Source organism: Zootoca vivipara, chromosome 3 (genome assembly GCF_963506605.1).
Source record: "Zootoca vivipara chromosome 3, rZooViv1.1, whole genome shotgun sequence".
NCBI lineage: Eukaryota > Metazoa > Chordata > Lepidosauria > Squamata > Lacertidae > Zootoca > Zootoca vivipara.
Genome location: NC_083278.1, coordinates 59,183,753 through 59,327,931, shown reverse-complemented (window position 1 = coordinate 59,327,931; position 144,179 = coordinate 59,183,753). Strand labels below are relative to the sequence as shown.

The window sequence follows — 144,179 nt, the reverse complement described above, 5'->3', positions numbered from 1 at the left end:
ACACAGATCTGAATGGAAATTGAAGCTTACTTACACACCTAACAGCAGCCAAAATGAAATAATCAATAATCTCTTTCACCTTATTTATTTACCAAAGCTCAGGGCTGTCCGCATTTCCCTTACATTCATTTTGTCCTCACAACAATCCAGGGAGGTAGGCTAGTGGCTTGGTGACTTGCCTAAGGACAGCATAGGGATTTCCTAACTAAGCACTCATTTGAACCCATATCTCTTTCACCCTCTTTTGGTCAAGGACACTATCCATTACACCATAGCTGCTCTTTTTAAAGTGCTGGGATGACTGTAACTGTGAATCATTCATTCATTCATTCATTCATTCGTTCGTTCATTAGTTCAAACAACTTCAGTTTAAAATTCCAGGTATTCTTGAAATCTATTCAATCACTTTCTGTTTTGTTCTTGTCTCAGGGGATTGCAGGGCCTCCCATTGAAGACCTTTCAGTGAGAATTTATGAATGGGGATGTGAGGAAAGGAAAGTCTTTTGGTTTTTTTCTTCTCTCAGGATGAGTTTTGACCTATTGCAGCAGCTCCTTTGTAGTGGATCTGAGAAAACCCTGCTAGTCTGCATAAGAGAGTCAGTCGGTAGCAGCTGACTTGAGTGTCTGCAGGAAGTGTGCAGCCATGACAAGGCTGGAAAGTACAGAATGAACAGAATAAGTGGCAACTTTTTTAAAAAAAAAAAGGCAGGAAAAAAGTCTGTATAACTGGCATCGTGTGTATCTGTGTGTCACAAGATCAGAAAATCCAGTGACATTCAGTATTTCTTGCACAACCATCTGAGCACTAGACTTTGTAATATCACTTAAGGGATTATAAGGAAAAGAGCACTGATTCATTCAGTAGAATCATATCCCTTATGCTAAGAGATGAGACTCGTTTGACAAGAAACATTGCAGTTTCACTGGAAGTACAGATGGCCCTGATTTCAAAAACTTCATCCTCAGGATTTCCTTGTTTTTGAAAATTTAATCTGGAACAGATGAGTTTGGGGTGATTTAAAGACTCAGATTGTATCTCTTTTCTTTTTCAGTTTGAATGAATGATATGGCATTGTGCCTGAACCTAGAAAAAAGAGAAACTAACATATTTTATCCTGCTACTCAAAATACTATTCCCCCCCTTAAAAAAAGGCTCACAATTCAATAAAAATTCCTAATGAAGCAACAATTAAAATACTTCCGGTCAAACAAGAAAACCTGCATAAAAGCCCCAAATATCAGCATAATAAGCCATCATATAAAGCCTTTTGGAACAAAAACACCCTCCTCCCCCGGCTCCTCCACCCAAGTTTCTCTAAAAGCAGGAATACTGTAGAGGAGACTTTGCAAATGCCCCTGGGAAGAGAGCTCCACAATTGCACCCAGGCCCATTGGCTAGGGGGACTGTGTCAAACAGGTGTGATGCAGGATGTGGTTTGAACATTTCCCCCCATCTTAATTATTTCCTGTGGGTTTTCAATAGCGCAAGGTTCTAGCAATCTAAAGAAAATCACCAAGCTAAAAGGTAGAGGATACATAAAAGCACGCCTCAGAGGAAAACCCCTTGGGTGAATTACACATTTCCCCTTTGAACAGAATTATCTCTGCTTTGGGAGGACTGAATCTAGCTGCTGCTGTCCTACGAGAGCCACAGGTTTTTGTGAATCCAGCATAAGCCATTTGGTTCTGTAGAAGTGCTTTCTGGTTAGGGCATCAGGCATCAAGTGGTGCAGAATAGATGCACAACATGAGGCCCAAGTTTTACAAAGCACAAAGTGTCTTCTAAGTATCTTCCTCCTATCTCTGTTGTGAGCTAGAGGATGATGAACTGCTTCCTCTTAAAAAGAGAGGAACTGAGTGATTTCCATCTTGAGGTTTGGATGGTTGGTGTTCATCTATCTAAACTTTTCCTGTCTTAGACATCATGATTTTCATGGTAATGTCAATGCTGTATTTTGTAAGATAAATTCCAAGCGAAGCAAAATCTGTGATACATGATTTTTAGGTGAGTTATCAACCCAATGTTTTACTGCCTAGTTAACTTCTTGCTAATAAGAATAATCCTACACTTAACATTTTGCTGGGGGAGGGAAGAGGTGTGCCACTATCATACTGGCAGAATGGCTGCCATGTCCTACGCATTATCAGCCCTGGAGGTGTCCAGGAATTCCTGAAATGGAGGGGAAATAATGCACCCCCCATTATCTCTGGACACACCAATATCTGCCATCCCCATCAAGGGCAGGGACTACACCATATGCCATGTGGGAGGGAGCCAAACTGCCAGTAGCAGTGAGCACGGTGGAGTGGACCTGCAAAGTCACCCATCCATCATCAGCATCTCTGCAGCTTACCGAGGCAGACCTAAGGTGGAGCAAGGTGGAAGCAAGGGTGAGAAACACCCGTGAGTGCCAAATTGGCTTCAGTGCTGCATCCTCTCATAGCTGCCAAGTACCCCGTTTTCCCCAGGAAACCCCCGTTTTTACTTACCTTTTCCCGTGGTCCCCCGTATCACTTCATCTCCTGTTTTTCTCCGTTATTTTCTCCTGTCGGGGGCCATTTTTTTCCTTTCTGATTTGAGGGCAGATGGATGGTGAGGGCAGATGGATGTGGTAGTCTAAAATATAGGAAGCCCATCAGGTTGGAGGCGGCTTGCTCTAACAGAGGGGGGCTGACTTCTTCAAATATAAGTGGCGCTATGTTACTTCTGAAGAAGTATAATGGAAATTCACCTCTTCTGACAAAGAGCATGTGAGCCTCTTCTCCCAAGGCTACTTGAAATCAATGAGAGGCATCTGAACATTTCAAATTTTGCCTATAGTTGGTGGATTCCTGACTCTCACTTGCACGCACACTGGTTTCTTCACTGGTTTTGAGCCTTGGATAATCCGTTGTTTGAAATGTCAGCATCCATCTAGGACATCTTGGTGGTGATCGAACAACCCTGGAAATCCCTTCCTCAACCTACCCAACTTCCCTAGCCCTTGTTCTTCAATTGTCCTGCCTTGAAACAGAACTGCTCCCCACAAATGTTGGGTTCTGTATGTCTGACTGCAGAATTGTCTGACCCTCAGACTACGTGTGCAGAGATGCTAAAGTTTCAGAATTCTTGAAGCTATTGGAGGTGGGGGATTTTGTTTTTGTTGGGTGGTGAAGGAAATTTATTACTTTTAAAATCAAACCAAAGCTTGGTTTACTGCTTTAAAAATATAAAATCTATAATTTATGGTTTCATAGAATTATTGTAGAGTTGGAAGAGACCCTGAGGGTCATCTAGTCCAACCCCTTGCAATGCACTTTCCCAACCTGTTGCCTTCTAGATGTTGCATATCCGCATATCTAGACAGAGTCTTGTGCAAAAAGAAATGGGTGTTTTCTAAATCTTATTTTCTGGGACCAACTGCACTACCATACATTCAAGGGGGAAATGAATTCCATGGGGGGGGGGGAATGCCTGCTCTGAGGCTGTAATTCAAAACATCGTTACAAGGGAGTAAACACCACTGAGAATAATGGGACTTGCTTCTGGGTAAACATGCAGAAGATTGCACTCTTTGAGCCTTTGTTTTTCTTTGCTCCCTAATTTAGGGTGAAAACAAAAGGCACGGTTCCTAATTTTGCGCTGCTTTCATTTTACGTATTCTTTATTTTTCTTTCTCTTTCAATCCTTACTGAGAATATGCTTCAACATGCACAGGGGCCTTCTCCTTTCAGATCTATTTTAGAACGGATATGTGTTTTTCAAAAAAGAAATTCTATATAAGGGAGAGCTTTGTGTCCTCTCCCATTAGGTACATTCCAGGCCAGCTAGTAAGAAATTCCATATTTGTTATTCCAGCAAACGAAGCTCAAACAGCATTTGTCACAAGGGGAACGAAGATACATGAAAAGCTGGAGATTCTGTGCTTACAGCCTTAGCCATTATTTTTATTTTACTGGAAGATGATCAAAGATGGGCAGAATAGAATTACAGTAATATGAAGCTTGCCACAAAAATGATTTTAAAAGCTGTTTTCCTTTATTAATTCAGATCTTCCATGCTTGCTAAATGCTGGTACACTTGTGCCAATTCTGCCCCCCTCTCCCCACCACATGTTCATGTTTCCCTGATTGCAATGCCTGAAAAGCTTCAGGGAAGGTCACTCAAAATGATTGAGGGGGTGGAGCAAAACCCCTGTGAGAAAAAGACTGCAACTTGTGGGACTTTTTCCAGTTTAGAGCAGTGGTTCCCAACCTTTTTTGGGCCACCCCCCCCTGGTTCCATAAACTTATGCCCAATGCCCCCTACCCTATAAAAACAGCATTCAGAAAAGTGGTTTGCATGACCCACTGTGGAAGATAGTAACACTGTAAAATTGAAAACAGTAACAATTAGTTGCACATTTCTTCAAAATCCAATCAAGACTATTTAGGTGAATTCATTCAATAAATCTGTTGAACATGACCCAGTGATACCAGCTTTTCAAAGTCTGATAGTCATTTAGCAAGAGTCCCAGACACCACATTTAGTAACTGCTTCACTGTTCAGTAATTTTTTAACATGATGGATGGACTTGATGAAGTTATACCAGTTTCCCAATGCCTAGTTTAAAATCACTTAGCAGGAGTCTTAAAATGCCACATTAATCTGGAGTCGATTTCTTTGCTTGGGGAGAAATTGCATGACAATACTTAAACCACATTTCACCCAATATGATGTTGGAAATGCTGCATGCACTAAGGAGCTTCAATACTGTCCCTAGTGCAGGATAGCAATCAGAAAATTCCTTCCGTAACTAGAACCCTCGGTAAAATACCTTAAACGTTGGCTTAGACTCAAGGTCTTTTTGTAGCTCGATGAGTTCTTCCTCCACTAACCCTAGCTTCCACAGTGTTTGAAAATGGATTTATCACCCAATCTGGAATTTTCAGCAAAATAAGACATATCTTTATGCAGCATATCCAAAAAACCTTGCAGGCCACCATATTGTATCCCACCTTTCTCTTCCAGTCCACTTCCAGTGTTCCCAGCACCCTCGTGCCTCTTTGTGTCCTCCTAGCTGATCCCTTCAGGTGGAAATACTGTCCACTTTGGGAACTGCGGTTTGGAGAAAAGGTGAGTAAGAGGAGAAAAGTGTGGCTAGAAAATAGCTTCCCCCCCCTCTATAACAACACAAAAACTGAGGAAGGGGGGAAGCGCTCCAGCTCTTCCTCCTCTCCGAGCTCAGTGGCGTTGGTGCTGGGAAACAGGGACACCTGGAATAAAACCAAAAGCCAGGGTGGCGTTTGTAATTTCAGGACAGTCCCTGGGAAACCGGGAGACTTAGGGTATGGGAGAGCGCTCTTGTGCGCTGCTCTGCTTGTTGGTTTCCCACAGGTCTCTGTGTGGTCACAGGCTGCCAGACTAGATAGGCCATTCAGCAGATCCAGCAGGGCACTTACTATGCTCGGATGGAAAGGGCTATGGTGTTGAAATACAAAGCGGGGATTTCCCACCTCACACTCAGGCTCAATAGGAATGTACCTGCCGACAAGAGTGGGTGCAGGTTTTTCTGCTGTGGGAAGAGCTGTACTTCCCACTGCTGCCTCCAGTCCTTAAAAGGACACGGGTGCCGTCAGAAGACTGGAGCCGGTGGCCTCCTCTGCTTTGCCTCAAGCAGGCCGTCCATTTTTGTTTCGTTTAGTCTCTCCAGACATTTATCTTATCAGATATTTCTTTGGCATTTCACTTGGAGAAAAAACGGTTTGCTGCAGGCGCTGCCTTACTTTAGAAAATATGTTCCAGGAAGGAAGAGGAGGTGGCGTCATGACAGAGTCGTGACTTAGCTCATCTGCCCTATCCAGAGCCCTGCTCTGAGAAGAGAGGAGGCAGTTTTACCTTGGGACTGATGCAAGAAGACAAATTAATCTTTTGCCTCCCAGGCAAGATTAGGTGGTGTGCCATTACACACTCAGGAAAAGGCTCTAGAACCCAGATGAGAACTGAGGGTGCTGTTTTTCAAGACTGTAGAGTCTTTCCTGACTGCTGGGAGCTCTTCAGCCTCTCTGTCAGAGGCCTTTCCCATCACCTTGGAGATACCAGGGCAGGGGTAGCCAAGTTGGTTCCCTCAAGGTCATGCTGGGCTCCAGCTCCTATCACCCTTGGGCTATGCTGCCTGAGGCTGGTGCGAGTTATAGTCCAACAACATATATTTTTTCCCCAATTAGCTGTCGGGCTAGGTTTTAAGTGGTGGTTTTGGTGTGTAAAGCCTTGGGGCCAGGATACCTGAAAGATTGTTTCACCCCTTATATAACCAAACACTGCACTCTGCAGGCGAGGGCTTCCTGCAGATATCGTGTTATCAGGAGGTCTGTTCCGCACAAAGTAGGAATTGCTTTAGTGCCCTTTGGAATTCCCTCTCCTCGAATGTACATAAGACAGGCACTGTCTCTGTGGTCATTTCGGCACCCGCTGGAGACTTTCCTCTTCCAAAAGCACCCCTTTTGAATAAAGATCCATCTTAGACTGTGTTTGTATCAGAATTGTTTTTTAAAGATTTTTAAAAGAAGGTTTAGTTGTTTGATCACTTGTGTGTTTGGTGCCCTGGGCTCTTTTGGGATGAAAGGCAGGATAGAAAATAAAGCCTTATTTGAGCCTGAATACATGTGACTGAAATAATGGGCTATTCTTTCTCTGTCCCCTGCCTCTGTTGTTTCCCCTGGGTCTCCTTGGGAACCTATCACCACCACCACCAGGTACTGGATCCCCCTGGATTACTAGTGAGCGCCAGAACTCAGGGTAGAACGATGAGAGCTGCAGTTTTGAAGTCTTCATTTGGGGTTTGACTTGTGGTTTCCACCTCCCTCTTCAGAGCAACATCTAGATTCATCTGCGCAGGCGGTAATCATGGGAATTTTTGAACCACATAATGGTTTACTTTATTCTTTTTTTTAATGCTTTGGAAAATTTAAGCGGTCTAACCTTGTAATTGTCTGTCATGATTTTTTAATGTGTGTGTATGTGTGCGCTCAACATTTAGCTATATGAATATCATTTAAGTGTATCCGGGCAAGTGTAGACAGAGCAAAATGCTGACCATTCCTGAACAGTCCCTTGAAACTGAAGTAAATTGGATCATGTGCTGCCACCTAGTGGAACCAGAAACAAAGACCACAGCTGCTTTTTAAACCTGGATTATTGCACTGAAAGAAAAATATTGCATAGGAACCTGGAATGTAAGAACCATGAGTGGAGGTAAGCTGGATGTGGTCAAAAATGAGATGACAAGAATAAATATAGACATCCTGGGCATCAGTGAACTAAAATGGAAGGGAATGGGCGAATTCAGTTCGGGTGACTATCGTATCTACTACTGTGGGCAAGAATCCTGTAGTAGAAATGGAGTGGCCCTCATAGTCAACAAAAGAGTGGCAAAAGCTGTAATGGGATGCAATCTCAAAAATGACAGAATGATCTCGATACGAATCCAAGGCAGACCTTTTAACATCACAGTAATCCAAGTTTATGCACCAACTACCGGAGCTGAAGAAAGTGAAATTGACCAATTCTATGAAGACCTACAACACCTTCTAGAAATGACACCAAAGAAGGATGTTCTTCTCATTACAGGGGATTGGAATGCTAAAGTAGGGAATCAAGAGATAAAAGGAACAACTGGCAAGTTTGGCCTTGGAGTTCAAAATGAAGCAGGGCAAAGGCTAATAGAGTTCTGTCAAGAGAACAAGCTGGTCATCACAAACACTCTCTTCCAACAACACAAGAGACGACTCTACACATGGATATCACCAAATGGGCAGCATCGAAATCAGATTGATTATATTCTCTGCAGCCAAAGATGGAGAAGCTCTATACAATCAGCAAAAACAAGACCTGGAGCTGACTGTAACTCAGATCATCAGCTTCTTATAGCAAAATTCCAGCTTAAACTGAAGAAAGTAGGAAAAACCACTGGGCCAGTAAGATACAATCTGAATCAAATCCCTTATGAATACACAGTGGAAGTGAGGAACAGGTTTAAGGATTTAGATTTGGTGGACAGAGTGCCTGAAGAACTATGGATGGAGGCTCGTAACATTATACAGGAGGCAGCAACGAAAACCATCCCAAGGAAAAGGAAATGCAAGAAAGCAAAATGGCTGTCCAACGAGGCCTTACAAATAGCGGAGGAGAGGAGGCAAGCAAAATGCAACGGAGATAGGGAAAGGTACAGGAAACTGAATGCAGATTTCCAAAAAACAGCAAGGAGAGACAAGAGGGTCTTCTTAAATGAGCAATGCAAAGAAATAGAGGAAAACAATAGAATGGGGAAAACCAGAGATCTGTTCAAGAAAATTGGAGATATGAAAGGAACATTTCGTACAAAGATTACCATAATCAAGGACAAAAGTGGTAAGGACCTAACAGAAGCAGAAGACATCAAGAAGAGGTGGCAAGAATACACAGAGGAATTATACCAGAAAGACATGGAGGTTTCGTACACCTCAGGTAGTGTGGTTGCTGACCTTGAGCCAGACATCTTGGAGAGTGAAGTCAAATGGGCCTTAGAAAGCACTGCTAATAACAAGGCCAGTGGAAGTGATGATATTCCAGCTGAACTATTTAAAATTTTAAAAGATGATGCTGTTAAGGTGCTACACCCAATATGCCAGCAAGTTTGGAAAACTCAGCAATGGCCAGAGGATTGGAGAAGATCAGTCTACATCCCAATTCCAAAGAAGGGCAGTGCCAAAGAATGCTCCAACTACCGCACAATTGCGCTCATTTCACACGCTAGTAAGGTTATGCTTAAAATTCTACAAGGCAGGCTTAGGCAGTATGTGGACGGAGAACTCCCAGAAGTGCAAGCTGGATTTCAAAAGGGCAGAGGAACCAGAGACCAAATAGCAAACATGCGCTGGATTATGGAGAAAGCTAGAGAGTTCCAGAAAAACGTCTACTTCTGCTTCATTGACTATGCAAAAGCCTTTGACTGTGTCGACCACAGCAAACTATGGCAAGTTCTTAAAGAAATGGGAGTGCCTGATCACCTCATCTGTCTCCTGAGAAATCTCTATGTGGGACAAGAAGCTACAGTTAGAACTGGATATGGAACAACTGAGTGGTTCAAAATTGGGAAAGGAGTACGACAAGGTTGTATATTGTCTCCCTGCTTATTTAACTTATATGCAGAATTCATCATGCGAAAGGCTGGACTAGATGAATCCCAAGCCGGAATTAAGATTGCCGGAAGAAATATCAACAACCTCAGATATGCAGATGACACAACCTTGATGGCAGAAAGCGAGGAGGAATTAAAGAACCTTTTAATGAGGGTGAAAGAGGAGAGCGCAAATTATGGTCTGAAGCTCAACATCAAAAAAACCAAGATCATGGCCACTGGTCCCATCACCTCCTGGCAAATAGAAGGGGAAGAAATGGAGGCAGTGAGAGATTTTACCTTCTTGGGCTCCTTGATCACTGCAGATGGTGACAGCAGTCACGAAATTAAAAGACGCCTGCTTCTTGGGAGAAAAGCAATGACAAACCTAGACAGCATCATAAAAAGCAGAGACATCACCTTGCCGACAAAGGTCCGTATAGTTAAAGCTATGGTTTTCCCAGTAGTGATGTATGGAAGTGAGAGCTGGACCATAAAGAAGGCTGATCGCCGAAGAATTGATGCTTTTGAATTATGGTGCTGGAGGAGACTCTTGAGAGTCCCATGGACTGCTAGAAGATCAAACCTATCCATTCTTAAGGAAATCAGCCCTGAATGCTCCCTGGAAGGACAGATCGTGAAGCTGAGGCTCCAATACTTTGGCCACCTCATGAGAAGAGAAGAATCCTTGGAAAAGACCCTGATGTTGGGAAAGATTGAGGGCACTAGGAGAAGGGGACGTCAGAGGACAAGATGGTTGGACAGTGTTCTCGAAGCTACCAACATGAGTTTGACCAAACTGCGGGAGGCAGTGGAAGACAGGAGTGCCTGGCGTGCTATGGTCCATGGGGTCACGAAGAGTCGGACACGACTAAACGACTAAACAACAACAATTGCACTGAAAGGTCTATTTCAGGCATGGCCAAACTTGGCCCTCCAACTGTTTTGGGACTACAATTCCCATCATCCCTGACCACTGGTCCTGTTAGCTAGGGATGGTCTATTTCCTCCCCACTCCAGATGTTCCAAACTAGAACTTTCACTTTTCCTGACTGTTGGGTCATGACAGCTTGGCTTGATGGGAGCAGTTGCTCCGGGGGGGGGGGGGGATTATTACATATGCTAAGCAAAAAATAAAGGCTGATCCATAAGAACTTTCCTTGTCTGCATCACTTCACAGTGCACAGTGCACTTCACAATTTTAGATGCTTATTTTACTGCTCAAACACCTCCCTGTATAGAGGAAACTAGTATGTCTGATGTACTACTTTTCTGTATGAGGGAGAGGATCATACTCCGGAACCTTGTCCCTACTTGAAACACTATTTTTTAAAAAATCAAGGCAGGAAGGGCTGCTAGAATCTTGTTCAGATACAGGTCTGTCCTTTTGCATCTGGAAAAAAGTCTAGAAGCAAACTTTCACGGGTGCAAAAGATTGCTGCAGCCTATACCTATATCCTCAAGACTGTCAGATGCATGTGTGTTTAGGGAACCTGGTAAGAAAAACAGTCCTCGCTTCCTTGGGAAGAAGGGCTGGAGACTGCTGTTAGTGCAGAATATCCAGGCCAGGGTGCTTATCAGGGCCAGTGGTGAGAGAACATTTTCTACTGATCCTTAAATGATGTAATTACTTGCACTGACTGCCAAAGTATTGGTACTAGTGTACGAGGTCCTATATAACCTAGGGCCTAAGTACTTAAAGCAATGCCTCTTCCTTTAGCTGCAATTCCTGCATTGCAGAGGGCTGGGCTGGAATACGCTTTTAGCTCTACAATTCTATGATTCTCCTGAGCCGTTTGCTGTGGGATTTGCTGTGGAGGCTTGGCTGTGGGTGCGGTCCATGGGTGGTGGCCCTGAGCAGTGTAACACAAGAGATTGCTTTATGTGCTGCTGCTGCTATATTAAAAGTTGGGGTTGTTTTACTGCCATTTCAATTTCTGGTTTTCAGTTTTGTCTATACATATATTTTGTTGCTAGCCAGCTGGGACTCCATTTGGAGTTGGGTATAAAATAAAACCACATTGGCACACCTGTGAAGCAATTTGTTCTCATCTGGGAGGACAATATGATAGTATCTGAATACATTTGTTTTATTTTCCCTTGGAGTTCTTTAAGATGGAAGAGGGTTATAGAAAATGATGGTTTTGCTGTGTACTGAACTACTAAAATAAGGAATGAAAAAAGTGTTTTATTGATTTTTGAAAGCTTACAGAAGATACAAAGAATAAAAAAATAAACAACTTAAAGAAGCCTCATAGTCTTCCCCCAACACTTCTCACGGAATGTTGCTGAAGAGGAGAATATTGGAAAAGGTAAAAGAGAAATATTTAGTCCAGAATACTGCTCCAAAGCCATGCATGTGTTGAAGGCAGGCAATATCAATGATCTTTTGTCCTTATATAAAAAATATAGACTTACTTGTTCAGTTTGTGGTATAAGGATTTTTGAGCTGCGCAGAATTCTTCTTCCTGGTATTCAGGGAAATGAAGTATTTGTTCCCAATGTTCAGTCAGTTCTCCTTGCTGTGGAGTTTTCAGTTATGAAACAGGGCTGCCTTATGCCTGTTTGCTTGGAAGTAAGTGCCACTGGCTTGAATTGGACCGTCCCTAATGTGTGTTGGGGAGAAGTGCATCTTAATTTGGGTATGTCAGTGCCATGCCCTAGGGCAGGGCTGCAGCTCAAAATGGTTCCAGGGTCTGCCTATATCAGTGGTGGGTGGACAAAGATGAGAAAAGTGGGCAGAGCGATAGATCATACCTTCACACAGTAGGTTACATTCCAACCATGCAAAAAAAGTCAGAGGTTTCTGCATACCAACAGACCTCTCTCTATCCTCCTTCCAGGCAAGGGAAGGAACATTATCTCAGTTCAAAGACACATTCCAGCCACACAAAAGCCCTCAAGAAAATCCCAGGGGCCAAAGAGAAAGGTCCAAAGGGCTGCATATGCCCCACCCCACACTTGATGTTCCCCATCCCCATGCTAGCAGACCCTCCGAGTGTCCCTATATTCCCGGTGACAGTCCCAGATTTACAGAAGCCATCTCGGTTTCTGATTTGATCCCGGAATGTCCCGCTTTGCCTTAGGACGTCCCTATTTTCATTGGAGAAATGTTGGAGGGTATGTGCTAGGGTTTCAGGTTACACAAAGCCACCTGGTGGGACAAAGCCGTAATGAAGATTTGGGGTGGTGGAAAGCATATGTTGACTGTCTTGAGCCAAGAGAGTATGCGAACCTGTATCATTTGACTTTATTGCCGTTTGGTGGTGCAATTGTAATGTACCTGGTGATGAAGAATGAAGATAGGCCTCTTGGTGTATCAGTTGCACTGGGAAAAATCATTTGCACAAGAACCTCCTCAAGCTATAAAGCCAAGAATCTTAAACATTTGAGCTTCATGGTTCACAAACTCTACCCTCCCAGTTGCTATATTAGTTCTTAGCCAATCCATTGCATTTTGCATTGCAGCCAATGGAAGGACTATTTGGCAGGAGGGTGGAACCACAGGCCTGGTAATGAGCTCTATGCTTTGGGGAAGAAACTAGATGTACCTGGAGGAACTTATTTTTATATTTGCATCTATACACATAAATTAACATATAGCAAATATTATGCAAATTGGCATTTGCTTTTGTCCTCTTCTTTAGGCACCCAAGTGAAAAGTAACGTGAGCACAGACAATCCAGGGCAGATCAGTAGGCTAGAGATGTGCTTGGGAAAATATTTAAACATGTAAACCTAGTCATATTTTGATTCCTGCCTTCCCGTAATTCATGATGGTTTTGTTGTACGCATACACCTGCTCCACCAAACTTCAGATCATGACATCTGGGTTGGAAGGGTGAGATAAAATAGTCCATTCTTAGATTAAATGTTTGTATTGTGGTACACTTCTGACAACTAGAAGCATGCAGATTGTAAGATCTCTCTCTAAATGTAGGACTGTTGTGGGGTGGGGTGGCTTGGTTTGGACACTAGCCGAAGATAAGAGCAGCACACCTTTCGAATCCTTTAGCTGGATTGCACGTCAGTATGTGGTGGTGTTTTGATTTTATGTAAACCACTCTAGGAGCCTTTTTGGCTGAAGCGGGGTACAAACGCTATAAATAAATAGATAAATCAGGGATAAAGAATTTGTTGAACCACAACTCCCACGAACTCTGCCTGCTAGTTATGTTGTCGGGGCTGATTAGAATTGGAGTCCAACAACATCTAGAGGGCTTCAGGTTTCCCAGTCCAGCCGTGTTTATGTTATATGAATCTGAGGGTGCATACAGAACACACATTTAAAACCCATCACTTTAGAATATTGGGAGCTGTAGTTTATCTCTCGCAGAGCTACAGTTCCCAGCACCGCTAACAAACTACAGTTCCCATGATTCTTTTTTTTTTTGGCGTGCTTTAAGCATATGGTGTGTACACAGCCTTATTTTGCTTTTGTCACCATAGGAAATATTTATGTGTCAACACAAAAGCCAGGATTTGCTGTATTTACATTTCATCTGAATTGCTGGGAAACTCCCTCACTGTACTTGGAACACAACAGTTCCTGGATTATAAACATTATAAACGAGCAGCAAATTTTATTGAATACCCTCAGAGGACCTGCAAATAGGTAGCAGCTGCTATATAAACCAATTCTCAGCAGTGTGGGATCCTATAAATCTGAGCCACAGAGCATTATACCTCATCTTGGCTCAGGGCCTCAGAGTATTTAACTTCCTACTCCTAGCCCTTCCTTGCTGGCACATTAAATGTGCTGAGAGAATTCAGGCTGTGTACACACACTATACCTTTAAAGCACATTAGAGGCACATTCTTTCTCTCAAAAACAAATTCTAGGCACTGTAGTTCGTTAAGGGTTGCTGGGAATTACAACTCTGTGACATAGATGTCAACTTCCGGATTGGAAAATAAGGGATCAGCAGCGGTGCGGCAGCCTTGTAAATCAGCCCGTGGGGTTCAGAGAGATGGAATTTTCAGCCATCTTCTATGGCGATCCAAGCGGAAGCCCGAAGAAGAAAAGTATTTCTCTTCCCTGCATTACCGCTTATACATCCTCTGCAGCCCGCCACCTACAATATTTATTTTTAAAGCCCCCTAAGATAGAGGTCTAGGACATCAGTGCAAAAGGTGCTTTCTTAAGCATAAGCTGAGGCTGGAGTGGAGCGTGACATTGTCTGGAAGGATTTGAAGTTGCCCATTTTCAAAACAAATGCTCTGGCAGCTCGAGCTTCCTCTGACAAATGTATACTCACCCCCTCATAATAATTGCAGAGGTGCTGGCCCAGTGTTTCTGGCATATCTCGTTTTAGCTGTGCTTGCCAGATGACAGTCGCCTCTAGTATTTATTATTCTAATGACCATGCCCTGTATACCAGTATTTACTTTTTTGCTGTCTTCAGCTCAAATCCTTCCAAGGATGCAATATCAAAAGGGAAAAGAAAATACATCTGGCTAGCTCATGTTCAGTTGTATTGCGAGAGTAATAAATCCCAGCTCTATTGCACCCTTCATTTACACAGTGGGCTTCATAGCTGATGGGCCAGTCATAACCCAGGAAAATAAGTTTTATCTCTGTTTGTTTTAGCTTTTTGCTTGACTACGCCACATACAGGAGCATGTCTAAACGGGGTAAATTCCAACTTGGTTTTGAAACTAGTTTAGCTAGTCTTGTGAAAGTAAAGAAACCTTACAGCGAGACAGGGCTTAGTCAACCTCTTCCAAAGGGAAGTCGGGAAGGTTTAAGATGGCCAAATGGGTTTGTGGCCAGGTGCACTTGCTGCACTCCTGTGCAGCTCACACATTGTAGTCACTGCTACCGGCAACCTCCACATAAGAGCAACACACACAGTAACTTGGTAGTGTAAAAGCAGGTGCGTCATAGATATGTCGAATCAGCACCAGACTTCGTCTACAACCCTCGATGTGTTTACTAGGGAGTATATTCTGTTGAGGGACACAGGTGGCTCTGTGGTCTAAACCACAGAACCTAGGGTTTGCCGATCAGAAGGTCAGTGGTTCAAATCCCCCCAACGGGGTGAGCTCCCATTGCTTGGTCCCTGCTCTTGCCAACCTAGCAGTTTGAAAGCACGTCAAAGTGCAAGTAGATAAGTAGGTACTGCTCTGGCGGGAAGGTAAATGGCGTTTCTATGCACTGCTCTGGTTTGCCAGAAGCGGCTTAGTCATGCTGGCCACATGACCCGGAAGCTGTCTGTGGACAAACGCTGGCCCCCTCAGCCAGTAAAGCGAGATGAGTGCACAACCCCAGAGTCGTCTGCAACTGGACTTAACGGTCGGGGGTCCCTTTACCTTTACCTTTATGTTCTGTTGAACTCAGTGGGACTAAAGGCATCTTCAGACAAGGCCACTTGTGTGTTCATTGAAGGAATGAGCTGAAAAGCAAGGTCACCGTGGCTGGCCGTGTCCCCAACATTGGAATGCTATAACATTATTATAGTTATAGTCAGTGCTCTCTTTTTTTCCAGCTGGTGCTCAGTTCCAGCATCTCTCGTGAATGTTTTTAATGTTTGATGTCTTACTCTGTTTTAATTTGTTGGAAGCCGCCCAGAGTTGGAAGCCACCCTGGAACAACCCAGTTGGGCGGCATATAAATAATAAACTATTATTATTGTTATTAATTAGCTGAGGAGGGCGCTATTGCCATTCTAAGAGAACGGGGGAGGTGTTCACAGTGAGTTTGGGCACCTCTTTTTCTAGAAAAACAGCACTGGTTATTTATGAATTCATATTTTCTATCTACAAAGAAAAGTGTTAGGTGCTCTCTTGAAGGAAGTTCGCCAGAAGTCTGTCCCTAGGACAGACATGTTTCCTTTGAACCTTGTGTCTTCCAGAAGTTGTTGGCTCCAACTCTCACCAGCCCTTGTCAGCACAGCCAATTGTAAGGGATGATGGGAATTGTACTCCAGCAACGCTAGGTTGGGAAAGGCTACTCTAGGAGGAAGGCCTGGGATAAGGACCACTGCATTCATGGTTTAAAAAACCAGAAGAATTTTCAGGAAACATTGCTCAAGAGATTTTCACATCCAAGTGGGGGCATGGGAAAGTTCAGAGCACCTTGGGCACACCTGGCCACTCCCACTCCAGCTGGCTTTAACCAACCAGGAAGGGAAGGGATCCAGAGGTCATGTGGGTGGATGCATCACTGTAAGTACACAGTCCACAGCATCAGGTTGTATCAACCGGAAATCACACAACATAGCATTGCATACCTCAAGCAGGTCTGCTGTGATAGTGGTATCTAAATTTCTCACAAAATTTCTCAGAATAGTGCATTCTTCAGCCAGTGCTAGATTCTGTACTAGAGCACATGGGTGCAGCCAGGATTTCTGTTAGCGGAGGCAAGCTTTTGTTGTGGGGGGACAGAATCTCATATTTGTATTGATTTGTATTGATTTATGGGGGAAGCTGCCCCCCTGCCCCCCGGCTATGCCCATGCTAGAGCAGAATGGCAAAATATACAAATTTGTGGCATAAGATAAAAACTTCCGGCCGAGGTTCAAAGGACTGATTAATGTATTACAAAAGGACCTTTCCTGCGGAATGTGGAGCTGAGCAGTGAAACATGGTATTTACCACATACTAGATCAGTGTATCTCCAGGATGTGATAAATATTAAATCACTCCAGAAGAAAAGGTCACCAAGCACACAAAAATACCCTATGGAGAAAGACCTAATAAAATCTCATTACTATTTTTTAAAAGAACCCTGTGGAGAAGAAACAACTTTCAGCAAATCTTATCTAGACATCTAGACAAAGCTCATCTAGACAAAGCTCATCTAGACAATATTGTCTGTGCAGCAGCTATCCAGGGTTTCCAGCAAAGGTTTTCCCCTTTACCTGCTAGCAGTTCTCACTATATCTGGAAATGTTGGAGATTGGACCTGGAATATTCTCTTTGTAAAGAAAATTCTCTATCACTAAGATATGCCCTTTAGTTAACATCAAAAGCTAACACGAGAAGTCAAGCAGAGTAAACAACAAACCACTCCTATTTGCTGTATACGCCTATAGAATGATCTCAAGCCATGCAAATGTTTTCTCTGTGTACCATGGTAATCTATCTTATAAATGTACACACAAATAACCTCTGTTTGTTGTTGTCGAACTAGCATTATTCCTCTGCAGGAATAGAAACTGATACTGGGACAATTAAGGGAGGCTGTTCAAGGGGCAATTGAGGGGTGATCTATAACTAATTCTCCAGCTATACTGTAGTCAGCAACATGCCACAAAATAGGCATGACCTGGAAAGAAGTTACTTTTAGATAACATTCAGGGCTGGCCCTCTCCCTAGGCAGGATGATGCAGTTGCTTCAGGCAGCTGGTTGTGGGTGTCCTAAAATGAAACTACTTGCTAGTTGAATATTCAACTACAGTATTATTTAATTTTCTTTGCCAGGGAGCGGGAGAGGTGCTTTAGGGATGTTATGTTTTTGTGTCAAAATACCAAAATCAGCCTCAGGTTCTCTGCAGCTTGACTGGGATAGGGATGGGGCTGCCACTTCCTGCTTTACTTAAGGCAGCAAAAATACCCTTTGCTTGATCAAGATTTTCTCAGGAGGAAACACTTTAGAAGGACCTTGGCCTTTGGGGAATGGCATTGCTAGGTGTTATAATGCTATTTTAAGTGCTGTGTGGAGCAACACTGAAATTCCACTTGCAACTAATTACAGGAAAAAAGCATTGGCCACATCCTTACCATACTTTTAAAGCACACGCCTTTCCCCCAAAGAATCCTGGGAACTGAAATTTGTTGAGAGCACTGGGAGTTGTAGTCTTGTGAGATAAACTGCAGCTCCTGGGATTCTTTGGGGGAAGCTGTGTGTTTTAGATGCCTGGTGTGGGCACGGAAATTTTCTCAGCAATACTGAAGTGCTCTAGTGTGCGGGAGGAAACAGAGACACCAAATTTCCAGAGAAAGACTCCCAGTAGTTACATGATGCTCTTAAAAACGTGGGAGAAAAGGCAGACATATCCCTCCAGTCCAAAGGCCACAGGGAGGAGCTACAGCTTCCCTAGTGCAATGAGAATTTAGGGAAATGTCTCATACTGAGTCAGATTACTGGCCGGTCTAGCCCAACAATGACTGGCATTAGCTTTCCAGGGTTTCAGAACCCGGTCTCTCCCAGCCCTACCTGAATACACCTGGATTGAACCTGAGACCTTGTGTATGCAAATCATGAGCTCCAGCCATTCCCCAATCGAGAAGTATTAAACATGGATTTAGCCTCGCAAAGCAGTGACTCTGTTCAATGTGGCAGGAGAGGGGAGGAAATAGCAGTGATAGGGTTGCCAGACTCAATAGAGGACAGGACTTCTGTGCCTTTAATTGCCCTGCTCTCTTTTGAGTCTGGGAACCTTAAAGAGAAACCAGCAGACCCTTTGTTTAATTTCCAAGCAAAGGGCCTGCTTGTGGCAATGGTTAAATCCAAAACAAGACATAAGACGAGGCTGAGTTTCCAAAAGAACAACCCTGGGCAGAGCCCGGAGGTTCGTATTTATTTGCAGCAACTTTGACAGGTAAACATTAACCAGCTATGTAACTTTCAACCAATCCCAGAACAGGCTTCATGCATAAACATGCACAGGTGGATGTCACTTCCTGCCAACACCCTAACTTCTCCGCCATAGAGGAAGTGGCTAGTGGCACATCTCTCACATCCCATACCTGTCACATGTCCCTCTCATCAAACATCCCCCTCCCGTCGATCTTGTGATCCTCAGTAACTTTCCAAACTCCCCATAAGGATTCAGTGTGCTCTTCTCACCCCAGCATGACCCATCCCGGTCTTCCCCTGTCAGGCTAGATTTAACCAGTTTGAACCGAACCTCTCCAGGTGCATCCAGCTTCTCCCAACACAATTGACCCATACCCCACCTTCCTATTCCTCACACTGTACTGGTTTGCCAGTATTACTCTAGCTAAGCCTAAGGGATTAGCGGGTATGCCACGCTACTATCATGAATCAACCCCACACCTGCTGGTTTCTCTTTAAGGTTTCCAGACTCAAAAGAGAGCAGGGCAATTAAAGGCACAGAAGTCCTGTCCTCTATTGAGTCTGGCAACCCTAGGCAGTGAGCGAGCAAAACTACAAAGGTGGGACATTAATGAGTCTATTATTGAAGTGGGGGAAAGGTTGTAAATTCACATGGGAAGGACAATGGCTTAAGCACAGTCTTGGTCTGATTTAAAAGTTTCAGGCACCCAGATGAGCTCATTAAGGAAGTGAGCCTTCTCCTTATCACTCCTATGGCCAGTTCCTGTTTCCCTCCGGCTCCTTACCCATAGCTGGCCACGACCAAAGTGAGACTGGCCATCAACCAAATGTCCCAGTAAGAAGAAAGGGCTTCCCTCAGGGCAGAAGGTCAGGGAGTTCAGATAGGAGGGGGAAAGTGGCTTGCTTCAACCCTTCCTGGTCCCTGAGGATGTCTTGTTCTCTGCCTGCAGCTCTGCCTGCTCTTCTCTTGACTCTCTGGTGGTAGTTCATGGTCAGTGGCAGACCTACATTTTGGGGCCCTGAAGCTTGAACTGTCTTAGGGGGCCCTTCGCAACCAGCAATGAGGTCTGGGTAACCACTGTTATCTCTGACAATAGGGCTGTTTCCATGACAGATCACCACAATTCTCTTAAAAATTTAACTACTACATCTCAAATTTTGATTACAATTGCTGTTCTGGACTATCTCCCATGTCAGTCATTGATGTGAATAAATTTTTTCTATCTGTTACTCTTACAGCATGTGTGCTACTGAATCTCAAACTTTGGGGTTGTTAAAGGATATACAACAAAAGAATAATCGATTTGAGTTGTGCAGCTCAAATTGGGTCGTCTAGACCCATTTTTTAAAAGCAATGTGGACTAAAGTCCCTTCTGGGGCCCCTCCGGGATTAGGTGCCTTGAAGCTGAAGCTTGATTAGTTTTGTCATAGATCTGCCCTTGTTCCTGGGGTTTCTGTGTGGAAATGCTAGTTTAGTGTGGGCAACTCACATCTGTGATATCTAACACTGACACCAGTGAAAATAGCACAGGCACTTGGGCTTGGGCAACTAAAGGAAGCTGGTCTGAAGTAAGGTTGGCCAGTAACATGATGGCACCACATTATTTACGGTGGTACGCAGGGCCGTCTCTAGCAGGTCGGGCGCCCTGGCGCTGAGGTGCGGAGATCACTCCGGCACCCCCGCCCTCACAGCGCGCAGCACAGCTTCCACACGGCTTCGTCGTGCAGCGCACCCCCTACCAGCCCGGCGCCCCGTGCCACCGGGACTGCACCTAGAGCCGGGCCTGGTGGTATGAAGAAGACAAGATTCCAAGAAGCACTGAAAGAATTTCTCCAGAATGGGCATTAGAATGGCAAACACAGTTCAATGTAACTGATGCACGTTTGGGCAAAACATCCTGACAAGGATTTGTGCTGACAGTGACTGGCCCGAAAAGGAATTTTCATGTTCCCATGGACTGCAAGAAAATCAAACCTATCAATTCTAAGGAAATCAGCCCTGAGTGCTCACTGGAAAGATAGATCCTGAAGCTGAGGCTCCAATACTTGGGCCATCTCATGAGAAGAGAAGACTCCCTGGAAAGGACCCTGATGTTGGGAAAGATGGAGGGCACAAGGAGAAGGGGATGACAGAGGATGAGATGGTTGGACAGTGTTCTCGAAGCTACGAACATGAGTTTGACCAAACTGCGGGAGGCAGTGGAAGACAGGAGTGCCTGGCATGCTATGGTCCATGGGGTCACGAAGAGTCGGACACGACTAAACGACTAAACAACAAAAAGCTCAGTATAAAGGCTGATTCAGCATGCAGTGGCTGTTGAAAAGGCAAAAATCTTTGCTAGGGATCATTAGGAAAGGGATCAAGATTTTGAAAATGAAATTGCCACTATCATAGCGCCTATTTACAAATCTGTGGTGCAACTGCATTTGAAATACTGTGCGCAGTTCAGGTCTCTGCATCTCCAAAAGGCTATTTACTGTACAGCTGGAAAACTTGCAGAAAAGACCAACTAAAATGACCAGGGGACTGGAGCAACTCCCCAATATGAAAGGCTACAATGTTTGGGGGTAGCTTTATAGTTGGGGAGGGGAAGATGAGTAAGGGGGACACGAGAGAGGTAAATAAAATGATGCACAACAGAGGTGAAGGCATATAGAGGTTGTTCTCATAATACTAGGTCCTGGAGTTACCCAATGATCCAGACCAGAAGTGTCTCTTTTCTGAAGGATTGAGGGGGGTCCTGGTGCCTTGTGTGTGATGTCCTGATGTCATGTGGGGGCCCCTCTGAACACGGAAGGGGGCCCCTTCAAAAAAACAGGATTGGGGGGAGGCACAGTGCCTCGGCCCCCAGAAGCCGGCACCCTTGATGCAGACATAAGGAAGTGTTTCTTTGTAGAGCACACAGTGAAACTTTGACATTTGCTGCCACAATATGTGGCGACAGGGCCGTCTGGCGCCCTGGCACGACGTATCCCTCCGCCGCCCCCCCGCCCCGTTTCCCGGCGGGCGGGCGGGCGCAGCTACTGCCTGGAGGGCCGGCGCCCTGCGCCATCCAGCCTGGCCGCCCCCTGTTGCGATGCCCCTGTGCGCGGCAGAGGCGGCCCCAGGCCCGTGCGCCTCCGGAGAGCAGCCCGAACAGCTGAGAGGCACGCCTAGGCCTGCATCCGCCATGCCTCTCAGCGGGCGCAGCAGCGCCCCTGGTGGCCTGGCGCCCTGGTGCCCCACGCCACTGGACCTGGGCCTAGAGACGGCCCTGTGTGGCGACAGCTTGAATGGCTTTAAAAGGAGATTAGGCAAATCCATGACGCATAAGGCTACCAATGGCAACAAGAAGTCATAATGGCTACACACCACCTCCAGGACAGAGGCAGCTTGCCTCTGAAGACCAGTTGTTGGGGATCATGAGCAGGAGAATGTTGTCCTTGTGTGCTGCTTCTGATGTTCCCATAGGCATTTGGCTGACCACTGTAGAACAGGATTCTGATCCAGATTCAGCAGGGCTCCAGGACTAGGAACATAGGGAGCTGCTTTATACTCGGCCAGGCTATTTATTTTGAAAGTGCTTTACTTCAAATTGGAAAAGTGTAACTATCTAATAAGCAAAGTAAATCGTAATTAAAAGAAATAAATAGTAGAATACACAATCTGGCTTTGGTCACTGGCAGATTTCTAATTAAACATTGCTTTGGCCTTCACTCGTTGCATTTAGAAGGGCCGCCATCACGTGGCTGATCGGGGGAATTGCAGCTTTAAAAAGCAACATTATTGAAAGAAGAAATGCATTTAAGGTCATATGCTGGAAATGGTTTGGCAAGCCACAGGTTGGTTAATGTTTCAAAAGCTGAAATGAGTGGACTTGCAACAGCAAATCCGCCACATGCTGAATATTAAGGGCAAGATCCCACAAGACAGGGCACATTATGTGCCATGGATTATATCGCCAAAACAGGGGTCAATAGGTACCCATGAGGCATTCAGTCACATTCCACACAAAAATCAGACATGCAATGAATTAATTTATTGGGGGGTGGGGCGGAGAGAATCACAATTGCCCCCAGGAAGAAACTATTTCAGTTTGTATGCTTGGAAAATGCAAAATCCCTGCACAGAGTGTATTTTGACTTGACATAGCAGGAAAAAAATGAGGGATAAATAAAGGAATCTGTGGTGCAGAAAGGGCCTCAAAGTGCCAGAGAACCCTCCTTCTGGAAGCCATTTCCTGTCTGTAAAATGGGTACACTTGGACAGATATACCTGTCAGTTTTTCCCCTACCCCACATGAATAGGATTAGCCCTTTGCATGCCAAAAGTTTTATATAAAATACCAATAGAATTTGATGGGGATGAACAGATGTCTAGAGCTCTGAATTCTCATCACCTTCTTTGCAGCAGTTTTGACATCACATGTGGTTAGTTAAGAGAAGCCTGTTTCTGTAAACAAAAAATTGGGAATGGTTGTATGACCCTTTTAAAATAATGTAACCAAAATGTAGAAGTTTGCATGGGTGAATGCACTGATTGAGAAAGTCGGCTCTTACTGTACTGATTCCCTAAATTACTATGCTGTTAAAATAGGCAATGACCAGAAGAGGGCACTGTAGGATAGCTAAACCTGCTACATTTATTTTTGTGATTACTGCACCAGAGGACGCTGCGGTGCCATCGATTCATCCCTGTGAGATGACATTGTCTACAATGGGCTCTTATGGGATGTTAAAATGTGGAGTTGTTTATGGCTTTTTAACTCAAAAATCTTAAAAATAGCATGTGGCTTTCATATGGAATGGGAGCAAACTGTTTCCCACCAGGATTTCATTTGAGAATTTCATAGTGTCAAAGTTCTCTCTACAACACGAACAGCAATGATAACAATGCATCTGCAGAGTGGCATTTCTTCATCACTAAATAATGGTTTGCATATGTCTGCAACTGAATTGGGGCTTCTGGGAGAGAGGCTTTGATTGTAGCATCCATTGGACCATAGCCCCTATTCCAAAAGCCAATTCCAACATGCAGTGTGGGACAGTCCTCTCCTGGGACGTATCTCCTTGAGATGCATCTCAGGGATTGTTCACATGCCAGGCATGTGGAAAATGTATAAGCTTTACACAAAATATCCCAAGCATATTTTGAAGTCTGGAGAAAAGAATCTTTGCAAGCAAACAGCCCACACGTGTACATTATGTGCTAAAGTTTTGTGAGAAGACTGTACTTAGGGCGTGTTGAATTTTTCATCTTTAAAAATCCTGATTTGAGGGGTGTTAAAAATTTGTGGTATGATTAGGTAATTTGAAATATATTTTGGTTACTTGTAAATATTTAGATCTTGCTTGGTAAAATATCTATGTGAAAAGTTCCTACTTTTAAACATTTTTTAAATTTTTCTGTCATTTAAATGTATAGGTTATTCCCAAATTTTCATGAAAACAGATGTTGATAAGTGCCTAAAATCGATTACAAGATATTGTAGTTCTCTTATATATGTATTGTAGTTATCTTTACTATTAATATTAATATTATACAGTGGTATGTGATATCTTTTTTGCTTTCTACAACCAGTGATAACTGCTTCACTATCACTACAAAGAAGAGAACAAGACAGGGAAACTTCACACATATGAGCAACTTTATTGGAAGTGGAAGAGACATGTTGCCTTCTGAATTACCAACTTTGCAAGACGTGTTAAGATATGGACTGTTGCTGAGAGAACAAAGTAGTGAGGATATGAGAAACTATCCAGCTGCCAGTGTTGCAAAAGACATATATCCTAAAGTATTTGAAAAATGAGAACGAGCAAACTGTTCTTTTGTTTTCCCTGTTGTGAATTCAAGAGTTACAGTATTAGCAAAGATTCAAGAAAGTTGGGAGCAAGCAAAAAACATATCTCTTGGAAGGGGCAAGTTAGATATTAAAGAAGCCTTTGCTTCAAAACTTGACAAGCTCTTTGACATTCTCAATTGCGAATGTGAAGTCATTATGTGCTCTGAATTTGGCTGTGCTACAAATTGCACAAAAGAAGCTCATGCTCTAAAGACAAGAAAATCCCAGAGAAAGACCTTGCTTTCATTAAAGACCAGAGGAACAAGATTGGTTCTATTGGACCACACCAAATTGGTTTGCCAGATTTTCCAGAACATAACAGACTGATAAAGAAGCAAAAGTGAGGAGAAGTTGAGAGAACAAGACTTGCCGAAGCTGAATATAAAAAGGAATGCTTGCGGACTTCTTCACTTCCATCACATGAAGAAAGTTCCTCCGGGGTTGGAAAGGAGGAAAAAGAATCTGATACAGGAGATGGAAGTGAATTAAATTATGATTTAGCAGCTCCTTCAACTTCTAATGGAGATAAACAGTACAATACATTAGGTATACCTAATGTCGCTATGCAGAGCATCAGATACGGTGTTGGTCTTCATGCCACAGCTGCAATTACCACCGCTGCATTTATTGATATCGGCTTGATCACTGAAGAAAATACGAAACTTGTTGTTGACCACAATAAAGTAAAGAGAGCGCAGGAGAAACTGATGTCATCATTAGACAATGAACTTGAAGAAATTTGTAAGAAGGGTCAAATTGATTGCGTATTTCTTGATGGTCGTGAAGATTCAACTAAAGTTATGCTTAAGGCTGAAAATTCAGAGCAGCAGTTTCCCAGTGTACTATGAAAGAACAACATTATTCAATTTGTAGTGAGCCAGGTGGGAGATACCTTTATCCCTTTACACCAGAGAAAAGCTCAAAGAATGAAAAACCAGCTGAAATAATTGCTGACAATTTACTGAATTTCATGAAAGAGAAAGGTATTGATAAAACAATACAAGCAACTGGAGGTGATTCAACAAACATTAATACCGGCTGGGAAGGTGGCACCATGCACTGGGTAGAAGTCAAACTAGGCTGCAAACATGGTACATCACATTTGAATAGGCTCTCAGACTTGCCTCCCACAAGGCCAGGGAACACACCAGGTTCCCCCCCCCCAACATTCCATGGCATTCCACTTCTATCACAGAAGCATCATTTTACATTGTGGGTGTTTACAAACTGAGCATTAACACCTTTAAACTAAAAACAGTCCTGGGTGCAAAAGGGATATGCTACAGTTATCGCCATCATTATTCTATACTTTCAGCATTGCCACTGAAGTGACCGAACGACAACATAAATTGCATGCGTTCTATCAATAAAAGTTAAAATTGTATACAGGTATTTGGAATTATTTTAAAATGCTATGAAAAGTGTAATACCAGACTAAAATCACATATACCGCTCGATGCCAAAATAGGCTTCTAAGCAGCTGACAAGTGTATAAATGTAAATGCCCATAAACAAAAGTATGCCATAAAGCCATCCCATTAAAGCAACACAGTGGCGATTAAAGTGGGAGATTCAGGCTGAGAGATCAAGGGACTGGCAGTTGTTCCAGGGTAGGGGTGGGACCCAGGACCAAATGCAGCCCTCCAAGTGTGAGACTGGCACACTTGGAGGGTAGTGTTTCTTCTGATGTGGCTGTTGGTTTGTTTCCAGTGGTGGGGGCAGCACCAAGTTATTGGCAACAGGACAGAGGTCCATCCCTCTGGCTCCTCCTCCTCCAGCTGGGGCATCCCTCTGCTTCATGGATGGAGCATGATGGGGAGCCAGCAGGATGGCCTGCTCTTCCCTGGCTTCTGAAGGCAACAGAATGAGAGGCTGTCATCCCTCTGGGGCCCCTCCCCACTGGCATGCCTCCTCTGTACTCTGCTTCTCCTCTTCCTTGCCTGGCAGCAACTGCACTCAGTCAATGCATCACAACATCACATGCTGTTGGTTTCCTGTGCACTTGGCCATAGATATGCCACTTCTCCTGGTCTCCAACTCTTCAGGACACTGAAAGGACCCCTGAGCTTTTGGGCACGCTGTCTCATTTGGGAGTGCTCAAAGATAGGAACCAGGGCTTTGCATACCCATAAGGTTCCATTTTCAGTCCTTCGCTAAAGGCCCCTTAGATAGCCTCACTCTGACAAGGCAGAAATTTATATCTGCCTGCCATGTGAACTTGACTCTCTTCATTTTGCCTGTTTAAGCCCTTCTGCACCATTCCTATGGTGGGGGACTTCAGGTCTGGGGGCCAAAGGCAGTCCTCCAGCCCTTGGGAATTTTCCCAGGTCACCCCCCTCTCCCCAGGCCACACCCTTTACTGGTCCTACTTTGTTTGGTCTGTGAAATATACTCGGAGTCCTGTAGTGATTTCATGCTCTTTATTGCAGCTTGCAAAACAGTGAATGAAACTTTCCCCAAAACGTCTGCTATATATACATTATTTATACAATGGGCCCCGCGTGATTGGTTAATTCCGGGTTGCTCCTGTAGGCCAATCAGGTTGTGGATTCACTTCCTCCAGAAGCCTGATTGGCTGCTCCTGCAGACCAATCAGACTGCTGCATTCTGGATCCTATTGTTCTAGGATTCAGCTCAGTACATAACAGCCTGGATTATGTCCTTTCAATGCTTTGTCTGGGGGATAGGGAGAACTGTGTGAGTGAGGGTAGAAACTTGCTTCAGTACAAAGGTATCTTTTACATTCATTGCTCTGCTCACTTTTGCCTCTGCCCCCACCCACCACTGGTATGTGACCATCGGAGGGTACGCAGAAAGAAATGTAGCCTTTGGACTGAAAAAGGGTCCCTATCTCTGGTTTAAGGGGTCTCCAGATTGCCATCTCCCCACTGTGGCTGGCAGAGCACACCTCCACTTATCTAAATGGGTTGTTGATTCTGGAGGATAATCACCAGCTGCTAAGTAAGCACAAGGCAGTTGGTGGGAACCTCCAACTGCTTGAACCCTTTTTGTAGGCATGCAATAAGAAATGGGACAGTGGTAATTTGAAACTTGGTTTTCGGCCTCCACACTGTGAGAAAAAGTGGGCATTCCTGAGTCAATGTACATTTCTTTAGCAAGCACACAGTTGTGTTTAAAGCACGGTTGTGTGCATTTAAAGCCCATTGAAAGCACCACCCAAGAATCCCCTCACAGAGCTACAATTCCCAGTACCCTACACATCCCAGGATTCTTTTTTAAATGTTTAAAATGTGCTTTAAATAAATTGTGTGTATGCAGCCCAAATGTCTGGATGTGAGAATCTCATCCTTCAGTCTGCCTCAGCTCCGAAACTGATATTAACAGAATGTTCATATGGCTAATGGCAAATATTAAACTTTCTTTTAATTCAGGAGATATGCACCATTTCAACAAGACAAACAGTGGGAATGTTTCCAAGTCTCTATTCCTACATCCATCCAAAGAGGCATAAAGCAATTAAGACAGCAAACCACATCTTTCAGGTTCCCGAATTGTCATTCATGTGAAGTAAGAAGGTAATTTTCCCCCTCACAGAACTTGCGAGCAAGACAGCAATGAACCAAGATATTCAACGTTCTAATAAAATAGTAATGCTGCAAGCTCAGCGTCTCATAAAACATTTACAATCTGCAGCTAGTAAAGTGTAAACAAGAGATTTAAGTCCTGCTGCTGCTTGGACAGATAGGAAGCAAGTTTGGAGATTAGCAGGAAGATTATTCCACACAGGTTAGATGGTGGTTCATTAAATGCCTATCAGTCTTCCCATGCAACCAACGTGGAGGAAGGCAGAATTGGACCCTTGGAAAGGAGCCTGTCTCTTAACAAATGTCACTGCCACCATTTTTTGTGGCTTTGCTGGCAGGCAGCTTGGGGCTCTTTGGGCAAATGCAGGTGGAAGGGGACATTAAGGAGATGAGAGGGGCCCTGGTGGATCAGGCCAACGGCCCATTTGGCCAGCAACCCATTGCCCACAGTGGGTGACCAGATGCCATTGGGAAGACCACAAATGGGTCACGAAGGAGAAAAGCTCTCCTCTGCCATTTGCCCTCCACAATGGGGATGAAGAATACAGGCAGCAGCAGATGGCAAGGTGGGGTGGTGGCACTCACCTGGCCTCCCAGCAGCGGAGTCCCTGCTGCTTACTGGGAAGGAGAGGAGAAGGGGAGAGACTGGCATGGTGCAAACACAATGGCGGGACACTGGATTGGCTCCATCAGTGTGTTTATACACACAAACCTCCCTGGCTCTTCTGCATCATTTCTGGCAAGCAGCAGCGACCCGGCTGTAGGAGGTCATGTGAGCACTGCCTTATCTTAAATCAGCTACAAGTCTAGCTCAGTATTGTCAATGAATTGATTTTCTTTTTATGACTTGTTGAAATAGAACTGTTGAAATAGTCTTTGTCATTATTACCTCCAGTAGCATCATATTTAAAATCAGGTTTGTGGATCACATGCTTGGTTTAAAAATGGCATTTTAGAGTATCTCTTAGAAAATATACTCTGGCTCAAAACACATCAGGATAAATCATTTTCGATATCATGTTAAAGTTTGTTTGTTTGTTTTTTATTCTTCACCAGATGATTGCAATGATTATGTTGGACTGGGTATTAACTCCTTTGTTTTTGGAATAACTGTCTAGCTAGCATCACTCAGGCACGTAGGTCAGCCAGAAAGTCATTACACTCTGCAGGCAAGTCACTAGTTTCCTATCTGCAGAACGGTAGTAATCACATTTACTATGCATTACCAGATATTATTTGAAAGGAGATTGTTATATTAGAGCAGAGTCTCACTATTCTGGGCTAAAGCTAGCTTGTTTTAGTGTAAATGCAGTAAAGCAGAATTAGAAATCTGTTTACAGGCAGTAAAATGACTAATAATGTTAGTGCTTTTACTGTACGTTGCTCCTGTTTTGCCCTTTTATCACTTTCTCTACTTAGACAAGACTAAGAGGTCATTGAATGCGGTTGTCACTCTTTCCCACCAGTTTAGAATAATAGAATCATAGAATTTTAGATTTAGAAGGGATCACACTTGTCATCTAGTCCAACCCCTTGCAATGCAGTAATCTTTTGGCCAACATGGGACTCGAACCTACAACACTGGGATTAAAAGTCTCATGCTCTACCAACTGAACTATAAGGCAACAACTTCCCTACTGCTTTGCCTTGTGATAGCAAATTTGTGAATCAATCATTTCTACATGGAATCCATAGCAGTTTCATCTGTGACATAAACAGAAAATTTAAGTACCCCAAGGCTTAGATACTATTGTAAGAACCAAGAAGGCCAGTGGTGGTGGAGAAAATCGATCTTTTCTGTGCTTAAATTGAATCAAACTTAGGGCCACGTAGAAATCCAGGTTGAATATTCACAACAACGAAAGCAACAGAATCTTGTTGACAGATTGGCAAGTGTAACAATAATTATAATAGACTTATAATTGGGAGCTTTCTCTCAGACTCTTTTTCTCCTGTTTGTAAATCAATTTTATGTACTTGTTTGGGAATAAGCTACACCAAACACAGTTCAGAGAACTTTCTTCCAAGTATGCCAACAGAATTCGTGTTTGGGTTCATGTGCTAAATATGAGGTGGTGGTTTCAGAAATGCTGTGCATAGCTTTAATAATCTGCACTAGCTATGGGGAGAGGAGTTCAGATTGACTAGCTGGAAAGAGATGCAAAGTATGTTTCTATCTTCTTTCCATACGAATTACCCAAGAGAAGTCACAGTGTCATAAAGCAATGGAGACTGTTGAAGTTATACAACCAAGAAAGGATTCTGCTGCAGGACAAGAGGGATCAGGGCAATTTAAAAAGGACAGGAGTTCTTCTAAGTCCTAGAAGTTAGAAGGAAAATAGTTTCTTTTGTGAGGGTAACACTTGCAAGTGAAAGCATATTGTTGCAGGCAGGTCATCAGACTCAAAAGAGCTCAACAACCTGCTAGTTAAAGAGCAATAAAGAAAGAATAAAATTCCTACCATGCTGCAGGGACAGAAAAATGGATCAGGCAGAGTCAATGGGAATAAAATTCAGTATGGAAAAGAGCCCTCGTCTCATTTCTGGAATAACCAGTACATTCTCCACTTGCCCCAGTAGTGAACACCATGGTGAGGCTGCATTGCTCACCTGACCTCCTGACAGTTGCGTTGCTGCTGCTTACTGGGAAGGCAAGTGGAAAGGGCAAGGTGGTGGGGAAGGTTGGTGCAGTGCAAATGTACTGGCAGAAGCACCAGATTGGCTGTGTTCTACCACAACAACCTCTCCCACTCCTTCCTGGTAAGCAGCAGCAACTCAGCTGCTGGGAGGTGAGCATCCCTATGTTACCACACTGCCTGGGGGCTGGCATGCCCAAACTGGCTGCCACTGATGGTTGTATTTTGCTAATATCAAGCGTGGGTCTTAGGAAGTTTGTCCTGAGCAGCATCCAGTAGAAGAGGGAGAAGAGTGGGGAGTATGAATATGCAGAGAATGTGACTGAAGGTTTTCTTTGAGAACCATCACAGTGCATACCTTATGGGTAAAGGGGTAGTTATAAAACTAACCTCAAGTGAGGCTGGAGGTCTGCCAGTTATATTTAAAACTTTGCAAAACACATTCCCAGTGAGCTAACCATCTTAATTTGCCCAGAGGCAAATTTGTTTCATGGCAGTCGCAAACTTTGGGCTCTCAAATTTCAGCAGCACCCTGTACGATACAAAAATTTGGCTCCCCGCTTCTCTCACGCCATTCTAAAGCATTGTTTTGACGCTCCCTGAAGTATGGTGCCCAGTCCGACAGCACCACTCATGCCATCCTAAAACCGCCCCAGTGCCATAGCTGTCAAGTTCTCCCTTTTAAAAAAGGGAAATTCCCTTATGCTGAATAGGCTTCCTCGCGAGAAAGGGGAAAAAACTTGACAGCTATGCCCAGTGCACGGTATTGTGCTCTGAGTTTTTCTAAGTACCTATCAATGCCCTCTGAGTGCCATGGGGCAGAATGAACCTGCCTGCTTCAGTTAGCACTGGGGCCATCAGGGAGGGGAGACAGATGAAGGCAGAAAATGATGCCTGGTTGGTGCAGCAAGACTGTTTAAAGTGCTGCCCCATGCAACGTGAAGCCTCACTTGGGCCATAGCTGCCAAGTTTTCCCTTTTCTCGCGAGGAAGCCTATTCAGCATAATGGAAAATCCCTTTAAAAAAGGGATACCTTGGCAGCTATGACTTGGGCCCCATTTAACACAGCAAAAGATCTTGGATCAGTGCTGCAGTTAAGGGTTTAAGGCTGGGAGAAAGCTATCCTCTCCCTTCTCTGCGAAGTGGGATGTTTTCTGTGCACCCTCAACAGCTCCCTCTCATCTACTCTCCCCTTCCCCTGCTTCCTATCTCCATCCTAATAACTTACAGGGATGTGAGCATAGCTGCCAAGTTATCCCTTTTTTACAGGGATTTTCCCTTATGCTGAATAGGCTTCCTCGCGAGAAAAGCGAAAACTTGGCAGCTATGGATGTGAGTGTGGCACTTGGTCCAAGCAAAGCCTTCATACCTTCTGAAATCCCACAGCCTCATGCTTACCCAACTAGCCACCTTGGCTCCCTTTTTGAAAAGGACTGGGATACACCCTTTTTACAAGAAACAAATAATGATGCAGGAAGCTGACCCTCCCTCACCCACAATCATTCCTGAGCATTGACCATGATGGAATGGTGGAAACCAACAACATCCAGAGGCCTCCAGAATGAGGAAGGACTGAATCCACCTTGTGTGGGGGAGGTCCCAAGTCCCAATCCTGGCATCTAACTCCAGGTAGAGTGGCAATGGCTCCTGTGTTAAGCCTTAGAGAGCTGCTGCGCTCTAAGTAGACAATACAGACCTAGATGGACCATGCTCTCAGTCTAAGGCAGCTTCCTGCATTGATCCTATCCTTCTGCCCTTTCTGAGTTCTTTCCAGCTTTGCTGATCCCAGTGCAAGTTGTTGTTGTTTTTTAAAAAAGGGAAATTATTTATATCTGTTTCAGCAAGTGTTGGATCATCCCTGTGAATCTGCTCCTAAAGATTTCCCTCTCGCTTTGTTTAATGTTGACGGCCGGGGCATCGTTTGCAGGCCCTGTGAGCTGATGGGTTCCTACCTGTAATTATTTCTTTTAGTGAGGATGCATAAAACTTTCCAATTGCATTTAATTCAACACAAAACAATTTCTATATTTCATGTCTTGGGCTCGAATGAAAATGGAGATAGTTCATCAACGCTGATATGTGGTATAAAAAGAGCTTAGAAGCTCAGGGGTATGAGAGTGCATAAAAATGTTTTGTGTCCTGACCAGTACATCGCTTTAAAATTTTTTACAATCAGCCCCAATTGTTCATTCTTCCCATGCAGAAGATACTCACATATTCATTTTTAAAAGGGCAAATCAACCATAATTCAGTTTATAAACTGTGGAGCTGGTTGTGAATGTCTGGATGAATATTCATTAGAATCTCTTAATCTGCCATCGACGGTGATTCATTAGGCATATGTAAATATCATTCACTTTAATTGCCCCTAAACTGACTTAACATAATATTGTCATTAGCAAATTATTAGTTATTTGTGTAACTAATGGTACATTATGGTGCACACGTTAAATGGTCAAATATATGATTACAATTATGAAGATGTTTTATGCTGGGTGCCTTCTAAACTGTTTGATGAAATATAAAGGAGTCAAACTGAATGCAGTATGTTAATAGGGCAGTTGCAGAACTTTACTATTCCTGTTATTTTGCACCTTTGTGTACGCTGGAATAGACAAGCCATTTATTGTGGCAAAGGCTTTGATGGGTTACAGATTGCTTTCCCTTTTCTTCCCATATCAAAGGGAATTTCACATGTGTGCTAGCCCAGTTTTAACAAATGAACTCGGTCCTCAGTTAATTATTGGTGGAAGTAACCTAGGTTCCTAGAATATGACCTTTTAACTGGATGACCTAAGGGAGGGGTGGGGTAGGGGGGCCTAATGGAGATCGGGGCACCAGTAGTATTCACACCCCAGTCTGAGATGCATTTCTTGGGTTGCTTTCACCTTAAATCTTACTTGGAAAGAGCTTACTCCCAAGCATTAGGCAATTCAAACCACTGGAAAAGTCACATGGAAGTCAACTGCACTTTCTAGTCTACCGTATTTAAGATTGTATTTGCAAAGGTATCTGCTTTCTAATGACAAACTTTTATTTATTTTTGCTTCATCCTTTGGGTATGTCCGTGTCTTTGCTATGAGGCTAAAATATGTGTGACTCTCTTGCTGTCCTGAATTTTCTCCCCCTTGACACAATTAAAAAACAAACAAACTACCATTCATAATGGGATCTGCAACAAAATTGGCTCCTGTTCAGTGTTTCACCCAGCCAGCCATCCCTGCTTTCAGAACACTCTACTCCATTTCACTGGTTGGCACTGTACTATTTGGGAACAGGGAGAAGGTCTTTGGTTGAAGCTTCTTGCACATCATTCAGTGTGGCTGCCTGGCATTTTGTCTCATTTCTATCTATTGCAGTAGTTTGTTACTTACATTATGTATGGCAGATTTGAAGCTACCTTCTAGTGTACCTACCCTGAAACGTATCTCACACCCACATTCAAGTTAGTAAACATGTTCACAAATGAGCCACGAAAATATGGAAGTTGTCAGTTGGGGCAGGAGGTGAGATCTCCCATTTCTTCCACATGTTTCACATCCCAGGATTTCAATGCATAAACAAGGCTTAAGAAGCCAATGCAAGGCAAACTGTTGGGAAGTAAATTAACACTATGTGCAGTAGTAAAAGCAAAGCCTTACTCAATGAGTAGTGTGGGGCAGGGCTCAAGTAAACCTGGTGTGTGATAATGGTGTCACAAATATTATTATTACTATACCAAAAAAGGCTTCTAGGTGGTTTACAAAGTATAGGGGAGGGGCGGTAAAGGGCCCCTGGACGGTTAAGTCCAGTCAAAGGCAACTATGGGGTTGCAGTGCTCATCTCACTTTCAGGCCGAGGGAGCCAGCGTTTGTCCACAGACAGTTTTCCAGGTCATGTGACGAGTGCCAGAGCACATGGAAACGCCATTTACCTTCATGCCGCAGTGGTTCCTATTTATCTACTTGCACTGGCATGCTTTTGAACTGTTAGGTTGGCAGGAGCTGGGGAAGAGCAACGGGAGCTCACCCCATCGCGGGGATTCGAACCGCCGACCTTCTGATCAGCAAGCCCAAGAGGAACAGCGGTTTAGACCACAGCACACTGTTAAAATATAAATATCCATACACAGTAAAACAGTATCATTTAAAACACACACACACATGTAAGGTTCTACACTTAAGCAGGAATAACCAACTGGACAAAAATAAGATGGGGGACACACGTGGCTTGCCAGCAGTACATGCAAAAAGGATCTAGGGGTCTTAGTGGACCACAAGCTTGATGCAGCAGCAAAGAAAACAAATGCTATTCTGGGCTGCATCAACAGAAGTATAGTGTCCATATCAAGGGAAGTAATAGTCCCAGTTTATTCTTTCTTGGTCAGACCACACCTGGAGCACTGTGTCCAGTTCTGGGCACCACAATTTAAGAAGGATATTGACAAGCTGGAACATGTGCAGAGGAGGGTGACTAAGATGATCAAGGCTCTAGAAACCAAGCCTTATGAGGAACAGCTGAAGGAGTTAGGCAGGTTTAGCTTGGAAAACAGGAAAGTGAGAGGAGATATGATAGTCATCTTCAAATATCTAAAGGGCTGTCACATGGAAGATGGAGCAATCTTGTTTTTTCCTGCTCTAGAGGCTAGGTCCTGAACCAATGAATTCAAGTTACAAGAAAGGAGATTCTGGCTGAACTTTCTGACAGTAAGAGCTGTTTGATAGTGGAACAGACTCCCTTGGAAGGTGGTGGACTCTCCTTCCTTGGAGGTTTTTAAGCAGAGATTAGATGGCCATCTGCCATGGATGCTTTAGTTGAGATTCCTGTATTGCAGGGGGTTGAACTAGATAACCCTTGAGGTCCCTTCCAACTCAACAGTTTTATGATTCTACGGATTAGCTTTGATTTTGCACTGTATCTCCTGTTCTCTCTCATCCTCTGGGTGTAAGGCCAGGAGTAAAGATACCTTAGACTTCATTCTGAAATCAAAGTGGGTCACAAAAATACAGCATAACCCAAATGTTTTTATTTTGATTGTGTATTCTGTGTTTTTATATTATAACTTTATCCTGTGAACTGCCCTGAGACTTGCGGGTATATGGTGGTATATAATTTTAATAAATAAATATCAACAGGAAAAGGTGAGTCTTTCGTAGAGCTGACAGCTGACTTTATCCACACCATACATTTAAAGCACCTTTATAGCACCTTAACAGTCATGGCTTCTCCCAAAGAATCCCATAAACTCTGGGCATTCTGAGTTGTTAGGAGACCCTGAACAAACTACAGTTCCCAGAATTCTTTGCAGGGAAGCATGACTGTTGAAGTGGTGTAATCGTGCTTTAAGTGTATGGTGTTGGTAGGTGGGGAGTCCTGAGTAAATTTTGGAATGGCTAGAAAAGTTGAATTAAAATATAGTCCATTAAAATATATAATCTATTCAGTGTCTGTCAGTAATGAGAAAAGTAAGATTTTAATAGACAAAGCAAAGGGAGACTATGAAAATATGGTACCAGACTTAGTATTTGTTCTAGTCTTCGATTACAATGGTAACAGGCTTGCTGTCCGGCATAAACTGAATAAGGAGGGAGATAAAACAACATTCTGTCCCTCTGCAAAAAAAATCCCCGAGGGGATCCGTGTGCTTGTGGGCAGTAAATCATACGAAATCAGCCAACAGTGAATTGCAATAGTATTTAAAGCCCATAATTACTGTTGATTAGAATTCTGCCAGGGACTGTGTACAATGCCAATAGGTGACCCTTTTCCCAATGATTGCCAGGGCCTTGTAACAAATGCCTAATGCCATTTAACGATGGAATGACATATCTCTGATATGCAAATTTTTACAGCACAGCAATTAAGCAGTTTAGATTTTTACGACAGTGTTTGGGCTCTATACAACAACAAAAAAGGGGGCCAATAAAGGCCTGTGATGGATGGGCCAATCCCCACTGGAAATATACCATGTAATCTCTCAGAGACAATGCATTATGGATAGCATTGTGATTATTGGTTGTTAATCTCCCTCCCCTCCGCCCGCCCCCCCCCCCGGTCTCTCGTCTCCTCATAACCTTTCCCCCTTCCTCCTCTTGCTATAGTCTACGGATGAAAACGACATGGCTGCCACATTGTTGGGGGCACGAGCCTTGGATACAGATGGAGAAGTTGGGGCATGGCAATCTGCTGCTCACAAGAAGAGGCAATGAAAAGGGGGCTTGCAGCTAGGCAGCCTGTCAGCAGGGGACAGAACTGGGGTCCATATGCCTCTCTTCTCCTCCCTTCTGTCACCAAGTCTGCTGCCTCGTCCTTCTGTCAGGGGACACTTTAATGACGAACATGTTTTAAGCAGTTTTGTTTACCTAGCAGCAGCCTTAATTAGACACCTTAAACCATATCTTCTTTCTTTTTTTAAAAAGAAACTTTGGATTTGTGCCTATGTGGGTGAGACTCCCTCAAGTGTGTGCTTTCCCCCCCTCCTTCCCTCCCCCCAGTTCTCTCTGATTCAGCAAACTGTGGCTTATCTCTCTCTCTCTCTCTCTCTCTCTCTCTCTCTCTCTCTCTCTCTCTCTCTCTCTCTCTCTCTCTCTCTCTCTTCAATACTGCAAGAAACTACATAAGGAAGAGAAGCTCCCTTTTCCATCCTTCCCTAAGGAGCTGCCAGAATGAGAAGGGTGGAAAAGTTTCTATAGAGCCAGTTCGTTCCACTGAACGAACACGAACACACACACACACGTTGGATCAAGTTTGCACATTTATATACCTTTATTTACTCCACTGTCAGACTTGTAAAGGATGACAGGTGGGGTGAGGGGGAACAACTAATAACATATGTTCCACTTTCCCCCTCATATTTTTGTCTTGAGTAAATTGGGGGGGGGGGTTGGTGTGTGTGTTTTTTAAGTTCCTGAATGGGTAAATATTCTGTTAAATACCATAAGGATATTTTTCATACCGCAAGTGCTTCCTCCCATCTTTAGCAAATGATATAAACCAAATTCAAGCAGTCTGCCCCCCCCCTGTCTAGAGTGTGTGAGAGAGTGAGTGTTCGTGTGGTGTCAGTGTAGACAACTTCAGTTTATGCAATTTCACCAGAGACCCGACAGAAAATGGTGCTTAAATCCCAAGGATGTTTGGCCGCCTTTTAAAATGCCACAGCAGGCAACCAGTGTGAGGGAACTGTACTTTCATTTATCAAAGAAGCAGACTGTACATTTCAGCAAAGAATCCTTCCGTCTGTTAACTCATAAAACAGACTGTACTACAATAATATTAAAGTATTTGGTTTGCTTTTCATTATTTTGGGCTGTTTGCTCACTGCTTTAAGTACCAAAACAAAACAATTCAATTTTATGCTTTTTTTTTAAAGTACTGTTTTGGCTGTCAAACATTGGCAAAGGGCCAACAGGAATGTGCATCAGCTGGGACAGGAGAATGCTTGTTAAGGGTGTTTGTTTAATACCAAGTACATAAAAGGGAAAATGCACTGAGAAGTTCTCTTGTGTGAGAACCACTGAAACAGAGGAGGACTCCACAAGATGGGAAGTGGGGGCTTCCGCTTGGTACAAGTTCAGTACAAGAGCCAGATCAGTCCAGTGATGTGGGGTGGAAATATTTCTATGTCTATAACTTCCCATTAAAAAGTCCCCTTTTAGAAATGCACTTTTTCACAAGCTTTTTTAAAAAATTCTTTATTAATCTTGCTTCCATATATTACAAAAATAAGAGAATACAGACATACACACAAAAAAAGTAAAAATAAGAATATATCAATCTATACATCCATTATACTATACATCCATTATACTATACTTTCATATGAAAATTTATATAAGAAAAAAGAATAATTACAAACAATAAAAACCCTACCAACCCTCCACCCCCTCCACCCTATGATGACTTCCAGCCTTTTCTCTATTTCAGTTTCTCTATCCAAATTCCCTTGTATATCTGTTTACATGTTTCATTTTATTTTTATTTACATTGCATGAGTCCTTTACCTGTCTGCTAAGAGATCAGCGTTTTCCACAAAATTTGCTAAATATTCATTAAACATTTTCCAATCTTTATCAATTTTCTGTTCTGATATCCCCTTAATTTCTCCTATTTTCCTCGCCATATTTTGATATCAATTTAATTTGCCAATCTTCTACATTCGGTATTGAATCACTTTCCCCATTTTTAGCGATAAGAAATCTGGCGGATGTGGTTGCATACATTGTTGGACATCTATCCTTTTCCTCAATTTCATCACTAGCAGAAATATTTCGGGGTCTTTCTTGAAAGAGTATTTCAGTATTTTCACAAGCTTAATTGACAGCACAATGAATTAGCACAATTCAACTCAAATTGGGCAACTATGATGGATAAAACACTAATCAAATCTAAAATCTAAAATCAAATCTAAATTCAGGTGACAAATGCAAGTATTTGCCAGCACAGGGGTTGTTGTTGTTGTTTAGTCGTTTAGTCGTGTCCGACTCTTCGTGACCCCATGCACCATAGCACGCCAGGCACTCCTGTCTTGCACTGCCTCCCACAGTTTGGTCAAACTCATGTTCGTAGCTTCGAGAACACTGTCCAACCATCTTGTCCTCTGTCGTCCCCTTCTCCTAGTGCCCTCAATCTTTCCCAACATCAGGGTCTTTTCCAAGGATTCTTCTCTTCTCATGAGGTGGCCAAAGTATTGGAGCCTCAGCTTCACGATCTGTCCTTCCAGGGAGCACTCAGGGCTGATTTCCTTAAGAATGGATAGGTTTGATCTTCTTGCAGTCCATGGGACTCTCAAGAGTCTCCTCCAGCACCACAATTCAAAAGCATCAATTCTTCGGCGATCAGCCTTCTTTATGGTCCAGCTCTCACTTCCATACATCACTACTGGGAAAACCATAGCTTTAACTATACGGACCTTTGTCGGCAAGGTGATGTCTCTGCTTTTTAAGATGCTGTCCAGGTTTGTCATTGCTTTTCTCCCAAGAAGCAGGCGTCTTTTTAAAAAAATTAACACAGGGGTACCCAATGCACAGGGGTACCCAATGCCTTAACTGCCAAATTTGTGGTGGTTGTTATGAGGTAGGTGGAAATGTACATGCCGGCCCATTTTCTTGCAGGAGAAAATTCCTCCCTGGCCCCAGATATGGCAACCAAATAAACCATATCAAGGTTCGTAGGCAACACTCTCCCCCCACTCCCCCCACTCCCGGGCAGGCCCCTAAAGACTGGGTAGAAAAATCCCATGATACTCAGCTGAGGGCAGCTGACACCTGGCTGCTCCCTTAAATAGTCTGGGGTGGGCTGCTTGCAAGCCACAAGCCCCAGCCTCCAATTGGCTGCCCTTACCTGGGGTCCTGACGTGGCCGGAGATGGGCAGTGCCAGCTATCGCCTCCCCCAGCCACACCGGAAGATGGCAGCCTCCCTGAACCCACCATGGCCGCACCATGCAGCTACGGACGCCCACCTGGAGTACCAGGTAAGCAGATATTATACACATAGCACTTCAGGAATGCTAAATTTCATTAACGCGTTTAATTCATTAGCAGTATTTTAATTTTGTTTTTTTAAACATCAAAAAAGACAAGGCAAATTGAGTTGTCATGTCTATTCCAATAAAAAACAACTTCCGAGAGAAGCTTTACATTTGCTTGAATATAACATGTAAAACACAAATTCACAGTGCAATCCTATGAATAACTACGCAGAACTGTAAGTCCCATTTAGTTCGCTAGGAGCTCATCCCAGCAGCATCTTGCTGCATTGCAACTTCATGCAGCTCATTCCAATGTATGTTGTTCAGTTGGCAGCATATCCCACTCAGTTTAACCAGACTTCCTCCTAAATCAATGCACCCCAGGGTTGCAGCACTCAATGAACTATTGGAAACTTTAGTCACAGTTGTAAGCGAAATCCAAGCACAGGTTGCTGGGACTTGCATACATCCTCAAAAGTCCTGGGATTTGGGACAGTGTGGCATCATGCCCAATGAAAAGATGCCAAGAGGAAGCAACACTGCTTGTTCAAAAATGAGACACTTGTATCCAAGAGATGTTCTTTTTAGGGCTCAATCGCAGATTAAAACCCTAGCACAAGATTTGCCTTCTAGACTCAGCTGAAATGTGCTCAGCTGCTTGAGGTTAATTGTTCTATATTTTCCAGTAATTCACACCTCATTAATGAGGTAACAGTTACTGACTGGTGCATTTTCTTATGAACTAAACACCACTGTTTATCTATACCTATTACTACTTTGTTTATCTTCCTGTGTATATTTCCTGGTTTTGTGTGTGTCTGTGTGCAGTAATATGTGTTGTGTTATGCATCTCTAAAGACAGATGTGAGTGTGTGTGTGTTTGTAGAAGGTTGAGGAAAACCTGAAAGTCTGTCTGTGTGTGTAGTTATCCTGGAGAGACGACTCTGGGAAGAGTTCAGAAGAGACAGCGGCCTGGTTTTATGTGATGCACAGATGACAAAGACAACATGTGTTGGTTCCATAAACAGGATCTAGGGAAGGTCTGAGACATTTTGTTGCCTGAGGTGAAGGGCAAGAGAGTGCCCCTCCCTATTCCACAAATAGAAATTCAACCATAATGGGGGAGCGTTCGTCACCACACCTGAGGCAGCGGGTTAGTTTAGGAATGAAGGGTACAGAACATGCTGTGTAGAAAATACACTTCTGTCCTCTATCAGAGGAGAATGACCAAGGGGGCTTAGGAGGAACAGCAAGGGCACTGCCCTGGGTGCTCTCAATATTTGCTACCTGAGGTGGTTTGTCTCACTTTGCCTAATGCAAATCTCTGTCTCCGGATGTGCTACTGATCATATACTGTATATATGATCAGTAGCACCGGGCATAAGGCAGATCCCTGCATAACCTCACATGATGCTTCCTTTCAGACTGGCTTGGTTTTATCACTAGTGGTTCTTGCAGCATACACAGTTTATTAATCTGTCATACATTTATCTTCCAAGTTTTCCTTAAAAGCCAGTGATTTACCAGTTGTTTATCACCCTGTAAAACTGCATAGAAAGCATCAATTAAACTGAGGTATTTAATACTACAGCCATTTGGAACCCTGAATGTTACACACACACACACACACACAACTGCATCATAGGGATTGGCAAACATTTTGAACACTTGCTATAATTCGTCTTCTGGCCCATGATTTTTGGACCACGTATTACTGAAGCTATCTAATTAAATAAAGTAACCACAATGTGATAACAAACTCATGATGGCTTCTGAAAGCATTTGTACTGGGATGTGTTCCAAGAGTAAAACATGCAGTAGCCCAACCTCCCCCAATTGGGTGCCCTCCACTTGTTTTGCACTACAACTCCCATCAGCCCTAGCCAGCGCTGCCCCGCTGTTTTATATATGCAAAATTTGTATCAGACAAGACTGCAATGTGGATGTTTCTCTATGACTCCGGGCCTGTGCTCTTGTGAAGGGTGGTACTTCAATGGTAGAGCACATGCATTCTGCAAGAGGTCCTAGGTTAAGGTTACCAGATTTTTTTCAATGAATCCGGGGACACTTTTCAACTTCAATGGATTTTGTATGGGGACTGATTTGTAAATCTGGGGACTGTTCCCAGGAAACGGGGATGTCTGGTAACCTTATCCTAGGTTGCTGTCCTGAGTCTGTAAAGAGCTAACTCCAGTCCATGAAAGGAACATTGTAAATGCCACCAATGATCCAAATGCCACATGATCCAAATTTCCTGTGATGGGATACTAACAGCAGCAACATGATGTGAGTTACTCCAGAGGTTTGGAGTGAGGTGCCAACAGTATGTTGATGATATACTGCTTCTCTTCTACATCTTACATCAGTGAGGCTACATTGACATATGGGATGAAAAGGAGCTGGATGAGGGCCAGCAAAGTTCAGTACTGAGGTCCAGCACCGAGGGCCTTCTGGCAGTTCCCTCGTTGCGAGAAGCCAAGTTGCAGGGAACTAGGCAGAGGGCCTTCTCGGTGGTGGCGCCTGCCCTGTGGAACGCCCTCCCAACAGATGTCAAAGAGGAAAACAACTACCAGACTTTTGGAAGACATCTGAAGGCAGCCCTGTTCAGGGAGGCTTTTAATGTTTAATAGATTATTGTGTTTTATTCTTCTGTTGGAAGCCGCCCAGAGTGGCTGGGGAGACCCGGCCAGATGGGCGGGGTATAAATAATATATTATTATTATTATTATTATTATTATTATTATTATTATTATTAACAAGATGGAAGTGCTGTTGCTGAATGGTTTGGCTGAGTGAGCAGGTGGAGTTTAACTGACTACACACAAGGTTGCCCTGCCCCTAAAACAAGGGGTGGCCAACGTGGTGCTTTCCATATGTTGTTGGACTACACCTCCCATCATGCCTGACCATTCTCCATGCTAGCCAGGGCTAATGGGTGTTGGAGTCCAACAACATCTAGAGAGCACTACAATGACTGCCCTTGCCCTAAAGGTTCAGTCTCACAGATTGGGGTTTCTGATTGATGAAGTTCTGTCACTGGAAGCCCAAGTTAGCTCTACAGCAGGCTTCCTCAAACTCGGCCCTCTGGAAGATTTTGGCCTACAACTCCCATGATCCCTAGCCAGCAGGACCAGTGGACAGGGATGATGGGAACTGTAGTCTCAAAACATCTGGAGGGCCGAGTTTGAGGAAGCCTGCTCTACAGCATGTAACACCTTCTACCAGCTAATGGTGGTATACCAACGGCAGCCTGTCTTGGCCACAGATCTCCACAGCTATGCACTTGTCATCTCTAGATTTGATTACTAAGGCCTTGAAGGCTTGTTAGAAACTTCAGTTCAGAATACAGCTGATAAACTATTAACTGGAAGTAGCTCAAGGAATACATCCTGCCAGTTACACTGGTTACAGGTCTATTTTTAAGGTGCAGGTGCTCACCTGTAAAACACTTTATATGGTCTGAGGCTCATATTGACCACTTTTCCCCATAAGTGTCTGTCTGTGCACTGAGATAATTATTGGTGGCCTTTCTACAATTCTTCCCACTTTGGAAGGTTAGAAAACTTGTGTGAGAGCCACTTTTGTTGTGGTGTCCTACATTTGGTACCAGGTAAAGCCCTTTCCCCATAACTTTTAAAAATGCTAGTCAGATCTGGATTTGCTCTACTTTTGTGGTCCTTGTGCATATCTTAATTATGTCGGTGCTGTTGTGTTATTTTAAAGGTAAAGGGTAAAGGGACCCCTGACCATTAGGTCCAGTTGCGGACGACTCTGGGGTTGCGGTGCTCATCTCACTTTATTGGCCGAGGAAGCCAGCGTACAGCTTCCGGGTCATGTGGCCAGCATGACTAAGCTGCTTCTGGCGAACCAGAGCAGCGCATGGAAATGCCATTTATCTTCCCACCGGAGCGGTACCTATTTATCTACTTGCATTTTGTCATCCTTTCAAACTGCTAGGTTGGCAGGAGCAGGGACCGAGCAACAGCTCACCCCGTCGCGGGCATTCGAATCGCTGACCTTCTGATTGTCAAGCCCTAGGCTCTGTGGTTTAGACCACAGCGCCACCCATGTTATTTTACTATTATTTTATTTACTGTATATTACTGCAAGTTAGGACACACATTTTAATACAAGCCTACAAACTAACTAACCACTGTGTACTGTGTCAGCTGTCCCATCAACAAGTTCACTGGAGTGTCTCCAAATTTACACTAGTGCAGCTGCAACTGTAGTCATTATGCAGCTGCTAAATAATCCCCAGGAAGAGAAAGTAAGGAAAGTTCTTTAATTGCAGTATACTTTATTTATTTTTACATTTTCACAATCTGCTGGACCCTTAACTTACAAGTTTACATCTTTCCGTGCAAAAATTAATTTCTGTTTCACAAGTTCCACTCAGATTTTGTTGCTAATAAAATCAAGGATGTAAATACTATTAAGTACAAAAACAGGCTGCTGCATAATTGTTTGCCAGCAATTACAGATTATATCGAGCCATTCCTTGAGCAGAAACAGTTTTTTCCAAGACACCAGTTCCCTCTACCTCAACATTTTATTAGGCTAAGAATTTCATGCGCCATATGTTGTAATACGAGACTAGCTGCAATTGAACAAACAACTTTCTGATATATAAGTGAATGATAACCTGATTTTAAATGTGTTTATCTAATGAGATAGTAACCGTAATTTACAACACATATAAAAACTCCCACTGTTACTCCAGGTACACCTTTTGGCTAAAAAGGTTGAAGCGCTGAGATATGCTAATGAATATGTCTTTGTTTTTACCAAGTCAGTAATAAAATTTGCATTTGATATTGTGCACAGTAAACTGGGTTATTAGCTTTGAAAATGAGTCTCATAAAATTTAAATATAGGCTTAAATCATATTAACTGTGCTGTAGATTTTCTGAGAGGCTTTAAAGCATTGTGTTTTCTTTCCATAGCCGTGAGGATGCAGATGTCATTTTGCCTTCAGGGGGGTGTCACAAAATGATGCAATGGGGGGGGGAGGGAGTCTCAAGAATAAATACTGCAGAAATTCACCCAACCCTTTGTTCTTTCAACATTTGGGGATGTGACCTTGGTCTAGGACAGTGGTTCCCAATTAGCTAATTACTGAGGAGCCCCTATTTTTCAAAAGCCAAGCTATGACCCCCTACTTTTGAAAATTTTGATAACTCTATGGTGGTTACCTCTGCAAACAAAAAGTGGGGTAGCCCCTAATAAGCAAAGGATTTTAGGTATACTAAAAAAAACCAGACCATAAAATTTGTGATATTTCCATGCAAAAATGACAATGGGCGGGAGGCAAGGGATGGGGCCACAGACCCCCTGGGTGTGTTTTGTGGACCACCAGGGGTCCCCGTCTCAGACCCCTAATTGGGAACCACTGGTCTAGGAAAATGATGCTGTGTCACAGGCTAAAGCTGAAGATCAGAAGGTACAAATTAATACTTTAAGCGTGCTTCTTTAGCGGCTTGAGATAGCAGAGATAGCAAAATGATGTTCTAGAAACAAAATCTAGAGAAGCTCCCTGGAGTTCTATGAAACGAAACGCCTGATGCTTTATCATGCATACTATTTAAATTGCATGTCTGTAAATTAGTTTCATCTCTGCTTAATTGTCACAGCTTTCAACTTAAAGGGATTAAACCTGTTTGAATTCACTAGTCTCTCTAGGTGTTTTGAATAAAGTTTGCTTATAGTAGATAGGAGACTAATAGGACAGTAGTTGCATAGCTGCTCCGGATCACCTTTTTTGTAGATTAGTATTATTATAGAAGTCAGCCATGATTTGGGTAATATTCCCTTTTGGTCTATAAGCGTAAAAAGATTGGCAAGTGGTGGAGCCCACCAATCAGCATACTTTTTCAGGATCTCAGCAGGGATCCCATCGGGACCAGGGGCCTTACCAGGTTTCAATTCTTCAATCAATTCCATGATTTACTGGTATCTACAGGAGGCCAATTTGTGATATTTGCGGGGGCAGGCTCATCATCATTAAGTGGAGAGGAGGATGAATCGTTGAATATTTTACTGTAATAATCAACCCAGGATTGGGGGGAGGTTTTAGGTGCAGTAGAAGGGAGGTGGTTATCGTTTAGATGACCAGAGCTTATTTGCCAAAATGTTTTATGGTCATTCATATTTATAGCATTTATTAAACGTGACCATTTTTCCAGATGATATGCATTCTTTTTCTTGGCAATAAATTCATTATATAGCTTCCTACGAGCAAAATAAGTATTTATGCTTGCCCGCTTGAATGCCTTTCCGTCCTCCGTGTTATCTGGAAGGCTCAGAGCATAGCTGCCAAGTTTTCGCTTTTCTCGCGAGGAAGCCTATTCAGCATAAGGGGAAATCCCTGTAAAAAAGGGATAACTTGGCAGCTGTGGCTCAGAGGCATCTCTTACCAGAACAGACTCTGCACCTGTGGCCAGAATGTACCTGACTCTTTGGACCACATAATTTTGGATTGCCCTCTTTTTAACATCTTCCGTGATGATCCTTCGATGTCCTCTCTGTGGCTTGGGCCCCCCGCCAATAAACAACATGTGGTGCAGTCTCTACTGAGAGATGACTCTCCTGTTCTCACTAGAGTTATGGTACAATTTTTGACCAGGATCTTTGAAGTTAAATCTGGGGTAGTTTGGCCTGTATAATAGTGATTGCCGAGGATTCCCTCTTTACTGTATGTTTCAGAATTATAACACATATGGAAAGTCTATATGATTTTTTTTGTTTTATGCATGCCAATAAAGGTGTTGAATTGAATTGAATTGAATTCACTAGTCCATTGAGTGTGGATGAAGGGTTCCTTGTCTGGAAAAGACATTTTGCTGCCTTGGGTAAAGGGCAAGATGGCGCCTAACCCCATTCCATGTACATAAGCTTGGCTAGATTGGCAACTGAATCTTACTTCGGCACCAGCAACATGAAAACATCCTCCACTGCACCTGAGGGCAGCAGGCTAGGGTTGTATTTATTTCTAGCTGGAAATAACATCTCAGAAAATAAATCCACAAGAACACCAGTCAAGTCTTCCAGTGGAGGAAGGTCTCGATTCTAGAAATGTGGATTTCAAATTGCATGCTTTGTTCATCGTTGGTGCCAAGGACAGTTTGAGGGGGCCCGTGGCAAAGTTACTTCTGGTGCAGCCCGTCTCCTGTTTTGGCAGGCTGGTGGTCATGAGCTTTCCATGTGGCTATGAGCTGGGGTTTCACTTATTAATTTCCCACAGTGCCTTGGGGAAAATGTTGCATTGGGGACAGTCTAGGAAATTAAAATGGGCTGTCCATTAACCCAGGACAGATGTCAGCATTGCTTGGGTGATGCTGGGCCTAGTTGGTGAGGTTGCCTGAAGATAAAGCTGCCTTACACTAGCTCACTGTTTTTGGCGTGCTAACAGTAGCTCTCCAGAGTTACAGGCAGAAGTCTTCCAAGCCCGACCTAGAAGTGCTGGGATGGAACTGCAAAGCAGGTGTTCTATCACTAAACTATATCATTCCTATTAGGAAAAAATGTTTGTATGACCTACCTACCTACCTACCATTTAACTGCTGCTTATTTAGAGATGGCTTCAAAATGCAGTTTCCCCCAAACTTTTGTAAGAAAAGATTGGCTGAACATAAGTCAAAGACTGGGCTGCATTCCAAGACTGGGCTGCATCCATACCTACAAAAACCTGCCTTAATACAAAATCAGATTATCTCTCATTGTTCGTCTAGCCCTGTATTGTGTACTCTGACTAGCAATGATTTTCTAGGGCAGGCATAGGCAAACTTGGCCCTCCAGATGTTTTGAGGCTACAATTTCCATCATCCCTGACCACTGGTCCTGTTAGCTAGGGATGATGGGAGCTGTAGTCCCAAAACAGCTGGAGGGCCGAGTTTGCCTATGCTTGTTTTAGGGTCTTGAGCAGAGAGGTCTTTCCTTCCATCTTACCATTTATAACCTAGAGATACCAGGTATTGAACCTGGGGTTGTTTTGCATGGAAAGGTGTCATTTGCCGCTGAGTGAGGGTCCCTCAATAGGCAAAAACCTTCCTATTAAAAGGGTAATGTGTGAATCACAGTCAGTGGAAGGGCTGTAGCTCAGTGGTAGAACATCTGCTATGCATGCAGATGGTCTCAGGTTCAACCCTGGCAACTCCAGGAAGGGCTAAAATGATTCCTTGGTTGAAACCCTGGAGAGCTGTTGGTGGTCAGTGTAGACAATACTGATCTATATCAACAAATGATTCCATAAGGAAGCTTCTTATGTTCAGTAGGAATTTTAAGTGACAATCTAGAGCTTTGAAAAAGAATCCTCCCCCCCTCACTGGCGGAAGAAGAGGAGTGTGTGGGGAGCACACCGCCCCTGGCAGCGCAATCCCAGTGGGGTGCCACCGAGGCCCCCCGCCCGCACTGGGCACCACGCCCCCAGGACATGCACCACACTCCTGCGGGTGGCATGCCACGCCCCCGGGAAGTGTGCCAACCCCAACCCCACCTGCTCTCCGCCCCCTGGTGCCGGAGCATGAAGCTCCGCCACTGCCCTCTCTCAGCTCTTTCTGCCTTTATTCTTCACCTCCTTGAGCAAGTTTCCTTACTTCTTAAGGAAGGCCAATGTCACAATTTTAGAACCGTCATAAGATCCGAGCAAATGAATGAGATTAAACTGATTGATACTTGTGCATTTGTAATTCGGCTGCAATGAATCACAGAATGAATTAACCTCATAAGAATGGCATAAGTGCTTCCTGAAGTGATAAACACCATTGTATCTGAAGAAGTGTGCATGCACACGAAAGCTCATACCAATGACAAACTTAGTTGGTCTCTAAGGTGCTACTGGAAGGGATTTTTTTATTTTGTTTAAACACCATTGTGATTGTGTCTTTTTTTAAAAGGTAGCATAAATCTGGCCAAGTCATGGGAGGATGTATTCAGCAGCAACACTAGAGGTTTTTTTGTGTTTTTAGCAACAATAAATATCATGCAGATGTAAAGAGAGAGAGATACTTGTATCACTTCTTTTTGCATGCTGAGCAAACATAGTCAACATAAGCATCAGGGCCCAGGGATGCTTCATTTGGTTAGGCAGGCTGCCAAGAGCAAATCGGATAAAAAGTAAAAGACTCCGAAGAAGGGATGGACTCAAAGCCTCTTCTATGAGCTTTCATATGTGGAAGCCCTTGGCTAGTGTTGCTGGAAAGCTTCCTAACTGGTTGGTAAACCCTTAGGGTAATTTGTTTAATGTTTCCCATTGAACACAGCCCTGACATTTGCAGTAGCATTCGTTGGTTAGTTTTCTTTTTCTTTTTCTTTTGCAGGAGACAGCAACAGTTCAACTGCAACAGTTTATTTGGGTGTCATTTTCATTGATGAGCCAAGCTGTTTGGCTTTCTTTGAATAAAGAGTTAACTTCACTGACATCGGTTGTTGTTGTTTTTACTGTTAACATGCTCCTGACTCTAGCTACTGAGTAAAAAAGGTAAAGGTAAAGGACCCCTGGACGGTTAAGTCCAGTCCAAGGCGACTAGGGAGTGCGGCGCTCATCTCGCTTTCAGGCTGAGGGAGCCGACGTTTGTCCACAGACAGCTTTCCAGGTCATGTTGCCAGCATGAGTAAACCGCTTCTGGCACAACGGAACACCATGACAGAAGCAAGAGAAGCATGGAAATGCCGTTTACTTTCCCACTGCAGTGGTACCAATTTATCTACTTGCACTGGTGTGCTTTCAAACTGCTAAGTTGGCAGGAGCTGGGACAGAGCAACAGGAGCTCACCCCGTCGTGGGGATTTGAACCGGTGACCTTCTGATCGGCCAGCCCAAGAAGCTTGATGGTTTAGACTACAGCACCACCCGTGGTGGCGACAGGTGAAGAACAGCCTGTGCTGGCTCTAGAATTCCTGGTTTCCCTAAAATTGTGTTGTCGTACCTGGATGGTGTTCTAATTCACCTGTTTGATAGATTCTGTAGTCATATACTATGCAACCCATGCACAAAGAGAAAGCAGGCATGGGAGAAATGTGTCAGTGCAAATCTTATTACAACACACCCATGAGGTGGTTGTAGCATAATTTGCTTAGAAATGAGAAGTGTTTTATGCCATTTGATTCTGATCCTCTCACTACTTGGAATTCCCATGTTTAGACTATTACATTGCACACATGTTACCTCTCAGTATTGGATTCAGCTGTGCCAAAGCCTGACAATGATTTAAACACAATTGCATACATATGGCAAAACAGTTCCTCTTTTTAATCCATTTTGGTCTACTTAACATTGCTGGCAACAGCATAAACATGTACCGAGTGTAGTTCAATTAGAATACTGTATTGTTTTGGAAGGATTTATGCAGCCAAGATATGCTTTGCATAAAATGACAGGGTTTTTTCCATTTCTTTTTAAAAAGAAGAAGAATAATGAACAGTATTGGTACTGTGTCATATTCCTCCCTCCCAAATGCTAAGAATTTCAAGCCAGAACCATATGTGACTGTTTGGAGATGTGTGCGTGAGTCACATATTTCCTTACGATCTGTACCTTCTGCTTGGACAAGTTATATGAACTCCAGGCCAAGCGGTAGAGGGGGATTCAGGAGATGTGCCCAAACATCCCATTCCCCATGGTGCCCTGCCCTTCTGCCTGTAAGCATGCATGCTGGGAGATGGAGCAGAGGAACAGGGCTTTGCCCTGTGAGGCCCCCTGCACACATAGACATCTGAACAGAGAAGGGTCATATACCATGTTAGGGGTCGCCAACCTTTTGGGGTCCATGGGCAAATCTGAAATTGAGGAAACTGTCATGGGCAACCACACACACACACACACACCACAACCTCTCCTATTGCTGCCAACAGAATAATTCTTTCAAGCCTAATATTGGTGGGGAGAGGGCTCTGTGGGTACCAGAGAAGGCCTTTGAGCACATGTGTCATGATGGTGACCCCTACTCTATGTAATTAAAGATGTAACCTTACAAATGTCCAGAGAGTCTTTAAAGATAGAACTTGTGCCTGTGATAGCTAAGGTGCAAACCTTAGCTTATATCTGGCCTCACAATACAACCTTGATGTATATGGTCTCTTATCTTTTGGTCTCAGTTCCTTTGCTGTAAAATAAGACAACCAGATGCAAATGAAAGGACTCCTGTTGCATTAAGAGTGTTTGGAAGAAGGAATTTGTGGCAGATCCACACTATATACCGTATTTTTCCATCTATAAGATGCCCCCATGTAGATTTTGGAGGACTCAGATTAAAGAAAATGGGGGGATATGTATCTGTGTATAAAGTAAAGGTAAAGGGACCCCTGACCATTAGGTCCAGTCGTGACCGATTCTGGAGTTGCGGCATTCATCTCGCATTATTGGCCGAGGGAGCCAGCGTATAGCTTCCAGGTCATGTGGCCAGCATGACAAAGCCGCTTCTGGCAAACCAGAGCAGCACATGGAAACGCCGTTTACCTTCCTGCCGGAGCGGTCCCTATTTATCTACTTGCACTTTGATGTGCTTTTGAACTGCTAGGTTGGCAGGAGCTGGGACAGAGCAACGGGAGCTCACCCCGTCGCAGGGATTCAAACCGCCAACCTTCTGATCGGCAAGCCCTAGGCTCTGTGGTTTAACCCACAGCACCACCCGCGTCCCTATCTGTGTATAAGACATCCCCTAATTTTTCACATTATTTATTAGGAAAAAACCTAGTCTTATGCACGGAAAAATATGGTATTTAAAGCAAATTCAACACACATTTAAAGCACATGCCCCCCCCAAGAATCATGAGAACTGTAGTTCCCCCTTACAGAGGTACAGTTCCCTGCACCCTTAACAACCTACAGTTCCCTGGATTCTTTGAGGAGTGTCATGTGCTTTAAATGTGTGGGGTGCTTCTTCCCTTTGACAGGTGCAGGTTGTGATTTCACAGGGTTTAGAAAAACGGCACAGAACACAACTAGCAAAGGTTAAAGGAACAGCAGCAGCAGAGAGCTATAGCCACAGTGGGAAATTTGATGCTAGACTAAGTACGCCTTTGGTCTACTTCATCAGGGCTCTTATGTTAACTCTGAGTGGTATCCAATGGCTGATGCTCTCTGGATGGAATACGTCCACCAGCAATTCCATGTAATTTCTCCTTCCTGATGCAGCCACACACGCCCTCCCAAATTTGCTCTGAAGGGTCTTGACAGAGTCAATAGTACAGTCCAACTTTTTACCCTAATAAAAGACTTGTTGCCACCTTCCATTGATTGCTTAGTAAGTGCCTCTCTGAGGCAAGCCACAAGGGTTGCCACAAGGGATGGGTGAATCTGTCCATTTTGGCTTCTCTCAGTTTTTATTTTTTCCAGTCTCTACATTTCTACATCTGTTAATTTTTAATTCTTTGTAATAAAAAGGGGGAGGGGGGATTCTCATGAAAATCCATTAGCATTTTAATGTGAATTTCTCCCAATATACACATTTTTTTGCAAAGCAATTTCCCTATAATATGAAGTTCGTATGTTATTTTCACTAATACGTGCATTTTTTTGCACATTTTAACTCAGTGTGTGCATTTTGGTGCACGTTACATGGCTGGAGAACTGCATTGCAAAATTCACAGAAATGTGAATTTTGAAGGATGGTTGTGCTTCAGTTCTCATCTTGTTCCAGAAACTGCAGGTTGTGTGAGTTCACCTTTAAATATGAACTGAAATGAATCCCCCCCCCAGCCCTTGTCGCCAATTAATTTCCTTGTCCTGGTCAAGATCCTGTACCTTTAACAGTGGTCTGTGATACCAAATTGTAGTAAGTGCATGGAACAGCAACTCAATTGTACATTATAGATGACCCCACTCCTTTGCCTTTCACAGTAGCCCAACTCAAATATAGCAGCTGATCCTCTTCCTCACATGGAGGTTGTTCCTACACCACCTTTATCTATTTCAAACAATGCTGGGAAGTGAAAAGGAGAATATCTCAGGTAAAAACTCATTTGCCATACCACCTGCTTCACAATTTCCCCACAATCTGCCCAGCACATATGCTTCAAGGTAAAACACAAACAACAACAACAACAACAACAACAACAACAACAACAACAACAACAACACTTTGCACTTCATGAGGGAATTTAGAGAAGCCTACATAATGGAGTATTTGCCATTTGATTTTTAGGGCCAAAACCAGCATTGCAAGGGGACCTCTTGATTCATTTATCTTTCTTATCTTTTCCATCACATATTTTATAACCCTATGTAAGTTTTTTTTTAAAAAAAGCTGGATGATGGCACAGGTTAAAAGGCAGTGTACCATTGATCACCAGATGCTGCAAAGCAAGCAGACTATTGCCTTGAGATTCTCCTCATGGCCCTTCCTGGAAGCATCTTGCCGAGCACTGAAAGAAGGTGAGCTACTGGATTAGGCGCCCCTTTCTGATCTGATCCAGGGCACTCCTTTTCTTTTACATCCCACTCTGACGCCCCCAATCTACTGCCTAAGGTGATGCTGCCTCTGGACAAGGCAGTTTGTCTTCTCCACCTGCGTGCCTGAAGGAAGGAGCAGCAGCTCTGAAAGGAAATGTCAAGCCTGCTGAGGAATTAAAAGCCCACGGGCTGCATTGCCTAGTCCTCCAGCTACGTATGCAAGCTTAGTTTGAGCATAACATTTTTGTTTCCAGTTTCTTTTTCCTTCCTTCTTTCTGTTTTTTTTAATCTACTTTTAGGGGCACCAGTAGGGGGTTAATGCAAGCCCGGCTTGACACAATACTGGAGGCATTCATGGCGGGGGCCCACAGTTGCTGCCTAGGCAGATTTGGCCCAGGCTTCCAAAGAGGCAGGAGCTGTTACTGCAGAGTAAGTATGCTGCCTGCCACGGTTGGACCATTAGTATGGAAATGAGGCATGCGTGTGACAGGTGGCCTTACAACCAACACAATTAACTTTCTCCATTAGCTGACGCACCGACAAAACAGATGCAGCATCAATAAGCACCACAAAAAGAGAGAGAGGGAGAGAGAGCCTCGCAAGCATTGAATAGGAATGACATTTTGTACATCCCTATTATTTATAAGAAGTAACAGCCAGTGCACATTACTTAATGGGTGGGTTTTTTTGGGGGAAGGGGGGTAGGTTTACCATATATTAATGGTAATGATGCAATAAAATAAGGTTTGCCTCGGCTGCCAGAGAATGAAAATATATTGATGCGTTTTTAAGATCAGACCGTTTGGTTTTGCTCTGCTTGTGCAAACTGGTATCAGTCTGCAGTGCAGCTACTGCCCTCACATAAGCCCTCACATAAGCACATGAACCGTTTGCCAGAAAATCTGAATACAGGATCACTAATCTACTAGTCCAGCCTATGGTGGTGCAGTGGTTAGAGGGTTGGAGTTGGACTAGGTTCAAGTCCCCAGTTAGCCATAAAGCTCATGGTGTGACCTTGGGTCAGTCACTACCTCTCAATCTAACCAACCTAACAGGGTTGTTGTGAGGATAAAATGGAGAGAGAGAGAGAGAGAGAGAGAGAGAGAGAGAGAGAGAGAGAGAGACTGCCTCTTGTATGCCATCTTGAGTTCCTTGGAGGAAAGGCAGGCTATAAGTGTAATGATGATATTAGAATAGAATAGAATAGAATAGAATAGAATAGAATAATTTATTGGCCAAGTATCAACCATACTTGGAATTTTGCTTCGACTACATTGCAATGTAAGAAAAACGTACCTCATACAAACACTATTCCTCTCACAATACAACAGCACAGCGAAAAAAACACATACCATCAACTGACCTCCCTTTCGCCCACAACTACAGATTCAACAATTTGATGGCACAAGGAAAAAAAGCTATTCCTGTGCCTAGACGTTTTTGTATATAGAGTCCTGTACCGACGTCCGGATGGGAGTAAATAAACAAACTACAGTACTATAACATGATCTACTACTCGTAAATGACCTCCAGCTCTCCAGGGCCTGACCTTTTTTTTCACTGGAGATACTAAGGATGCAACTTTGGATCTTCTACATGCAAAGCATCTGCTCTGCCACTGAACTATGTTCCTTCCCCTACTTTGCATGTGCCAGCTGACTCATAGCATAATAGAGTTGAGACTTGAGCGGCCGTCTAGTCCAATGTCCATCAGTGTAGGGACTCTGCTCCTACAGCATCCTTGGCGGGGGGCCTTCCAGCCTCTGCTTAACAACCTGTAATGAAGAAGAGACCACCATCTTTTGAGGCCGTCTGAAAATCTGGTACCATCTGCAAAGCTTGGTTTCCTATAACATCTCAGGTTGCACAGTTGTTTGGACTAGGTCTTTGTGCTCTTGTGTGTGCGGAAAGAGCCATGAAGAATGTATTGTCTTTCTGGCTTATGGACAGAAGCATCTATGGTTGTCAGATTACAGAAATTGAATATAATAATAACATCACACATGGTTATAGTTATGCAACTCCTAGTAGAAAGATTGGATTATGGTAAATGACAAATTGGAAGGGGTGTGAACATTTGAGAATCTGTGTTTCTTGGATGCACTTGCTGAGACAACAAAACAGGCAGGGTTCTGGTGTTCCGGATGTATCTTTGGCCCACTTTTTAAAGCACATCATGCGCTTCTCTGGTATTAATTCTATATTGCCAGCTTTTCTGAACATTCCCGAGCTCTCCCCATGACTCCTAGTTTTACCCCAGGTAGCCCAACACTGAGAAAGCAACCTTCAGTTGGGATTAGAATGAAGTTAAGACTAAGAAAGACCTTTCTTTTTCTCGGGAGCCGGCAGCCCAGAAAACCCAGTGAGCTGACCAGGATTTATAGTTAAATTTTATTTCTATCTTTATCTCTGGACTTTTTGGGAATTTTTTTTTTTGGTTTATATGCTTTTGAAATGTGAGTTCGAACTTTATTTTTAAGAATGCAGCCAGCTTGTTAAAATGGAGTCGAGAAAATAGACTGCGATCATATTCCACCCCATGTGACAAGTTTTGACCTTGACAGGACTGAACTATGTCAACAAAAAGGTACCCGCCTGAGTTTCAGCGGACTGTTTTGACCTTAATGTGGGAAACAAGAATAGAACTATGTCAAGAGGAGACACAACGGCTAGTGTTACAGCAACAACTCCAGATTGTGATGACAGAATATGATTTCCTAGAAGATGAAGCTTTTGAAACTGAAGAAGATGAATGTGAGAATGACAATGATGACGACTGTGATGATTTAACACAAAATGAAGCCCATCACGAAAAAAATGATGATTTTACTCTACAAAAAGTTGGATGGAGTGCCTCCCCTTCGAGGGGGGCACGACTGGATTTACTGGAACTCCAGAATGACCACAGGGAAGAAGGAAAAATTAAGCAGAGAAGAGAAGAAGCTCAGGGGTCTGATATGGAGGCCTGGATGGCAAAAGACTGCAAACAGGGGGTGGGGTGAAGGGAAAGTGAAGTGGTGATTGTAAGGATGGGTTAATAGGACTATAACTGGACTGCTGACTATGGAACTTGCTGGATTGGAGGGGTGGAGCAGGTACTCGGGGGGAGTAAGGTTAGTTTGGGAATAGTTATAGGTTTAAAAAGTGAATTGATTCTGGAAAAAGGTGAAAATATGGAGGCCTATAGAGGGGTAAAAATTAGGCACGGGAAGAAAAAATGGGAGTTTGATTTCTCAGTGATTGGACAATAGGCGAAAATGATAATAGTTTAAAAGTGGTATAAGATATAAAGGTGTATGTTATAAAATATGAACTATGAAACTGTTGAAGATGATAAATAAGGGAGGAAAACCGGGGAAGGGTGGGAGGGTGGGGAAGCCCACAAAATATGGTTTAACAATTATGAATTTAACAATTATGATGAATTTTTTTTTTTTGTCTTTTTTCCTTTTTGTCTTTTTTTTTCCTCTTCTCTTTTTTCTCTTTTTCTCTTTTTGTATTTTCTTTTTTTTTTTGGTATGACAATAGATGGTTGGATGGATGAACTCCTGCGTACTGCCCTGGTTCACTGGAGCTCCCTGGTGGCAGGGGGGGGCTTGGGGGGCAGGGGAGGGGGAGGAGGACAGAAACCCAATCATAAAATGGACCACTTCTGACTGATCACCTGCGTGGGATACTTCTGTGGCAGGGGAGGACCCATGGAGGGGGGTGGGAAGAAGGTGGAAAAGGTGTTTATGTATGTACCATTTTTTGTAATTTGTAAAAACCAATAAAAATTATGTTTAAAAAAAAAAATAGAATTGTGCATAGGCGGAAAGCCTGGTGCCACCCGTCAATGTTTGGGGAATTGCTAATTTAGTCTAGTTGTGCCTATAGGTTGTAATATCTTTCTGCATCTCAAAATAGAATTCACATGCTTCACAGAGGGCTTCACAGAGGTGTCTGGCATGCCACTTAAAAGAGAGCTTGAATATAAAATTCTAAGCACAGATATTACCACATCATAGTTGTTCGCTGGCCTGTGTAAAATACACTCCTGGGTTGGTCTCATATAATTTGTCGGCCACATTTGGCACCCTTGTTGTTAACAGGGATGCCAAGGACTTGGAGGGCATGACAGCTGTGGCTTTCACATGCCTCTTGAGGGGAATATCTCCGCTTGAGAGGCAGATTTAATGGGATAGTCTAAGAAGCGTTTTCCACCAGCTTCTGCATTGTATGTCTGTTGTGTTTGATTAGAGGATTTTAGTCCCATGGGCAGCAAATTACATGCATTAAATTAGTCTGTAGGGAAAAAAGAGGAAGGGCTAAACTTTGCTTGAGGATCCCTTGGCATCTTCTCAAGGTGAACCACATGTTATATTAAAACTGTTGGGACTCACCCAAAGGGATCACGGTTCCCAATATTGGCCTGTGTGTTATTTATATTTACTTCCAGGGTTTCGGCGTTTGGGATGTGAAATGTTCGGCAACTGAGCCGTTTAAATTCCGAGGTATGACTGTAATTTACTGCCTTAGGGTGGTATATAGCATCTCAAGCATCAAGAAATGCTACAATGCATGATCTTGTATTATTCTTGCATTAAAAGTGCTTAACTTTGGGTTATCTGCAAAAAAAAACAACCCTGCTTTTCTTAGGTTTCCCTGGTCCCAGAGCCTTTTGGTCTGTAAAAGACAAAACCAATACTTTAAATTTTACCAAGAATCTAATTGATACATGCACACTGTGGTCAGTGTCAGTCAGTGATTTTTTTTAAAATTAAAAAAACTTTATTTAAAACGTTTCCATAAAAATAAAAACCTCACCAGTAAATTACAAGTGATTTGGCTGCATTAATCTCAACTGGCTGAAACTGCTGAATACTTTTCAGAGGCAACCTCATGTAATGCATGTGACTGTAACCCAATCCAGATATTATCAAAGGTGCCTGTGTCCCAGTAGCCAGATAATTGCAGGCTTGTTTTTCTTCAAGTTGCTTGGAAGGCCTTACCACTTTTAAGATCACAATCCTATTCACACTTACATGGTAGCAGCTTCCATTGAGCTCAGTGAGACTTACTTCTGATGCATAGGGTTGAAGTACATGTCTCTTTCTCAACATAGTGAGCTGATAAAATCAGTATAACTTTCCCCCCACCTTTAATAATGTTTAATAAACCATTGTGCACACCCACTTTCAGTTAATTAAAAAAATTAAAATTACTTTGACAATTCTTGGAATGGAAACTTTGCACTTTACACTTCTTTATTTAATTGTATCATTGGTTATTTTGGGGTATATATTATTATGTGTTTGCAGTGGAGTAAGTAGGCTGTGAGACCCTTCTATCCCTTGGATCCAGCAAGTGTTAAAATATAAGCCAGGCTAGCTTCCTGTGTTGAGGTGATGCCTAGATGATGGGCCATTAAAGGAAACAAAGGAAAGGGGCTCTGTGTGCAATGGTAAATGGCTTGTGGTTAGTTAGAAGATAAAGCTAGAGTTTGGAGTAGATCAGGCATCCCCAAACTTCGGCCCTCCAGATGTTTTGGACTACAATTCCCATCTTCCCCGACCACTGATCCTGTTAGCTAGGGATCATGGGAGTTGTAGGCCAAAACATCTGGAGGGCCACAGTTTGGGGATGCCTGGAGTAGATTTTGGCACTGATATGACCTAGAGGTAAAGCTGCAAGCTGGAGAGGCAGATCAATATTTGAGAGCAATGTTTGATCTCTGTTTGAATCTAAGGCTGTGGCTAAGGAAGAACCACTTTTGGGGTGTTAATGCTGTGAACCCTTCTATCATAGGCTCAGGTTGTATATGTGTGTAAATAAACCATTTATTATAAAGACACCACAATCTCTGTTGTGCCTCATTCCAGAAGGAAACATGAACTCTGGTTGAGTGCCTGGAACCCCCAGAATCTTGCACCACTCAGGGGCAGAGGAGGGGGGGTTCAGTGGGAGCAGTGAGCCCCAGGTGTCACCACTGAGCGGGGTGACAAAATGCCGGGCAGCACTTACCACAAGGCCTGCAGCACGCGTCTCTCCTTGGAGTGCCCCAAACGGTCCACCCGCTCCCCCCCCCAGCTGTAGGGCGGCTGAGTGGGAGGAGGCAAGCAGACTCCTCAGAGGCCCTGTGGACCGTATTGTCCCAGCTTGCCTCACCCTGCCCCACAGTAGGCTGGCCCTGCCCCTGGGCTGCCCAGGCGCCCGATCGGCTTGCTCCGCCGCTGGCACCACTCAAAGATTGGGGTGACATGCAACAATATTTTCTAAGAGTACCATATAGTACTATTTTCATTTGGGGGATCATGTTGTTTATGCACTGTCATTTAGGGACCCTTATTGTACAGTAGTATATTCAGTAGTATATTCAGTAGTACATTCTTCAACCAGTGGAAGCCAGAAGAAACCCCCTACATGGTATATTTCTGCCACAAGGATGGGTGGAGGTGGACTGGCCATGGATTCACTTGACCCTAAGCCAGGCCAGCTACCTGTGATGTGCCCAGGTCACTCTGCTGAGGCAGCCTGGAGCTAGTGAAGCAAAATATGGCCCAAACCCCTGTCTCCTGCCTTGATCCTTTGAATGTGACCATTCCATTTAGCCCCACTGTTCCGATCCTGGGTATTAGGCTTGCTCCCTTACCATGCAATCCCACACATGCTTCATCAGAAGTAAGCCCCACTATATTCAGCTTACTCTCGTGCAAGTGTGCAGAGGAATGCAGCCTTAAAGGGGTTTGAGAAATGAGGCAGCTTACCCTGCCAGAAGCAAAGAAGAAAGAATCTGAAAGGAGAAGATGAAAGGCAAATTAGATGAAGTCTATTATTCAATCAAAAGGTTTTCATTTAATCTAATAAAAGTACCATCCACATTTATGAGGCAACATTAATAATCCTTGCTGATTCAGGAAAGAGGCCCATATGGCATGGGGTATTTTATTTTTATCTTGGCAAAATATGTCTGATTATCCACATCTGTGATAAACCAGCCTTGCCTAAGTTGTTTAATGAGGATTTGTAGGGCCGTTGATTTCCTTCAGAAGATGACAGTATATTTTCCTTAGTGATCATCCTGCAAGCAGTTTGGGTTTCTAGCTTTATTTTTATTTTATTTTATTTTATTTTATTTTGATTTTAAAATACCTTTATTTCGAATAAGGATTTAAAAGTTATTTACACCAGATCTTTCCAGATGTAAACAAACAAATAAAATATATAACAAAATACATCCAACCAAACCAAATTCTCAAAACTAAAATTATACATACCGAAATCATATCTCTGAATGTATTCCACTTCCACAAATAAACAAAACTTCCAACCCTTCACCAGTATATCTAATTTTGTTGTTATTATTGATATTATTACCCACAGGTTGGTTTATATCAGCTTTAACCACAAATTCTTCCTCACTTTTCTTAGTTACCCTTTTTATGTCTTACAGATATCGCTCCAGTTCTGCCAATAGAATGTTGTTATTGTTATATGTTTTTAGATACTCTCTAAAAATTTTCCATTCTTTGGATATCTTTTGATGTTCTATATCCCGCACCCAGCCTGTTAATTTCGCTAGCTGTAAATATTCAATCAACAGAGTTTGCCATTCTGTTATGGTAGGGGGTAGTTTATCCTTCCATTTCCTTGCAATCAGAATTCTAGCGGCGGTCAAGCTATACATCATAAGCTTTCTATCTTCCTTTTTAAAGTTATCGGGCAAAATGCCTAGGAGGAAGATTACGGGTTGTTTCTTAACAGTTGTTTTGAATAGTTTTTTGATTTCATTATAGATCTTATCCCAATAATCTTTAATTATGTCGCACGTCCACCACATGTGGAAGTACGATCCAGGTTCTTTCCCGCATCTCCAACATTCCGGACTTCTCCCTTTATACATCTTTGCTAACTTCTGTGGGTAGAGGTGCCACCTATATAGCATTTTCATACTATGTTCTCTCAGTGAATAGCACGCTGTGAATTTCAGATCTTTGGTCCACAAACGTTGCCATTGCTCTGTTGTTATGTTATGTCCACAGTCCTGCGCCCATTTAATCATGACCGTTTTGGTCAGCTCTTCTTTAGTTTCCCACTCTAGTAGGAGGTCATATATCCCTGAGATATTTTTATTTTTCTTTATTAATAGTTCTTTTTCGAATCTTGATGTATCCCTAGCCAATCCATTACTGATATCTACAACTAATTTTTGGCGCAGCTGAAAGTATTGGAGCCAGTCCGTCATCCTTCCTTTAATGTCCTCATACTTTTTTAGAATTATCTCTCCATTCTCTATATCTATTACCTCTCTGTATGACGGCCAGCTCCAATCCATATTTCTTCGTTTAATCGCAATGGCTTCCGTTGGGCAGGCCCATAATGGAATTTTGGGCTCTAGAATTCCTCTGAACTTGGTCCAGATGTTGTACAGGGATTTCCTTATGGTGTGATCTAAAAATCCTCTGTGTGATTTTATTTTCCCATATAACAAATATGCGTGCCATCCAAATCTTGTATTATGGCCTTCCAAATCCAATAGCTCTCTTTCTTTCAAAACTATCCATTCTCTCAACCATACTAGCCCAGCAGCCGCATGATAGAGTTCCAGATCGGGGAGTGCAAAGCCTCCCCTTTCTCTCTTGTCTATCAACAATCGATGTTTTATCCTTGGTTTTTTCCCGTTCCAGACAAACCTCGCTAGGTCTTTCTTCCATTCCTTAAAACAAGTTTTCCCTCCTAATATGGGTATTGTCTGGAACAGGAACATCAATTTCGGTAAGATGTTCATTTTTACCGCGGAGATTCGACCCCATAGAGATAGGTGGAATTTATTCCACGTTTCCATATTTTTCTTTATCTCTCTCCAGGTTTTACTATAATTATCTTCCATCAAATTTAAATTATTATTTGAGATCCAAATTCCTAAATACTTTACTTTCTTTTTTATTTCTAATTTGGTTATGTCCTCTAATTTCTCTTTTTCCTCCTTATTTAAGTTTTTTGTCAACATTTTTGTTTTTTGATAATTTATTCTTAAACCCATCGAGTCTCCGAATTCTCTGATTGCATCTAGGGCTGCTGGTATTCCTACCTCGGGGTCCTGTGTTGTCACAATTAGGTCATCGGCAAACGCCCTGACCTTGTAGGAATTTCTCCCAAGCCTAATTCCTTTTATGTTCTCTTCAGTCCTGATATGCTGGAGTAGCGGTTCTAATGCTAGAATGAATAGAAGTGGGGAGAGGGGGCACCCCTGTCTAGTACCTTTATTTATTTTGATTTCCTCTGTCAGGTTCCCGTTGATTAAGAGTCTAGCTTTTTGCTGTTCATAGATGGCCTCCAATCCTCTCCTAAACTGCGTCCCCAGCTCCATCATTTCCCATTGTTTTTTCAAAAATTTCCAAGAAACATTATCGAACGCTTTTTCGGCGTCGATAAGTAGGAGCGCGGCTTTTTTATCAATGTTTACCTCCAGGTACTCTATAATATCAATGATGTTCCTCGTATTGTTAGAGATCTGTCTCCCTGGGAGGAAACCCGACTGGTTTGGGTGTATAATATCTTTTATCGTTTCTTTCAGTCTTGTAGCCAGTATGTTGGTGAAAATTTTATAGTCACAGTTTAGGAGTGAGATAGGTCTATAATTTGTCATCCTTTCTGGGTCTCCCCCTTGCTTGGGTATGAGTGTTATATAAGCTTCCCTCCAAGAATCCGGGATTTTGCCTGTTTTCATCACCTGGTTCATAATTTCCACCAGTGGGTTGATTATTATTTCCTCCATTTTCGTATAATATTCCGTTGGGAGACCATCGGGGCCGGGAGTTTTACCTATTTTCATCTTTTTTATTGCCTTCCTAACTTCTGTTTCTGTAATTGGGGCATTTAACTTTTTAATTTCTTCTTCAGTAATATTTGGGATCTTATGTTTAACTAGATATTTTTCTGCTTCTTCTCCTATTTTCAGATCTTCCTTATATAATTCTCTATAGAAATTGACAAATTCTCTTATTATTTTCTTAGGGTTGTCTATGACTTCTTTATTTACTGTGATTTTATTTATCCGCTTTTCACTGATTCTTTTTTTTAATTTCCATGCCAAATATTTCCCTGGTTTGTTTGCAAATTCAAAATTATCTTGCTTATACATTATCCAATTTTTATCCATTTCTTGATCTATTTTACATGAATATTCTGTTTGCAATAGTTTTAATTCCTTTTTAATTTTCTCGTTGGTAGGTTGTTTATCTAGTTCTTTTTCTTTTTTTCTTATTTCCTCGTAAAGTTTCTTTTTTTCGTTCTCATTGATTTTCTTTCGTATTGAATCTTGTTTTATAAAGTACCCTCTGATTACTGCTTTTTTAGCTTCCCAAATTATTTGAATATCTGTTTGTTTTTCCGAATTTAATTTGAAATAATCTTTCAATGTTGTTTTGGCCCCTTCTATAATTTTCTCATCTTTTAGTAGGGTTGCATTTAATTTCCACCTTCTTAGCCCTGTCGACCAGTTTGCCTTTATCTTAATCTGAACCGGGTTATGGTCTGAAATTATCTTTGGTAGGATTATCGCTTCTTCCACCCTTCCCAGTAAATCTTTTGACGTCCATATGGCGTCTATTCTGCTAGCTGACTTTTTCGCCTCTGAGAAGAATGTGAATTCTTTAGAGTTTGTGTGCTTAAACCTCCAGGCGTCTCCCAAATCTAAGCTTTCGCTTAGATCTATAAATGTTTGTGGCAATTTCCCCCGGTTTTTCTTTCCTCCCGATCTATCTAATTCTGGCTCCAGTACCCCATTCAGGTCTCCCATTAGGACTATTTTCTTTCCCACATATTCTAGTAGTTTTTCTTCTAGCTTTTTAAAGAATGTAGCTTTTTGATCATTTGGGGCATAGACTCCTACTATTATAATTTCTTCCCCCTTATCCACCAACTTCAGTATGACCACTCTTCCTCCTGGGTCTAAATATAACAATTTGGGCTCCAGAGCTGGTTTAACGTATACAACTACTCCCTTCTTTTTTACCTGATCCGCCGCTATGAATTCCTGACCAATCTTTGAATTGATCAGAACTCTCTTGTGTTCTTGCGTAACATGCGTTTCTTGTAGGCACACTACATCATTTTTTTGTTTAATCAACATATGCGCTATCTTATTTCTTTTCCCTTTCTCATTCATTCCATTTACATTCCATGACAAGATTTTCAAAACCATCTTTATTTATTAAAATCTGGTATGTATCGATATCTGGTTGTTATATTCACAATTTTCCTTACTTAACAATGCTATTTTGGAGTTGCTTGGTTGTTGGTGTTTGGTTGTTTTCTGCGCTGTTCTCACCTTGGGTTAAGTTTTTAAGTTTCACATTTTTTGGGCTGGTGTCTCTTTCTGAAGTTCTTTTTCACCCCCTAGCTCATTTTTGTATGACCTGAAGAACTTGTCTGCATCATCTACATTATCAAATCTTCTTCTCCTTCCTCTAAAATTAAAGGAAAGCCCCTCAGGGTATTCCCATTTAAAGAAGATTGATTTTGCTTTTAGGGTTTTTGTGAGGAATTCATATTTTTCCCTCTTTTTCAACAGTCGAGGGGGGATTTCTTTCAGAATGATAATTGTCTCTCCATTTATTTTTAGGGGCCTTTTCCTTCTTAGTTGGAGTATTTTCCTTCTCAACTTATTACACAATAGTGAGATTATACAGTCTCCAGGCCACCTGTTCTCCTTGGCTTTTTTTGAATTCACTCTGAATGCAGTATCCATGTTTTCCCATATTTCTTCCTCTTTCACTCCTAGCCATTTTGCTAGTTCTGTTGCAATAACTTTTTGTATGCTTTCCTCTGTACTTTCTGGTATCCCTCTCAGTCTCAACATATTCTCATTACATTGCATTTGTAAGATAGATAGAGCATCCCCTGTGGCTTCTTGTTTAATTTTAAGTTCCTCATTATCTTTCCTGACTTTCTCACACTCTTTCTTGTTTTCTCTTGCTTCCTTCAACGCTTTCTTCGCTATATCCTCTAATTGTTGCATTTGCAGTTTCAATTCACTGACTTCTTTTTTTAATTCCACATTTTCTTCCGCTATATTTCTTAATTGGGGCTCCATTTCTGCAATTGCTTTCTCATTATGGTCAGTTTTTGCTCCCATCCCCTCCAATTTCTCCTCTAGTCCCTTCACTCTATCATTCACTTCATTTTTCATATCAGCAAATTCTCTTCTCATCTCCCCTATATCTCCTCTTAAACTCAGTATCAATTCCCTTAAATCCATATCTTGATCTTGCCCTGAATTCCTTCTTCCAACAGTATATTTCTTATTACTTGTCATCTTGAAACCACTTTAAGAGGTATAATCAAATTTCCTCCAGCTCTCTTATCCCCCAGAGTGAATGCTCTATTACAGGTTGTTGTCTGAAAGCTATAAAAAAAACTAAAAAAAAAAAAACAACAATTCAAAACTCAAATTCCCCTTCACTCCTCACCCCTCTCTAACCTTCTCCCCCCTCCCTTCTCCTTTCCCCTCCCCTGCTTCTCCTTTCCCCTCCCCTGTTATTCCCTTTTTACTTTTTGTTTAAGTCCAATGTCCCGCTCTGCGTCGATTATAATCCAGTCAGGAAAAAGTCTGGTGGTACTGTGCGCTGTTCCAAATTCAAAAAATCAATCAGAGTGTAGCGATGCTTTCCTTAGTAATCGGTACCAAATACAAGTCTCCTTTCCGCAGTCTCCTCTTTCGCCACTGGGTGTCTCTACCTTGCTCTTGATGTTACTCCTCCGCTCCCCGTGCTCTCTTCTTCTCCTATGCTCCCGCCTCCTCTGCTGTCTCTTTCTCCTGTTGTTCCTCCTTTTCAATTCTCAGAAAGACCAGCCCATCCCGTCTGCACGCTACGCCATTTTCCTCCCTCTGTGGGTCATCGTTCTTTAGGAAGGAGAAACTCCCAAGTAGGACTGCTTATCTTTATTTCTTTCTTTGTGCTCAGTCCAGTCTTTTAACTTCCACCTTAACCCTGCGGCGTGGGACTCCACTCTATAGATAAAAGCCGCTGCAGCTCTCTTATTTACTCCTTTCTGTTGGCGATATCCACTGTTTCTTACCCTGCGGTGGTTTAGATATAGTGGGAAAGGTTTCCCTTGATCTCCTCCTAATATATTGTCCCTTTGGCTTAACTCTGCGTCCAACTCTTTGGGGTTTAAACAGGTTGTTTCTCAGACCTCCGCCTCCACGTTGGTCTTATTTCTAAAAGAAGTCCGGTTAAAGTCCCCTTTATCTTTTAGTTCTCTAAATTGGACTAATTTTCTAGTCTTTAGGGATTAAAATGATGGAAATTACCCTCGCTTTTCTTCTCCGGGTCTCGAGGCTTGCTGCCTGGGCTGCTTGCGTCCTGGCGTCCCGCGCTCTCCGTCTTCCCACTCCTGTCTCGGCGTGGGCTCCGGAGGGCTCTTCGGACTCCGCTGGAACTTTTCGGTCTGGGGTCGCCCCCCAAGACCTTCTAGGGGGGACGTGTAGCCTTCACGTACCCCCAAAAGCCGTTTTCGGCAGCCGCTTCGCCTACCCGCTCCGTTCTTTTCACAGAGCTCCGCAAAGCGCACCCGATTCGAAGCGCGAGGAAACCGGAAGTCCCGGGTTTCTAGCTTTATTTTTAAATGTTTAAAGTTACACTTTTCCTTCTAGAAACATGTTCTGAATATATTATGTTGATCTTTAATGGCCAGGGCTTGCTTTTATAGTGCCAGGCCAGTAGAAATGAATCTTCCCCATACTTGTTCCTTCCCTCCTTTCCATTACATTTTTCTAAGCTAAAAAGCCCCAAGTGTTGTACCGTATCCTCAGAGGAGAGTTTCTCCTGCCCCTTGATAAGTAGCCACCCCAGAATTTGCCCTTCTCTGAATTCTGCATTGCAGTTCTCCAATCAAAGGAATGTGGGGGGGGATGCATATGTGAGGGTAGAGTATGCATTAAAAAATCATATATTGGTGGGGAAAAATTCAAAAATGCATGATGTTAGCAGAAATTGTTTTGCAAAAATATGTATCTTGGCCAGTAATGCATGCAGAAATGTATGTATTGGAATAAATTTGCACTAAAATGCTTGGGAATTTTCATGAAATGGAAATGTGGAGAACTAAACTTAAAGACTGGAAGAATGAGAGGATAAACCAAAATCGACAGACTTACACAGAACTGTGTTTGCCATTTTTATGCCCATCCCTGCTCCCACCTTTGCTGTCCTTTTTGATCTTTTTTTAACCAGCCTGAATAATTTGCTGTGAACAGCAAACCTCACTGCTCACCTCCGATTCAAGGTCATTGATGAACAATATGCCAAAAATATAGTACCATTCAAATGACCATAATTAGCAGTCCTGCCTGTTTTGAATGAAACTGTTCTCTCATTTTTAAAACTTAGAAGTGTACCTGGTATTCAACAAGTAGGTGTTAATGAGGTGGCTCAAAGCTGGAAAAGAATGGAAAAAAACACATCATCAGGGACAAAAGTGTGTGTGCTGTGGGGCAGAAAACTCCCCATGAGATTTCCCATTTACTCTGCAATTAACTACAACTATATGCTTTCAAAGAATAGGTAGAAATTGTTTTCCTTTCAAGGGGTGAAAGTCCTGGTTTGCCCTTTTATTACAAAAACCAATTTATTACAAAAACCAACCATTATTTCTCAAATGACCACAGTAGTTAGATATATAAAAATAAAATCCTGCAGCTGCGTTGGCAGAAATTAGCAAATGAGGAGTTAACCCAGGAGTGGGTGGAATTCAGGCTGATCAGATGCACTTTATAGCATGCTAGATCTACCAATCAGAGCCCAGTGCATCAGAGATGTACAGTTCAAATCAAAGAACAGTGTGTTTCTCAGCACATTCTGAGCCTAGGAATCTAGAACTTTCTACATTTTAGCAGCCAAATTTAGGTGAGAAACCTTCTTTTGGAGTTGTTGCTGCCAAAGTGGAAATTGCCCAGAGATCTTCCACTAGATCCTGATCCACATTCTGCCCACACCCCACCCCTGAATTAACCTAATCTGCATTTCGTGTCCTTGGGTTATTGTTGTTACCTATCTGTACCTGGGAAGAGCAGCAGCTGGGTGGTAGAGCATCTGCTTTTCACTCACCAGTAGTAGGCTTGTGGAAAGAAAGCCTGCCAGAAGCCTGGAAAACTGCTACCGGACAGTGCAGACCAGTGATGGCCAAATTTGGCCCTCCAGCTATTTGGGGACTACAATTCCCATCATCCCTGACCACTGGTCCTGTTAGCTAGAGATGATGATGGGAGTTGTAGTCCCAAAACTGCTGAAGGGCCAAGTTTGGCCATCACTGGTGTAGACAATACTGAGTTAGATGGACCAATGGTCTGATTCAGCACAAGGCAGTTTCCTATGTTCCTATCACATTCACAATAATATATACAAGACACTAAGGCACATGCTAATACAGTGGCACCTCTGGTTAAGAACTTAATTCGTTCCGGAGGTCCGTTCTTAACCTGAAACTGTTCTTAACCTGAAGCACCACTTTAGCTAATGGGGCCTCCCGCTGCTGCCACACCGCCATCACATGATTTCCGTTCTCATCCTGAGGTAAAGTTCTTAACCTGAGGTACTATTTCTGGGTTAGCGGAGTTTGTAACCTGAAGCATTTGTAAGCTGAAGTGTTCGTAACCTGAGGTACAGTGGTACCTTGGTTCTTGAACGTAGTCCATTCCGGGAGTCTGTTCAACTCCTGAAACTGTTCGAAAACCAAGGTGTGGCTTCTGATTGGCTGCAGGAATGTCGGACGTTCAGCTTCCAAAAAAATGTTCGCAAACTGGAACACTTACTGCCGGGTTTGCGGTGTGTGGGAGCCGATTTGTTCAGCAACTGAGCCGTTCAAGAACCAACATACGACTGTACACTAATTTCAGATGTAAAGAATTTCCCCTTCAAAGAGGCAAAACTCTTCTCCCTTCCCAGCTGAACATTTACTGATGATGGAAGTGTAGAACAAAACATATTGCTGACCCCTAATCATAGACCAGCATATACGTGAAAAAACAAGCTCTTTTTCTTTTTTCTTGTGATGCTATCAGTATGGGAGAGATGAACTGACGATACCATAAGCAAAGGCCCTCAAGAAGAATATGCCAAAAAGCGAACGTAGTTAATTCTAGGGTTGGGCTAAGGAGAATATTGACCCGGATTTTACTACAGACCTCCTCTTTTCACAGCCCAGAGGCCATCAGGCCATAAAACTATTTCCACAGTTAATTCTGAATGGGTCACTAGGAGTCGCTTTCACTATAGGAACTCTCCTCTCATTGTGTGGCTTCTTGGTAATATGGCATGAAGTACCAGTACCTGGATAAATTGTCTGCTTTGTCTTTGTTGTGCAAGAGTTCATTGTAGAGAATATAAAGAAGTGAGGTGGCAGATGTGTGGTGAGGAGAGTTCACAACAAGCCTTGTTTCTATGTGGGGCACTGTGTTCTCTTTCCCCCTACTGGCTTTGGTTTATTTGCAAGCCGTAAATCCATGGAGGGAAGGGGGAAATTAAGCCCCCTTTTGACTCTACTTCTATCCACACAATATTAGCCATCCTAATACCTCTGGCAGGATGAGAATGTATTTACTTCTTTGAAAAAAAGAAAAAGCATCGAAGTAGCAGGAGCAGCATTTATGAACTGCCCTTACAACTCTTTCACTGAGATTTAACTACAGTGGTACCTCTACTTATGAATAACTCTACTTACGAATGTTTCTACTTACGAATGGAGCTCCGTCCGCCATCTTGGATGCGGTTCAGATAGGATTTTTTCTACTTACGAATTTTTAGATAGGGTTGCTTCGACTTTCGAATTTTTTCTCCCAATGCATTCCTATGGGATTCGACTTACAATTTTTTTTGACTTACGAATGTGCGTTCGGAACGCATTAAATTCGTAAGTAGAGGTACCACTGTACAGTGATATACCTCGGGTTACAAACTTAATTTGTTCCGGAGATCCATTCTTAACCCGAAACCATTCTTAACCTGAGGCGCGCTTTCACTAATGGGGCCTCCCGCTGCCACCGTGCCGCCACTGCGAGATTTCTGTTCTCATCCTGGGGCAAAGTTCTTAACCCAAGGTACTACTTCCGGGTTAGCGGAGTCTGTAGCCTGAAGTGTTTGTAACCAAAAGCGTTTGTAACCCAAGGTACCACTGTATTCTCCTTTTGCCCACAACACACACTTCACACACTTGCAACGTGAAATACTCACATTAGGTGCAGTGGTGGGGTGGAGCCCCCCCTGCCCCCGCAACCAACACTGGTGCCACAGTTGCTTACCTGTATGGTGCTGGGGCATGGTGGGAACAAGATCAGGACCCCCGGAGATTTACCAATGGGACTGCATCTGGTCAATCTGGTGGTTGCACTGATGTCACTGTGTGCAGCCCTGACCTCATTGCTACCTCGTCCAGTAAGCAAAAACAATGACAGGCTGGGGAGAGTGGTTCTGGCCCATCGCAAGCCCTACCATTCATTATGCTATAGGAGTAAAGCGATTGCTATACATAACTGTGTGAGTGTTTCATTTGTGAAAAGAGGGGCCTCCATGTACACATATCACTTTTCTTTAGGCCAGGGGTTCTTGCCTGGCGTAGTCTCCCCATCCAGAATTACACATGGCTGAAGACTCTTTTCTGCCTCCCATACACTTTCTGCATCTTGTATGCAGTAGCCTAGGGTCTGCTCTGGCTTCTGAAACAAGTGTGTGAATAAATGGACCAAAACATAAGAATGTTGAATAGATTATTTGGATTGTGAAGCTGAACGGATAGAAGAGCTGCAATTCAAACCAACACTGAAGAAGTGTGCATGCACACGAAAGCTCATACCAATGACAAACTTGGTTGGTCTCTAAGGTGCTACTGGAAGGAATTTTTTTTGTTTTTGTTTCTACAAATCAACGTTTACTTTCTGGAAAGGAAGTTATTGGAGTAGTCTGGAGTGGAAGGATAGCTAATGTGCTCCCTGGGGCACATATGCACACTATTTATTTTTTTAAAGACCACTCCAAATCCAAAATGGGGACAGGAATTTACCAGGAGTTAAAAATCAAAATACGTTTATACAATTAATATGCCACTACATGACTGCTGCCTGAGTTTGATTTAATGTATTAAAGTAAAATAAAAAAGTCTAATAATCTGTTCCCTTCTCCCATCACTAGGTTTTTGATGGGCACAAAGCAATTTCTGCTCAACGTTAGAGATCCATCCTGTTCTGCCTTGTAGAAAAGTCTTGAAAGGCATGTGCAGGATAAGCAAATGGAGCTAGGAAGGAAGGCGTATTGAGGTGACCCAGCTCTGCTGGTTTCACACATCTAAAAATGCATGACTCAATTACACAAGAGTTAGCTAATGAGGAATGAGGAAGATGTTACAGATTGAAACAAATGGCAACTAAATGAATCGGTGCTGCTTTTCAGACTGTTGCCTTTCAACAAAACCCTGGCAAGACATTTTCTTCACAGGATATGAATCACCCCGACTCAAAAAACAGCGAGACCAGGGCCACCTACATTCAGAGTTTGTACAGTATGACCTTAAGGCCCAACATCTACCAGAAGTTGAGTAGAAAAAGGACAAGCTTGGAAGAATAAAAGGGTTTACATCAGTATTAAATAATTCTCTCTTAGATATGCAAATTTCTAATTAGTTACTGTGGAAACTGTAGGGGCCTGGAAGTAAGCCCTGCACAATGAGAGTGAGCGTTTACTTTTTTGATTTACTACAGGGCTGTAGTAGCAGAGGGAGGGGAGAGCAAGAGAGGGGGAAATTAATTCATTGCTTTTAACATGACAACAGAATGAAGTGCAGGGAATGAAGTGACTTTGTTTTGTGTGCGGCTGTTGTTACAGACCCCAGAGAAACTTTATGTGACACAGTCTCACTTGTCATGTCTATCTAGAATTGTAGATTACTAGTTTTTAACAGAGTCCAAATGAATATTCTCAGCAAGCTTTGCATTCGTAGGGATTTTTACAAAATTCACAGGGCATGAACTCAAATTCCAATGGATGTTTACCCATTCAAGAACTTTGCATTCAATTTTTTCTTTTTGTGTCCTTATGTGTGAATTTGTGAGTCGCGACTCAACATCCTTCTGGTAAAATTTAAATTCGTGCATCCCAGTTCATGTATTTTACCTTCCCCATTTGTCCTTAATGAATTTACCATGAAGAAAATGGAGAAAAATCATAATTCAATATTCATGAATTTGGAATTACTTAATCTATAGGAAGCAATCTTTGGAGAAGTTCCAAAGCACAGCATTTGGAACTATTTATGTTTAAAATATGGAAAGCTATTTAGCTTAGGGATGTTAGTTGTGATGAAGTTCCACATTCTAAGTAGCTGATCATATAAAAATTACAAGAAAATGGTCAACATAGTATAAGCATGCAACTGAATTCCTTGCTCTTCTCCCTCCCTCCATAAATACTGCTTCTGATATGTGGCTTTTGTTAGATAAGGTTTTTTGATGGAAAATATAAATTCCAATCTTAAGTCAATTTGCTCATGGAACAGACTTTGTCTCACTTTAGCTTAAGATGGCCAGTTACCTAATGCAAATGCATTAAGCTGGTGGCAAAATATTGAATCAAGAGCTTTGGCTTTCATATTGGCTTACATTCATTTCTCCTAAGTATGTTGATGCTTTCATGTCAATATTCAGTTATAAAGCCTTTCAATACATCTAACTTTGCAGTTTACATGAGAAAGCCAGCTTTCCCTAGAAATGGAAGGCAGTTTGTTTTCCTGTTTTCCAAATAATTCCACTACTTCAAGACGGATGAATACTTGATCTGGCTCCTTACAAGGTGACTCTGTAACAGGTTGTTTGTACACATGCCAAGCTTCTCAAATGGTTGCCACATGCTTGCATCCACAGGTCCTTTATACAGAGTAAGACCATTGGTCCATTTAACCTGTGCTGGATTAAACCTTGTGGAGGCCCCTAGACAGTCGAAATCTCGGAGGGGCCCCTTCACAAATTATTTCCTAATACAAGTGTCTTTCCCAGTCCTGCCTGGAGATGCCAGGGATTGAACCTCAAACCTTTTGCATCAAAACATGTGCTCAGAAGCATCTGGTATGGTGGGCTAATGCTTTCTACATTGATGACGCCCATTAAGTCAGCCTTGCAGAAACATGTAAATAGTAAAGGACTGGTGCAGATTAAAGCAAAGCAGGAATATGAGGGAGCACCATTTAGAAATCAAATGTGACCATTGAATCATAATGGTGGTCTACCTGATAATGAATTAACTCAGACTTAGCTGATGCTGCATATTTAGTGTAATGGAGAAGGCTAAAAATTTGCACTGAGGAAGGAGAGGAAAGAAAGAGTATTCTTTCCCAAGTTTTCTGTGTGTAGAAATATATTCTATAGCTCCACAGCAGGGCAATGATATACATTGAGTTGAAAGGAACAAATTCCTTCTAGTTCATCTCTCACCCAAGCAGACAAATCCCCACCCACTAGTCCTCCATACATGGGCAATTGAGAAGCTCCCCAGGAAAAAAAAATGCAGTAGAGGCAAACATTTGTTTGTTTCTTTTCCTTATATACCACCCTTCATCATAAGAGAGGTTCACAAGTTAACTAAAGTGGAAATTTACTACCCAGACGAGACCAAGATGTTAAGAAATAGGAGGGTAGGCGCTCCTAATTGAGGATCCTTCTTTTCTCTGCTAGCCAATTTCAATGTGGATTCTCCAATGGGACAGCCTCCAAAAAGAGGGGCTTTCAAACACTGCATGCACCACCAGGGAAATTAATTTAGAAGGTCTTCCCCCAAGCCAGCTACTGTCGCTTTCAGATTGTCGGTTTCAGATCACCCATGACTAGCATTTGTCTCACTAATTCACAGATAACAAATGTTATTAACAATGGCATTTGCTTAGGTTCTAGTTCTAAATGCTGAGGGCACAAATCCGTTCGTTGACAAAACTTTTCATTACTTTCTGTTTCAGTGAACTTTAATTGTCCCCTTTTCTGGGCAACTTCTGAGACTTGAAGGTCTGCTTGCAATGGGTGAATGTCTTATTAGGTACTTCTACAACAGTAATAATATTAATTAGCAGGAACAGTAATAATTCATCTCACCACAAATATTGAGAATACAAATGCGATGCCCATCTGCCTTGTGAAAAAGTATGTATTTGAAATTGCTCCTAAAATGAGCATTTTTATGGCTTTTACAGTTTCATGTGTGATAGCAGGGGTAAGGCAGAGGCTCTTTTCACCATAATACTGTAGGTGATAAAAAAAATAATGCAGTGTTTTCTCTGTTTCCCTAAGGAACCTTCATTGAAAGAACAGTAAACATTAAAGACACATTAAGACACTCATACAAAAACAAAAAAGGGACCGACTTGGCTTATAAATGCTAATACTCATTACAGATGGTCTGCATCCATCTTGTGTGGAGGGAGTGAAGAGGAAAGTAATTTGAGCAAACGAATCTGGACTGCTCCTCATGCTTTTGTCATTCACTGGGCTTGTTACCTTTTGAATTCCAGCAGTTGGGCTGCTTGTGTCCTGTTTTAGTGCCCTTCGTAAACCATCTCCCTCTGTTAACCTGGCCTGATGGCCCCAATGGAGTGGCCATGACAATGGATGTTCATTTTACCGCTATAAAAGGGCTTAATGATTAAAAGGCCGCATCATTGCACTCTGCCACAGAACTCATTCTTTTGCTCCCATGAAGTCCCTTTGATTCAAAATGTTCTTTTGACAGGATCAAGAGTGGTTTTCATTCAGCTGGGCGGCAGAAACATCTGCATTTTCTATCCTCTACCTCCTACTCAGTGCACATAGTTAATGTGTAATTAATGAAACATCCCTTCATGGAGTGGCACACAATTGCCATGGGTCTCCCACCAACCTCGCTTCAGCTCCAATAAAGCAGGTCTGCTTTTATATCCTTGTACCCTCATTCAGCGATAGCAATAAACCGAGCTTCAAGCTTATCTAGCCAGCTTACATCTTAATCTTTTTTCCATCCTCACTCTTCTTTCTCCTCAAAAAAAAATGGGGGTGGTGGAGGATTAAAAAAAAACCTTTTCAATTTCTCTAGCGTTATTCAAGCACATTGGAAATGGGTAAACCCAATGCACAGTGATATTCAAAGCAGAATAGAGATGACAAGGTTGAAAAAGGTCTAAGGAAAGGTCTATAGTTTGAAACAGAGATCTCATCTGGCAAGATGAAAAGACATTAGAGTTTTCACGGCATGTAGTTTAACGTATTAAAGAGCACACTAACACTTTGAGCTTCCTAATTGGATACACATGAAACCCTACTATCTGTTAATATGGCACAGGGGAGGGAAACTGTGCCCCCACCCCAAGATGTTGGTGGACTCCAACTCCCATCAGCCCCAACCCATAGCTGCCAAGTTATCCCTTTTTTTAAGGGAAATTCCCTTATGCTGAATAGGCTTCCTCGCGAGAAAAGGGAAAACTTGGCAGCTATGCCCCAACCATTTTTTGTCATGGATAATTATTGTTATTCTGCCACTTTCCATCCACACCAGTGAATGGCACCTGACTGGCTGTATGGGGTGTGGTTGTGTCTCTCCTCTCTATACTCCACTGCCTGTTTCTGTTCTGGTCCAATCAGAAGAAAGACTGTGCAGGCCATTTGGCCTGGTGCCTTAAGCTTGAAGTGGGCCTCAAATTTAGACACTTGTGGGTGGTTTGTTTTTTTAAAAAAAACATTTGATAAATTTCACCTCTTGCCTTATATGCACATTGGTTTAAAATGTGACACACTCAAGAGTGGAGCTGCAAATTTATGCAAATAAGATGTACCAGCAATGTTTTGCAGGCACTGTGAAAAACTTGCATTAATGAGCAGTACTAATTCCAGGATGAGGACCCATGTATCAAAACAATATTCTACTTTGCTCAGTCTAACAGCTTGATAGGATAGTTTCAGAAAACTGTGATTCCCCTACAAAAGAACATTGTGCTCTGTGCATTAGTAATCCTATGCATTCACCCGCATTATCTGGAAAGGCCTATATTCAGAAGCACTACAAATAGGTTTTAAAGTATCAGGTCTTGAACCAAAAATTTCAAGGTTTCAAGGTTTCAAACCTGAGCGACCTCTGCTTACAGGTGGTCAGCAGAGTCCCCAAGGCAAGTTGACATTGACTAGTGTCAATTGACAATTCCCACACATTCAGTTTAGATTGGTCATGTTGTTCAGATGCCTGGTTATCGTCTTCCAAAACAACTACACTATTACGAACTTAAAAATGGAAAGCATAATGCTGGTGGTCAACAAAAGAGGTTTAAAGACTCTCTCAAGGCAAATCTTTAAAAATGTAGTATAAACACCGACAACTGGGAAACAATGGCCTGCGAACACTCCAATTGGAGAACAGCCTTTACCAAAGGTGTCATGGACTTTGAAGATGCTTGAACTCAGGACGAAAGGGGGAAATGTGCTAAGAGGAAGGCACACTAGGCAAACCCTCACCATGATCAACTCTCGCCTGGAAACCTATGTCCCCACTGTGGAAGGATGTGTGGATCCAGAATTGGCCTCCACAGTGACTCACTGTTAAAACCGTGTTCATAGAAGACAATCTTACTTGGCTACGAGTGATCGCCAAAGAAGAAGATTGTAGGCTAGAGTTGGGAATGCCTTGCAGGAGTAGTTGTATGACTTGAAACTGCAGTGTCGTAGCCAAGCCTAGTTTAGGAAATAGGATGGCAGGAATATTACAAAGGTGAAAGAATTCACATTTGCTCTCAGCAAAGAGTTTTTCAGTACATTTCAGATTGTGAACAGTAATACTTAATTACTAGTATGGGCAGGTCTCTCCTGTAGGGACAAAGGTTCCGTCTCTGGGGACTGAGCTTAGTAGATGTTTGAGAAAGCTATGTGCAATTTTTCTAAATTGGGGGGGGGGGCATTTTCTGATGTGTGTGCTTGTTTTTACAAAATGCTTTGCTACTATATGGGTCCATCTACATGGGTGAAAAAGAGAGACTTAACTAAAGACTGATAGGTAAGACAGTAGCACAAAAGTGGTGGGGAAACAGACTTGGTTCTTCTAGAAGTGCTGGAATAGAACGCAGGAGACGGTGCTTCAAATCCCCACTCATCCACCTTGCCCAGTCACTGTCTTTCAGCCTATTCTACCTATAGGGTTGTGTGAGAAAATAGGGAGGCGATAAAGGTAAGATATAAATGCAAAAAATGCATGCAATACATACATAAAAAGAAACTCAGGCATGTGTGTGTTATTATTTTCCTTTCCAAGCTCACTTTCCATTTCCAGATCATGTGTACTATCTTCAAAGGGATCAAATGAAGAGGAGGAAGAGAATGCAGATCTCTTGAGGAGCAGAGGATAAATTTTATTTAGTTTTCACTTAAAGGTGAATTTATCAAATGCACACTTTCCCAAAAGAACATGGGACCCAAAACATTGTCATTCCTTGAAAATCACACTTACCTGAAGCTTGTGGTACAGTTCTCCAACCAATCAGTATTTACAAAAATGAATGTATGACAAGGGTAAGTGCACAGAAATGTTAGAGAAAATAACATGCAAAATGTTTATTGTTATTGCATGTATTTATTGCATTTATATGAGGAGAAACTGCTCACAAAAATATGTACATTAGTCAAAATGTTCATTAGGAGAAATTTGCATTAAAATATTGAAAATTTTAAAGTTTTTTTTTTTTAATAGCTGCAGAAATGTGGAGAACTGAATTTAAGATTGGGGAAATGAGAAACTGAGAGAACAGTGTTGTTTCTTGAGCTAGATTTTGTTTGTGTGCTTTTCTGTGCCCAGAGGCTGATTGTAATCAGGGTTCCTTCAGACTCACTATTTTGCAGGAGGGATTCAACTGCATACCAGAACTTTAGGTTTGTGCAGTTAAAGTGGATTAGAGGGCTCTGTCAGCTTGGTGCAATAATTCAATTTAAAAATTTGCAGGTTGGAAAGTCATAGGAAGTTGGGTGCATTGAAAAGTGTGGAATGGAGAAATGATAATTGGGAAGATGTATAAATAGGGACCCAGGTGGCGCTGTGGTTAAACCACTGAGCCTAGGGCTTGCTGATCAGAAGGTCGGCGGTTCGAATCCCTGTGACGGGGTGAGCTCCCGTTGCTTGGTCCCAGCTACTGCCAACCTAGCAGTTCGAAAGCACGTCAAAATGCAAGTAGATAAATAGGAACCGCTACAGCGGGAAGGTAAACGGCGTTTCCATGTGCTGCTCTGGTTTGCCAGAAGTGGCTTTGTCATGCTGGCCACATGACCTGGAAGCTATACGCCGGCTCCCTCGGCCAATAATGCGAGATGAGCGCGCAACCCCAGAGTCGGTCACGACTGGACCTAATGGTCAGGGGTCCCTTTACCTTTACCTTTATAAATACCCCACAAGCAAATCAGGACAAATGTTCATTTCTTATTCCACCCCCCTCCACAAAAAAAGCATACTCAATAAATACCAGATTTAATCCAACTTCTGTATAAACTTTGTGCATGCAAATCAAGATGAATGGTCAATAAACATGTCATCTGGAGTACCCGCTACAGCCTCTACACATGTGCAGAGTATTTTTCCCTTTATTGCTGAGAAAGCAGTCATCTCTTGAATGGGTTCAGAAAGAAGCTTCTGTTCAGGCTCCAATCCCAGTGCCTCTTTTTAAAAATTAAAATTAAAATACATAAAATACAAATTAAACACTGTCTACATCACATGATGTAGGACGCGGGTGGCACTGTGGGTTAAACCACAGAGCCTAGGGCTTGCCGATCAGAAGGTCGGCAGTTCAAATCCCCGCAACAGGGTGAGCTCCCGTTGCTCGGTTCCAGCCCTGCCAACCTAGCAGTTCGAAAGCATGTCAAAGTGCAAGTAGATAAATAGGTACCTCTACAGCAGGAAGGTAAACGGCGTTTCCGTGTGCTGCTCTGGTTTGCCAGAAGCGGCTTTGTCATGCTGGCCACATGACCCGGAAGCTGTACGCCGGCTCCCTCGGCCAATAATGCGAGATGAGCACCGCAACCCCAGAGTCGGTCACGACTGGACCTAAGGGTCAGGGGTCCCTTTACCTTTACCTTACATCACATGAATGCTGTGGTGGCTCAATTGCATTTCATTTATTGTGAAGTCTGGCTCAAAATGGAAAGCTCAAACCAGCTTGCCAACATATCCTTAGTGGAGGGAGGAAAAGGAAACTTCAAAGAGAGCCCTGGATTCCCCCATCCACCACTGCACTTAATTCAGAAATTAATCAGGAAAAGGATATAATGTTTGTCATGGGGATTAGCCCCCCTACTGTGTTTGTTACATATGAGCACATTGAAAATTGCTGGAATACAGCAGAAACTGTTCTGCATCTCTGAAGTTGAACTGAATTCCAGGCCTCAATAGTGTGTGTGTGTGTGTGTGTGTGACACACAGTCTCAAGGTACAATAAAAGCAAAAGACAACTCAAGCCCAGGGTCTTAGCACAAGCCTTCTCCCCAATCAGATACCCAACAAAACTAAGCCCTATGCAAAGGCCATGGATAGATTATAATGAAAGTTCCATAATCATTTGCCAGGAGGTTTGTGGGTGTCTGGAGAGTGCTCAAAATACTCACAAAGCCACATAGAATCCTGTTTGTTTCTACTCAAAGCAAATGAAACAAATCTAACTTCAAGCACAGTAACAGATGAAGGACTTTACTGGGGAGGGGAAAAATAGTCGTTGTTCTTTAAGGATAGCCCCCCCCCCCCAAATAGATTATGACATGAATACTGCAATCTTGCTTAGTTGATATCTCAGAGCTCAGTAGGGCATCCTCACAAACAAGTAGGTACAGTGGGGAGGGGGATAAATCCCATTGAACTCAGCAGGACTTACTTCTGAGTAAGCATGCATAGGACAACTGCTACCCCAAGATTTACCAGAATGTGTTACCTAATTGAGGAGTGAGTCCTGTTCTGTTCCATAGGATTTCTTTGGGGAGTAACATGCACAGGGGTGGGTGTGAGACAAATTCTATTTCAGTTAAGCAAAAAACAAAACAAAACAACATTTCTTTGACCAAATCTCATCTCTCATTTACTTAAATTCACAGCTCTCTGCTGAGAAAGCATGTCACAGTTTGTCCCGTTGTGCATTCTGTGTGTATTGTGGGTGGTACTGTTGTGAGTTCTTGGAGCAAAGTTGTTTTATGCCACCCAGGGTGAGAAGCCAACATTACTATAGCCAACAGTTGAGAGGTGAGAGGAAAGTATTTGATAGTTCTTTGAGTGTGGGGCAGGAGCCCATTAGTGCTGCAGAGATGAGCAGAGTCTGTTGTCTCTGTGTGCTTGGTAGTAATCACTTGTAAGGAACGTCTGAGTGTGTAGTGAGTGCATGTGGGTTTAGTAATGTTGAGAGTGAGTTGTTTGGGTGCTTGGTTTGTAGAGATTTTGCTGTACACTGCCTTGATATTTTAGGAGAGGGTGGTATGTGAATATATGTGAGTTCTTGTTACAGCATTTATTCATTATTTTATTTATATGAAGTGACGAATGGTTGCAGGGGTTGTGTAAATGGAAGTTGATAGTAATGGCGTGTGAGTAGTTGTGTGGATAGGGGTTGTGTTTTATGTTGGCTGGGAGCATGACTACTGTATTTTACATTGTTTAGGTCATGATACCTTGCGTGTTTGTAACTGATTTTTGTTATATACAGTAGATGTGCCTATTCTGGATATGAATATTGCATATTACATATTTTCTTAATCCATCCAAAATGGTGCTAAGTTTATATCTGTGTGTTTTGATTCTGTATTTTTATTTTCCTTACTGTGTGCTGCTTTGGGATCTATGGATAGTAAGCAATCTAGAAATGGACTAAATAAAAATCAAGAAGGGATAAAATCCTTTCTGTCAATTCGCCCCTTCAAAAAAAAAAGTATGAATGATCCTAGCAAAAATGGGCAACAACTTCAGAAGCAGAAGGTAAGCTGATTTGGGAAAGAAACAAAAAATATTCCAGAAAAGTCTTTCAGTTCTGGAGCATTTCATATTAATAACTTTGGACCTTGCTTCTCAATCCTTTCTTCATGGAAATATTCCCCTTAGATGTTGGTAGGAGAGTTCCCAGTTGATTTTGCAGGCGTTACACCACTGTCTCAAAACTTTTCAGGTGTCTATTTTGTTACACTTTACATTCCAGCATCAGTGAAGCAAGAATTATCTTTGCATGTTTCCGACTTGGCCCTGAAGAGTCCAGGTGGTTCTGTGGCTTCCACAAAAAACCCAAAGTGCTGCACCAACAAGTACAAAATGACCCCTCTGCAGCGCCACAAATCCAACTCAGTGGTGTAACGTTGGAAAATGTTGATCATTTCTTCTACCTAGGCAGTTACCTTTCCACAAGGGCCAACATTGATGCCAAAATCCAGCATTGCCTGAGCTCTGCGAGTGCAGCTTTCTCCCGATTGAAGTGCAGAGTGTTTGAGGACAGGAACATTCGCAGGGAAACCAAAATGCTTGCTTACAAATCTATTGTACTACCAACCTTACTATATGCTTGTGAAACATGGATCACTTATAAATGCCATCTCCAACTCCTCGAAAGATTCCATCAATGGTGTCTCCGAAATTTTTTACACATCACTTGGGAAGACAGGCAAACTAATATCAGTGTACTGGAAGAAGCAAAGATCACCAGTGTTGAAGCAATGATTCTTCAACATCAACTTTGTTGGACTGGTCATGTTGTGTGGATGCCTGATGATCGTCTTCCAAAGCAACTACCCTATTCCAAACTTAAAAATGGAAAGTGTAATGCTGGTGGTCAACAAAAGAGGTTTAAAGGCTGTCTCAAGGCAAATCTTTTAAAATGTAGTATAAACACTGACAACTGGGAAACACTGGCCTGCGAGCGCTCCAGTTGGAGAACAGCCTTTACCAAAGGTGTCATGGGCTTTGAAGAAACTTGATCTCAGGACGCAAGGGAGAAATGTGCTAAGAGGAAGGCACGCTTGGCAAACCCACAGAATTGGCCTCCACAGTCACTTACGGACCCGTTGTTAAAACCGTGTTTATGGAAGGCAATTTTATTGGGCTACAAGTGATCACCAAAGAAGAAGCTGATTCCAGAATATAGTGGATTTTTGTGTCCTCTGGGCAGCACAAGCTTGCTTTTGCAGCACTGGAGACACACTTAAGATCTGTGCTGCTGCATCTAATTAAAGAGACAGGGAGGGGGGTGGCTTCCCCTTAGTTACTGCAGCTTTAAAGACTTAACAAAGTGTGGGGGAGGGGGGGAGGAAAGAGAGAAATAAAGCACTGTCCTCCTCGTGAAGGTGCTGAAAGGCAAAGCAAGCTCTCAGCTCCTTTTCTCTCTCTTGGTGGCATTTGAAAGTGTAAAGCTTTGAATACCAATTGCTTGAACTGGACATATGTGAATCTCTTCTAATCCTACTAATCCTGTCCCCAAGTGCTTCTTTGTATGTGGAGGCAACACACATAGATCTAAGTTAAAGTGGCCATAATCCTGGAAATGTGGAAAAATGTCCCAGTGTGAGAGCTAGGAGAGGGAATGGCTCCCTAACAGAGGGGACCTGTTGGAGAAACTATTGTCTTGGCCAAGGGGTTGGGGGGAAGAGATGTGTGGAAATGGGAGGGGGAGCCAGGGATGACATGAAGGAGCGCTCTCACCTTTTCTGAGCTGCTGGGAGAAAAGCAAACCCACCCAGCGGGAAAGCTCCCTTGCAAACAGCCATTGCACACTTGGGCAAACCCACAGAACTGAGACAAAGTTCCTGGATGCTGGGAAATTCACCCACTGGCTGCTTTCAGCTGTGTGAGCCCAGCAGGCCAGGCGCTAATGTGCTGCTTTCATTATATTTCAACACACACACACACACACACACACACACACACACACACACAACCCCTCCATTTCTGAATGGCAGCAGAGCCATGGAGTTCTTCCCTAGTGTTCTGCTCTCTCTCCCCCCCCCCCCAGTCAAACATGCACAGTCAAGTTAGAAGCAGCACTTCACACAGCTTATGCCCCAACTGAGTGATTTTTTAGCGACTGCAAAAAATAAATGTTTTCCCTCCTATTCCCTTTTACAGACATGGGATGATTTCCCTGGTATGACATTCCTGTGCCTCCATATATCACAAATGACGAGGGGCTTCCCTACCAGTGAGCAGAGTGAGGGGGTTGCCTCAGGCAGCTGATTTTGGTGTCAAGAACAGGCAACTCATGGTTTCTGTGTTTTCCCAAAAATAAGACACTGTGTTATATTTATTTTCCCTCAAGAATACACACTATGGCTTATTTTCAGGGGATGTCTTATTTTTTATTACGCGTCCAACCTCGCCTCTTCCTTGACACCCTCCAGAACTGTGCCTATCACTATGTCTTATTTTTGGGGTATGGCTTATATTGCACAAATGCTTAGAAATCCTGCTAAGGCTTATTTTATGGGTATGTCTTATTTTCAGGAAAACAGGGTAGTTATCCAACCAGTTTTTCCAGTTTCGTTTTGTTGTTTGTTTTTAATGCCAAGGAGTGCAAGAGGCAGTTGTGGGTGGTTTTGCTTCACCTCAGGTGTTGAAATAACTTGATAGGCCTTGGATATTATGCACATTGACTTGAGGAAAGTATTTCCAGTCAATTGTCATGGGTGAGGCCTCCAAATATATTGTATTCCTAATATATGCTCATGGGGACTGAACTGGTGGTGACAGACCTGCCAACAAACCTAGGGGTCAGAGTAGATAGCTCAATGAAGATATCAACAGAGTGTGTGGCAGCTGTGAAAAAGGCAAATTCCATGCTAGGGAATCATTAGAAAAGGAACAGAATTTAAAGCTCCTGATAGGATAATGCCATTATACAAATTTATGGCTTGAGACCTCGTTCAGTATGTACAGTTCTGGTTGCCTCACCTCTAAAAGGATATTGTACAGTTGGAAAAGGTTCAGAAAAGGGCAACCAAAATGATCAAGGGAATTGAGTAACTTCCCTATGAAGAAAAGTTACAGTGTTTGGCACTTTTTAGTTTAGACAGAAAGCCGAGTAAGAGGTGACATGACAGAAGTTTGTAAAACTGTGCATGACACAGAGACACCGAATAAAGAAAAGCTTTTCCTCCATCTCTCTTAGCGTTAGACCTCATGGACATCCAATGAAGCCGAATGTTGGAATATTCAGGACAGATGAAAGGAAGTTACTTCCTCACATCCCACATAGGTAAACTATGGAACTTCCTCCTGCAGAAGGCAATGATAGCCAACAACTTGGATGGTTTTAAAAGAGGAGTAGACAAATTCAAGAAAGCTATTGAAGGCTACTGGCCATGATGGCTATGCTCAGCCTCCCTGGTTGGAGGCTGCATTCCACTGATTGCCAGTTGGAAAACACAGGAGAGGAGGGGGCTCTTTTGCTCAAGTCATGCTTGCAGGATTCCCACAGGCATTCCACGGGGAGTGAGATGATTGTAATGTAGCTCTCTTGCTTTTTGGAGTTAATGTATCTATGTAGGGTTTATTGCCTATTGGTTTGGTCATAAGTTGCTCTGGGTTGCTCCATGATGGACAAATTTAATAAATATTAATCAATAATCTGGTTGCCACTGTGAGGACAGAATGTTGGACTAGATGGGCCATTGACCTGATCTAACAGGCTCTTCTGACATTCCTATGTTCTTAATACATGAGACACATGGGGACCCCAGACATACCCATGAAATACAAGACACTAAAACCAGGGCAGCAGTATGTGAGTTTGTCAAGGAACCAGTTGCACGTATTATTGCTCATGCCTACAAGATGTTCACATGTAGTCCAGTGTATTGAAGTCTTGTGCTTGGAACCTTGGAGAGTTGTATCTGGGCCAAAGTCTTGCTTTGGTCCCATTGAAATCCGTAGGACTTAACGTTACTTATGACTAAGCTATTGGATTGATTGCAATGGGGCTAAAGCATGACTAGCTTAGATCTCGTCCATGCTTTGCTTGCCCTGTGCCTAGAAGGCACGAGTCTGAGCAGTTTTCCATTTACTCTGCCACTTTCTCCAGGAAAACCTGCTCTTTAACATTGAATCGGAGCAAGCATCAATCCACGGAAAACCCAACTGCCATTTGATTCAGGTAAAGAGTGGGTTTCTCTGGAAGGAATCAATAAGAACAAGCAGTGTGGGTGAGTCCTTAGTGCTAAGTCTGGAATGTTTAGTTCCATTAGTTCAAAATAAATGCAAGGGTGTCAACTAAAACTATTTTTGGACCACATCTTCAGCTCCAGCTCCAGCTCCATCTTTCCCACAGCTAATTTCAGCTCCATCATTTCAGACACCGCACCCAATTACATCCTGGTGAGGTTTACTGTGCACCCAGAGCTTCATTTCAAAGTCTTTTGATAATGCCAAGGTTTCCTTGTGTTAATCCAAAAACAAAGTGGACCAAATAACTTTTTTAAAAAATGCATTGCTGTTTAATTAGGCACATGGCGACCCCAGGAACTCTAAAAAGCAGGTAATGATATTGATTCTTTATTATCACTTTAATTGTCTCTTTTGATGTGTTAGAACTGAAACAATTTTCCAGCTGCAGTGGCTAATGAACTCCAAGATCAAATAAGATCTTGCTAATTATTAAGTTAATGAGGACAAGTTCACAGGCACAGTTAAGTTAGTAATTACCCAGTTCAAAGTATCTAAAAACTGCATACAATCTTGATTTGGTTGCTATAATGGTTTATAATTTCTATTCCTGATTTCTGAACGTCTTATAGATGGGCACCCCATATAGAGTATATAATGCTAATAACATGGAAACATGGCACAAGCCAGAAATTATTTAGAAAATGTTCAGTTAATATCTGAAATAAATCCAATGTCTATTTCTGTCTGTGCAAGTAAATATATTTGTATTACTTTCCAGAAAAGGAGCTGGATCGCTTGCTTTTATCTAGTAGTAGCTTGGACCCCAGTTCTTTATATACCAGCACAACATCATAAACACTACAAAGGAGAGTATTTTGGTGTGGCAAGTAGGAAGAGAACGGATGGGTGACCTGGTGCTGCCAGAATCCAAGAAGGAGGGTGGTCCAAGGCAACACAGAAGCACTGAGAAATAGCAAGAGTCAGAATCTATCTCACTGGGCTTAAGCGAGCAGCATCTTATGAGTGCCACAGGCCCTGATGAAGCTTTACTCTCTAGTGGCATCCTTCTTCAATACTTCATCTCCTTGTTGCCCAGCATCCCTCTAACCACCTATTAAAACTCCAGATACAAGGACAAGTGCTGCTAACTTTTCAAACTCTGTTAAACCCATCTGGTCCAACACTTGTATGCTGTAGGGCTATGTTGTTGCTCGTATCGGTAGGCACAGCATTGCGCTTTTAAGTGAAGAAAGACAAGCAGGATGTGGCAGTGGCATAGTGTGGGTTGTCAATGCCCGGGGCCGTTGGGCATTGGAAGGGAGGGAAATGGAGTACGCATGTGCATTCAACTGCCTAATGGGTCCATGTCACCCAGGAGATCATAGCCACAGAGATAAAAAAATAAGAGTCATTTGATTGTCTGGAGAGGTCACTTTCTGGTTCGCATTTTCAACTGACCCCAGCAACAGAAGCATGCAGTTGTATTGAGGCAGCACTGGGGGTTGAAATTTTGCACCCCTAACAATTCTGTGCCCAGGGCAACTGCCCCTGTCGCCCCCTCCCCCACGGTACGCCACTGGGATGTGGGGCATAATATCCATCCTTGTACGTACATGCCGGGAGGGAAAGGATTGCAGTTTGCCAACCCCAGCTGAAGTGGTTTCTTTCAGCCCCTGAGAATGCTGCCCTACAGCTTGTGCAATGCTGCCCACTCATACATTAAGTGCCCTTTAGCAGATGTGTACATACTTCTGCCAAGCAAACACCCTTGCTTCATTCAGCATGCATTAGAGTTGATTGAGTGAGGCTGGAATTCACTGAAGAGCACGGTGTGACTATTTCATTTCCTGCTGAGCCCAGAATGTATCCCTCTGACCCAGCAGCAACAGGGTAACAGAAATATCATGAGAAGCTGGAAAACTCCCACACCAAAGTGTATTAAAGGAAAGATACTTTCACCGACATCAAGATGTGACATGTTATAAACATTCTTTTCCAGTGCAGTTGATACAGAAGCAGCATAGATGTTTTATTAATTGGTAGTGGCTTCCTTTGCTACTAATTAGCCACCACTATTATTTATTTAAGTGCTGACTTTGTGGGTTGGTTATTTATAAGACAAATAAAAGACACCTGCCTCCAAATTGCTTGAAGATCAAAACTCACTCTAGCAGTGGCCTTGTGTCGTTTTCCCCTCCCTGCCTTTCCCTCCAGAGTCTTGAATTGGATTATTTCGGCAGTAATGGTGGCAGAACAGAATACGGCTACTATCATTACTTCTAAGCTTCCCAGTGCTGCTTTTACTGCTCCGTCCTTTATAGTGCCTCTGCTTCTTAATAAATATCTAGTTACTCATTTAGTGGGAGACACCATTGCTCTGTTAGAATAGAAATACAAGCTTCAAAGCTAAAGCCCACAGCACAAGACCAGGGATGGGAGATCCATACAAGGAATAAGCAGGTAAGTGGCTAAAGGTCTTTATATATGGGGTGTGGATATTGCCTTTGGGATATGCAGAATCCCCTTTGAGACCATTAACACTCCCTTAGGGGTTGAAAAAATAAAATCTCTATACCAAAATTTTATCAGTTCCCAATCAGCATAACCTACCCCTGTTTCACTGCTTTATGAATGCCATTATCCCATTGAGTACTTGGCCTAGACATTATTTCTCCCAAGTGCATTATCTTCCATTTGCCTAAATGCATTCAAATTAATAGAGAGCAAGTTAAAGTACTGTATGCATGGTCTTAAAGTGCTATATATCTGAATTAAGACAAGGCCAATAGTAAACCAGGTAAAGGCAGGGACAGGGTGTTAAATAGCTTTCTTGCCATTCTAGCGCCAGATGGCTGCCTCAAAAGGCACAGTCAGCTTGCTAACACAGACACACCGCCAGCCTGTGGATTTTGGGGATGGCTCACACGTCCTTCAAGAGAAAGGGTGGGACATAAATTTAACCAATAAATAAGTTTTTTTAAAAAATAAAAATGAAATCCTAGCACACAATCTACACTATTTTGCACATGGGAAATGTGATTCTGCTGTGGTTTGTTATGGCTGTGTAGATTTTGGTTGGCAAAAAGAAAATGACAGGTTTTTAATTAGTGGCAAGTGATCAGGGATTCGTTTGGGTCAAGGCTCGCCAAGGCCAACCCTCCATCTCAGTTCAGGATGCCAGCGTATTGACCTTGGAATATATAGGAATCAAAGAATTGTAGAGTTGGAAGGGACCACAAGGGCCATCTAGTCCATCCCCCTGCAATGCAGGAAATGTTCACTCCACTTGGGTCTTGAACCCAAGACCCTGATATTAAGAGCTTCCTGCTCTACTGACAGTGCTATTAGATCAATTGGAGAGTTGCAACAAAAGGTGACAGTATTCCCCGGCTCCTAAGAGGGGGGCAGCTTAAAACAGGAGCCTTGTAACAATGTTTGGGACCCATGGAAGCATGGGCATAGCCAAGGGGGATCAAGGGAGCACCTGCCCCACCGATCAAGTAAAACAATAGAAATAATTAACTGACCAATCACGTTGGTGAAACTTTCCCACCTATGTTATATGGCATTCTCAGGCTCAGGGCTGGTTTCTCTTTGGAAGCCTATAACCTGACAGGTTCAAACCTGAGTCCTTTATTGCTATATAGGCTTTGCAGCCCATACCTATGACGTGGCCACACATTGCAAGAGGAATCTCTTGCTGTGCATCAGTTCCTGTAGGCTGGTCTCAGCCTGGGAAACTCAATAGCACGATGAGGGGGATGAGATGCCATTCTTTATCCAAGGCCTGTTGCACAGCTATTCACCAAAAAGTACAATGATGGCATGCTTGACATTAAATACATTGCATGGCATAGTGCATTAAACATATGTAAAAGGGTGGAGAGGGGATGAAGGAGTGCAGAAATCTTCCTAAGCTTGTTATGCAAACTGTTCCAGGTGTCAAGGGAAATCAAATCTTTCCTGGGATCAGAATCTCTGCCTTCACCCTTTCTCCACACTGATTGTGTGTCAGTCTTTTAAAGTTCACATGGCAAAAACAAACAGCGGAAGCGCATTACCAATGACAGCATGCAGCTACAAGCCCTTCAGAAATAAACTCTCTAATCAATGGATATAAACAACTTGCATTTCCACCCAATCCTAAAAAGGATCACCTACCCCACTGCTAATTAATACCTCTGTGTATTTAACAGCCTGAAAAGGCTCATGGACTCGCTTATTGTAATCTGTTCATTAAAAGTTAAACTTAGTATTCAGGTACTGCCTTGCCTTTAGTACAGCGAATCAAATGCACACCGCTGAATAAGTGATTCTGTTTGTTTACACAAACTAATTTCATGCTATTAGTAGGAAATGCCACCGAGGATTAGCAATTCATGAACAGTAAATAAAACTAATTACACTTTGCAAGCTGACTTCCAACGCTATCAGTCCAACTCGCCAAGCTTTATGATTAGTCATTGGGGGGGAAGCTTTCCTTTTTATTTCTTAAATTTTTGCATTCAGTCCAGAAGAGAATGGCGTTTGACTCATCTTGTTCTAGGAATCAGTTGAGTACATTATTGCTGTGCATCTACTCACGTGGCTCACTAAATATTCTGGGACTGATACTCCAAAACCATTAAATCCTTGGGAGTTGTACCATTAATTTCAGTGAGAGGCTCATTGCACCACCAGTGATAATTTGTTGGATTAATATTTTGGATAGGAGTGCAAAATCAATTGAACCTAAGAATCTCAGAATTGTATTAACTATTGGAGTCAACTCCCAATAAAATATTTTGGGGGGCTGCCACCCCCCAAAGTTGATGGGCATTGCCATTCAAATGGTGTTCGTGCACCACATCATGTGATCAGTTATGTGGGGCAAGTTAGCACCGCTGGTATTTCAGACACTAACACAGTCCCACATAAAACTTGTGGCATCAGCCTTGCAAAATGCCTTCTTTCTGAAGAAGTCACTTTCGGTGACACAATCCAATGTTCAGTTAAGTTGGAAACAGTGGAACTTGATGATTCAACCTAGCCAAAATTTACTACCATTGATCTCAGTGGGATTTATTCATGATATGTTTAGATTAACCCTTGATTTATAACTGCCATGTTGGTTTCATTTCATATGTACTAGTTACAGGTAGTTAGCTGTGTTGGTCTGACGTAGTCGAAACAAAAAATCTGTATCTGAAGAAGTGTGCATGCACACGAAAGCTCATACCTATGACAAACTTAGTTGGTCTTTAAGGTGCTACTGGAAGGATTTTTTTTATTTTTTATTTTATATGTTGCTTCTAAACATGGACCATGGGGTTCTAAGTATACTAGCCATATAATGTCCAGTTGTAACTTCCCTAACCAATGGCCATGTTAACTTGGGCTGATAAGAGTTGTGGTCTAGAACATCTGGAAGCCACCAGTTTGGGGAAGGCATTTAAGAAATATTCAGCTGAGTTGTGTCACATGAAAGCAGAGAGTGGTGTGACATCATATCAGAGTGCACTGCCCTATCCCTGCCTTACATAATTGACTGTTATCATTTGGGGAGTGCAACATATGGTAAGATGATGTCATGTCACATGCTGTGTTTGACTACCTATCAGAAGGAGAGGGAGAAGGAGAGCAAGGGCAGCTCATTTCTCCCGTAATGTCTACCTAGATTCTGAAAAAGACTGAAGACTGTGGATATATATCATAATACTGACAAAGTCTTTTTATATGCTCAGTGTAAGGATAACATTCTGAGTTTTCAGCTAGAGCCAGACCCCTTGCTACTACAAAATTGTACCTCCCTATTAAGGACAGAAGGTGAACGATATCAAACATATCAAAAACTAAGAACCAGGAGTCTGATATTAGAGACGTGTTTTCCAGCTGGAACACAATCCCTTAGTAAAAATCAAGTCAGCAATTGCTGCCTATAGACGTTCACATGTTTCACTCTCAAAGACTTTGCCAAAATGGAACTATATAATGAATCTTGCTGGCCCTAACCAGCCATGCTGTTTATGCATCATTAAAATTAAACTTCCACTTCTGCCAACAAATTACATTTCCTATATATTCTCATAATTAGCACTTCAGCGGCTTCTGCTATTCAGAGACGCTCTTGCATCCTTGCATTCAAGGCTGTTTGAAAATGTTTCGAGCAGTTCTGTCCTCGTCAGACATGATTTCTGCTCTTCATCAAACAGGCATTCTCCTTTGATGGAAAATATGGTTCCAAAGGGGTGAGCGAACCAGCTGTGGTTTGGAAAAGAGCAACTTCTGTTTTCCTAATGCTGCATGGCCCCCTGTCCCTTCAACCCACCCTTGCCAGGGATCTCGTTTTTCTTGAATCTGAAGCTCTCTGTCTTCAAACTACTGGGGGTTGATTCAAATGCAATGTTTACTTCCCCTCTAAATTATAATTCTGTTGAAAGAGTAAGAATTTTGAGAGAGTTTTCCTTTGCGGTTGGAGCTTTCAGATCACTTGGTGGGAAATCTTACCAGTTTCCCAGTTCATTTGGAACTTCATAAACCTTGATTTCCCATTCCAACCAGACATCAGGTGAACACAGGTCATTGATACCTGATCCATTTGTTTCTTTGCAGCCAGTCTTCTTTAAAGATACTAAGATGGGTAAAAAAATACATGCTACATCAGCTTTAGGAGACTAGGGTGAGCTGCAATCCTAATTGTGGGAATGTTAGGGATGTTAGAATGTTAGATCCTATCCAAGCTTGTGTTATCAAGCTTCCAATATCAGCGGAGTGACATTCCCCTTTTGTGCACAGCAAGATGTGTGTGTTTAGGTTTGTTAAAACCTATACAACAATATTATACTTCCTGGCAAATCCCCTTTATCCCTCTTAAAAGAAATACACAACACAATAGTCTTAAAATAAGATAGAGTTTACTCACATGACATCCTGAGTTAACAGCATAATCTCAGAAAGGCAGGCTTACGTAGAAAAGTTACAGATATATACATCTGGAGTCTACTTAGTAGAGTAAGGCTCCATCTGGTCTTTCTCTTGGCAACAGGCCGAGAGAGAGAACCATCCTAACTGTAGATTCTCTGGAGATGTGTTCCCATTGAAGAAGAGATGGCTAAGAGAGAGAATGGCTGCTGGCTAGGGGCTTTTATCTGCCAACTAATCCATCTCATCTGCATGTCTGGAGGAACAGGAAACTGACCTGGTCAGGTGTTCCTCCAGGTGTTCCTCCAAGTGGACACTCTAGGAACTGTTGTGACTTGTCTGCTCCCAGTATTCCATCCCACACTAATCATGTCTACTCAGAAGTAAATCCCATTAAATTAAATGGGGCATCAATGTGGATTGCAGCCTGAATGGATGTCCTGTGTGAGGGATGAGAATACCCTTTCATCCTCTACCATTGGGAGGCTTCCTTTTGGCCCTCCACCGTAATGATTTTGCTGTTTTGCTTGCTGACGGATTTATGGCATTTTATTGTACTCCATTGCATATTTTATTTTAATATGCTGCCTGCCAGTTTGCGGACATTTGGGCTAAAATGTGGTATAGAAATAAATTGTAATAATAAAATAATAATAAAATTAATTGTGTGCAAATGTAGGCTTCTGTCCCACTCCTTGTTACTCACTCATAAATGTTCCTGACTTACCGGCTCTAACAAATAGCACTCGTATATTGTTAATTAACAAGACTTGTCCCATTAGGAAAAAGTATTGCAGTTTAAGATAATCTTATATAGATGATTCTGGGCTATTTGGGTTCATCCTCAGCCTACGCATGTGAAAGGTCTACCCTCAAATCAATGTGACTTTTGTTTAAGAAATGCATTTCCAGCATGTGGAACAAATACGGGGAAAACTTCTCATTGTTAAATTGCTTGAACAGATTGTATGTACTCTGTTGTTGTTCTTTTAATGACAGGAGACTTAATCAACTTTCTGGGATTCTGAATAAATTCTGCACCTTGTTAACAGTGTATTAAATAATAGGTGTCCATTCTAAATTTTCTTTTTTTCACCCATTTCCCATATTACATTTGTAAGGGTACACACAAAATGTATGGGGCACGATCCAGCTGAAGTCCCACATGCAAGTGCAATAATTTGCGTAAGAGAGGCAGGGACATGCTTAAATCAGGTCCTTTGGTTTTCAATAGGAAATAAAAGTGCTGAGCTGAATAGAGCACATGACACGCACCTGTAAAATGAATGTGTCTGGTCAACATTTTGTGTTTCTTACCAAACCCTTCAAACAGGTATATAGGCTATAGAGATGGGATTCTTGCCCCCACTTGATATATGCCTTGGGTCCCTGGAAATCGTAATGCATGAAGTGACCTGCTAAAGGCACCTTCAGTCTTAGCATCACTCTTCCCCCCCCCCAAAAAAAGTTAGGCTTTTTCCACGAGTTTAAATCATGTTTGCATTTCCTGTGCCTGCAATGCACATGCAACTGGCAGTGATAACATCAAACCAAAACACCCTTCCTTTGATATCTATTCCATTGCAACCTGCATCAGACTATAATACATTTATACTGTTTATTTGGCTTGAATCTGCTTGTTCTTATATGGGGCTGCCTGCAGTGCACATGTACTTGAGAGACAGCGTGGGGTAGTGGTTAGAGTGTTTGACTAGGACTTGGGATCTGGTAGACTAGGGTTCAGATTCCCACTCTAACATGAGCGTTTTTACCTTGTTGCCAGCCCCCTGGCTAACCTACCTCGCAGGGTTGTATGGAGGAGAAAAGAGGAAAGGTGAGATATCATCACCACAACCACCACCACCACCGGCAAACCAACAGACAGGGGATTAACCACTTAGTAGTCATGCATAGGCCAGTGGGGGCTGTCTGTCAGGGAAATATAAATTCTACTTTGAGTAGCAAGTGGTATTTGATTTATCCTCCGCCTTAACAACATCTCACACATGGCACAAACAAGGAGAACCTCAAAGTAGTTTCTTTCGTGTTGCAGTTGGGAAACGGTCTGCCTTAGTGACACCTGAGCATCACAAACCCGACAGAGAGCATCTGGTCCACATCCAGCCCCTCTCCACCAGCGGTTTCTTCTTAAAATCTAAACGCAACGTCTCAACGCTCATCGCGTTGATCCGGAGTGGGAGGGTGGGGAACGGAGAGACACGAAATCTTCAGTCCCGTGCACACAGACCTGGGAGTAAATCCCTTTGAACACAGCGGGACTTACTTCCTAATAAATACGTCTAAGATAGCAACGTAAAACGTTGCGCACAGGATGTCCCAGGTTCAGCCTCCATCTCTCCAGGTAGGGCAGGAGGGGGACCTCCTGGCCTCCTGAACCCTGGAGATCCGCTGCCACTCATTGGAGACAATACTGAGCCGGGCAGACCGTGGCCTGACTCAGTATTTAGGCAGATCCCTATGCTCCTGTGAAGACATGGGGTCCCACAGAGTCCGCCTGCCTGCCACAAGGCTCACCTCTCCATAGCGCAATGACTGAATCCCGAGCCCTTGTGGGTGTGTCCATTTGCATGCAAGTAAAACCTTGCGGAATACATGGGAATTTGCTCGGGGGTAAGCAGCTGCGCCAGTGTTTGTGGTGGGGCAATTATTTTGTTTTTCTTGTTTTTATTATGCATTTTGCGGTGGGTTTTTTCCTCTTGTATTTTTATGTTGTGAACCGTCCTGAGATCTACGGATGAAGGGTGGTTATACAAATTTAATAAATAATGATAATAATAGGTGGAGCAATTGCATAATGCAGCGTCCTATGATCGCCTTGAGGAAGGCTTTAAGTCTCGGGATTGCTGCTGCCTTGTTAGCAACGGGAGAAAATAAAGGACTGCTCCTTCCCTGACCCTAGGCTGTCGGGTCTAGGGGGTTCCACCAAGGAAGGGGCCCCGGCGCTTGTGCACGGAAGTCAAGGGGATTAGGACAGAGACCGAACCTCTCCAGCGGCAAAGCGCTGGTCTGCTTTGGAACGAGCTTCTTTAGGATATGGATTTATTGATTGCATTTATAGCCCACCTTTATTTCTCCCATAAGCTCAATGTAGTATACGTAGTTCTCCTCCTGATTTAACCACCCAGCAACCCTGTGAGGTAGGTTAGGCTGAGACTGAGTGGCAGAGGAAAGAGGAATGAGGCTGCAAGGGTTAAGTGGGGCTCGCTCCCAGGTGGGGGCGCAGAGGGGACAGCTGTCTAAGGACGAAAATGAAGGGGCTCCTTTTAAATGTAGGAAGAACTGCGCGCTATACCCGATGACTAGCATGCTTTGTTGTTGTTTATAGTCGTTTAGTCGTGTCCGACTCTTCGTGACCCCATGGACCATAGCACGCCAGGCACTGCTGTCTTCCACTGCCTCCCGCAGTTTGGTCAAACTCATGTTGGTAGCTTCGAGAACACTGTCCAGCCATCTCGTCCTCTGTCGTCCCTTTCTCCTTGTGCCCTCCATCTTTCCCAACATCAGGGTCTTTTCCAGGGAGTCTTCTCTTCTCATGAGGTGGCCAAAGTATTTTAGCCTCAGCTTCAGGGTCTGTCCTTCCAGTGAGCACTTGGGGCTGATTTCCTTCAGAATGGATAGGTTTGATCTTCTTGCAGTCCATGGGACTCTCAAGAGTCTCCTCCAGCACCAAAGCATGCTTTAGTCACCAGTTAAGAAGGAAAGGGGTGTCTCCATTACCAAATGTTCTGGTCACTTTTTAAACTTTCCTGGTAAGATGGTTGGGTCCTCGCCATTTTGTAGCCTTATAAATCGAGATTATGTTACCTTGTGTAAGGAATGATGCAGTGGATATTTTGGAGTCCCAAAAAATGTGTGTGCGCGCACGCATGCACATTCACTCTCTCTCACACACACACACACACACGATCAGACATTTTAAAATAGCTCCGCATAGACATGGCAATACAGTATAGACAATCCTGTAAATCTGGCTTCCTCAAACTCGGCCCTCCAGATGTTTTTAGTCTACAGTTCCCATCATCCCTGACCACTGGTACTGCTAACTAGGGATCACGGGAGTTGTAGGCCAAAAACATCTGGAGGGCCGAGGTTGAGGAAACCTGCTGTGAAAAGTTAAACATTAAAAAAAAACATTCCGTGTGGACGAAACGTGGCTCTCCGCCAGTTAAGGACAGCGGGGGAGGACCCAGCTTCATCGGGACGCTGCTGCGTTGGTGACAAGGCTTCAGAGCTGGAATAGGTTGTAAATGTTGCAAAATGTTGCCGAGCGTTTCAGGTCATGTTCTTGTGAACAGTTGCGGCTCAGTGAGCGGGACTTGGTTTCGGAATTACAGCTCAGCCATCGGACGCATTTTGGGGGGGGGGGAGTGCCCCATAACATGCAAAAAGTGTTTTGAACGAATGCCTGATCTCCCTTTCCTCCTCACCCCCAACTGGGCCGTTCCTTTTGAGCGGGGAGAGGGGAGCTTTCCACACGGCGTGCTTTACTAGAGCTTTTCCCTCTAGCAGCTCAACTGACTGAGCAGGAGACTCTTAATCTCATGGTTGTAGGTTCGAGCCCCACGTTGGACAAAAGATTCCTGCATTGCAGGGGGTTAGACTAGATGACCCTCGGGGTCCCTTCCAACACTAAGATTCTATGAAGACCTCCATTCAGGGTCTCTCAGTTTCCCATCGGGGTCAGCAGTCAAGCGATGCAGGAGTGGGGCGGGTTGGGAGAGGCGTTTGCTCCCCGATAAAGCGGTTGCCTCTTAGAGAGAAATCCGTAGGAAAGTCGTGCTCGGGTGGTCCGGGACTGCTCGGTTCGCAGAGGATCCAGCAGAGGGCTCCGACCCGGGAGGCGACTTGAAGGCGATGGGCAGTCCCGCTTACTCGTCACGGGACCGGAGGAAGGCTTCACTCACCACCTCCAAACATCGTCCTTAAGTCGCCTTGGCAGTGATATCGTTCATTCCGTCGGAGGAGCTCTCTGGATAGCTGCCGGTGTACATCAGGATGGTCAGTCTCCCTTTCTTTCCTTTTAAAATAGTTCCGATTTAGAAAAAATAACAATTACGCTATTAATAATAATACTATTCATATATTTCAAAAATGCATTCTCCAGAGTATAGCGAGGAGACCTCGCCACCGGTTTCGATCCGGTTCTTCTGGGGTTCTCATGCAAGGAATCGCGCCCAGGAAAGGACCGAAGTGCTGTCAACTCAGAGGCTTTGGAAACGTGACGTCGCTTCCAGGTCGAGCCTTTGGCTTCGAACTACATCTTCACCGAGATGGGGTAAGACTGGGCTCCGTGTCGGGGTGGGAAAGGGTGAAGGTATCGCTTTAGTCTCTGCATATCTATTCAGAAGTAAGTTCCCCTGAGTTTATTGGCGCTTAGGTAAAGGTAAAGGGACCCCTGACGATTAGGTCCAGTCGTGACCGACTCTCGGGTTGCGGCGCTCATCTCGCGGCGCTTACTCCCAAGTAAATGTGAGGAGGACGGCAGCACAGATCTCTTAACATCATCGGTCATGATACTAAAATGAAGTAGATCTGCCTGGAGCAAATGCTCTGGGATTAAGGAGCCTCTAAATGTTGGTTTGGCTTCACTATTTTAAAAGCTTCCATTGCTCCAGGCAGCCTCGCTTCCAGTTCCGTCACTTGGTTTGGGGATTTTCTCCATCTCAGGGATTTAAGGGAGGAAATGCGGAAGATCGATATTATTTCTGAGTCTGGTTATTTCCAAAAACCTACCTTCCTTCCTTCCTTTCTCTCTATATATAAAGTATTTAAAAATATCTACCGTACTTTTCCCCCCTTCCCTGGTAGAGCTCCGCTGGAGAATGATCCTTTATGCCTGCAAGTGCTTTGGGGGGAGCAGGTGCTGCGAAGGTGGCACCCCCTCTTCCCCATGCAGACTTTCCTGGAAGCGCAGGTGCCTCTTGTTTTAGAGAGTGACCACGCGCTCTGAGGCCATTCGAGTGCCGGAAGGTGGGAAGGCTCAGGCGCGCAACTACTTTCTGTGCGTGTTGGCTTCCTGAGTTCACACGATCGAGGAGTGCGCGCGCCTGGATCGAAGAAAACCCACCAATCAAGGCCTAGCAAACATCTGGGCTGGGCGTATGCTTGAGGGATTTACTCATACGCAAATCAGCTGGCAAACAGACTGCAAGTCGCCTGCGAGGTTTGCTCTCCGACCTTCGCTGTGTTCAGCACCGTCTCCAAGAACAGGAGCAGCTATCGCGTGTCTTCGCTCTGGAGCAAACTTCTCTTGACAGATCTCCAGAAGCTGAGGCGCGCGTGCGCCTTCCTTTTCCCGTCGCTGACCCTCTGTCATTCAAGCCGTTCCCATGACAATCGAGATTGTCAGCTAGTTGCCCCAACAGTCAAAGGCGCATCCCTTTGCCCTGCCCTCAACCATTTCCCAAGCCTTGCACCCGCCGGCTCCCGCATGCTTCCTCCTAGGGCTAGGCCCTCTGCCCAACAAATTCTTGCACGGTCTCACCACCGAAGCAGTTGCCAAAGTTCCTGGCTTTTCTGGCGCGGTGATCCAATTCACATTGAACGAGGAGATCTGGGCATCCTACACACACTATACCTTTGAAGCACAGTCGAAGCACATTTCCCGCCCCCCTCAAAGAATTCTGGGCACTGAAGTTTCCTGAAGAGCTGCTGGGAATGGTAACTGTGAGTTTTAAACCACAGTGCCCAGAATTCTTTGAGAGAAAGGATGTGTTGCAAAGGCACAATGTGCCCTCACTTAGTCCCGGGAATTCCAAGCCGAAGGCCAAGACTGAACCCCACTTCTGCCTGCAGGAGGGCACCCACGCAGTGGCCCTGAGCGCCAAGTGGGGACTGCTTCAGACTCCATGCTAATAAAGTCCTCATTCCGTGGAGCAGGAGATGCGCTCTCAATCTCAGCGGGCCAGATTTTCCAGTAAACGAGCATAGTAAACGTCATTGTGAGCTTTAACCTGGGGGGTTAGATCCACAAATAGTATTGGAGAGCATTGAAAGTACTCAGTTATCTAAGGTCCCCGCCCCCAGCAGAAGTCTTCCTCCCGCAATATCTTATTCACGGGGTATTTTTACTTTGTTTTCCTAAAAAAAAGCTCAACAACTTTGGCTGCCCGCCCCCGCCCCCCGCAACAAAAATCCTGGTTACACTCACAGGTCAGTTATCCTGAACAAAATGGGACTTCCCTTTGAGCGAAGAGTTTTAGAAACGGGTGCCCTAGTCGCTCAACAATAGGCAAATGGGAAATAACCGCCGCAGTTGCCCCTCAATTTGGTTTAGTCCCAGTAAATGCGCAGGGGAGAACTGGGGTCATGGTAAAAATTCTAGTTTGGATTCAGGCATTTTGAACTCAGTGGCATTTACTTCCAAGTTAACATATTTAGGGGTCGGGGTGGTCAATAGTTTTAGGAGAACTACGCTGCTTTACCTTATCCTGCGTGACCAAGAGAAATTTGAAACTAATTTGGGTGCACATTATATTGGGTGTACAGTAGTCGTTTCTGTGCTGGCTCCCCTTTGCAAAATGTTGTCCCCCTTGGTGACGTGTGGCAGAGGCGGCTTCTTTTTTGCTTACTTGGGGGGTCATTTGTTCACATGCACACACGCGCGCACAGACACACAGGGAGTTGTTGCGCCGTTTAGGATTCCTTATGCATATTTCCGAAGGATAGAAAGAAATGAACACAGTGTGAGCCAAAGGAACGCGAACGGAACGGAGTCCAGTTTCATCTGTGAGCCATTTCCAGCAGACTCATAAACTGATCTGAAAAAAAAAACAGATTTATTTGAAAGTTAAATCCCAGAGAATCAATAGAATTTGCTTCCCAGTAAATGGCCTAAGCTAAGCGCACTACTCGAAACTATACTCTCCATGGAATCTACGCAGTCTCCATCATATTTCAAGATTGAAAGTTTTCAGAAATATTGGGGAGATTTCAATATATATGTATCTGCATACCAGTAGGATTCCAAACGCGCTCACTTGGGAAGCAAGTTATCCCTGTTTTTTTTCCCGTCCAACCAAATAAACATGCTCAACATAACTTCAAGAAATGATAAAAGAATTGGTAAGTCCATGGAGATGTCGGGCAAAGCTCCAATATTTTTAACTGAAAAACAACAAAAATATAGTTTGTGAACCGCCGCATTTATAGTTCATAATAATAATAATGATAAAATAAATTTATAAATCAATAAAGCCATTGTCTACCGTCTCTGGACAGGCCAGAGACATTATGAGACGTCGGGGCGGGATAAATTATTTCGAAAAGTGAGTTATTCAGGAACATGGCCTACATTTTTATAGAGTAAACCAAAGCATCCACACGTCGATTGGACAGTCCCGAGGCACGCTTGCCTTTAAACCGACAGTAGGGGTAAACCACAACCCAGTCAAAATAAAAACAGCCCCTTTAAATGCACTGGGAAGAGGGGATGAGCTTCGGGGACAGCAGTCTGATGCACATTTCAATTAAGACTGCAGTCCTAGCTCCACTTACCGGTACCTGGGAGCAAGCCGCCCTGAACTCACAAGGAATTACTTATGAGTAAGTACGCATAGGATTAAACTGCAAACGATATTCGTTTGTTCTCGCGCAGGGATAGCTAACCCGATCGACAGCCACTGATTCTGCCGGGCAGCGAACCGAGGCCAAGGAGTGGCATCATAAAGCCCACTTTCTCCTGAGTAGCCTCAGAGTGTTCCCCCAAACCCCTCGGAGGCTACTTCGGAGTAAGATTTCCCCTCCTCTTCTCTACACGTCGTTTACTGAAAAGTACTTCTAACGGGACTTGCTTCTGAGTAAACATGCAGAGGACGTACAAAACCCGACGTTGCTTAAAGGAGCACGAGCGCCTCCCTAAGTTCGGAGCTCCGGGGATTTGGAAACCCTAGCTCCCGGCACGTTGGATCGTGTCTCTCTCCCCTCCCCCACTGCCTAACTCACCCACCCCCTATTTATTACCAAGAGGGGGGATCAAAATGCCCCCGCCCTTAACCCCGGAAGAAGGTTCCAGCCTCCTCCCGGCCCGTCGAGGAAGAGAGGCCAAAGCGAGCGCAGGCTGTGCGCGCTGTCCGTCCCCGGCGGGGCGGGGCTGCCATCTCCGGGACTCCCGCGGGTCCCTCGGCTGAGAGGTCCGCGGGAGGCTCCGGCGCACAATGCCTGCGAAGCGGGGTTCTTGCTAAACGGGGCCGTCCAAGCGCGCCCCGCTGAAGAATGGCGCGTCATCCCGAACAAGCCCCTTCGAGGCAGGAGGGCGCCTTTTGTCTCTCTGGCTCGCCCGCGGCTCTATAAAAAGCCCCTCGGCTGGCGAGGCAGCCTTAGAGCAAGCTCAGGCGCGCAGCCGCACGCACACCAAGCCAGCAGCTCTCCTGGAGAGGGAGGGGGGAGAGAGAGAGAGGCGGGGAAGTGGGATCTCCTCCTCTGTCTCGACCACTTTCTTTCTCGTTGGCAGAAGAGCTTGGTGGCCCTCCTGCCTGCCTGCTTGCCATTCCTCCTCCTGTTCCTCCTTCCCCTCGAGCGGGGAAGCCCTTTCTTGCACCTTCCCGGCCACTGCAACCAGACCATGAATTCTGACTCCAGCTCTCTCTCTAGCAGAGCCTCCTCGCCAGACATGGAGGAGATGTACCTGCGGGACCATCATCACCACCACCATCACCACCACCACTCGGTCTCGTCGACGCAGAGCGAGGTGGGCCAGCGCGGGCCGGGCGAGGGCCTCTCTAGGGCCGGCTCCAAGGGCTCGTCGAGCGAAAGCAGCAAGTACAAGATCAAGAAGCAGCTCTCCGAGCAAGACCTGCAGCAGCTGCGGCTGAAGATCAACGGGCGCGAGCGCAAGCGGATGCACGACCTCAACCTGGCCATGGACGGGCTCCGCGAGGTGATGCCTTACGCGCACGGGCCGTCGGTGCGCAAGCTCTCCAAGATCGCCACACTGCTGCTGGCGCGCAACTACATCCTGATGCTAACCAGCTCCCTGGAGGAGATGAAGCGGCTGGTAGGCGAGATCTACGGCGGCCACCACTCGGCCTTCCACTGCGGGACGGTGGCGCACTCCGCCGGGCACCCGGCCCACCCGCCGGGCGCCGTGCATCCTGTGCACCCGATCCTGGGCGGCGCCTTGTCCTCGGGGGGCAACCCGTCGCCGCTCTCGGCTTCCCTGCCGGCCATCGGCGCCATCCGGCCGCCGCACTCGCTGCTCAAGACCCCCCCGGCGCCGCCGGCACTGCAGCTCGGAGGGGGCTTCCAGCACTGGGCCGGCTTGCCTTGTCCCTGCAGCATCTGCCAGATGCCCCCGCCGCCGCACCTCTCGGCTCTCACCACGACGGCCAGCCTGGCCCGGATCTCCATAGAAGCCAAGGACCTGCTGAAGTGAACTCCCCGCCGCCTCTCAGAGGGAGCCTTGGCCAAGTCTCTCGCCCGCCCGCGGGAGGGTCTAGCGAAGACCACCGCCCGCCTCCTCGGGAAAAAAACCTCTCGCTGCCCGGGAAGCCGCCGGGGAGGGGGGGCAAGCCGGAAGGACTCGAGAAGGTGAAGCAGCCCAGAGGTCCCGCGGTGTCGTCGCATGCTTGATTCTCCTCCTCCAACTCCTGTTTTCCCTTCTCTCTCGCTCTCTTTCTCTCTCCCTCCCTCCGTCCCGTCTGATGCTGTCTCCAAACTTCATTTGCTGTACCCAGGGGGACGTGTGTGTGTGTGTGTGTGTGTGTGTGTTAGGGGCAAAGCAAAGGACCTTGCAAGGTAACCTTTTGGGTTGGATTCTGGGTGTTTTGTTTTTCCTGTGATTTCTTTTTCTTTCTTGTCAGTTCAGGAAATAGGGAGAGGGGAGGGAACGAGAATGTAAATAAGTGCTTTAAAACGGATGGGGCGGGGGGGGGAGATCTCTCTCTCTCCCTCCATTGTAAGTACACAGCCGCAGAAGCGGTCGCTTGCTTGGTTGGATTGAGGTTCGCAACGATTTCGCTGTCTAGGAAAGCGTGGAAGGGTCATTCCCGGAGCTGAAAGGTGTGGGGGGCTGATTTGGAAGTAAGCTCGTTTTAAAAACCAGTGGCCAGGATCCAGCCCTAGTGAAGTTTGCAATCCTGTGCACACTTCATAAGGACTTCTGAGTCAAGCACTGCAAGTCAGTGCAACGACAAGAGTTAGACAAAGTAAAAGGACTTACTTTGGATTAAGTCCCGTTCAAACCAGCGGGGCTTTCTCCCGAAAAAAGAGGGGTGTTTCGTTTATTTAAGGGTGGGGGTGCGAGCGCGTAGAATCTGCAGTAACTGGAGCTGCTTAGCGGAGGCTGAATAGGGTTTATATCCACTGACGCTTATTTCCAATGTCTTCTGGGCTAGGGGAGTTTAGACGACGAACGGTCCGATCCATAAACCAAGGCCTTTTATGCTGGTAACATAAACCCTTTGAAAATAAGAATAACCCAGGGACACTAATTGGCTAAACTCAGCAAACTGGCTTGTGTTCGGCTTTTGAATCGGACTGAACGTGACTTTTTTTTAAAAGTTACGTTAGGGCAGGTATAGGAACCATTTTAATTTTCCGACGGGGCGTCCGTTCCTCTCAAGCGACTGCATGCGTGCTTCGAGCCTACGTTGCTATTATTAGTATCCAGACCATGGCTGTTCGGACGGCACCAAGGCTGTTTTCCTTGTAACAAGGATTTAGGAGTGCAGTCTCCACGTGCTAGCCCAGGATGTTTTTCCCTCTAGACGAGACACCTTGCTGCCTCCCCGCTTTGCCCTGGAGCCGTCCAGCCTGCCTGCACTAGCTTAGAGACAACCCTTCCATGCCGGATCCGCCGCGTCCAAGACGGTGCGCGCTGCCCCGGCCTCCCTTCCTCTAGTCCAGGCATGTCAAACCTGCGGCCCTCCAGATGTTTTGGACTACAATTCCCATCTTCCCCAACCACTGGTCCTGCTAGCTAGGGATCATGGGAGTTGTAGGCCAAAACATCTGGAGGGCCGCAGGTTTGACATGCCTGCTCTAGTCAGTCTCATCCTGCATGCGGGCTCGGCGTCCCCCTGACTCTCCATCGGAACTTCCCCTGCGCTCTCTCTGTCTCTCCCTCTCTCCCGTTCCCCCTTTCTGGGCGCTTGCTTGACACTATTTTGTGAAGGGCCTCACAGACGATGACGTGTCTTTATTTTTTATATATTCTTGAGAACTATCGATATATTTATTATTATGGACCAGTGTTTCTGGATGAAAATTTCAAATTAAAAACGGTGAAATAATTCAAAAAAGATTTGGGTTTCTTCTTTTTGGTTCTACCTCCTTCATCATCTAAGGGGAGGAGGGGAGGTAAACGAGAGTTGGTTTAGAGTGGGATTTGTTTCAAAACCAATGAAAAGCTGCTTTGAATGGGAAAAGGCTTGCGCTGTACGGAATCGAAATCTGAGTAAAACTGTATTCGTATATTTTTTGCAAACTATTTGGGAGCCTGCCGCAGTAACTTGGTGGGTATTAAATCGGAGAAAGCGGGGATAGAATCCGATTGCGAATGTGCTTTATGCCTAGGATGCCTGACGTACTTACTTAGAAGCAAGTCCCATTGTATTATTATTATTATTACTACTACTACTACTACTACTACTATTATTATTATTATTATTACTACCGGTACTACTACTATTACTACTACATTTCTATCTCATCTTTCCTCCAACGAATTCAGGACAGTATACATGGTGAAATCAGTGGGATATTTGCAAATAGGTGTGAGGAGCATCCAAAATAAATAAATAAATAAATAAATATATACACTAAACCCTCCAGATAGAATTTTGGATTTACAAGTACATCCAGGAGAATTCCCCGATTTAACTTCCGGTTTATTAGGTCCAACGTCCCACTCTAACCTACCCTATTTTGTGCACCAAATGACACGGAACATAGGCTGGTTTTTCTTTTGAAACAGGACTGAAATCTCCATGAATTCCTAATACGCATAAAATGACTGCAACACTCACAACAATAGCCAGACTTGGTAAAAACAAATGCCAGCAAGCAAAGGGGAAGAATAAATCAGGGCTCTTTGTGCCCCAAAGAAAGTGTGGCGACGAAACCCCGAAGTGAGGGGCTCGTTGATTCAAAGCAATCGTTTGCCAAACTGAAAAGTCGAACTCGATTTCCTCCCGACTCCCACAGCATCCTTAAAATAAAATGATAATAAAAATTTCTTAAAACTAGTTCTTTATTCTTAAATGAAACCAAGCGAGATGTTAGTTAGTCCTCCCTGGAGTCTTAAGGAGCTGTTCTCAGAAGATCAAACGAGAGAAATGAATCCGTTCGATTCAAGTAACTCTAAATGCAATACGATTCAGTGGGTGCCTTCACATTTCTCATTGTCACACTGATTATTTATTTATTTATACATTTATTTATACGAGATGAAGTTTATTCCGCTGGCCACAAAAGGCTGAGAATGAAGACATTGGAAATGGCCTCTGAACTTAATTCACTTGATTGGTTCCCGTCACCAGCCAATGCCCATCTGTCCTGCGCCTGGACGTCTTGCTACTGGACCAAAACTCTCCTTTGATTTGCCTTGCGTCATTCTGCGGAGAACTTCGTCTGGGCTTCTGCTTGTGTTTTGCGGTGGGTGCGTGGGGGGGGGGGTTGTTTTATTTTTTTTACTTCGAATTCACCGTCTGCTTTTGCTGTGGTTAACGTCCAACACTTGAGAGTGACGTGCAATTCAGACATCTCTTCCTCTCTGGAATAGTTTAAAAGCCGTTGTTGTTGGTGGTGGGGTTATATTCCAGAGTAAGTGGTGCCAGGTTGATACCTAGAAATATATATATATATTAATGCACTGCAATAGGAGAACCCTTCCGAAGTTTTCAAAGCTAGGCTGCAGTTGGTAAAATCGGTCGGTTTGGTTTTTTTTTTTACTACCTTCAAAGGAAAGGGGGAGCATGTTAGGGGGCTGGTGGTCATTTCCCCGTTGATGCATTGCCCTCAACGACAACGAAGGCGAGAGACATAATTCAGCGAGATACGATGTTCCAAATTCATCGCTTTAGAAATAACAATTACTGTATAAATAACAAGGGAGGAGAAGTGAGTGAAAGGGTTGTTTTTTTGAAAAGAGAGAAATAAATGAGGGGAATGAATAGGGGAGAAATGAGTAGGACTAAATAATTTGATAACGACTATCATTCGGAGAAATAAAACGTTATCTTCACCCATCATTTGCAGCTTTCCAAGGGAAATCCATTTGTTTCTTAAAAGGCAAACGTTTTATACCTACCATAGGTGCCAAGTCCCTGGGGCCCTGAGCACCCACAAAATTCCCCATGAAGGGGCCGGGCACCCACGAAGTTCGGTGCCAGGGCCATGCACGCTGCATGGCACCCACGACCTCGGGCAGCTATGGTCGTGGGACCAAGTTGGCACTCCTGATACCCAATTGACCTGAAAGTATGGAGTTTATTGCCTAAATAGAGATTTAGGCATTGAAAAAAACAATTTCCCGCTGCAATCAGTGAAAGGAAAGTGCTTAACTTGGGCTGCGGTGTGTTCAAATAATATTATCCTCCTTCTCATCTCAAGGCTCCCCCTCTCAAAACGAGGATGTTGTTGAGTCAACTTTGCATAGTATAAAAACATTATGTTCTGGTCTTTTCCTCCCCCACGCTCCATGTAAAAAAAGCACATTTTCCTTAGCCAAAAAATATGCAGGACTGGATTAGACTTCCTTAGAATCGCGTCGATTTGTAAGTTTTTCTATGGATAAGCTTTCTTGTGACGGGAGTGGGCTCCCACCCAAGTCTCCAAGGTAGGATGTAAATTTATTAAATAACTAAATAAGGTTAGCACAAGGCGGAAAAGTGTGAATGAGGGCTCTTCTTCCGCTCTCTCGCTTCCAATAACTGTTAGGTAGAGGTGAAAATACCAAAGCCCACCCCTACCCGCGTCTGTCTCTGACACACACACACGCGCACACACACAAGTCCCAGACCTTTTCTGCCTCTGAATTGGATGCCGTGTGGACTCTCTCCAGTGACCCAAAGGGACTATTGATTTGGTGATGGTGGGAGAGTGCCCAGCCCAAATGCTCAGGCGTGAGCGCCACCTGGGTGGACGTGTGGACGGTGTATACGTGCGTGCTGGAAATGTGTGTGACAATCCTGCAAATCAGGATGGAGTCTGACAGAGAGAAGCCTCTTGCCCGCAGCCAAGCCTGGAGATGACCGGATCCGGGAGCTGAGGGCGATTGGCCTGAGGTGGACGAGGGGCTCAGCTCCAGAATGTCCCTCCACATCGACTTGCACCACACACACACAACTTGTTTGAGTTTTGGAATATGCGACGAAAAATAAAAAATATCCTTCTGGTGGTTTGAGTGCCTTTCCTTTCATCTTACTTCCCCCCATCGACCACCATCGCTGTGCCTGCTAATTTCTAAGATTTTAAGGCAAAGGCTCGATTCTGGCTCCTTTGTGTCTTCTTCCTCTTCTTCTTCTTCTTCTTCTTCTTCTTCTTCTTCTTCTTCTTCTTCTTCTTCTTCTTCTTCTTCTTCTTCTTCTTCTTCTTCTTCTTCTTCTTCTTCTTCTTCTTCTTCTTCTTCTTCTTCTTCTTCTTCGGAAATCAAATGCAATAAAGAAGCCAAAGTGGGATGCTCGCAGTTGATCAGCTGTGCTTTGTTCGGAACTGAACCGTAGGAAAGTCGTCAAGCTTACAAAGCCCTACACGCTTTTGATAGGGAGTTAAGTCCCATTGAGCGCAATGTAACTTGTTGCCTTGAGCTCAATGGGACTCACTGCTGAGCATAGGCATGCGTAAAAGTAGCTGGATCTAGGGAAGATCCCAGACCGATCTCGGCAGTGAAGGCTAACTAATAGCTAAGGTTAACTGGTGAGGTTAACTGGTGAGTTCCAACGAACTCCCTTATCCTCTAGTGGCACTTGCACACTTTTTCTTCTCAGCGTACAAAACCTCACGCCTTCTGCTACCGCAGATGAGCAATTGGACAGCTAAAGAAAGGGGGGAAGGTGAGAAGAGATCTAAGGGACCGACAGTCCTCCGTTCCTACTCGTACCCCTTTTTTTGACTTGCGCGAGCTGTTTAGAAAGGCAGCCTTCCGCACTTTCCAAAGACCAATTGGTGCTGCCTCACTTCGCCTTTTGCACCAGGTTCAGGTGACCAAGGGGCGCGCCATCCTCATACCTGATGGCGGATAGAAAACAACAGCGAACAGTACCAAAGTTCTGCCCAAACTTAGCCTCTGGAAATAATGAACGGGAAATGAGACCTCGCTCCCTTTGAGGAGCGCTTGTGAGCAATGAGGAGAGCTTGTGAGCAATGCTGCAGCAATTTTTTTACTCCCCCAAAACCATTTTGCAGCTATGTCTTCGAGGCCTTTGACCTCGAACAAAAGGCCTCCCTTATGAATGTCCTGGTTCGATCGCGCCTACTGCCTCCTAGTTTTATATTTTTATTGCTAAGAGCTGTGGTTAAGGCGGTCATGAATGTTTGCGCGAGTTTCGAACCTAGTTTCCATGGGAGTGCGATTTCTACCCCTCCCCGCGCCCTAAAACCCCCAAACCCGCGGGGCTCCTCCTCGCCTCTTTTGCATTCGCGGCCTGCCTCTCGGGCCAACGGAACGGAGTCAGCGCCTGGGGAGCAAACGAGCGCCTCCCGCGCGCCTTTTGATCCCTTCCTCCAATCGGAACGCATATGCAAAACAGGCGGCCGCGCAAATCCGAGCGGTCCGGGACAGAGCGGGCTGCGGAGGAGGCGCCAGCTGGGAAGCCTCCCTCGGCCCTTTGAGTCGCCGCTTGCCTTCGCTCAGAAACAACGCTGCGCGCAGCAGGGCCTGGCGGGGGATCCGCTCCGGGTTCACGCTACTAAGTCTGAGGTGGTGGGGGGGGGAGGGACGGAGAGATCGCAAGGCCTTTCAGTCAAGTTCCAAAGGATCAAGCAGGTCAGCACTCTGCGACGTTTGCTGGCCATGATGAACCACTTTCCGGCCGGCGCCCTTTGGGAATGGACTCCCCTTTTTGGGTTGGGTTCAGTTTTGACACTGCGCACGAATCCTGCTCTCGATTTTTGAGCGAGCCGCTGCTAATACCCAACTTTGGATTCCTTTGGAATCTGCTCTTCAACCTTAAAAAGGCCACACTTTCGCCCCTCTTCCCAAATAAAAGGAGCCGCTACGTCTCTTTCTCTCGTTTTTCTATCCGAAACTGTAACGCAGGGAGCGTGTGCTGGCTGACCAATCTTGAGTGATCTGTTATTGATCTGGAATAGCGCTGGCCTATCGATTTACAAAAAAAGTTCGCCTCCAAAGCAGAGCGTGTGTGTGTTAAGCGAGCCCGTTTACATCTCAGGGCCAGGCCCCCGGCCCGCAGCAGTGCCTGGTTGGATCAAAGGAGCAAATGACCTTGGTTTGAAGACCAAAGTCCACCGAGCTCAGCACTCTTTGCAAGAGGCCCTTCAAGAAGCAAGGCAGGGACCTGTCACGATCTCCGTTCTCTGCCCTCGAGGGCTCGACTGCAGGACTGGAGGAAAGTGATTGGGAGTAAATGCCTCTCAGCCAGCCAGGGCTTAACCCGGAAGCTGCTTTCGAGGTTCCACTCAATCCCTAGGAACTCAGAAAATACTTTTATATTGGGAGATCCCTGCGTCACAGCCAAAGAGAGGATCCTTACCCGTCACTTAGCAGCTTTCTTATGGTTCTGCCACATTTTCCCCTCCCCCTCCCGACCTCCGTGCAATCTTCTTTTCTGCACTGATATAGGGTCACGCAGCTAGAATGCAAGAGACAGGGGGGGGGGAATATCCTATGCGGGATGACACGAAAATAGACCGTTGTTTCGAATAACTTTTTGAGTCTTCTCCACCTTCCCTACAAAAACACAGAATCTCGTTGAAGACACGCAGCTAAAGCCAAAAATAAGCAGACGGCCGTGAATCTGGGCATGTGCCGTAGATGGCAGCGTATTTCCATCTAGAGAGGGCGAGGCGGGTATTTGTCCAACCCCGACTCTTCTCCAGCCCCAGCCTGCCTGGCCAACGGACAGGGGTGATGGGAGCTGGAGTCCTTTGGTTCCCCAGTCTTGCAAGGACGCTTTGCTCGGTTGGTTTGAACTTCTACATCGCTTGTTCACCAATATAATTGCACTCGTGCTAGTAAGGGATACTGCTGCTTCCTTAGGGAGAGCCCTTCCTTTGTATGGGGTATTTTTAGAAGTTGAAGACCCCTCCGTGCGCCCCCCCCCCGCCAGTACACGTTGGCACCAACATTGGAGACGTCGCCCGTGTTTTCCATTCTAAAAATGGGCTGATCTGCTCTCCGCTCCTTGCAATTGGCTGTATAAGAAATGCCGTCGGATACCGATTCTGCTACGAAATCGATAGCCCCCCCCTCCATACGCAAGCGCGGGCGCATCACTCCTTTGTGATCCTTTGTGAATCTCTTTCTTCCACGCAGAAACTACCCTCTTGCACTAGGCAGGGTGGCAGTTCGTCCCACCAGATGGCAAAGCGTTCTCAACCCCGAAGTAGCTACAGAATCCATCCGTCTGGCATTGACTCCTATCGAAAAGCTGAAACTATCCAGGAGGCAGAGCCGAGCGCGCTGCGCAGAGGCTGCTCAGCGCCCACCCGGTTAAACTGAAGCGCTAGAAATTCGCGTCTGAACCTGAAATGCTAAACATTTATTGAAGAAAACCCCCAGTCCCGGACGATAAATAAACGTGGACTCAAAATGAGGAAGGTGTGCGTGTAATTCAACAATTTCCCTGAGCCACCAATTGGTGCAAGCCCCTTTGAAAGTTTTGGAACGCTTCAAAGTAACATTCTCCCAACAGTCTGTTTATGCGTATTTACTGGGAAGTAAATTCCGCTTTGTTCAACATGGTTTCCTCCTCGCAAAAAGCCCCCCCCCCGGCCGCCTGCTGCAAAACATCCCTTGACATGAGAGACTACGAATTAAAACGCTGCCTAAATGCTCCATGATTCGTAGCGTAATCGCAAAATATTTTAAATTTTAAATTAGAAATCTATACAGTATTCATTTCTTTTGGGAGGAGGCAAAAGAAAAGAAAACAAACGAGCTTCTGTTTCCCCTTCTCTACTTGTCATAATTCATGATGTTACTTTAAATGTTTGTTAGCCTGCAAAGTGAGATCCAATCAGATCTCTCAGCCACGGTGGGCTCTTAATGCCCTTTTTATCTGTGGGGAGAAGCGAGGGGAGAGAAATGGGATCTAACTAAACCCAACTCTGCCTCCGAGATCACAGCAGCTTAAGAGGCGCTGGCCCCTCATTTTGCCATAGGTCAACCACTTCTTTTGGTTAACCTATACTGAGCTGTTTTTTCTTGGAACTTTTTTCACTTGAGGGTTTTTTATTGTATAAAAACGGTTAAAATTCTGTCATTTGTTTTTAATTGTCTTGTTTGCATTGCCGTAAGCCGCCCTGGGACCTTACGGTGAAGGGTGGATAAGGAACCTTATCTATAAGCAAACGAATATCTTTTCTGTATTATCGGGCATAGATGAAGCTAGAGCTTATCCTACGTGGTCGATTATTTGGGTGTTGCTGAATTGTTGTTTTGCAAACTTTTTCAATAGGCAGATGCATTTTAAAAAAACTTTTCTTTTCTTTTTGAAAGATAGAAAATGCGGCTGGTTCTGTTAAGGATCTAGGTTTGCATGGAAAACAAGGAGCGTGAAGAGCAGGCTAGCTCCTGAATATAGGTTAGGTTTTTTTGATTTTTTTTAAAATAAAGATGTTCTTTCCATGGTGCTGACCTTGCTTCAGACTGCAGCCAGTGCTAACTGAGGGGCTCCGAATAGTGTGTGCGCACCGAATTGGGGAAGTGCCCTACATTGCGTAAGTTGCACCTGCACACAACACACATCTTGCATATTTGGCCTCTTGCTTAAATGAGGGTTTTTTGACATCCTTATAGAGCTCGGGTGGGGTAAATAGTGTAATCAACATCTCCTGAAATCCCAAATAATCCAGCCAAAATTAAGTACTTTTAAGAACCATTCACTTCAGTGGGAAAGATTTAAGCATGTGCTTACTTCGTCTCTTAATATGTTGCCTAGAAGAAGCCAGTCACAAAAGCCATGGGTTTTCTCACTTGTAAACAAGTTCCATTCAGAACATTTAAATAAATGGGGGGAATAGAATTAGTAGCCGCTTCTAGGTTATCTGTTTAATGAGCATAAATTCTGATGCATTTCCCCAAAGTTTGCGGAAAGGTTAGACAATGCCAGCTATTTATTTATTGTTTGTGGGGAGGTTACATGGTGTTGCGTCAATCAAATGCTACCCTACAATTTCCAGTGCATTTTCCCATCACTTTCCTTATCACAAATAGTCTGGGTTTGGTTGGGAATAGGTTTATTGTGCAAGAGCTCCAAATCAGCTTCAATTGCCGGCATGTAACTGAACCCTCCCCACAAAATAGCAGAAATCCAGAAATGCCCAGTAGGTGCCTCAGTTAATTTAACTCAAACCTGCCTTTTAACATTAGGTAGGCACCATCATTTGTACAGTTGAAGCCGCTTGCAAACCCATTTTTATTTCAGGAAGCATATCTGGACACTTAAATGTTGTTTTTAATCTGTTTTTAAATGATAATTATTTTGCTGTACACCACTCAGAGATGCTTTGTGCTGAGCTGGACAAATTCCCAGGAGCTATTTTACTAAGACTGAAGTCTGAGTTGGCCCTCATTTGATCTGCGGATCTGGACTCTAAAGAGCCATGCTGCAATATAATTGCCATGGTATATATATTGTTGGAATGTGCCACTTCAGACTGCACATGATGGGACGGGGGGGGGGTAGCATTTTTGAATGCTTCCCAGGGAGAAGATTTCTTGATCATCTAGAGTTAGCATGATAGGGATGAAGATATGTCTTCATAACATGCTAATTCTGTATCTATAGTGAATTCTTCCTTTTGGGGAGCATTCAAATCTGTGACATTCCCCACACCTGCATTTTTAAGTGGTTCAGCCCAGCAAGTGGACCTAAATCCAACAGCTCCCACTTTCAGCACTGGTTGTCCTATGGCCAAAAATATATCATTTTAAACCAACAAACTGTATTGGGAGTGGTGTGCAACCCTAGGTATGTCTACTTCCAAGTAAGTCCTATTGAGCCAAACTAGAGCTTCCTCCCAGGATTCCAGCCTTAGCTGCTTTTTGATGCTCATGTAACTATTTGCCTTATAGTTTACCTTCCCTTCATTATTCCTTTTTAGCATTACCACTCTGCTTATGCCTGCGCTGCAATCTTACATCAGTTTCAAGCAGTTTCTGTGGTTCCGTACCCTAAATGGGCATTTCATTGCATCAATAAATACATGCTAACACTGTGCTGCTTCCAAATAATTGCCCATCTCATTTGAACAAGGGTAAATGTATTCTAAATTGTCTCCCAGAAAGAGGAACACTGCAATGTGAGGAAGTAAGCCGCTGTGACTTGTTTTCTTGTGTGAAAGTTGGCTCAAATGGATCACCACCAATCGGCACATAAATCTTTAGTCGTCTTCTGCTGAACTAGTCTTTCCAAAGCAGTTGAAAAATGTCCCTGTGTCCTCAAAGGACACACCTGTTATATGAAACAGTTTTTAACCAGCTTGTTAAGCCAGCTTTGACACATCAAAGAGCCTGGACAATGGACACAAACTTTAACAATAGTTTTGCCTCCAGCAAAAGCCTCCATCAAAGCCAGGCTTGTGCCAGTGGTATTATGGCCTCCAATTGAAAATAAATTTTACTTGAATAAGTACCTCAGCCTGATCAGAGGCTCTGCCGCCACGGAAACAAAAGCAGTTGGGGATAAGTTATTGACTCCACTGACAGCCTGAATGGACTTCATTATGCCAGCCCACTCTTGGTAAATGTGTCAGGTTTTAAACTGAATTAGGTGGCAGGTGCAGGAACCATTTTCCTGCCCCCCTTGAGACAGCAGAGAGCCAATCATCACCTGATTCTGCAGACAAATGTTTAGATTTGGTGTTTTTTTTCCAGGCTGTGTGGCCATAAGTGAAAGCATATTTAAATCATAAGGCTTCCCTGTTTCCCCCATCCCATTTTGCCTGTCATGGGCCTGTAATGTTCCCACAGGCAAATCGCACAGGCCCTCTGGCGTAATGGGATGTGTGTGCTTCTCCTCCTCCTCCTCGGAGCACAGAGGACAATGATGCTGCTGATTTGTCTCTATTGTGCATCACTTGAGGTTGCCGATTTCCAGCTTCAAGCGCCCACTTTGGTTCAAGGCAATGGGAGACCCCAGGGGAACAAAATCCACCCCCTTCATTTTTGTTCTTCTTTTGAGCCATAGGAACACAGGCACTTTCTAAAGAAAGATATTTAGGAAGATGGACTTGCACAGAATCCCAAGGAGATTAAAAGGAGAAATTCTTGTACACCTTCCAGCAATTGCAGGTGGCATAGTTTCATATTAAGAGTGTTCCCTAATATTTTTTTTCTTTTTCACATACATGCTAACACCTACAAATTATGATAGCCAGTGTGGTGCAATAGTTAGAGTGTCAGACTATGACCTGGGAGACCAGGGTTCAAATCCCCATTCATCCATGGAGCTCTCAGCTAAACCTACCTCACAGGGTTGTTTTGAGGATGAAATGGGGAGGGGAGAACCATGTACATCCCCTTTAGCTCCTTGAAGAAAAAGGGGGCATATGAATGTACTAAATGACAAGTCTTGCATCCTGATAAATGAGAATACACACTGGGCACAACTAGGCTTTCACATTTAAGTCCTAACGGTTTCAAAAGCAGAAACAAGCACATGCTGAATACTGTTCCTATGAAATCCATTAGATTTCCAGGTCCCTCTCTTGCATGGACAATACTCATAATGGGAAGGGAGCGAAGGCAGCTTGTTCCAAACTCATCTCCTCCAGAACTGTTCATTGAATGTGTTCATTCACAGGTATACTACAGTAGACAATTTTATGCATTATTTGGGCATGTTTTAAAACAGTGTGTGCCTGCTGTCTATTCCTGAAAAAGCATGAGCATTTGTGACCCTTTCATCAAAGGTCCCTGTGGAAGTCCCATGCTCTTCCCTGTGTTATAACATGCTTCAAACATCAGTTCTCAAAGGGGCTGGTCATTTTATCATGTAATCTATGCACAACCCTCATTCAGTAGGGAAGGGGTGGAGAACCTCTGATATGTGGGCTTTATTTGGCCATTTCATCCAAGTCATACCCACCTGCCCTACACCCAACAGCATATACGCATCCAAGAAACAAAATCCTTTTCCCCAAGCTAAACTCATATGTGTGGGAAATGAATTTTCTCTACATATCAGTTTTTTGTTACTGAAAAAATGTGGGCTTCCCCAGACCCGAAATGTGCATTGCAAATATGAATTGCCATGTGCAATGTGGCTGCATGAGTTTTATGGTCCTCCATTACCCAGTAGCCATGGTAGTGCCGGTAACACACTTCCCCGAAAGGGAGACAGAAAAGGAGAGCTGGAACTGGATATACTTGAAGATAAAGTTCTTCCAGCAAGACTTCTAAGTTGAGATCTTTCCCCAACTGCATCTTTAGCGAAATTATTTTTAAGATGCATTAATTATTTTTGTCACTTGCTTCTTGCTGCCCTGGGCTCCTTTGGAAGGAAGGGTGGGATATAAATTTAATAAAAATATAAATTATGCTTGGACAGGCATGCTATGTGAAAGATTGTATGCCTGGAAGTGGGTACACATGTGGCTCCAAGCTCCACTATGGCATTATTGGGATTTGTACAGATGTACCAAAAATACTAATTGTGACTCATTTTTCCCAGGATGCTTGCAAATTGCAGAGGCTATTGAAAAGCATCAGTGAATCAAATATCAATTCAGAAGATTTTCTTGATTCTCCACCTACTTCTCCATATGTCAAGTGTACCAACTCATTTTGTTAATTTTGTATATTAATAAATGTCTATGCTACCATTCAGCATCAACTTCCAGAGTGCTTAACAAATGCAATATTTTTGACCTCCTTTTAATCCTTTAAAGCACAGAATATATTATCATTCAACATTTGTTCCTCTTCTGTTGTTGTTGTTGTTGTTGTTGTTGTTTAGTCATTTAGTCGTGTCCGACTCTTCATGACCCCATGGACCAGAACACACCAGGCACTCCTGTCTTACACTGCCTCCCGTAGTTTGGTCAAACTCATGTTCCTCTTCTAGTCTCCTTTAAAAAAAAATCAAGTTTATAAAAGCTGATGCCCCGCTCAGAAGGGGGAGGAGGACTGCTCTTGTGATGTAACAGAGAGCCAGACAATCTGCATTGGTTACAAACAGATTTGCCCAGAGTTTGATCACAAAAGGAAACTGTACTTCTGAACAAAACATAGTGTTTTTCTGCAACAGGCTCAAATTGTGCGCAACACCTGGCTGCAAACCAGTCCTAACAGAGCCTGAATGGAAGGGACAATCACCACAGCCAAGAATTCAATCTACAGTAATATCTGCAGTCATCATACTCCAGCAGACCCCACTTGCCTAGATAGATGATCTTTAGACATTCAACTGACAGCACAAGAAATGTATGTGTAAGTGGTACATTCAACATGGCTGTTTCCTGAGATCTTAACATACCTCTGTACTATTGTATTCATGTAGATAACGTAGGATAACCCTCAGAAAAGCCACCTGAGAACTGAATAAACTTTTTAGCCAGGGTGGGTTTTCACACCGATGATGCAGCCATGAAGGCACTTTTTCGCCATGTAGCAGGGCCATAGACAAGGGGTTCACTGTGGAGCCTCAAACCCATGTTTTTTAAAAAATGAATTTGACTGACTGGCTGAAGCTGGAAGTCAGACAAGCTGTCACACAGGGTGGGATGCATTAACCATAATCATATACTGGGCTTGGAAGGTCCTTTCCATATCTATACATGGCTACAACAAGGTTTGCATTCATTTTATGTTATTTAGCCTTTTGTCTGCATATTTTACCTTCTAACACTCTTCTTAATAGCCTGCCAGGACCTACAAAAATAATGCAAGATCAGCTGAACTTCAGACACTTTGCATGCCAACTCTCATTACTTAATCATAAGACTCAGGACTATTAAGACTCTTTAAAAAAGAGAGAGCTATTAAGACTCTTAAAAAGAGAGAGAAAGCTACTTTTCTGGCCAGAGAGAGAGGAGACCTGGCATATGTCATTGGCTGCGTGCCGTATTTAAGTTAATGAGCAAGAAAGTTACCCCTTCTGCCTGGCACAAGAGATGCTCTTTATGGAATCTAAAACTTGCAAATTCACATACAAAGTAGTAGTTATATAAAAGTTATTTTACTCTTGATAATAATTCCAATGGTTACACATACAATTCCTCCTCATACCCTTTGCCCTAAATAGCAGCAGCAGCAGTCAAAATGACTTCAAGACTCAGTGTTTGACTTATGTTAGAAAGTTTGTGCATGATCCATCCACAGCAAAGCATTTTTAATGCTGGTTGAATTCAGTGGGAGAGTTGCACATGTGCTTAAAGTCTTCCATCAAAATCAACAGGACTTTAAATGATTCACCATATTTAAACATTAAAACATTCCTGATATAATATTGAATTTGGGCCAACACCTGATTAAATAAATGTTAATCAATTTATGACATAACTATTAATCAATTCATTAGGTGATAAAATTGGCCTAAATGTGCATATCAATAAAATATTACTTCTTTAAATAGAATAATTTGCTTGGTTTTAGATAATTTAAACACATTGTAATAGAAGGCACCATCTTAGAAGAAGCCTTTGTTGGAAGAGGGAAGATGGTGTCTGCAGTTTTTGTAAATTTTTGCATTAAAACAATTGACAATTGTTGGCAGGAAGCTACAGTATTTTTTGGATGTACAAAAGATTCTGAATTCATTAATCTAAATGAGTAATCAACTAAGGCCACAGTCCTATCCTGTGCACACATACCTGGGAGTAAGCTTCATTAAACATGGTGGAACTTACATCCTCATCGAGGTGCCTAAGATTGTGTTATAAAAGTCACAGTTCTATCAATAACATCTAATACTTTTCGGTACTGGAGTACCATTGACTTCAATAGGACTTACTTCTCAATAGACATGGTTAGGAGTGTCACAGAAAAATCAAATTGATTGCACACAAATTGACTGTCAAATTCCAAATGGCTATCTCATTTAGAAAACTGAAGATTTCAAACATTTCCCTACCTTAACGATCAATTCCCTGCATTGAATAAGCTACAAGAGAAGTCTTGTGTACTCACAAATACTGATTCTTTACAAATTATGAAGCACACAATTTTCAGAACACAGACAGATTTTCCTTTACAATAATTGCATTTCTCAAGGTGTCGTGTGAAAGCTACTACTTTGTTATCCGCTGCATGTTGACCCTGTATCTGGGTCAGCATTCATTTTACCATGACAAAAGAGGAGTGGCTTAACTTCCAACACATCATTATAACCTGCATTTATGGTCACGTGGATGAATATCATTATGAGGGGAAAGGCATTGCAGAAAATAAAACAATGGTGCCTGAGACACACACACACACACACAAATACATGCAGCTCATCTAGGATTTCTGAATTCAGCTTCTCCCTCTTCGATCTGTGAGTGAGTCAGAATGTGTCACCTACAGAATCAGAGCAGAGGTGCCCGGTTATGTCCCCCACACTACCACCACCACACACACTCCTTGGAAAATAACATCAGTTTGTTCTTTAGGGCTATCTGAAGACCACTGTGTGTCTGTCAACACAGAAAAATCATTTCTCACAGTGGTATCACTTGCTGGATATGTTCCTCCCCCACCTCCCTTCAACTTGAGCAGATGGTGTTTCATAGTTGGTCACAAATGGCTGTCAGTGAGTTTGTCTGCCTGCCAGTAACCTGTAGTTTGGGGACTCCCTTGGAGAGTGTACCAGCACTGAGTCTGCTGATAGCAGCATCCAAAAAAAAATGATCCACCCTTTCTTGTCAGGCACAAAATTAGCCATCTCACTTTCAAACTGTTGGCCAGGGGGATATGAAAGAAAAAAGGACACTGCCAAACTAGCTGATGGTTTTTGAGCTCTCATTGTCTGACAGTTTGCATTAAAAGCAGCCATTGGGGTGTCAAGGTTGCAATGAATGTAAAGGCATCTATTTTTTATATAAAAAAGATCAACCTTGCTTTTGGAGCTAGCATTTTTGCCTTACATTTATTTCAGTATTTTTTTGCCAATTGAGACTACCTCTTTTATATTGGGTTAATTCCCCCCACCACCCCAGACCTATTTAGTCTACACCGCCTGCAATAACCTTTGGTGACATTGTTCTGCAAAAGGGGGAAGAAATCTAGAGCCAGCAAATGTCCCATTGCTCCCATCATTTTCACTTTGGCTTCAGATCCACAACTAGAAGGCAACCAGCCAATCCTTCTTTCCTCTGTGATCGGCTGTTTACCAGCAGCTTTGAGTGGAAGGGAGGGAGGAGAAAAGGATAATGCAGAGCAACCATCTAATCATGAAAAAAGGCAAAAAATGAAACCCCCTCCAAACAAAGCCTTTACTTGGGGGAAACCCTCACTGAATAGAGATGGATTTATCTCTGTGCATAGTGTTATGCTGTAATTTGGGGCAATTTTAAAATATACCCAAATGGAATTTAAAAATTGCATCATAAAATAATTGTTACCTATATTTTATTTTCTGTTGGAAAAAAAGAAACATGGAATTTAATTTTGTTGCACTGTATTGATTACATATCTTTTTCCTATCAATGGAATATATCTGCACATTAATAAGTAGAAACGTCTTTCGACAGTAGTTTTAACAGTAGTAGCTACTGAGCCCTGCTTATTAGCAAAATGATTTGGAATGCAAATGGGTGAACTGCCTTAAACAGGCAAGCATTTGATAACCTCAGCAAAGATTTAAAATCACAAAGTATGCAGCAAAGTAAAGTGTGAAAATATAGGGCATTAGACCTTTAAAATATGCCATTGTGAGTTCCAAAACTTCCCTCTTCCCTTATCATAGAAAAGACCATATGTTTGGTAAGTAAAACTTACAAAGGTCAGGTTCATGTGCTTGTCCATACATCAGTCAGAAAACAAAGGGACTAAAACTTGGCTTAATTATAGTGGTGAATATTCCTAAATTATTGGTATAGGAACACAAGAAAGGCTTGGTAGAACCATATGGTCTGAGCTACAGCAACCAGTTTAAAACCTCTTCACATGCTGAACTTCTGAGGTAGACCGAGGGAAGAAAAATAGGCCTAGTTCAGGCATCCCCAAACTTCAGCCCTCCAGATGTTTTGGACTACAATTCCCATCATCCCTCATCACTGGTCCTGTTAGCTAGGGATCATGGGAGTTGTAGGCCAAAACATCTGGAGGGCCACAGTTTGGGGATGCCTGGCCTAGTTCATCCAAAAGTGAGGTAAACCTGGCAGGACAGCTTTCTCTGTGGTCTTAACCCCTTCATGCATTGATTACACTTAAGCATGTTGGTTATACGAGACTGTTTACCCCACAGTTTGATCAGCGGAATAACTCATGATTTGTTAAACAAACAATGGTATAGTGTTATGTGTAAATGAGGCCAATGAAAACTGGCTAAAATTATCTTAAAAGTTCTGCAGCTCAAAACTGTAGTTCCCAGTTTCTTCCACACTAGTCTGGAATCACTATGGCTCATTCACTTATTTACTAGGTGGGCAGGTGGGTGGTTAACATTTATTGTGTTTTCTTCTCAGCATTTCTTCCATCTCCGGTCCAACTTTTAAACACGTGGATGGGGAAATCTCCACAGGTGTAGATGCCCTTCGCATTTCTTTCCCATCTTTTAAAATAACATTCTCTGTTATCTTTATTTTGCAAACCCATTAAACTACAGTGGTACCTCGATTTATGAACACAATTGGTTACGGAAGTCTGTTCATGAACTGAAGTGTTCATAAACTGAAGCGAACTTTCCCATTGAAAGTAATGGAAAGTGGATTAATCCGTTCCAGATGGGTCTGCAGATTACTCAACCTGAAGCGAACTTAACCCGAAGCATGGGTGTAATTGGTTCCGGAAGTCTGTTCAAAAACGGAAGCGTTCATAAACTGAAGCGAACTTTCCCATTGAAAGTAATGGAAAGTGAATTAATCCGTTCCAGATGGGCCCGCGGCGTTCGTAAACCGAAAATTCGTAAACCGAGGTGTTCATAAACCGAGGTTCCACTGTATTTAGAGTCAATATTTTTATTAGCAGTAAAATGCTTTTCTGGTAATCATTTTTTAAAAAGTAAAACACTGCTTAAATGAAAAAGTATTATAGCACTATAACACGATAGCACTATTTTTTAATTAAGAAAAAAAGAAAAGCTTTCGGGCTATCACCATTTTAAGCAATCCTCTCTTCTCCTAATTAAACATTTCCAATCTATGCTTTGAATCCCAAACAAACACTATAAACACTTCACTTTTTGACAAAGTGTGGGTGGAACATAGCAGGCTGAACATGCAGAAAAAGTGCAAGATGCCAGATAGTGTGGAAAGTCTATTTCTTTCCCAATTGCAACTTATGCCCCAGTCCCTACTCAGTTACTTCCCTTTCGTATTGTTTCATTCACCTCACTTCTCCAAGCAGTGAGACGCTCTAAGGGTGCAGTGTTTGTTCATACAGTATTTTGTTTCATGTGGAAGGTGGCTGCTGGAAGCTAATTCCATTTTGTAATATTTGTGCTTATTTACAAATATTGAGTGTAAGTGGGGGTACAGCTAAAGCTCTGCAAATAGGAAGCCAAAGGCTGCTTCTAAGCAGTGTTTCTCAAACTTGAAACCCCAGCTGTTGTTGGACTATAACTCCCATCATCCCTAGCTAGAAGGACCAGTGGTTATGGTTGATGGGAGTCATAACCAACAGCAACTGGGGATCCAAGTTTGAGAAACACTGCCTAAGGTGACAGCAAGCACCCCAGGATGCTCTTAGCATTCACAGTTCCAAACTTAGCTTTCACTGTATCTGTGCCTTCCTCAGTCTCTGGCTCAAACAAATGATTGCCCTCCCTCAGATACCTTTTCCCTTGCTCTTGGCTATCTGGGAGTTAGATCCAGATTAATATCTTCTGACGATCCTATAGGCTTCTTAGTTCCTATGGGGACATCATAGGCCATCAACACTCTTTTGTCAGATCTGAGACACAGACCCATACCAAGAGAAATCTGCCGGGAAACCAATGACAATAACTATACAGTACTGTACTGCCTTGCACAGTCAAACCTCATTTGACTTCCAAAACATTTGAGTTCCGAGGCATGGCTTCTGATTGCCTGAAGCTAGTCTTTTGCATAGTGGAAGACACGCCGGATGTTTCAGTTCTGAGCAACGTTCGAAAACCTGAATACTAACTTCCGGGTTTTCAGTGTTCAGGAACTGAAACATTCGGCAATGGAGCTGTTTGAGTCCTGAGGTTTGACTGTTTTTATTTTATTTTATTTTATTTATTTACCACTACTATTATTATTGCTATTATTATTTTATTTCTACCCCACTCATCTGACTGGGTCGCCCAGCCACTCTGGGCAGCTTCCAAGAAATATATTAGCATACTAAAACATCAGACATAAAAAACTTCCCTATACAGGGCTGCCTTCAGATGTGTTCTAAAAGGTGTAGTGTAGTAAGGCAGGAGTGGGGGAGGGGCAAGTTTTGGCGATGTTCCCCCCAAAAAGCTCAACAACTTTGAGCAATTTACCAAAAAAGCACAACAACTTTGGGTGATTTCCTAAGAGAAAGCTCGACAACTTTGGGTCATCTTCTAAAAAGAGCTCCACCCCAGGCCACGCCGCTTTGCCCCAGGTTGCTATGCCACTGGAACTCACCCCTAACAACACTCCTGGCTTCCAGGTAGCCCAAGCACCTTTGTGAAAGGAAAAACCTTAGCTTTGCATTGTCATCAGAGAAAGAAACAAAGCAGTCCTCCTCAGTAGGCAAGTCCAGACCCTAGGCACAACCACAGAGAAGGTCCTTTAACCAAACATACACCAGACCTTGGTAGAACACACAAGAGGCCTCTGTTGGTGATCTTAATGAGTGGACAGGCTCATGTGGGAGAAGGTGGTACTTCAGGAATCCTGATCCCAAACTCTATAGGGATTTAAAGGTCACAATAGGTCCTTTAACTGGATCTGTAATAAAACAGAAGCATGTCTTTTTGGGCCCATGGCTAGGAAACACACATTCCTGGTAACCATAGCCCCTTGCTTGGTCTTTATATCTTTTAAAAAGGTGTTTTTTCATTGCCTAAAACCAGGAAGCCCTAGGTAACGGTACTGCAACCCATGATTAACCATAACTGTGAGAAGACGGAATACTAAATGACTCCAATTACAGATGTCTCTCCACTAGTTGTGTGTTTTTATTTAACCCCTCTGAGGAAAGCATTAAAAGGATGGCTAGGAATTACACCGGGGATAGAGCTACTTTGTTATGGTTTAGGGGAAATATGTCAGTGCTCAGTTCCAATCAGGCCGTTTAATTTTGGTTCATCATGCAAGATCCCTCTTCTCTGAAGATTTCGGGAGAGGTGGGGGATATAGTTAGAAAATGTGATCTGTGGGAGTTCATTGCATCTTGATACAAGAGATGATATCAGAGATTAGTTAACCGTATGGGCTGAGTCCCAGGGGAGGTATGTGAAATGAATCAGATTAAACAAAATTGATAATGTGAATACTTAATCAAACAGACAAAGGTAGTCTGCACAGCTAATTAGGGGCAAATAGAGCGTCCCTCTTGTACCTCATTTAACTGACAAATTGTGCAGACAGTTTTAATGGGAGTCTGTTTAGCAAAGAGAAGGCTGTACAGTTGACAGCTTGGCAAAATGTGGTTTCTGTAACACCACATGATGCTTATGGAAATTAGCCTAGTGCAGCTGAGCTCCAAGTAGGTAAGGTCTGACCACACTATAGCAAAATGGACCTTTTCGTCAATTTTTTAAAAGGGTATATTTCCCCTCACTATTTCAGAGCATTATTCCTAAGGAGGACTCACCATCCCATTATATGAATAGCAAACTCGTTATCTATGTGGGGAGAAGACGAGCACCATCCGTGCAGAAGCAGAAAGGATAAGTAGCCTCAGGTTTTCAGAAGTATGAAAAATCTTTAGGGAATAAATCCTGAAGGCGGGGGGTGGGAGGAAGGGAGACAACCCAGTGAAGACTGGGCATGCTCAGTGGCCATGGAATGTGGGCTGGCTGCGGGAGTAGAGAGGAGAGAAAACCAGAGGAGTGGAAAGAAATACCTTCAAAAGGGACATGGCTGGCTGGAACCCTGAATGGGAGCACTCAGCAACATTTTGATGCAGGCCCCATTTGCTTATTAATGTTGTTTAGTCGTTTAGTCGTGTCCGACTCTTCGTGACCCCATGGACCAGAGCATGCCAGGCACTCCTGTCTTCCACTGCCTCCCACAGCTTGCTCAAACTCATGTTCGTAGCTTCAATAACACTGTCCAACCATCTCGTCCTCTGTCGTCCCCTTCTCCTTGTGCCCGCCATCTTTCCCAACATCAGGGTCTTTTCCAGGGAGTCTTCTCTTCTCATGAGGTGGCCAAAGTACTGGAGCCTCAGCTTCAGGATCTGTCCTTCCAGTGAGCACTCAGGGTTGATTTCCTTCAGAATGGATAGGTTTGATCTTCTTGCAGTCCATGGGACTCTCAAGAGTCTCCTCCAGCACCATAATTCAAAAGCATCAATTCTTCGGCGATCAGCCTTCTTTATGGTCCAGCTCTCACTTCCATATATCACTTCTGGGAAAACCATAGCTTTAACTATATGGACCTTTGTCGGCAAGGTGAGGTCTCTGTTTTTAAAGATGCTGTCTAGGTTTGTCATTGCTTTTCTCCTAAGAAGCAGGCATCTTTTAATTTTGTGACTGCTGTCACCATCTGCAGTGATCATGGAGCCCAAGAAAGTAAAATCTTTCACTACCTCCATTTCTTCCCCTTCTACTTGCCAGGAGGTGATGGGACCAGTGGCCATGATCTTGGTTTTTTTGATGTTGAGCTTCAGACCATATTTTGCGCTCTCCTCTTTCATCCTCATTAAAAGGTTGTTTAATTCCTCCTCACTTTCTGCCATCAAGGTTGTGTCATCAGCATATCTGAGGTTGTTGGTATTTCTTCCGGCAATCTTAATTCCAGTTTGGGATTCATCCAGTCCAGCCTTTTGCATGATGAATTCTGCATATAAGTTAAATAAGCAGGGAGACAATATATAACCTTGTCGTACTCCTTTCCCAATTTTGAACCAATCAGTTGTTCCATATCCAGTTCTAACTGTAGCTTCTTGTCCCACATAGAGATTTCTCAGGAGACAGATGAGGTGATCAGGCACTCCCATTTCTTTAAGAACTTGCCATAGTTTGCTGTGGTCGACACAATCAAAGGTTTTTGCATAGTCAATGAAGCAGAAGTAGATGTTTTTCTAGAACTTTCTAGCTTTCTTCATAATCCATAGAGGGCAGGTGTAGTGAAGTTTTGGTCCACCACATATTGCTGAACTACACCTCCCATCATCCCTGGCCATTGACCATGCTTGCTGGGGCTGATGGGAGTTGCACTTCAGCAACATCTGGAAGGCCAAAGCTTCCATGAAGCTAAACACCATTACAGTGGTACCTCTACTTACAAATTTAATGCGTTCCGAACACACATTTGTAAGTCGAAAAAATTTGTAAGTCGAATCCCATAGCAATGCATTGGGAGAAAAAATTCGTAAGTAGAAAAAATCCTATCTAAACCGCATCCAAGATGGCGGACGGAGCTCCATTCGTAAGTAGAAACATTCGTAAGTAGAGTTATTCGTAAGTAGAGGTACCACTGTATTTAAAAGCTTTTTCATCATAGCTAGCTGCAAAACACATATTTTTTCTTCATCACTGGTTACATTCAAAACAGATAAAACAGTCTCTATGTATATTTTCTGCTCCCATAACACAGTTAAGTGATTGACCTTCACTCTTCCCTTTGGAACATCAATTGGTCTTTGCCTATCTCACATGTCTAACAGTATAAAGCAGCACTAAAGTAGAGAAAGGGCATTAAAGCAGCACTAAAGTAGAGAAAGTGCCAGCCTTGCAGTGACTCATATTCTGTTGGATATATCCAGAAACACTTTAATTTCCAAAACAACTGTTTTTGGTCTATTAGAAAGAGAGAGAAAAGCAACAATGTGTCTTGCTGCACATACGTGTGATGGCATAAGCTTTCTGATGAAGTAGTTAACCCATAAAAACTCTTTGCAATAATGAATGTTTCAGCCTTTCAGGTGCCACAAGAATCTTTGCTGCTTGATTACCAAGGAACCTCTTGCTACTGCTTGGCAAAGATTGGGGGTGGCCTGTAACTGTGCAATACTTTGCACTGTTAGTGGGTGACCTCCTTTGAGCTCCATTAGGAACAGGCTCACCTAAAATGGGCTTTGAGTGCGACTTGATTAGGATTGGGCTCAGATTAGCTTCTTCACGATCTCCAGATCTTGTCATGCTTCCAGTGATCTCATTAGAAAAGCAATGAACTCTGGAGACCTCACCTCCAACCTTTTTGTGTCTCCTTCCCTGTTATGGCCTTGCCCTCCTGCCAGGTAAGTTTCAGCAGGAAAGGGTGGAAGGTGCTACAGGAATAAGGGGAGCCTATTTCGGCATGTTCAGCTGCATACATACTATTATCATTAAAGCATATTGGGAACACTCCCCCCCCAAAGAATTATGGACACTTTAGTTTACCCATCACTGAGATGCAGTTCCCAGCAACCCTAAACAAAAGTACTGTGCCCAGAATTCTTGCGCGGGTTGGGGGTTGGGGAATGTGCTTTATTTGTAAGCAGCATTTCCCTTAAGAATATATGAAGAGTCCTGTTGGGTCAGGCTACTTGCAAGAAACCCTGCAGCAGGCTTTGAGTGCAATATCACTCATTTCCTGTGCTTTCTAGCAACTGGAAATCAGAAGCAACTGGAATTCTAGCAGGACATCGCAGTGAAAAGATTCTAAAATCCTGGTCTCATAAGCAGGCATGCCAGGAGTATTGATATTGTTGTTGCCAAGCTGCATACAGATAAGTTAAACAAGATGTGTAACAGCATGAAAAGAGAATAAGAGTTGTATGAAACTGCCCCTCTTAATGATTTAACCCTTTTTGTACCTCTCAAATAACTGGCCATTCATTCTTTCAGTTGGATGTAATCCAGCTACCAGAAAGAACAGAAGGGAAGGGAAAGAACAATTGGCAAGCAGGATTTCTTTTGTAAAACAGGGCAGCCTTGCTTTAGTTTTTTCTTCTTCTTTTCCAGCGTGAGTCAGCATATTCAGCCTGGTTGCCCTTCCAGACGCTTGCTTGAATAGTTTTTTTAACCGGAGCATTTAATAAGTTGCCCCTAATTGAAATGGGAGGGAGTCCTGCTACTGTTTCGACAGAGCTGTTTGAGTTAATTGATAAAGCTTCCCTTTTATTGCCAAGGGTTTGCCTTCTGTTTGAAGCTATTGCCCCGAAAGGCTCTGAGATTTCCTTGTGGAAATCTAGCAAATATTGGAAATTGCACTGGCAAATTAGCAGGGCTCCCAAAGCAGAAGTGACAGCTCAAGTGGACTGGTGGAGGGGGGGGGGCTCCACAATCCCACACCAATTGGCCAGACTGATCATATGGACTAATCACAACAGATCTGGCGAAATAATGGACACCAGATGTTATCGCTTTGTACACGGTCCCTCTCGAGGGATTCGCGACAAAAGGAAAGCAAGAGCATGATTCTGTCATATATATTAATAAAACAGGGTTAGCAGGGATTCTGGTGGAGAGTGCCTATCCCATGTTCTCAATTTGTTTCAATGTAGTTTCTCTGCCAGGGCACGGTGGAAAGCTAGGCAGTGTGTAAATAAAAAAGCAATATGTCAAAATGCAAGCAAAGTGTGTTCCTTTGTATAGGCACACCAGCGCTGGAATATGTGAAAATGTAGCAAGTGAAAGAGGATTACTAATTTACTTTGTTAAAGTCTTTCTGGGAGGGGATTAGGGCTGCTAATCACATTTTGGAGGAGCACCACATTATGGCAGAATAGCAATACATTTTGACCAATCATTGGGAGCTACCAAATGGAACACAGCCCACAAAACTGCAGTAGAAAAATCAAGGTGGTGTATGGAGCCCTGATGGCTTGTTATATAGGGCTGACGGTTTGTATATTTTGTTTGTTGAGTCTCATGTTGTGCAGGTCTGACTAAGCAATTTGGTTTCTTCTCCCCCACCCATATGCTCAGAGCCCTTTACTTGTTAGTTATGGAGTGAGGGCTACTGCACAGGTTTTTTCCCTGAGGGAAGATTCTCTGAAGCAAATTTGTATGATCTTCTTATCTGTGTTAACTGCTGCAAAACTACACACATGCACACAACCCACCCTAAACTGTGGGTTTAAGCAACATGCCACAGGAGGGAATCAATGCCATTTCTTTTTCCATTGTTACAGGTATATGCCACTGCTAGATACTGAAGCCAATAAGATAAATATTTGATCCAAAATTGTTTTTGAATGGAGAAGGAGGAATAGTAATGTCCTGAAGTCCTGACTTGCATGTATAACCTCTCACAGACCCATCCCTCAAAAACAACATCCATAGTCCCTATCCATTCCTGCCACTCCTTTGGTGCAAGGATGCATCTCTTCTGGCAGGCATGTAATTAAACATCTTCCTCTCTTGTTGGGGGACACTCTGGAACATGTTTTGGGGTGCCTGGTGGGAGGAGAGAGAAAATGGAAGCCCCAGAGGGTTTCTGCTAGTGCAGCATTGGACAGAATATATCATATCTCACAACAGCTCCAGGCTGGCTAGAAGTCCCTGCACAAGCTAGTTTCTATTAGCCACAGTTCAGTATCTCAATGCCGTGATAACGACGGCCTACCTTACAGGGCCATTGTGCAGATTAGACAGGAAATGTATGTAGTGCTCTTCAACACTCAAACCATAATTTTTAAATGCTAAGTATTATTATTATTTAGGACACGGGTGGCGCTGTGGGTTAAACCACAGAGCCTAGGGCTTGCCGATCAGAAGGTTGGCGGTTCGAATCCCCGCGGCGGGGTGAGCTCCCGTTGCTCGGTCCCAGCCCTGCCAACCTAGCAGTTCGAAAGCATGTCAAAGTGCAAGTAGATAAATAGGTACCGCTGCAGCGGGAAGGTAAACGGCGTTTCCGTGCGCTGCTCTGGTTTGCCAGAAGCGGCTTAGTCATGCTGGCCACATGACCCAGAAGCTGTACGCTGGCTCCCTTGGCCAATAAAGTGAGATGAGCGCCACAACCCCAGAGTCTATCATGACTGGACCTAATGGTCATGGGTCCCTTTACCCTTTATTATTATTATTACATTCAAACAAATGCAGCTTATGATTGTTAGGCAAAATATTGGAGGAGAGAGCAAGGTGAATCTTCTGGCCCATGTTAGGCCACCATTTACTATGGACTTTTAAAATGGCTAAAACCCACCCTAAACAACAACAACAACAACAACAACAACAACAACAACAACAACAACAACACTGAGAGTTGGAGAACCAGCACAGGGAGACTTCTACATGATGCCTGTGGCTGCAATGTAAAGCATGGGTAACCCAATTTACAGTTTTGTGAAGACTGGCTTGGAAAGTAGCCACTGCCTGTCTTCTCAAGAGTAGTCCTGGTATAGAAATAAGTCAGGTTGTACATTTGTTGAATAATCCCACTGGGAAAACAGCTTTCTTGGTGGCCAAATTTCCCTTCCTAGCTCTCAAGCGTCGTAAGAGTAAAATTGACTGCATTGATGCAGGTTTATCTGTATAGCCTTTATTAGTGCTGCCCATGTTTTATTTTATATTTTAGATGTCTTAGATGTTTTAACTTTGTACTGAGAAATGTATCTTTTCTGACTGATGGTCGAATAAAGAATGATGATGATGGTATAGAAACTGGCCACACAGTGACTCCACAATGGTGTGATGGCTGGGACAATACATAATAGCCATGGTGGTGGTGGGGAATAGATAATTACATAGAAACCATTTCCAGTCATCTCCATGTGTTTCTGGTAATAGCTGCTCCAGTTCAGGGGGAATCAAAATGTTGCTCTCCCAAAGTGGTTGGACTCCAATGCCCACCAGTCCCAGCCAGCATGGAGAATGGCCAGAGATAATGAGAGTGATAGTCCATCTGGGTCTTGAGGGCACCATGTTGGGTACCCCTGCTCTAGCTCATAGTAAAGACATAACAGAAGTTTGAAGTTACAGGTAGGTAGCCGTGTTGGTCTGCCGTAGTCGAAACAAAATAAAAATAATTCCTTCCAGTAGCACCTTAGAGACCAACTAAGTTTGTCGTTGGTATGAGCTTTCTTCTGAAGAAGTGTGCATGCACACGAAAGCTCATACCAGTGACAAACTTAGTTGGTCTCTAAGGTGCTACTGGAAGGAAGAAGTTAGAAGGTGCATCTTCTTCTCCTACAAGCTTCCCATAGATCTTCCAAAATCCTCCATCTAACCAAGAGAAGCTGTCCGTGCGTGAATATAATGACATAATTTTTACAAAATAAAATGGCTAATTTAATCAAATAGCATTTTTAAAAGTAGATTTTATTTTTTATTTCTTAGAGGCAATTTGTTGGCAAGTATGTTTTTTAAGCCAGGGTTACTTACTTACTGTATTTATATATTGAGAAGATCATTATTCCGTTTCTTTCAAACTACTTCTATTCTCTTTGATATATCTTCATATAGTGTCTCTAGGGGAAAAAAAGGTATTACAGTGGTACCTCGGGTTACAGACACTTCAGGTTACAGACGCTTCAGGTTACAGACTCCGCTACCCCAAAAATAGTACCTCGGGTTAAGAATTTTGCTTCAGGATGAGAACAGAAATCACGCGGCTGCAGCAGGAGACCCCATTAGCTAAAGTGGTACCTCAGGTTAAGCACAGTTTCAGGTTAAGAACAGACATCCAGAATGAATTAAGTTCTCAACCTGAGGTACCACTGTATAAGGGATGTATGAGTAACCACTTATTCAGTCATCTTAAATCAGTTTGCCTCCTGTAACACAAATACAGTAGAAAAACTTCAGAAAGAATTTTGTTTTTTTTGCCTTGTCTGTGAGAACATGCAGAAATGTAAGTGTCTGTTTGTCAGCTCTTGACAGTGACAGAATTCCCTCCTCCTTTAAAGCACTTCCTGAAGAGCTGTCTTTTAGCCTTTGGCCAAGTCATTATCAATTCTATGGCCCTGCTCCATCTGTCTTTATCCCAGCAATTCTAAAGTCAGAAAAGAAAATTATTTTCACATTAGCAACTCATTAAAGGGCCCCAAATTTGTAGGCCCAATCACTGCTGGAGCCAAAGGCATTGTTTTTTACACTTCTAAATGCCTGTTTGGGGGCATTGTTGGAATAGGCAGCTCTGGCCTGAGGGGACCTTCTGTCATGCACACCGTTAAGTGGGGAAGGTGGAGCTGTGTCACAGCTATCCATCACTATCCATCACTGTCACCACCACCAACAGAGAGATGGCTGACAGATAGCTCCTCAGTCAATCCATCAGTGAGTCCTGGCCTTACCGTAGATCAGGGAGGGAGAGGATGTGTGTAGTAGACATGACTCTTTTACTCAAGGAGTAAGCAGGGCAGCTGGTGAGGAGCTCTTTGCATTCTGAGGATCCATACTTTTGAGGAACACATTTCATGTCCTTCTTTGGCCTTCATGCCAATATTCACACAGAAACCTTGTTTCATCCCCAAAGTCTCTTGTAACTAACAAGTTTCGAAGCCAGCCCACTTATTTCACAGTAATTCAGTCGTTAATGTATTTGCTAATCTTTAAGGTCGGTGCTGCAGGACTCTGTGGCTTTTGCTGCAGCAGATTTAGAGTCTAATCTAGCCATGCATACTCAGAAGCAAGTCCTATCGAATTGAATGAGGCTTACTCCCAGGCTAGTGGGATTGGCACTTCATCTTAGGTTTTCTCACTGTGTTTCCAATGTTGGTCTGAATGAAGATAAAGCAGATCGGTTTAGACAACAGACCACAACAAAGTACAACTAGGGTTGCATCCTAACAAAGCTACATAAGAGCATAGGAAGACCCCCTACTAAAAGGTAAAGGGGACCCCTGACCATTAGGTCCAGTCGTGACCGACTCTGGGGTTGCGCGCTCATCTCGCGTTATTGGCCGAGGGAGCCGGCGTACAGCTTCCAGGTCATGTGGCCAGCAAGACTAAGCCGCTTCTGCCAAAACCAGAGCAGCACACGGAAATGCCGTTTACCTTCCTGCTGTAGCGGTACCTATTTATCTACTTGCACTTTGACGTGCTTTCGAACTGCTAGGTTGGCAGGAGGAACTGCTAGCTCAGGCCAAAAGCCCATCAAGTCCAGCATCTTGTTCTCACAATGCCTATTGGAAGCTTGCAAGCAGGACACAAGAGCACACTCCTTGCTTGTACTCTCTAGCAGCTGATATTCAGATGCATGTCATCTTTGATACTTGTGGTAATATATAGCTGTTCTTTAGTCTGCTGAGAAAGAAACAAAATAGTTTTTTAAAAAATATGTTTGGCAGGTGAGCATGTAGAGATTTTGCATCATGCTGGTGCATGTGAAGGAGGGAATGGATATTCAAAACTGTTTTAGCAGGAATGCTGTTGAACCCTCTCCCTCACCAATGCCCCCCCCCCTCAGTTCTTGACTAGTTGCAGAGACTATCTCACTGGTCTAGCCTTTGACCTGAAAGCTCTCTGGTTTTAGCTCATGGAGACTCAGGGGAATTTTGGAGGAACATAAACCAGCCTCTTGTTATACATCAGTAGTGAATCACACTCACATTCTCAACACTCACGATTTTGCTTCAGCTGCCTAATGACTGTTAAGTTTGAGACCCACAAATTGCAAAACCTAGGCTAAATTATGCAAAGGAGCCCTTAGCAGATGAGTGGCTAACCAACGGCCCTTCCAGATATTGTTGGACTACAACTCCCATCAGCCCCAGCCAGCATGGCAGATTGTCAGGGATGACGGGATTTGTAGTCCAAACAGTGTTTGGGGGATCACAGGTTAGCTATCCCTGCATTAGCAAGACATTTTCTACCCTGCTAATGGAAAAAATATTATGCAGTATCCGGCTATCATTACAGTGTAATTTATTTATTTACTATGGGAGGTATTCAATTAAATTTTATGCAGAGTGGGCCTATTGAAATAAATAAACTTAACTTAGTTATGTTGATTAATTTCAATGGACCTACTTAGTTGAATACCACACTACATTTATGTCCCAGCCATCTTCCCATGTAGGAAAGCCCTCACTTCTTATCCTTACAGCAACCATGTGAAGCATAGCTGCCAAGTTTTCCCTTTTCTCGCGAGGAAGCTTATTCAGCATAAGGGAATTTCCCTTAAAAAAAGGGAGAACTTGGCAGCTATGATGTAAAGTAGGCTGAGTGCTAGTGATTAGTTCAATGTTACCCAGTGAGCTTCATGACTGAGTCCAGATATGAAGAGCCTGAGTCTCCCAAGTCCTAGTTCTGAACTACAATTACTAAACCAAACTGGCTGTCACCGTAAACCAGGGGTGGGGAACCTCGGGACCAGGGGGCAGTTTCTAGAGCTTGAGTCTCTATCAGGACCACACCTCTCTCCCCAGGCCACATTTCTCACTGGCCCTGATTCACACTCAATTTGATTTTGCCTGGCTGAAATGTGCATTTGAATTCAGATAATGACTCTTGCTTGCCTGGATGCTGCTTAGAGAAGTGTGTGTGAATGTCTGCAGGAACTAACCTACTGCAGAAAGGCAAATTTTACATTTGTTGCTCCACCCACTTTGGCCTTTGGCCTTGGCTACCATTGTCATGTGGCCCTGTATGGTTGCCCATGAGGATATACGGCCCTCAGGCTGCAAAAGGCTCCCCAACTTTGCTGTAAACAGTACCGTAAAATCTCTATAAGAGAGGAAGGAAAATGCACCACATTGTAATTGTATGGAGGAACCAAGGATTGTTGTGGTTTACTTGTTCAGGCATTTCCAGAAACTTTTGTTCATTACAAAACTCAAAAAGCTGTGGGTACTACAAGACTACCCATCATCCAGGCCAGTTCCTCTTACCTGGATAGGTCAGGCTATTCTGGATAGGGTTGTGTCCACTCTGAAAAAAGTAGAATCACACTGTGGAAGTACTATTAGATCTGAGCTGAGCTTTGAAGGCTCAGGTGGAGATGCTGGCATCTGATGGCTTTGATATTGCGAGAGACCATTTCTCCAGCCCCATTTCTCCTCTCACATCACGTCAAAACCAGCCCTAAGCACAAATCTACTTGAAAGCCCGAAATATGCCTTTTACTTTTCAGGCCTATTATTGAAGTGCTGCCCCCGGGATCCTAGCAACACTCTCTCATGCCCCAATCTGTTTTGGGGTGTTTCGCTCTGGGAATAAAGTAAAGAATTTCCATATTTGAGGAGAAGGGGAGGGGTGGAAAATCTTAAGAGTTTGACTCAGAGCACAAAAGAGCTTCTCGCAGGAAATGTGTGTGTACAATTGACCTTCCTCCTTGAGGCCTTTTTTTGCATTCAGAAAATACATCTGACTGTGCTTATGGTCCATGGAGATCCACAAGGTGCTTGCAGCTGGTACAGATACCTCATTAGAAATTCATTTTTTCCTGTCATAATAACAAAGTGCAGAGCAGCGGTGGTAACATAGTTTCGTATGGGAAAATGCACAAAAGGGGACAGCTGAAAGAAGCTGTGCTTTTCTCCTGTATTTTTTTTAGTCTGATAGAATCATCTTCAAAAGAAGCAGCTTTGTTCCACCCCCTCCCCCGTCCCCCTACTCCTCAGAGGCTGAATTTACTGAATTGCATTATATACACCTATTGCAGCGAGCCTGCTTCTTTGGAGGAAAGTCATCTGACTGTAGAATTGCTCTCTCATGGTTTCTTTCCTGCCCCAGAAATTGTACACAACATCCAATAGGTGGAAAATGGCTTGATCTGCTATGTCCAATACATTTCAGACTCTCTAGAAGCATCTTACACATCACTTGATTATTATGAAATCAGTGTGGCCAGCAATTTTTGTTGTTGTTGTTGAAAGCTTAGAAATTGACTTTTTTTGGGGGGGGGGGGACACAAATAGAGACCAGCATTTAGAATAACAACAACTATGCAAACAAATTTTGTTTTGAGTTTCTCCATTGTTGGTAGTAGAAAGAACACAGCTCTTAACCTTGGATCATTCTCCTTCCTTGGGGATTGTGGGTTTTGTTTACTACTTTGAAGAGAGAGACAGTACTTCATCCTTTAAAATGCACATCCATAAAATTGCTGTACTGAGTCTGAAACCCATGGTCCATCATGCAAACCCAGCAAACTGAATAATAATAATAATAATAATAATAATAATAATAATAATAATAATAATACCCTTCATCCAAAGATTACAGGGCGGTTCACAACATATGAGGACAAAATGAGAACACAAAATACAATAAGAAATAAGAAGCAAGAAGTAAATAAAAATAAACAAACACACCAGCATGAGAAGGCCTCTTAAGGAAGGCCTCTCTTATGGGTTGAAATACCTTAAATGAATTAGAGCACAGGTAGCCAGCAATGGACTTCATGATTCTGGACCACTGGTATCCAAGTTTGGTTTTTCTGGACTTCAGCTGCAGTTTACAAAGCCTAAGACCATAATTTGGGAGTTTTTTCAAACAGGCTTCCTGCCGTCCAGGTTGATCTGACAGGAGGGGCAGCACAATAAAGGATGCGACTGATCTTAAATCAAAGGAGAAGTGTAAAGCAGAGGGAAGCTTTGATTACAATAGTAATTGCTTATGCACCCGAGGGATGTTTAAATGCCAGGGATCTCATATATTAAGTAGTGCATAATGCATTAATCTTTTCAATGAAAGAGTGGGGGGAATGGCTGAAAAGTCTATAGGACACATGAAATGACAATGTATGCATCAGAGCCGTGCTGTCAATTAATACAAATGGTTATGTGTCAAAATTACTCTAAATTGAGTCTCGTAATTTGACAAAAGTTGTAAGTCAGCATCTATTACAATTGTGGTATTCAGTGCCCTTCCCAAACATTGTGGACATTTTCATACATGAAATATCTTACCCACTCACCTGCGAGTAAGCCCCACTGAACTCAAGAGAACTTAGATCTGAGTAGATAAACCTTGGATTACAAAATCTCTCAAACAGCTACAATTCCCAGCACAAACTACAGCTCCTAGGATTCTTTGGAGGAAAGTATGACTCTTAAAGTGGCATACAGGTGCTTTAAATGTATGGTGAGCATGTGGTGTTACTGGGAAACCATGTTGATTTCAGTGGGAATGACTTCAACATAGGTATCTTACTTTAATTATTAAAATAATTAATACACCTGCTTTCTTTTTCAAAAAATGAATACCAAAGTGGGTTGCATTTAGGAATGAACCCCTTGAGATTGTTTGTACTTTTTCCTTAGTGACTGCATTAATTATATTTTCTATATGCTGCTAAAATTGATTGTTTTCTGAGGGATGATTTCCTGCTGCTTGCAGAAGTAGGGCTGATTTGGTTGTCAGCTTTGGAAGGAGCAGCATTTATCTACACAGTAATCAGAAAATCAACAGGTAAAGGTTTCTGAGATGTAGTAATCGGAAAACATCACCCGTTGACTCCTCTACCCCCCCCCCCACGTTGTGCAGCTGTTAAAAGGAACTGGAGTTTTGGGAGTATAAGAGTCAACCCTACATGTCATGGAAGATACGCTTGCAGAAATGAGGAAGTAGCACCATAATATGGCAATGTTCGTAATTTAACAGGAAAGCTTCAAAATCCCTCACTCTCCAAGTCCCACAGAATCCCATTTTACTCTTAACTGCCTTGGATCTTAGCAACAGCTTCACTCTCTTACCGGTATCTACGTACTGTGTGTCTTCAGAACAGTTTACACCAGACCCTACCTCATCACCTAATCTCTCCAGTCACTCCACACTACCTCTTTTCTTCTCCTGGAATGAAGGCGGTCCTCAATATTTATTCCCCACTTCCTTAGATCAATGTTGTGCAAGAGTTGCAGAATGTAGCATCCTCAAAGAACCAAACTGTCATTATGGGGAAACCAATGCAATTATTCTTTGGAGATTTGCCAGGTTTCGTGCACCCAGAAGATGTGAACTTGCTTGCGTATTTCATCCACTTCTGTTCCCACTCCCCCCCCCCCCAAAAATGGTACAGCCTGTCAACGGATTTTTTATCAGAATTTAAAGAGATTGGGAGTTCTGCTTTGCCATCTAGTTTGTACCTCAGGTGAGGACCTATAATTGCCAACTGACAAGCCAGCCACGAGAAGCCTGAAACAAAGTACAGTATGCTGAAATGTCATAGTAAATCGTTGCAACAGAAGAGAAAGCATTTCCTTATCAAAGTGTGAAGTCATTCAAGGAGCTTTGCTGTTAGCAGGTATCCAGGGGCTGTGTAATATTTCAAAATGATACAAACAAGATGAAAAGAGTTCCAGGAAGAGGAACAAAACCACAGAAGTTTCAGGCTCAAATGATGCTATACCAGGGGTCAGCAAACTTTTTCAGCATTTTTATTTCATTTTAAATAAAAGGGCACATTCTACTCATGTAAAAACACGCTGATTCCCGGATCATCCACAGGCCGGATTTAGAAGGCGATTGGGCCGGATCCAGCCCCTAAGCCTTAGTTTGCCTACCCATGTGCTATACTATACCCAAATGCTCAAGTATCCTGCTACGGGCTTTTCAGAGACATCTGGGACTCAGCTATACTATTAGTCAAAAAACAGTTTTTGGAATGCAGCCTGTTTCGCATTAACACTCCCATTCTAAACATGTTCATGGTTTGAATGAGTTTTATTATTATTATTATTATTATTATTATTATTATTATTATTAAAAGTAAAATTACTTAGAGGCTGCCTTACTGGGCATAGGCCACTTGAAGGAGTGAACTTTCTATAAAGTGTGCTTAGGATGGCAGCCTTATATTACCAGTAATTTCCAGGTTGGGAGGAAGGGAGAGTCACAGATTTAATAAATAATAAGTGTGTGACTTTTATTGAGTAACTTCAGGGATCCAGCAATGGGAAGAAGAAGAAGAAGAAGAAGAAGAAGAAGAAGAAGAAGAAGAAGAAGAAGAAGAAGAAGAAGAAGAAGAAGAAGGAGGAGGAGGAGGAGGAGGAGGAGGAGGAGGAGGAGGAGGAGGAGGAGGAGGAGGAGGAGAAGAAGAAGAAGAAGAAGAAGAAGAAGAAGAAGAAGAAGAAGAAGAAGAAGAAGAAGAAGAAGAAGAAGAAGAAGAAGAAGAAGAAGAAGAGTAGTTTGGATTTGATATCCCATTTTATCACTACCCGAAGGAGTCTCAAAGCGGCTAACATTCTCCTTTCCCTTCCTCCCCAACAACAAACACTCTGAGAGACTTCAGAGAAGTGTGACTAGCCCAAGGTCACCCAACAGCTGCATGTGGAGGAGTGGAGACGCGAACCTGGTTCCCCAGATTACGAGTCCACCGCTCTTAACCACTACACCACACTGGCTCTCCTTGTTATGGGGGCATATTTAATCCTCTGGGGAAAATAAATTGGACCAAGAGACCCTAGTATGGAAGTATCATTACTTTTATTCATACTTTCTCTAGCTGGACCCCCATGTTTCAGACAGTGTGTGGAGCAACCTCTAGCTCATTGTGCCAGAGAAGTACAAACAAGAGGAGAATTTTTTTTATATAAAAAAAATTGAAAACGTAGTACGTGGGCATTTATACTCTGCTCCATCTGCCCGCTTGCCATCAGGACACCAGATTTCATCCTTTGATACTGACTGGGCAGTTTCAGGAATACTTTAGCAGTGACACTTGTTGCCATCTGATCTCTATTGTTTTCTAACTTATATTCTTCCTAATTCCCCCTCCCTCTCCCATTGTAAATGTTTCTTTGGATCGAAGAACAGACCTTCATATTCATTAAATGTGTGAAATGATGGAAGCAAAGTGTGAAATGGTAATAGTCTGTTTGTGGTTGATTAATAGAAATTTCATCTAACAATTCCCACATCCTTCTGGGGGTCATTGGAATGGAGCAGCTGTAAAGTCAGCAGGAGTAATTTAGATACTGCCCGATGGGGGCCGTGCCAGCTTCAGAAAATAAGTGGGAAGTGTCCTGTGCACTTTTTCAGGATGGTAGGTGGTGAGCAGGCATTGCAGTGTCAAGTTAACATCATGGTTAGTTTCCAAAAGCCTTCTGTTGTTAAGGAAAGCTATGGTTAAAAATTAATAATTGGATCATTCCCTCTAGAAGTTGTTTGCTTTATTGCCAAATAGTGTTTGCCAATGTCATTGTAAAAAAGAAAGATAAAAACCCTTATGTAGGAAGAAGCATCACTGTCAAGTTATTTTTCTTCTGAATTCAACTGTGCAATATGATGGGTATGTGTGTGTGTTTGTGTATGGCTAATAGCTCTGTTTGGCACATTGTCTTTCAGACAGAAAGGTAGTGGGGCTGTTGTTGTTTTCAGACGTATTTTTCAGACCCCTCAACTTAAAACACCGCTGCCAGCAGCAACAACAACAATGACTTAATACTACTTTTATGCCTGGCATTTTCCAAATGATGCCACATGAACATCAAAGTAGATCTCCAAAAGGGATAAGAGTAAAATAAGGATTACTAAGTGGTAAAAAGCCTGGGACAAACGTCGAAAGTATTTCACTGACTTTGGCAACAATGGCACATGTGTGACAATGATGCATACTGGATAGCAAGGGGGAAACCCCTCCCTCTATTGTTGGGCACTGGGTACCCCACCACCCAATTTCAGGGTGATGGAACAATTATCCAAGAACATCAGCACATCATATTTTCATACCATAAACAGCTCACGGTGCCAAGGATGGCTTTCCTGCAGAAAGCACATAGCGTAAATTTGAAGGGTGTGAAATTGACATGATTAATAATTATAGTTATTAGCACATGGGCCAGCTGCTCATGTATGGTTTAATCCTTGATTTATGGTGCTGTAAATGCCCATATTTCCATCTGATGCAGAACTGAGAGGGCATACAACCATGGACAGAATATATCTTACCCATTGCCAGAAGTTTTGCTTTAAAACAAACAAACAAAGTAAACCAAGAACTCACCCTGGCTTCAGTCTGGATGGAAGTGGCCCCTTTTGTTTTCATGCCTGCTTTAAACCTGTCTGCTCGGTGCCCCCAAAGCCTTTGAAGTTTGGGTTGCAGCTAACAAGGGGCTATGGTTTTCCCACCCTCCTCACTTCTTCATTCTGTTGCCAGGCTGCAAACAATCACTATACATATTACATATGAACAGGAGTAACAATAGAAGATGCAAAAACTAATCACTGAGGTGCCAGAAGTGAAATCTTTTGTATTCACAGGCAATTTGATCCCTCTCCCCCTACTGCTTCTGCAACATACACAATACATTTACATGGTTGGTTACGAAGGACAGCAATTTGTGGCCCAATCCTAAATGTGTTTTCTTGGAAGAAAATCCCAATGACCTACAGAGCAATTCTGGGCAACTTTTTGACCCTAGGACACAGCAAGGTTTCCCTAAGGGAAACATCATAAAGGTGCATGCTTGGAACTTGTGCGCTTTTGCGTAAAAATCTAGTATTATTTTACAGGGTTTGACCCAAATCAAATGCACTTTCCAAAATACACAGATTTAATCACACATTACACTTGATGCATAGTTGATGGCAGTTTGTGTTGGAAATGAATCCCGATACAAAATATAGGAGGCTCCTTCCTATTGGTTTTATTTCTCATTAAAAGAAACCCCTTTACTTGGTTGAAGCTCGTGTGATTTTGTAACCAGATCTCTTTTGCATACTCTCTCCCCAACTAACAAAGTCCAAAATAGTGTTGGAAGTAAAGCAACAAATGCTTGCAGTAAGCTACCTGAACCACTGCAGGGTAGTAGATAGAGAGACACCGGCAACCTCTTCTTCCTCCTTTCTGATTTCTGCTCTTCCAGTAGCTACTTGTTGTGAAGATAAAATGGGAAGGAGAACTATGGAGGTCACCTGCTTGAGCTCCTTGGGGGAAAGGTGGGATATAAATGTAAAGTACTACTACACTTGGGCAAAAAAAATGAAAGGCACAAATACAGGATGGGGGACACCTGGCTTGAGAGCCAACAGTGAGTCAACAGTGTGATGCAGCAGCTAAAAAAGCCAATGCAATTCTGGGCTGCATCAATAGGAGTATAGCATCTAGATCAAGGGAAGTAATAGCACCACTGTATTCTGCTCTGGTCAGACCTCACCTGGAGTACTGTGTCAGTTCTGGGCACCACAGTTCAAGAAGGATACTGACAAGCTAGAACGTGTCCAGAAGAGGGCAACCAAAATGGTCAAAGGCCTGGAAATGATGCCTTATGAGGAACGGCTTAGGGAGCTGGGTATGTTTAGCCTGGAGAAGAGAAGGTTAAGGGGTGATATGATAGCCATGTTCAAATATATAAAAGGATGTCATATAGAGGAGGGAGAAAGGTTGTTTTCTGCTGCTCCAGAGAAGCGGAGGCCAGATGGGCGCGCCATGGAGCCAGCGGGGAGAGCACCTCACAGCAGGGCTACGCTGTGCCGGAGGCCGCCCGACGGCTTCTCATGGCCCTGTCTGTCTCCCGTGGGGGCGGAGATGCCAGATTGAGTGGGGGAGGGGGCACCGCTGTTCTGCGCGGGGTGCCTGGGTGGGCCCGGGCTGCGCCGGGGCCTTCCCGGCCGTCTCCTGCGACTCCAGCGCTTTCTGGGTCCACACGGCCTCCTCCCTTCCATGGGTGGGCCGCAGGGCCCGGGTGGGTCTGGGCAGTGCCAGGAGGCCTCCCGGCCGTTTCCTTGCACCAACAGGGCATTGCATTTCATTGGTAGAGCTGCTGCCATGTGGCGTTGCCTCTACCAATGAAACGCAGCGCCGGGGTGACCCTGGCGCTCCAGAGTGGAACAGGGTCCTAGTGGCGGGCGTGCAAGACTCAGAGGAGGAAAAAGGGAGGCCGCCATGCAGCTCCTCCACTTGCTGGGGCGCTCCTCAGCGCTCAGGCGCCCTGGCGCCCCGCACCACTAGAGCCAATGGGCGAGCTGGCCCTGGTAAGACTTTATCATAACATGGTATATGACAGGCATCCCCAAACTGCGGCCCTCCAGATGTTTTGGCCTACAACTCCCATGATCCCAGCTAAGAGAACCAGTGGTCAGGGATGATGGGAATTGTAGTCCAAAACATCTGGATATGATATATGTACATATGTATGTTGCAGCTGACTGCAAATGCAAATGATATATATCTGGATGTGATATATGTACATATGTATGTTGCAGCTGACTGCAAATGCAAATGATATATATCTGGATATGATATATGTACATATGTATGTTGCAGCTGACTGCAAATGCAAATGATATATATCTGGATGTGATATATGTACATATGTATGTTGCAGCTGACTGCAAATGTTCACATTGACCAGGTTCATTTCATATGCAATAGAATTTGGTTTTAAAACAGTGATTCTTAAACATTGTTTCAGACAGCAAGTGTTATGGGTTGTTCATTCACTGTGAAGCACCACACTTTCTTATGGTAACAAGATGGGAGGAGCTTCTTCTAAGGTGCATCAATTTACCTGTGGCTGTGAGTCAACAAAATTATATGCAGAGAGAGAACTTTCTGCATGTGCTCACAAATACAGAATTGTATGTGTGTGTGTGTTTTTTTCTTTGGGGGGGGGCTTTGATGTTTCCACCACAGCTACTTACAGTGCTGAAGAGGCAAATTTACATTCCTTGCTACTTAAATGATAACATTTATACTGAAAAGTAGATTCCAACCTCAGAATATATATTGGAAATAACAACAGCCGCTGCCTTGTGACATGTTACTTGTTTTTTAATTATATTGTTTTCCATGTGGTCTTATAGATCACCTGAAACTGCATACAGAAGCAATCTAAAGTATATTGCAGCTTGAACTGAGCAGCTGGGAGAGATTATTGTAACATCAAGTATGGTGAAGTGTAGGGACGCGGGTGACGCTGTGGTCTAAAGCACAGAGCCCAGGGTTCGAATCCCCGCGATGGGGTGAGCTCCCATTGCTCACTCCCTGCTCCTGCAGTTCGAAAGCACATCAAAGTGCAAGTAGATAAATAGGTACCACTCCAGCGGGAAGGTAAATGGCGTTTCCGTGCACTGCTCTGGTTCACCAGAAGTGGCTTAGTCATGCTGGCTCCCTTGGCCAATAAAGCGAGATGAGCGCCGCAACCCCAGAGTTATTCGCGACTGGACCTAATGGTCAGGGGTCCCTTTACCTTTTTATGGTGAAGTGTGTGTGTGTGTGTACGTGCACCATAGCTGCCAAGTTATCCCTTTTTTAAAGGGATTTTCCCTTATGCTGAATAGGCTTCCTCGCGAGAAAAGGGAAAACTTGGCAGCTATGACGTGCACATATATGCACATATGATCTTATTTCCATGCAGGGTTGTTTTTGGCACACTGGCTAAAATTTGTCATTGTTTTCCCCGATTCCTTTTCTCTGTTTTATCCTATCTTTCATTCTTCTTTGTTCACAGCCCTAAAATTGATTA

The 144,179-nt window shown here is 43.5% G+C and overlaps 1 protein-coding gene across 1 annotated transcript; it reads left to right on the top strand.

Moving 5' to 3' along the window:
• The first annotated feature begins 102,092 nt into the window (after positions 1–102,092).
• On the top strand, positions 102,093–102,902 carry OLIG3 (oligodendrocyte transcription factor 3). Its single transcript, XM_035110923.2, has one exon. The coding sequence runs from the start codon at positions 102,093–102,095 to the stop codon at positions 102,900–102,902; it is 810 nt and encodes a 269-aa protein (XP_034966814.2).
• The last annotated feature ends 41,277 nt before the right edge of the window (positions 102,903–144,179 follow it).

Coding starts and splice junctions, on each gene's coding strand:
- OLIG3 (XM_035110923.2), top strand. CDS start 102,093: ATGAATTCTGACTCCAGCTCTCTCTCTAGCAGAGCCTCCTCGCCAGAC.